Raw genomic sequence first — 138,925 nt, forward strand, 5'->3', positions numbered from 1 at the left:
GTGAGCACTTAAAACGCAGGTGGGTTTCTCTCCAGTCACGTGCATCAGGGATCTGTCTGGGAGCTACACAGACTAGCTTTGGATGAGCACCAGTCTTTTTATTTTTGGAGAACCCATTTGGTTTGTCCAACAAAGTAAACATTTTTAGCTATGTGGCCTTTTCTTTAAAAAAAAAAAAAAACCACTGAGGTAAAACATGGAATGTGTAATTTGCTTGAATCAGAACCAAATCTTTGAGATCCCAATTGCCCTGAAGATTACTGAAAGCATTTGTAGGGCATCCTGTCTGCTAGTTGTCTGAGACGGAGACGAGATTCCTATGGAAAAGAGCACTTCATTCAGAGGCTGCCCAGAGTTTGAATTACACCAGTTTCTGCATTCTTTCTGCTAAGTCCCAATGGTGACTTAGTTGCTGCTCTTATTCAAACAGGGCCATGAGAACAAAAGTGGTATGCGTGCGCTGAACAGGCTCTTTAGTAGATTCGTTTGTACAGAGCAAGAGTTCTATTTAATGGATTCATTTCATAGATTCATTTGTCTAGAGCAAGAGTCCTTGCTCTGGACCCTGAGTGACCACGAGAAACTGTGAAGCCGTGAGTCCTGGATGCTGAGAGGAAGCAGCGCGTTTACACTTGCCTCAGAGATTGTCTGGAGGTCAGCAGACACCTCGATAGGGGGGCTCACCCACCACCGCCTGTTCCAAAAACAGTTTGCTTAAGTTGGGGGGATTATGGTCCAGTTTTGCAGTGGTAAAAGCTGTCAGCCATTCGTGTGTGTGTGTGTGTGTGTAAACCACTGCTTGGCTAGCTATGAGTTAAAATGCTGGCCTCATATTCAGATAAAATCTCCCAATATGAGATGAAAACCAAAACAAAGCCTAGACAAAAGGAGTTTAAAGTTGTGCGTTTCAACCTGAAGGTAACTGATACAACCAGCAACCGCACTGAGATGGTTTTGAGAAGCATGAAGCACGTTAGCTGCAAGAAAATGTCCTCTGTATCATCTCCATGTCCTGTGCATCATCTCCATGTCCTGTGTATCATCTCCATGTCCTGTGTATCATCTCCATGCCCTGTGTATCATCTCCATGTCCTCTGTATCATCTCCATGTCCTGTGCATCATCTCCATGTCCTCTGTATCATCTCCATGTCCTGTGTATCATCTCCATGTCCTCTGTATCATCTCCATGTCCTGTGCATCATCTCCATGTCCTCTGTATCATCTCCATGTCCTGTGCATCATCTCCATGTCCTGTGCATCATCTCCATGTCCTGTGTATCATCTCCATGTCCTCTGTATCATCTCCATGTCCTCTGTATCATCTCCATGTCCTGTGCATCATCTCCATGTCCTCTGTATCATCTCCATGTCCTGTGTATCATCTCCATGTCCTCTGTATCATCTCCATGTCCTGTGCATCATCTCCATATCCTCTGTATCATCTCCATGTCCTGTGTATCATCTCCATGTCCTGTGTATCATCTCCATGTCCTGTGTATCATCTCCATGTCCTGTGCATCATCTCCATGTCCTCTGTATCATCTCCATGTCCTGTGTATCATCTCCATGTCCTCTGTATCATCTCCATGTCCTGTGTATCATCTCCATGTCCTGTGTATCATCTCCATGTCCTGTGTATCATCTCCATGTCCTCTGTATCATCTCCATGTCCTCTGTATCATCTCCATGTCCTGTGCATCATCTCCATGTCCTGTGTATCATCTCCATGTCCTCTGTATCATCTCCATGTCCTCTGTATCATCTCCATGTCCTGTGCATCATCTCCATGTCCTCTGTATCATCTCCATGTCCTGTGTATCATCTCCATGTCCTCTGTATCATCTCCATGTCCTGTGTATCATCTCCATGTCCTGTGTATCATCTCCATGTCCTGTGTACCATCTCCATATCCTGTGTATCATCTCCATGTCCTGTGTATCATCTCCATGTCCTCTGTATCATCTCCATGTCCTGTGCATCATCTCCATGTCCTCTGTATCATCTCCATGTCCTGTGTATCATCTCCATGTCCTCTGTATCATCTCCATGTCCTGTGCATCATCTCCATGTCCTCTGTATCATCTCCATGTCCTGTGTATCATCTCCATGTCCTGTGTATCATCTCCATGTCCTGTGTATCATCTCCATGTCCTGTGTATCATCTCCATGTCCTCTGTATCATCTCCATGTCCTGTGTATCATCTCCATGTCCTGTGCATCATCTCCATGTCCTCTGTATCATCTCCATGTCCTGTGTATCATCTCCATGTCCTGTGTATCATCTCCATGTCCTGTGTATCATCTCCATGTCCTCTGTATCATCTCCATGTCCTGTGTATCATCTCCATGTCCTCTGTATCATCTCCATGTCCTGTGTATCATCTCCATGTCCTCTGTATTATCTCCATGTCCTGTGTACCATCTCCATGTCCTGTGTACCATCTCCATGTCCTGTGTACCATCTCCATGTCCTCTGTTTCATTTTCATGAAAGGCTGGCATGTGGAATTTTCACCTCTAGAGAGAGACGGAGAAGGAAGAAGCAGGGAGGCAAAGCTGAGACACAAGCACGGAAGCTACCCAGCGGACAGCGGGGCATTTGGTGATTTTGGTCTTGGTGTCAGCAGCTTGAACCCCTAGGCCAATGCCCAGGGCCAGCTGGGCTACACCGTTTCCTTGAAGTCAAGACTCGGACGATGGACCCGAACCTGCCAGTAGCAAGTGCCTTTTCTTTTTTTTTTTTAATTAATTTTTTTAGCCAGTGCCTTTTCACGCCCCTGCATGAATACAACACCGCTATAGTCGGAGGGGCTTCCAAATATGCTTCATAAATATACTTCATAAAAAAATTGAAATAAACTTCACTAGGAGAGCCACGCCGTACTTGTCCAGAGACTAAACTGCCTCTTCAATATCCTTATCCTTCAAAGAGATGAGCACCTTCAAGACAATGCTGCTGCCCCGCCCTTGGCCCCCGGCTCTGGGGGCTGATAGGGGGTGTTCAGCGCGGCTGCCCCGCCCTTGGCGCCCGGCTCTGGGGGCTGATAGGGGGTGTTCAGCGCGGCTGCCCCGCCCTTGGCCCCCGGCTCTGGGGGCTGATAGGGGGTGTTCAGCGAGCCTGCAGAGCAACGGCCATGTTTCCTTGTCGCAGGCAGGAGTCCACCTGGCTCCCGTCTTCCTCGTCCATGAGCTTGTTCTCCTCGTACTCACCCACGTCCACCTCTGGGAGCAGGCCGACAACACTGTGCTCTTCCACATCCTGGATCCCGACTGGTGGCACAGGCCTCCCTCGGTGCTCCCTCAGTCTCCTGTAGCTGCAGCCTCAGCCCAGCCCAGTTCTTTCACTATAAAAGAATCCTAATGGGATCTCCTACTACCCGATATAGCTCCACTGAAAACAGATGAAGATACTGTGTAGTGTAGTCAGCTGCCAAGAGCCCACCCTTAACTCAATGCTCTACGTACAAAATGCTACCCCAGCCCGCACCATCCCACGGTGAGCTGGCAATTGGACTGTGTGCACTGGTTTTCAAAGACTGATTTCCAGAAACTGACTGACAGGCCTTTTCTCCTGGTCTTAGTCTGGAAATGTCCACTGACCTGTTCAACATCTTAGCACCGTGCAGGTTGTGTTAGGCAGGGTTCTCTAGAGAAACAACGCCGGACACTGATGATGAATACACACACACACACACACACACACACACACAAAACGAGAAGCAATATAGCAGCTAATTAGTCCACACAGCAGTACAGAGGGTTCAGTTCACTCACTTCCATGGAACATACTGGAAGTCCTTCTACTCACATGGACTTTTGGGTCCAAGGTCAAGGAAGCAGACAGGGGAGTCTTCCCTCAGGCAAGGCAGGCAGGGTCTCCTGCAGGCAGCAGGCAGCAGGGTGGGTCAGCAACAGTCAGTAGCTCAGGCGCTTAGGGAAGCAGGCCCCATGGGATCTTGAACTCCAGCACAGTTACAGGATCCACCAGCCTCACGCCCCAGCAATGACTGCACCAGCGGCATGTCCCAGCAGCTCTCGAAGGAGCCTCCAGCTCTAGCAACACGGCCCACGGGTTGGCTCGGCCCACAGGTAGTGTGGCACACGGGTTGAGGCAGCAGCATGCTGGTCTGATCACCAGGGAGCAAGAAGCAGATGGGATGCCAGCTGTGTTTATTTCAGTCGTCCTCCAATCCAGCTGTGACCTGATCAAACTCCATCTATATGTTCTTATTGGCCTAGTTGGCAAAGTACACCTGTCACACAGGTCTCCATTGACAGAACCATGATGGCTGCTCGTGAGGGAGGTATCTCATGTGGTAGGGGGACTTCTGCTGACCACCGTGACCTCATCATCCCCTCAAGGATGTAACACAGACCCTGGCGCTCTATAAGCACTCACTGGTTACCAATGGCCTCAACTGCAAGGTCAGCAGTTCAAAATCACCAACGGCTGTGTGGTTACTCCAGTAAAGGCCTACAGCCTTTGATGCCCACTTGGGACACTGGCAGTAAGTGTGGCCACCTGCTACTGTTATTGAGATGGGGACAGGCCCGCCCCTCCCATTGGGTTGCTGTTCATCTTCTTTCTACAAAAGACAAGCAGATCACTCTCAAGGTTGGAACAGAAGGCTGATGAAGCAGGCAGATCCACCTTTAACTCCTTTGTTCCTCAAGGGATCCATGTGGCTAAGCCACAGGGATCGTAAGTGCTCTGGTAGAAGGGGAGGGTTTTGAAGGTAGGGTGGTGGATGTTGTGGGTCCAAATAAATGATAATGTAATGTCTTGAAATTTTAGCAGAGTCTTCATTCAGCTATAGCTTGATTGTAAGGAACCTAAAAAGGCTTCCCTGGAACTGCAGCCCAGAGTGGAATGATCAGTGAGTTTACAAAGACAAAAACACAAAATTATTTGACTCATTGATCAGGGCCTTTTCTATGAAGCGTGGGTAGGGTGGTGGTGAAAGAGGCAAAAATAGCAAAACGAACGTTAATGTTCTTTATGTCAAAGCAGCATAGTAAGGACAGTAAGACTGATGATGACATCCTGGTTGGGACATCAAAGAGGAACAATGTTAAATAGTAACAGATCGACTACAGTGTTCTTCGTCTGGGTACACATGAGTACATTCTGAAATCAGTCACCAGCAGGGGCTCTCCGAGGTGGGCGGGGGAAGGAGGCAGGTCTTTCAGCGTCAACACGATGGTGTTACAGTGGCTCATCTGCCTCCCGTACACTCCATTAATTCTTATATTTATCCACCATGGAACTGTTTGAGAATAAGAACTGGAACCTTGCCAGCATCCCACCATGTTCTTGGGGCTTGTTCTCCGTCAAAATCACCACAGAGGTAGCCACCTTCCTGCAAATGGATTGTGGAGTGTCTTAGTTGTGTGCTGGGGTTGTTGTGAGGTGCCATCGAGTCAGTTGTGACCCACAGGGACCTGTGCGCATCACAAGGAGACTCTGAGCCTCCCTCACGATTGTTCCTGAGCTGGAGCCCCTTGTAGCCACTGTGTCCACAGATCTCGGTGAGGGCCTTCCTCCTTCTGCTGCCCTTTCTACTTTACCAGGTACGGCGTCCTTCTCCAGGGACGGGTCTCTCCTGACAACGTGTCCAAAGTATGTGAGACAGTCTCGCCATTTGTCTGTCCTATTGGCAGTCCATGACACTTTCAACATTCTTCATTAGCAGCAGAATCCGAATACATCAACTTTTCTTCAGCCTTAACTTATTCACTATCCAACTTGCACACGCCTATGAGGCCAGTGGAAGAAAAGACGAAGTCAAAGAGCGGAATAGACACCTCCAAAGGGCGGCTTGAGAAGACAAAGCTAAACGTGATGATGAAATTTATAAAGACCTAGAATCAGAAATCCAAGAGAAGAACATGGTCAGCAAATCTTAAATGGAAAAACTCATAAAAAAAATCCAAGGCTTGAGTGGCAATACTGAAAGATTCTATGGGCCAGATATTAAATGATGCAGGAAGCAAGGCTCCAGGAAGGGACTTCCGGAATGCCGACTAAATGGATGAATGCCAACATCCTGAAGAAGCACTGGAAGCACTCACTCATCCCTGCAGGAAAGTTTGAAGACGACTTGGCTCCATGGCCAACTGACTGGCAGAGAGCCACATTTGTCCCCATTCCAAAAAAGGGTGACCCAGCAGAGTGCTCAAATTATAGAAAAACATCATTAATAGTACAAGTGTTAATATTATGTAAGCAAAATTGTTCTGAAGGTCATCCCACAACAGTTGCGGCAGTAAGTGCATGGACAGGGAGCTGCCAGAAGTTCAGACCAGATTGAGAAGACGACGTGGAATAAGGGATCTCATTGCTGATGTCAGATGGACCTTGGCTTAAAGCAGAGAAGACCAGAAAGATGCTCACTTGTGTCTTGTCGACTATATAAAGGCATTCCGCTATGTGGATCACAATGAACTGTGGGTAACTTCGAGAAGATTGGGAATTCCAGAACACTTCCTTGTGCTCATTCGGGACCAGGACACGGATCAAGAGGGAGTTGTGCCCACAGAGCAAGGTTTAAAATCAGGAAAGATGTGTGTCGGCGTAGCAGCCTCTCACCACACGAGTTCAACCTGTATCCTGAGCAAATCCTTAGAGAATCTGGCTGATAAGAAACAGAATGTGGCATCGGGACTGGGAGAAAGCTAATTAACATCCTGCGATATGCAGATGATGCAGCCTTGCCTGCCGGAAGTGAGAACTTGAGGCGCCTGGTGATGGAGACCGAGGGTTACAGCCTTCAATACAGACTGTGACTCAATGTAAGGAAGATGAAGATCCTCACAACTGGACCAACAGGTGACACCGTGGTAAATGGAAACAAGATTGAAGCTGCCAAGGATGTTGTCTTGATTTGTTCCACAAGCAATGCTCATGGAAGCAGCAGTCAAGAGATCGAAGGACCTGTTGCGGGAGGTAAATCTGCAGCACACGACCTCTTTAGAGCATCAAACAGCAGGGGTGTTACTTTGAGGGCTAAGGCGCGCCCGGCCCAAGCCATGGCGTTTCCCATTGCCTCACATGCATGTGAAGGTCGGACGTTGAATAAGGAAGGCCAAAGCATGGACGCATTTGAATTGTCATGCTGGAGAAGAATATTGAAAATACCACGGACCACTAAGAGGACAAACCGGTCAGTGTCGGAAGAAGTCAGGCCGGAGTGCTCCTTAGAGACAGGGATGGGGAGACTTTGTCTTACATCCGTTGGACATCTTGTCAGGAGAGACCCGTCCACGGACAAGGGCATCGTGCTCGGTGAAGTAGAGGGCAGTGAAAAAGAGGGAGGCTCCTGTGCAAGATGGACTGACACGGTGGGTGCAACCCGGGTCCAGGCATGGGATGACTGTGAGGATGGGGCAGGGCCATGCAGCATCCCCCTGGGCTGCACAGGTCTCTGTGGGTTGGAGCTGACCCAATGGCACCTGACAACATGAAGCAATTGAAAATACCGTGGCGTGGGACAGGTGCACGTTAATTCTTGCTTTACTTTAACGAGGCCTGGGGTAGCAAATTTACCCAATGCAACATGTCTTCTGATCTCTCGGCTGCTGCTTCCACGAGCTTTGGTTGCAGATCTCAACAAGATGAAATCCTTGACGACGTTCATCTTTTCTTTGTGCACCGTGTTGTTACTAATCAGTGCAGTTGTGAGGATTTGGGCTTTTTTTACACTGAGTGGTAACCCAAACTAAAGGTTGCGATCCTCGATCTTCATCGATAAACACTGAAAGTCCTCCTCACTTCCAGCAAGCAAGGTTGTGCTACCTGCATATGGCCTTCCTCCCACCCCGAGGCCACCTCCTCCTTAGATAAGCCAGCGGCTCCGATGGTTTGTTCAGCAAACAGGTTGAGCCGTCTAGTGAGAGGGCGCACCTTTCTTGATGTTCATCCATGGCGTATGCCCTGGTTCTGTTCTCACAAGGGCCTCCTGATTCATGTCCAGGTTCCACACGAGCGCAGTGGAGTGTTCTGGAATTCCCATTTTTTTCCCTCAAAGTTATTCATACTTTTTTATGATCCACGCAATCAAATGCCTCAGCAGAGTCAATAAAACACAAGTAAACACCTTTTTTGGATCCTCTGCCGTGAGCCAGGATCCACCTGACGTCCTTTGCTGAATCCAGCCCGAGACTCTGGCAGCTCCCAGTCCATGTCCTGCTGCAACCACTGTTGGACGAGCCTCCCCCCACAGGCACCGGCATCTAATGTCAACGATACTCTGCTATCGTGTGAGCATTCGGTTGGCTCACCTTCTTCGGAACGGGCACACCTATGGATGTTTTCCAGTGGGTTAGCCAAGCAGCTGCCCCCCAAGTTTCTCAGCGTAGATGAGGGAGGATCTCATCAACCTGCTGAAGCACTTCCAGCAGTGTGGCGTCCGTTCCTGGTCCCGTTGGTCCTAATGCGTTCGGTGCTGCTGACGCCCTTCCCTCCGCTTCCTTGGTGCTCGCTCGTGTGCCGCCTCTTGCCATGGGCAACTGTGGGCTCGTTCTTTTGTGTTCCTGCCACTTTCTTTGGTGCTCCCTGCATCATTTACTATTCTGCCCACAGAATCTTTCAAGGTTGCCACCTGCGGCTTGAATGTTTTTCGTGAATTCTCCTTCTCTTGGGTTTCTAACTCTAGGCCCTTGACCCTCTCTCTCATCATAGCATTTGGCTTTGTCTCCTCCAGCTGCCCTTTGAAGTGCTCCTTCCATGCGTCTTAGAGGAAGCTACTCCACAATAAGTCACTCCCAGTCTCTGCTGTCAGCCAGGCTGACATTTCCTCTCTTCCTTGTCTGGTTTAGCGATCTTTTGCTTTCTTCCTGTCTGGTGATCTTGAGGTGCGTTAGTCTGGGTGCTTTAGAGAAACAAATCCACAGAAACTCCTATGTATAAGAGAGAGTTTTATATAAAGGGTAAGTGCCCATCAAGAAAACATCCCAACTCACTCTCACTCACTCTTTCACTCACTAACTCATTATCTCACTCACTCTCTCTCTCACACTTACTAATTCACTCTCTCTCTCTCACTCTCTCACTCCCAAATCATTATCTCACTCTCTCACTTACTAATTCACTCTCTCTCACTTTCTCACTCACTCTTTAATAAATAAATAAATAAATAAATAATACAAAAAAATAATACAATAATAATAATAATACAGAAAACATCCCAACCCAGTGCTGCCCAAGCCCACAAGTCCAACATTAACCCATTAACCCATATGTCCAGAACCAATCCACGAAGCCCTCCTCCATCTCACAAAACACACACAATGATGCCGACTGCAGGAGGAAAGCCGAGTCAGTGAATGTGTAAACATCTCAGCGCTGGCAGGGGTCTCCACACGGCTGCTCCAGCACCCAGGGCTGCATCAGGGCAGGTCCATGTGGCTTCTCCTCAGGGATGTCTTGCAGGAAGTGAGCCTTGCCAGCTGAAGCAGGGAACTGGCTAAGGCAGCTGCACCCTGGTCTGACCACCAGAAAGCAAGACACCCGAGAACTAGAAAGGTGAGGCTCACGGAGCCATTTGTCCCTCCGCCCTTCAATTACCCCACATGTGTTTATCGGCCAGGTTGGCACCATGAACTACCTCACGAGGTCATCCCACAGCTCATCAGGCCTCTGTCACGCGTGCTCAATGTGTCAGATCCGTTCTTGAGCTGTCCTCGACAGTCAGGCGGCAGACTCGAGGTCATGGCTCTTCCTCTCGTGGACTTGGCTTCATTTTCTTCAGCTCCCCCTGAACTTACCTATGGACGCTTGGTGTTCTGTTCCACGGTCAACCCCAGCCTCGTTTCAGCTACTGAGATTCAGCTTCTGCCTCCTCCAAGAACCAAAATTATTGCCACCGCGTCCACTGGACGCATAGCGACTCTGTAGGACAGGGTAGGGCCGCCCCGTAAGTGTCCAAGACTGAACCTGTGGACGGGAGTAGAAAGCCCTGTCTTTCTCCGAGAAGCAGCTGGCCGTTTCGAACTGCTGACCTTTCGGATCGCAGCCCAAAGGGTAACCACTATGGCACGAGGGTGCCCCTCCTTTCCCCGAGACGGAGTCGGTTTGGTTTCTATGGGTCCCATCTGGAGAAGCCTCTGTGCATAGTTGCCTTTCGTGTTGTTGGAAAAAGACATTTGTGAGGAAGAAGTCACTGGTCTTGAACGTGATCTCTGACTTCATGTCTGTCACCACGGCCCTCGTTCTCAGGTCCTGTACTCCCCAAAGGGAGCCCTGGCGGCACGGGGGTTCCTGTGGACCTGCCACCCACAAGGTCAGCCGTTGGAAAACCCCAACCACTCCTCTGGAGAAAGATGGAGCTTTCTGCTCCCAGAGAGAAGTTATAGTCTGGAGTCTGGGCACCGAAATCGTGAGGGTCAGAAGCTCGGCTTTTTGGGGGGGTAGGTCTGGGAAAGGAGCAGCAGGCGCCATCTGGGGCCACGAAGGAGGCAAGAAGCCCCTGAAACAGCCCAAGCAGCAGATCCGGGAAACGGACGGGGCAGAGTAGAGTTTCCAGCAGAAACAGAAAGAAGCAGCCCAGGCGTTAAGAGCGAAGCCGTGGGGCGGACCCCTGCCCACAGGTGGGATGGAGGCACCTGGCCCAGAGTCAGCTCCTCTTGGTGGCTGAGGCCATGGTGACCCAGCTTCCCTCCCTTCCTGTGCGAACATCTGGATTTCCTGCTATGCCATCTGTTGCCCCTGTAGTTAGAACGACGTGCTGTCTCGGAGCCTGCTGTGCTTTCCAGAATAAGCTGTTGGAGAAAAGAAGAAAGAGAGGAATCGTTCGACGGTTCACCTCCGCTCTTCCCACGGAAGCGAGTCCTAGCTCAGCTCGGAGGGCAGAGTGAATCCAGTCCAGGATCCGGCCAGAGCTGCCCTTCAGCCTCTGTTAGGCCCGGAAATCTGTACCTCCCGGAATGAGATCAACTCATCTGAAAGTGAGAGAGAGAGAGAGAGAGAGAGAGAGAGAGAGAGAGAGAGAGAGAGAGAGAGAGAGCAAGCGCTGTAGTCTCAGAAACTCACAGGGGCAATTCTCTTCTGTCCTACAGGGTCCAGTCCACAGTCCCGCGGAGCGACACGTGAGATGAAAGAAGAGAGACAGCATTGCAGTGGGGGACTCGGGGGGCGGGGGAAGCACCTGGAGCTTATGTCAGAGTAGGTTTCTAACAGCCCTCACACCAAACACATGGGCCACGTCCTAAACTCGAATATCCCAAGGCCTCAAGGGGATACTTCAGAGGGGGTACCGGGCACGCCAGGGGCAAGAGGAGCAAACCGATCGTTAAGGGACAAAGCGTCCTTGAACTGTGTACGGAGGACCCGGGATTTTGCATCAGAGAGCTTTCTGTTAGCATGCATGGGGGTAGATGTACCGTGGAGAATCTCCCTTCCCGGAATCCGTGCATGGCAGCGCTTTGCCCATATGGCGGACGGGAGGTGGTGGTGGGGGGGCGCCTCACGCCGGGGCTGGCACACGGCCCTGCGGTCAGAGTGCTGGCAGCAGGCCACCTACACTTCCTTCCAGGTCCTCAGTTTCCCCTAGGTCAAGTTGACTCAAGGGCAGTGAGTTTGGCTCCTTCCTCTTTGTTCCCAATATTTGCATTCCAGTCACTCATAGTGATCGATGCATCTCGATCGTATGTTTGCTCAATTTTAGACTGAAGATGTCGGTAGAATTCTTTGATTTCTTCATCGCTATTTTTTGTGTCCACGTGACTTGAAGGACTTCCAGTACATTAACTCTTCCATGAAAGTGAGTTGAACTGAGTGCTCGGTGCTGCTGTGTGGACTAATTACCTGTTAGATTCCTTCTCGCTGTGTAAACCTATCTTCATAGATAGATAGATAGATAGATAGATAGATAGATAGATAGATAGATAGATAGATAGATAAAAGTGTCCCGGTTTTGTTTCTCTAGAGAACCCTGCCTAACACAAGCACTCATGGCACAGTCGTTAAACACTCTGCTGTCAACCCAAAGGTTGGTGGTTTGAAACCACCAGCCAGAAAAAAGATGTGGCATCTCTAGTGTAACGATTACAGGCTTTAGACCCTATGGGGCAGTGCCAGAGGGTCACTGAATCAGAATTTACTCAAAGGCAAGGGGTGCAGTGTTTTGTTATCCTTTTAATTGTGACTTGGGTGAAAGTTTACATAGCCGATAAGTTGTCCACTCAACAATCCGGACTCATTTTTGTTTCACGTCATTGATTGCAATTCCCAGAAGGTTCCAGCACCCATCCCATGTCCTCCCTGGGTTGCTAGATTCCATCCCTTCTTCTTGCCTGTCCCTTCCCGCTTCCCAATTCTGTCTGCGTGCAGATGCTGCCCTTTTGATCTGGACGGCTGGGACATTTACGGAGTCAGCATTTCCGGCGTGTTGTTCACCCAGCGCTGATTTTCGCTTGGCGGACAGCGTAGCCATGGGGCCAGACCAGTTCTGGGCAGCAAAGGTGGCTAAGGCGACATTCTCAGGGCGTCTACTGCCAGTTCTGATCTTGCCTGGTCTCTGTCTTATAAGGAGTGTGAGCTTGGCTTCTCATCTTACTTCCACTCTCCCCAAGACCTCCTACAGTGTGGGATCCCTTTCAGAGTGAGCAGTCAGCAGTGGCCGTCGGGCACCAGCTACTTCTTCCGACTCACATTGCAGAAGTTGAGGTCCCTGTGCTCAGAGAGTCCTTTGGACTCATTGTCACCATCCAGGCCTCTCGCCCACTGTCCCCACTCAGTTGTCAGCCACATGTTAATCCTGCTGCAGCTGCTGGACACAGACCTGGGCACCAGCTGCCCACTGCTGCTCTCCCTGCAGGCCCTGGGTCCTCTCTGGAGGCCTTGACCTGGCCCCAGCAGGCCACCTGCCATGATCCCACCTACAGCCCAATCTGTGCAGACCCATGAAGCTCTGGGGCCGTGCCCCAGGCCCCCGTCAGTGTGGGTGACAAGGAGACCATAGAGGGAGGCACTGAGAGGAAGATGAGGCTGCCCTCAGGCAGGGGGAAAGCAGGGCAGGCTGGCTTCCACCCTCCAGGAAGCCTGAACCTTCTCAGAAACCACCAACATGGAGCCAAGGGGGCGAGACGAGGGGTTGGTACCAATGTGCCTCCCCATGGGGCAGGGGAGAAGCTACTGGGTCTGGAGGAGACATTATTGGACCTCTTTGAGAACTCCCACCTGGGGGCCACCGCATCCACCAACGCATGTGGGTCTTCAGAGCGGGACGGGGCTCCCTGGGGTCTGCCAAGAGGTGAGGCAGCTCGAAGCTGGAGCCTGAGAGCAGCCTTCTCCCCAGACGAGCCAGTCCTTTCTCACAGCAGGTGCTGTGGCCATGCCCTGGCCCGCTATGCCCAGCAGAGGCCTCCTTCCTGGGAGGATGGAGCCAGGCTCCAAGCCCAGCAGCAGCAGCAGCAGCAGCAGAGGGCACTGTGTTCTTAGACCAGGTGACTCAGGTTCCTCCCATAGCAGAGCTGGCCCTGCTGTGGGCCCGGTCAGTCCTCAGCCGCAGGGACAGGCCCAGCAGGCTTGCCTGAGGACCTGCACAGCTGGCCAGGGCGCTCCATAGTGGCTGGCCGGGATTCCTGTGGGAAACAGAAGGATTTCTCCCAAGTTGTCTCCCCCAAATATGTGCCAAACTTAGCTGCTTGCAGGTGACTGTACACTTGGAGGTCAGCAGAAGTAGGTCAGGGGTTATTCTCCCTAAGGGTTATCAGCCACCCAGAGCAAGCAGACACCACTGTTTATCCCACCACAAGTAGGGCCCACTCCCTTCTGATAAGGATAGTAGTTGTCTGTTTCCTTGAAGGAGACCCCAGAGAGGTCATGCCCACCCAAGGGTGGCCAAGGTTAGGCCGCCATCATGAATCTAGGGCCCGCCCATCTTGTCACATGTCCCTCCTATTCCTATGTGCACACCCCTAGCTCATCCCCTTCCTGTCACGCCCATGCCTATTGTACTGCCCCTTCCTGTGACCTGTGATTACCCATAATCACCACCACCCCCCTCGCCTTGGCTCAGCTGTGCGCAGACCTGGCCGGTAAGATCATGGCCACGGAGGAGGTGAGCATGCTACCATGAAATGTGTCCAGCTCCATTACTTCAATCTCTTTTCTCTCTCTCATGCTCTTGATGACTTTATTATAGTCTTTATGTATCTCAACCGTTCAATTGTGCCTATAGGACCTGCGATTAGTTGTGGGGGGCTGGCCCCCTCCTCCACAGGTGCCCAGTCATGGATGCCAGCGCCACGGAGTGAACAGGGGCTGTGGGATGCAGTGAGAGGTTTCCAGTCCCTTCTAGGTCAGCCAAGGCGGCCTCATAGGAACACCAGGATCCCTGTGGGAATCAGCAGGGGTCATGGACCAGGGACTCAATCCACCAACACCCTTCTCTTCATCCGCAGACCCCTAAAGCTGGTGATCCCTGTCCTGCATTCCCACATGAGAAGGAAGAGCTGTTGGCTGTTGGGGGGGTGGGGGGGGGCTGGAGCAGTTCAAAGGGAGGAGGAGGGCTTTCCTGGTTTGGGTCCCTGAGCCGTGCACACAGTGAACAGGCTTGAGTCCACTCAGAGGCACCTCCCGAGAAAGGCCTGGCAGTCTCTGGAAAGCTCCGCCACGGAAACCCTACTTGGACACGTAAGGGGTCACCATGAGTCCATAAACATAAACTGCAAAGTCAGCCTGTGGTGGGTGGCTCCCCCTACTCCCGCCAGGGCGCAAGGATGTCAATCCCCGGAGCGCCGGGCTGAGGTCTGTGAAGACAGCGGTTCCAAACCAGCAGACGCTCAGAGAGCGAGAGAGATGAACTTTCTACTCCTGTAAAGAGTGGCAGTGTTGGAAGTTCCAACCTGTGCTGGAGGGTCACCATGACGCGATGGCAGGGAGCTCGTTTGGGGGGTGGGGTGCCTGTTGAACAGTTCTATCCAGGGGGGTGGGGCAGTTGGGCTGAAGGTGGGGATGCCCAGGAGGTGCTGGGAGACTTTCTTTGGAATTCCCGGGGGCTTTCCACTCGAGAAGGGGGGTGCCCACGGGCAGTCCCCAGACCTGGCTGCATGGTTCAGGCAGAGACAAACGGGGAGCCTCCTGGGATGGAGGGAGAGAAAGACGAGGCTTAATTTCCAGAGAGTTGCAGTCCTGGGCAAGCCACGGGGGCAGTTCTCCCCTGTCCTCCAGGGCGCTGGGAGTGGAGTGACCCGCTTGGAACTGGGAAGTCGAGGCTTCGGCTGCTCTAAACATGTAAACGTAGCGTGAACCTCAAAGGACAGTCCTGCTCTGTCCTGTAGGGTCACTCTGAGGCCGACTAGAGTGGACGGCAGTGAGTCCGCTTCTGGCTTTGAGATGGGGCTGGTTCTGGTTACCAGGGTCCAAGGGCCCGAGTGGCTGGAGGGATCTGGGTCAGGCCAGGGATGTGGGCCGCCTGGCTTGGGTGCTGTGGGGGCGGGGAAGGTGAGAGGTGGCTCCTGGGGAGCCGAACAGGGACAGAAGGTGAGACCCAGCGGGGCCAAGTCCCGGACCCCCACCTGCTCCGCTCTCGGCCTCAGCTAGTCCGGAGCAGGGCAGCGAAGGGGCGTTTCTCCAAAGCTGCCGCTGCAGTGCTGGGTCCACAGAGCGCGCGCCGCTGGTCCCACCGCATGTCGGGGCTGGCGGGAAACTGCAGTGGTCCCCCCTTCACCCTCAAGGCACTGAAAGTCAAGATGTGGTCCCGCCTTTTAGCCCCGCCCCTCGCCCCAGGTGTCTTTAGCCCCCCCCACCCAGGTGTCTTTAGCCCCGCCCAGGTGTGTTTAGCCCCGCCCCCACCCCGGGTGTCGCTGACGGCCTCCAAGCCGCCTCCCTGGAAGACTGCGTTTTAGGGACCTGCGTCCATTCTTAGGCTGACCCCGAGCTCAGTACATTTTGTGGGGTCGATGAAGAGCATGCTCCCCGAGCCCTGTTTTTAAAAGGACAAATGCAATTTTATTTGAAGCGCCGACCTTAAAGCCCGCGTGCTCCGAGGACCTGACCTGTGTTCCGGTCACTCTGGACTCCGCCCTGCCCTCTGGTGGCAGCCTCGAGCCCCGCGCGAGGACGAGTTCCGGAAACCGGAGGGAGATGACGCTGCCTCTTTTGCATGCCCACAATGCATTGCACAGAGGACCGTTTTCGGCTTAAAACGAGTAGATCTTCCTTTTTTGAGTACTTGGGAAATGAGAATGGTCTCATAGCACTGTCTATAAAAGGGAAAGAAGTCAGTATACGGGGCTCCTGAAGAGTCGCCGTTACTTGTTTAGGAGTAACAGTTACTCGAGAAATGCGTCCCGGGCAGCGCCCACATACTCTGGTTCCTTTCCAGAATGTACTAGTCCTTGGTCCTTTACCAAGGGCGTGCTGGACATGGAGCTGTTTTGAGTTATAAACGGCACAAAACAACAACAACCAATTTTTGGGAAGCCTTGCATAGCCAGGGCTTACATGCAGTGTTCTAAAAGCAGATTAGCGGGGCTGCTCCGAGGTTTGTTTGTCCTCGATGACAATGTATTCAATACTTAAGTTGCAACTTTTTGGTTTAGTTTGTTTTCTGAAAGGCAACTTTTTTAGTTTGTTTTCTAGAAAAGGCATCTGTGTGTGGACTTTTGACACGGAGATTTTGAGAGATGTAGTTTACTTCTGATACCTGGATGTTTATGTCAGTTTCATGGTATTTACGTTTCAGAGGGGCGGTTTTCTTGGAGTTTGCCAATTTTCCTCTTTCCCTCGGAAGCTTCCTGATCATTTTTTATGATGCCTGCTTGTTACTGTAACCACTGAGATAGATCAGTTGTCCTCATTGCTTCCATGTGGGCTCTAGTTAAATTTGCTGCTGACCCCCACGCACAGGAGAGCTGCCCCTGTGGGTTTCCAAGACTGAATCTTCAGGAAATTTCAACGTGTCCCATCAGCTGTTTCTGAACCGCTTGGCTTGGAGGTTAGGGCCCGATATGGAACTCACTATCCCACCAGGGCTGTGCTGTAACCCTGGACGGAGACCGTCCCAGGGACACCAGCTTGCGTCTGCGTTTGCATCTCACCCGAGGGGCTGAAGGGAGTACCTTCAGGCGTAGACTAGCCTGTCAGAAGTCTCCCCACAGGCCTGCAAGCGTTTCCTCTCTGCCCAAAACCAAACCCACTGCCATCAAGTCGATTCCGACTCCTTAAAAAAACAGCTCCCCCTCTCTGTCTTCTCTGCACCAGGAGCAGCTCGCCTGCTACTGCCCCTCACCCCCTAAAAATGTACGCCTGCGCCAAATTCGTCTCCACCCCTTCCCTGGCCAGGAGCACCTCCCAGCTGCTTAGCCGACCACTGTCTGTTTTGGTGCAGAAACGGCCTGAGACACTGACAGACGAGCGCTTCAGCAGCTGGACAGCCCCAGTCCCCATCCCTAGTCGCAGCAGCTTCCAAACCAGCGCCATCTCCAGGGACATTGACACAGCCGCCAAGTTCATTGGGGCCGGGGCTGCCACAGTTGGAGTGGCCGGCTCTGGAGCTGGCATTGGGACTGTGTTTGGGAGCCTCATCATTGGTTATGCCAGGAACCCTTCTCTGAAGCAGCAGCTCTTCTACGCCATCCTGGGCTTTGCCCTCTCGGAGGCCATGGGGCTTTTCTGCCTGATGGCGGCCTTCCTCATCCTCTTCGCCATGTAAAGGAGCCTGCTTCACCTTCCAGAGTTCTCTGTCCCGCGCCTCGTCTGCCCTATATGTCTGCTTTCCCTGTACCTCCCCAGGCAGCCCGGGGAAAGAAATTGGCTCAGGGTTTGACAGAGGGAAGACAAATAAATACTGTATTAATAAAGATGAAGAAGAAAAAACTTACTGCCATCTGGTCGATTCAGACTCAAGACAGGCTAGAACTGCCTCTGGGTTTCCAAGACTGTCACTCGATGGGAGCAGACATTCCCATCTTCTGTGGAGAGGCTGGTGGTCTTGAACTGCTGGCCTGTTGTGAGCAACCCTATGTAGGATTTCTGAGGCTTTACATCTTTATGGGAGCAGACGGCCGCCTCCTCTTTCTCCTGAGAGCCAACTCGTGGGGTTGAACCAGCAACTTAAGATTTCACAGCCTGGGTTAGATGGATTGGAAGCACTGCAGAGGTGAGTGCAGACATGCTTACTCTTTGATTCTGTCCCTTGTTGGAAGATGCCAGAACAGCAGTTCTCACCTATGGGTCTCGACCCTCGCACAGGGTCGCCCAGTTCATCACAGGCGCACAATGGCAGTGATGAAGTAGCAACGAGAATGATTGTATGGTTGGGGGTCCCCACAGCATGAGGAACGGTATGAAAGGTTGAGAACCACTGCCCCAGGTTGAAGGTTGCTGCAGGCCCAGCTAGTCTCCCTGCAGCCCTGTGCCTCAGATGCTTCCGCCTTGGGCAGTGCCCTTGACTGGGACCCTAATTGCTCCCTCACCCCCACCTCCCCCAGGGCCTGTGCGTGTAAGCAAGCCTGGCAGCAGATGGTAAAATGCCGGGCTGGCCTCATGTCTGTTGACAGACACCAACAGACCGGTACCAAGTGAAAGGTGGTCCTGGGCTCGTGTCAAGCAGCTCCCAGTTAATCCGGAACAGCTGAAAGGCAGAGGACCAGGCTCCCAGGAGCGCTGCGCCCCACCCTGGCCCGTCCAACCTTCCATTCGCTTTCTCACAGCCACCTGCGGAGGGCAGACAGCCAGGCACCTCTGCGGCCACATTTACTGGGCGGTGCCACCGGGCAGGGGTGTGGCCTAAGCTCCGGAGCTCCTCCCTGCGGCCCCGCCCGCCCCAGGTTGTCCCTCCCAGGCGGGGCTCCCCGCCACATCCGGACTTGGGAAAAGGCTGGAGGGCCCGGGTAGGGGTTCGGGGGCCACCCTCTTGTTTCATGCACTACCCAAAATGCTTCAACCACACACCAAGCCGGTTATTAAAGTTTTGAAAGGTATTTATTTAAAAACAAGCAGCAGCTTTGGTATTTCAAAACCCAACAATCATCAATTACTAGAAAGTTAACCCCCAACCCCAAAGTACAAACCCACAGGTCTCCACAGGCGACGGGTCAGGCCCGGAGGGCAGTGCGGCCACCCCAAAGGGGTGTCGCCGACCAGCCTCACCAGCTGAGGCCGACGCAAAAGCCACCCAACCAAATCCACAAAAATAAATTAAGAAATATTTGAGAGGGAGCACATTGCATGAGCCTAAGAACAGTTCGTCCTAAACAGGTTTTCTCCCGGGTGGGACCGAGGAGGGGGCGTGGAAGGAGGAGGTTCAGTTTCAAGTATTTCCGTGTGGATTCGTTTTATTGAGCCGAAAGCTTACACCAAGTCCACGGGCCCGCCCCGCCCCCAGCGCGGCGCCGGCAGCACCCCCAACAAGGCACTAAGGCTGGCGGCTTCCAGAGGCCCCCGGGCGGAGCAGCAGGTCTCCGTGCGGTGCTGTGCGAGCGGTGGCCGCCTCTCGGTCCCTCTGTCCCTCAGACACTGGGGTCTTCCTGCGAACGGTGAAAACAAAGCGTCACTGCCGCTGCCGGCCCTGCGCGGCCTGCCCTGGGAGAGGCCACTGTGGAGCCCCCCGCCCCAGCCCGGGCCGTGCTCACTGACTGGGCTGTGCGCAGGCGCACAGACACTCCATCGTGCTCCTGACGCAGGTCTGCGGCCCGAGGGTGGTTCGGACTGTCCCTTCCTTGAGCAGGCAGGGCGCCAGAGCGGTGGGTGTCCGCCAAGGGCAAGAACAGAGGCACCGGTGGGCTGGCCTTCCTGCTTCCCCTCGGACTCCAGCTGTCCTTCAGGCCTGAGAGACCAGCCCTGCCCTGGGCCACCTCTCACTGGCCTGGCGCCAGAAGCCACAAGGCCTCCCTACTTCCTCCAGGAGTGAGGCCTCTCTCCCAACTACCTGAGCAGACAGCGGTCCCCCTCGGCAGGGGGGTGGGGGGGTGTGCAGCACTCTCCCCTCAGCATTCGCCCCCCCCCCTCCGAGGCTCCTGCTCAGGGGACAGCCTCACCCTTTCTCACCCATCCTGGCCCCCCTCCCAGTAAGTCCCAGATCCCAGATGACAGTCCCTGGGGCCATGGGGGTGGGAGCTTGGGGCGCACAGCTGGATGGGGGCTTAGGGCCAGTCTAGGGGTGCGTGGTGGTTATTTATATGCAAGGGTTCTATAGGTCTGCCACCCCGCTCCCTGACCCGTAAGCTCCCTCTGACCTCACTTTCGGTGTCCTCTCAAAGGACACTCCCACCCTTGGGGTGCTGAGGTGTGGGTCAGCCCCAGCGCCCCTCGCTGCCCCGGCCTCACCGCAGCCTCTCGGGCCCGCTGCTGGGTACCTTGCTTCGGAAGAAGGGCTTGGCGCCGGGCCCGCAGTACTCGTTGTAGATGAGCTTGAAGAGGAAGAGGTGGAAGAGGGTGATGAGGGAGGCCACGCTGAACCAGAAGAGGAAGGGCAGGCCAGGGTCCTGCTGGGCCATGTGCTCGTCGTGGGCCAGGATGGCCTTGAGGTGCAGCGTGTGCCGCAGGTCCTGCAGGTGCGTGAGGTCGGTGGAGATGTACAGCAGCGGCGTGATGGGCTGCGTCACCATGACGGGGAAGGTGTGGCCCTGGGGCGCCGAGGTCAGCTCCACAGGCTCGTCCAGGCAGCCGGCCTCGCAGGCGTAGATCTGCACAGGCTGGCCTCGGGACTCCACGGACACGTGCAGGCAGGGCTTGCCCTCGGCATCAGCCAGCACGGCCAGGTTGATGTGGTCGCTCTTGTAGCGGATGCCGTGCAGCGCGTAGCTGTTGTGCAGCACGTCGGGGTCGGCCTGGAACTGCAGGTGGTTCTCCGTGAACTGCAGGCCACCGAAGCTGAGCACCATGCCCTGCATGATGCCCGGAGCGCCCACCCTCACGAGACCCTTGCAGCCCCGCTTCTGCAGGGTCAGCCTCCACAGGTCGGACAGCTGCAGGATCTGCGGGACACTGGCCAGCTGCCCGGGCCAGAGGTTCTCGGCATGCATGGTGGCATGGCCACTGAAGCAGTGATCTTCGTAGTTGAGCGTGGACTCCAGCTGCTCCCGCTCCCTGTGGCTCAGGCTGGGGCTGAGCAGCGGGGCCGGGGCGCAGGAGAGCATGTAGTACAGCGTCAGGTTCACGGTCAGACTGGATGGGGTGTGGGTGTCCGTGATCTTCTTCATTTCCACTCCTGGAACAGCCCAAGGGTGCAGGTTAGGGAGAGGGCTTGGCAGAGGCTGGGATAGGGAGCTACCGTCGGGCAACCTGCCCTCCCTCCTCCTCCTCCTCCTCACATGACTCTGAACCTAAAGGCTTGAACCCTGAAAAGTCTGTTCATGAGGCAATGGGGCCTCCCAGCCTAGCTCAGCCTCCAGGGAGAAGTCGGGTGTCCCCATGCTATGTCCGCCAAGGGCCCGCTCAGCCTCAAACCACGCCCTCCACATCTTCAGCTCTAAGTGCCACTGACCACAAGTGGGTCTGCACTTGGCCATCCGAGAGGGGCTTCGAACCTGTCTTAGTTGGAGCCCTGCAAGCCCCAAGCCACCCCTGCCCAGGTTGTCACCACACAACTACTCAGGACTTGGCCTGGGGGCCCTCCCCCCCCCACCCAGCCGTCATACCAAGGTGCATCACAGGAGCTCCACAGCCCTGGTCCAAGCCCCTTCTCCTCTCATCCGGGGCTCCAGAAAAGGCGGCCAAGTGGCCCTTCCACCAGCTGTACTCTGCACAGCGGCCAAAAAACCCAAACCCACTGCCACCAAGTCACTGGACTCAGAGCAATCTACACGTTGGGCTCTAAAGGCTGTGCATCTTCACAGGCCCAGGTAGCCTCGTCTTTTTCCCCGGCCGCATGGCAGGTGATGGATTTGAACCCTAGACCTTGCAGTTAGCCCAGTGTTTACCCAGCAGCACCAGCAGAGCTTCATGCAGCACCAGAGGGGCCTCTGTTTAAAATGTATTAACGGGTTTGCATTTCATGTCATCAACTGGGTATTCAACAGCTTAAACTGCTCATCAACCCACAGGGACCTTTTGAAAACAGCTATCGGCTCAGCTTCAGCCTGGCTCAGAACAAGATTCTCAGGTCTCATGCAGCTCCATAAACGCCCCAACTAACACTCTCTCTCTCACTCACTCCTGGTCTGCTCCCTGCCAGAGGGCCCTGGCTGACTTCCAGCCAGCTCTCGCCTCCCAGAGTATTCATTACTAGGCTGGCTTCCACCTGCCACTGAAGCGTCTGCTCCTCAGAGAGGTACCCCACGGCCCCTGCCAGCAATGCAGCTAAGGAGAGCCCCCTGACCGCACACTACCCTCGCATACAGGGTTCGTTTCATTCTGTCTCACCGCCCTCGCTTGGAAGCTACTCCAGGGCCTCAATGCTTTCAGAGTTGACCCTTTCTTGGCCAACAGGGGGCAGTTCTACTGCCCTGGAGGTCTGTAAGACTCAGAATTGACTCGATTTGGCAGTGAGGCTGGTTTGCTTGAATTTTATTCTGGACCACCACAAAATGAATAAAATTCGGGGTGGAAATTGGGGATCTATACAAAAGCCCAAAGCTTCAGAACCCTGGAGCCCCCAAATCCCTCTAACCAAATAAGGAGTGTGTGCCTGGCAACCAGGAAAGGCTGCAGGGAGCTGCCACCCTGGGGTTAACCCTTTACAGTCCACCTCTGAAATCCTCACCCAGTTCAACTCAGGCCTTGCTTCAAGAAACAAGTTACAAGACCTGCCCTTCACGCGCATTAAAAACTCCCACGAGCTCCCCGAGGCAGGCGCAGTGAGCAAGAGGTGATGGCAGGCCCAAATGGAGGAAATGAGATTCGGTGCCGGGCCACCCGCTGAACCTGCACCAAAACCACCCCACTGCTTTCCGGCAGGGTCACCCCTACCCCTGCGGCCCGGTCTCCCTCCGCGCCACTCCCATGCCTCACCTGGGCTGAAGAGCTGGGCCCAGAGTCGCCGGTGGTCCTGCAGCAGCTCATTGGCCGGCATCTCCAAGAGCTCCAGCATCTCCTTCCGGGCCAGGTCCTGGAGCGTCTTCAGCTCTTTGGCGGCTTTGCTCTTGAGGGCCTGGGCGTTAATGGGCCCGGAGACGTGCACCACCCACAGCACTGTCTCATCCAGTTGTGTCTTGGGTGCCACCTGGAGCCGGTTCACTAGCTTTTTGGCGGCCACCACCACCAGGTGCACTAGTCCCGAGGCCAACGGCGGACACCGGCCCGAGTAGAGAAGGAACTGGTGGTCTCCGACCTTCTCCAGCGTGCTGGTGAAGGCCCTGGGGGCCGGGCCGGCAGTGGGCCCCACAGTCTGCAGCGCGGCCACGCGCTCCGTGGGGTTGGAGAGTTGGATGCGCTGCAGGTAGACGTGCGGCCGGCCCCGGTGCGCCAGAAAGTCCTCCTGCAGCAGCACGCAGTCGCGGCCGGCCCCCGAAACGAGGCCGGAGGCCGAGGCGGGCCCAGGCGCGGCGGCAGCGGCGGCGGGGCCGGAGCCGGGGACCCCGAGCTGCAGGCAGCGGACCCGGCGCAGCAGGCCCTCCCGCAACAGCAGCACGGCCTCCCCGGCTTCGGCCAGAGCGCTGAGCGGGCGCAGCTGCACGAACGGCACGAAGTCCGGCGCCACGGCGGGCTCCCGCTCCCCGGGGGTCACCCAGAGCCGGTTAGCCACCACGTCCAGGGCCAGGAAGCCGTTGGCCACCAGGGCCGGCACGCCAGGGCCCAGCGGCACAGCTTCGCCGCGCTCCCGCAGGCCTCGCCAGGCACGGGTGGCCGCCTCCAGGCAAGCAGAGGGCTCGGCGGCGCCCGTCTCGCCGCGGGTCCAGGGCAGCAGATGCAGGCCGCCCGCCGCCCGCCGCGCCCCGGAGCCCGCGAACCACAGGAGCAGCAGCAGAAGGCCGAGCAGGCAGAGGAGGCGGCGGGCCCAGCTGCTCGACAGCAGCCCGGGCAATCCCTTCAGCCGCTGCTGCAGCCACATCGGGCCGCCGGGCGCGGGCGCGGCGAGGGGGCGGCCGCCGGGCCCGCCGCCCAACCCACCGGCCCGGCCGCCCGCGCCTCACTCCCCGGCCCAGACCACGGCGCCCACCCGGCCCCGGTCGCAGCCGCCGTAGCAGCCGCCTCCGCCACTTCCTCCTCCAGCTACGAAGCCTCCGGCCGTCAAGCGCCGCCGGCCGTCAAGCGCCGCCAGCCGCCAAGCGCCACTGTGCCTTTTGCGACAGGTGGAAAAGAGGGCGGGGAGGAGAGGGCGGGGCGAGCCCGGATGAGGAGGCGGGGCTACGGTGGGGGCGGCGCGCTCCGGAGTGACGTCAGAAGTAGAGCCGGGTACGGCAGTTCGGTGTTAAAGGCAAAAGCGCCTATTTGCTACTAGAGACTCCAACAGCTCAAGACTTTAACGTGGGCCCTTGGGGCTACGATTTGGCCTCAAGCAAGCGGTTCGGGCCTGTCCCCCTCCTAGAAAGATGAATTAAGTGTGCAGGGGCCTGTGGGGGTTTTTGAGAGTCAGAATTGAGGTTTGGGGGTTTCGTATTTTATTTACGAGCCCCTAATAAAACGATTCAAACAAACAAAAATATCTTAAAATGACCTAAAAATAAAAGTATGTAACTGCTCTAAGAATAAACAAAAACCATGGACGTTTGTAAAAATAAAGAAAGAACATATTTTGGAAATGATGATGGCAACATAAGTACAAATGTGCTTGATACAATTGATGTACGGATTGTTATAAGAGCTGTAAGTCCCCAATACTAAAATAAACAATAATTGCAAATAAAAAATAAAATAAAACAAGAATACAGCACAAAACTTGTTTTCCATTGAGAAAAACTATTCAGAAAAACATCCTATTGTAAGCACCACCATACACCCCCATCCCCACCCCACCCATGCCCCGACTTGGAAGCCAACACCCTGGATGAGGGTCTGTAAATCAACACCCATATGCCGCTAACTGAGCTTGTGCAGGAGGCTCCACTTTCACTAAACAATGGGCCTGGCCTAGAACAGTGGACCAGAGGTGAGAAGGGCAGCTCTTGCTCCAGGGTACAATTAAGGAAGAAAGGTCCAGGTGAGGAGTGGGGAGGGTGCAGCCCTCCCGTCCTGAAGGAGACCCGAACAGAATGTCTTGGCAGGGTGGAGAATCTGGTTTCTTTCTCTCCCACCTGAAGGCTTCGTGATGCCAAACCTGAATTTCCACTTATTAAATAACACTAGACACTAGCTGTCTCATTCAAGTACTTTAAGAATCGGTTTTAAGTCATGACTGATCAATGGAAACAGACATGTAGCTTTGTGTCTGGGGAAAGAATCCGATATGAGCACAGAGGGGGACAATGGGGTGATTGTTTGCACATGGGATCTGGAACATTCCAAAGCCAGGCGGCAGTTGCTAGTTGTTGAAAATGAAGCAGTCTCTTGGGGTGTTGTTTTGGGTGGCGGCGGTGGTTGTTGTGGGCTGTGAGCACACAGATGGTTGGAAAGGTGGCATTCTCTTGGTGTTGCTTATTGTCAGCTCTGAATGGCGGCCACCCCGTGTACAAGACCCCGTGTACCATTACTGTGGCCGCTCCAGTATCTGCGGGCCTTCCAACCTAACCGGCTCCTCTTCCGGCACTGTATTGTATAATATTCTGTTGTGGATTTTCATTACCTGGTTTTCAGAAGTAGATCGCAGGTCTTTCTTCCTCGTCTGTTTTCGTCTGGAAGCTCCACGGAACCCCGGGTCACCCTACTGGTATCAAAAATAATGGTGGAAAAATAATAACAATAATAATAATTAATAATAGTGTCAGAGCACCATGCAAGTCAGCCTAGGACGAAAGGACAAGTGGCCACTCTGGTAGAAAGTGCCCATCCAGGACTTAATTGCTAATAAGTTTTGTAGCCTGGAGTGGGCTAGCCAATTCACTAACTTCCAGTTAGGAAAAGAAAAGTTCCTTTTAGACGGTTTAACCAGCAGGGAGACTGACAGCAACGCAGGCTGTCTTAAGAATGTCTCATCTGAGATCAGAATACACAGAGAATATATACTTTCACTTTGGAGTCACATAGAGAGGTTTTTCATTGACTCCCGTCTCAGGATAACTTTGGGAAATTAGGGTTGTCTAGGAGTTAAGCAAATAGAACAATACGATTCATTGTTGTTGTTGTTTTTGCCAGTCTCAGGATGGCTCTTGAATAACCAGATCTGAGGACCTCGCCTTTTGGTCACTAACAGGCAAATAAGAGAAGATTCCCAGAGTTATCCGGAGGCTCTTCCAGGTGACATCCACACCCAACCTGTTTGTTTCTGAGCGATGTCGTCTGCTAAAGAATTCCATGGAGACCACATCAAGTAGAGTAACTTATGCTACACAGGGCTATCCAGGAGCAAGCCCCCTGAGTACCCTTTTTGCCCCCTCTAAGACTAGCATCAAAACATAAACACTATTTTTAGTTCTCATGCCAAATCTACAGGCTCTGGAAGATGTTCTTGGGTGTGCAGGAACCCACGGGCTCCAGTTAGGGAGAGGTCAGTCCAGCCAGGTCTTGGGAGGCACCGTGGAGGGAGAGCTAAGAACCAGGCCCGTCCCCTGATCCGACTGTTTCACAGTAAGTCGGTTCAGGTAAAGCGGTGTGGCACTCAGTACCTGCTCAGTGAATTGCATCAGGTTGACTCTGCCTGTTGGGTGCGCAGAGTCGAAGGATTTTCAAATGTTGCTCTTCCTCCAACCAACAAAGGAAATGGGCAAAAGAGGAAGAAATCAGGCAAGCCCTGTCAGGGTGAGGGGGTCCCCAACACTCGGACGGGTCCTCAGGAGCGACTTTACGATTGTGGAAAGCATGAAAGACAGACCAACAGACAGCTGGGCACTGCATTCCATGTCAGGGCTGAGAGAATGTATTTTCCAACAGGTATATATATATATATATATATATATATATATATATATATATATATATATATATATATATATATATGAATGTATTTTCCAACAGGTATATATATATATATATATATATAATGGGGCTTCCATAAGGCATGCGTGTTATACAGCTACATCAGACATGATCAATAGGTAATAACATAAGCATAATAAGCAAGCAGTAAGATGAGTCAGTGTCTTGACCTAGTGTTAGCTGACTACCTGAGCCTTCACCAGGTGTGTTGGCTATAGCACCTCATTGCTTATGTACAGACAACCTTTAGGCACTGTGAAGTAGCCAGACACAGAAATGATTCATCTTATATGGTAGCTCCTTTTTGACAGTTCCTTTATAGGAGAATTATTGGAGGGACTCGGTCCAGTCCTGAGAATGTGTATTAAGATTTATTTCTATCTCATAACCGTGATAGTCTTCCCTCACCAGACCTGTAATGATGAGCATGGATGACTTAGCCGCACGACATTCTCATCCAGGCCCTCAGTTTACCACAAAGCCCCTCATGGGCAGCTGCTCTCCAGGCTGACTCCACGGAATTCTTTTTCCCCACCTTCCCAGACAAGCAACGTCCTGTGCCTTTAAGGGCCTACAACACGGAGAACACGGGCTGCACGTACCAACAGGAACATTTGGATAGCAGCCAGCCCTGGTTAAAGGGACAGGCCCTCTTGCTGGATGAAGCTTGGAGCAGGTTCAAGATCTAGCAATCTAAAAAATAAAACTGTTAAAAATAGATCAAGCAATCTGATGAAAGGAGAAGGGAATCGCAGCCAAACGGGTGGAGGCAGGCTGGGCCAGGGCGAGACCTCCCCCTGCGGAGGGCAGTGTCCTCAGACAGAGTGAGCTCTGCCCCTTCCTAAGGAGCCCTGCCGCAAAGTGTGCACGAGCTGGGCTGAGATCCTCCTCGTCGGCGGTTCAAAACCACCGGCTGCTCCATGGGAGAGAGTGGGCTTTCTGCTCCCATAAACAGTTACAGTCTTCATTGACTCCACGGCAGTGAGTTCATTTTTGTTTTTAACTCGCACAGGGAATGTGTCCATGGGAATCCCAAGGATTCTTTCCGGCCACAATGCATCACCGAGGGCCCTAGCAAAAGAGGAGGGAGAACCGGCTTCTGATCCTGTCTCCCTGACTCTACAGCAGTCATGGGGGGTGAAGCCTGTGGCTTCACTTCTCTGACCCCCCCCGCCCCAGTCTTCATTTTGCAAATGGGGGAGATAGGCGCCAACTCACAGGGCTCCTTTCTCCTCCTCTCGGCTCACCCCTGTGTTTCCTTCTGGAAGGTTCTGGAATCTCCATCTGTATCCTCCTGAACTCAAAACATCCGGGGGCGCATTCTGGCACCAGGTCTGGTCGCCAGCTGCAGAAAGGTCCCCGCCCTGGGTCCCCACAGGATGTAGAGACTCTGGATCTTCGTGCTCCAGCTTCTTGCCCCACTTCCTTACCCATGAGTCCCTTTGGGCCTCCTTTCAACCCGCTGTCCAGTGAGATGATCGCTAAGGTTCCCTGGGACCGTGCCTGTCTTGTCAGAATAACCGGGCCAGCTGTGTTTAGATTGTACCAACAGTATTTCTACATTGTAAAAAGAAAAGGGAAATATAAAATACGAATGAGGAAATAAACACTACACATTACCCCAGCCCCTGGCAGTGGTCACTGTGAGTACGTGGCTGTAATTTCCTTCCAGCCCTCTATACATTCTGCTAAGCCAAACCGAGCCCTTGCCAGAGAGCTGATTCTCACTTGACCCTGTGGGCTAAAGGGTTTTTATTATTTTATTTACTTATTCTCCCTCCGCCCCATAGGTTTTCTTTACTGTAAATCTCTACAGAATTGATGGCCAGATCTTTCTTCTTCAGTGCTGATTGGCCAAACTTTGACCGGTTGTAATGCACAAACCATGTACACCACCCAGGGACCTATCAACATCTGTAAGGGCTTACCTGTTCTAAATGGGGTCATTCTGTATACGCTACTTTCCCCCACTTAACATCCTGTTGGGAGCATATTTGTGCTGCCAGAGCAGCCAGAGCGCACGGCTGCTTTGTGCTTCCCCAGCACCTGCAGACGGCTGCCTGATCATTCCACCCTCACAGGAGCCCTGGGACATGGCCCCTATTGCCCTCATTTGCAAAACAAGGATCCTGGGGCTCAGAGAAGTGGCGTCCAGGGCTCCACATCATTTGCCACCTGCTCTGCCAGCCTGAACCACTTCCTAGGGAGTCTGTCCCATTCTAACCCTGGCCAGGACTCTACCCACCCCCACTGCTCTGAGTCTGAAGACCCTCTGAAGCCTCATTTGCTGGAAAGAGCCCCAAAGACCTGCCAGGGGTCACTACCCAGGAAGTGGGGGGACTGTTTTCCCCAGAGGTGGCTACCGCTAGCCACCATCTGGTTCAGGGTTTCCTGCTCCAAACACAAAAACCAAACTCCTGACCATCAAGTCAATTCTGACTTGTACTGACCCTATAAGACAGGGGAGAACTGTCCCTGTGGGTTTTTGAGACGGTAACTTTTCATGAGAATAGAAAGCGTCATCTTTCTCCTGCATAGTAGGTGGTAGCTTTGAACTGCTGACCTCTCGGTTAGAAGCCCAACATATAATCAACTAAGCCACCGGAACCCCTACCCTGTCTCTAGAGTTATTTATTGGGCTTTGGAGAAAGAAGCCCCATCTGTGAAGAGGCCCTGCATTCATTCCACAATAAGCCCCTCAGGATGGAGACCTTCCTGGGACCCAGAGTCCCTCCTCTTGACGCCCAGGGACACAAAAGCAGATTAAATGATTCCTTTCTGCATTTCTTTCTACCACAACCTCATGGCAACGGCAGCAAGTACCTCTGAACACATTTGCGTCCGCCCTGGACCGGGGCCCCAGGTTCTAGCTGTGACGCTCTGCTGTGGAAGGCCTCAAGATCAAAGGTGGAGAAAGCAGAGGCATTGCTCTGCACTGGGCTAGCATGCAGCGGAGGACGGGGCAGGAGGCAGTCCAGGTGGATGCTCACCCACTGACGGCCCTCGAGCCTGCCGGCCTGCAAGCCTGGACTCCCTCCATCTAGGTTTGGGTTTGCTCCACTGTGTGACAGGATCATAACAATGCCCATCTTTTGGGGACTCTGCTGTGTATCAAATGGGGAAAATGAGCTACTTAGAAAGAGCTACAGAATCGGGAGGGATTTTACCCAGTGATTAGGAGTCGGTATTATCAGGGCCCAAACCCAGACTCTGCAAGTACTAGCCGTCAGATTTCAGACAAATGACCGCGAGTCTCTGCGCTTCGGTTTTCTCCAGGGCCAAATGGAGAATAACTGGGGAAAGAATGACATGAAATAGAAGTTGAGGTTTCTTGTGTGTGTGTTGGGGGGTGCTTCATTGCACAAGACCCCATGAGTAGATGCTCTTTGGTCTCCCCTTACAGTTGAGTAAAACAGAGGCTCACAGCTGTTGATACTACAGTGTGGGCATAGGCTCGGGGTACAGACATTGTGGTCGCCTCCCGGGGCCCAAGGCATGGTCTTCTCCATCGCATCCTGTGCATGTGAATGCTGGACATTGAATAAGGGAGACCAGAGAAGAATCGATGCCTTTGAACCGGGGTGCTGGCGGGGACTACTGTAAATACCACGGACTTCCAAAAGAACCAACAAATCTGTCTTGGAAGACAGCCAGCCAGAGTTCTCCTAGCAGGTGTGAGTGAGAAAGAAGTCACCAGACTGGTCCTTCTTCAGCAGAGAGCCAAGCGTCCTCAGGGAGTTTCTGAATAAGCAGGGCACCCACGATGACCTTGAGAACAATCACCAGAGCTCAGGGACCTGGGGTTTGGAATGTGGGAGCAGGACGAATTAGGAAAGTGGGGGAGAAAACTCTTAGGCAACATTAAGGGAAAGTTTGTCAGTCCATGAGGAACCGGGGAAAGGGGCTTGTGAATTAGTGGATAACATATTTCCAGAGGGGCTGTGAGACACACCCCCACCCCGTTTTTGGCCTCATTTGTCTCTGGGCTTGGGTGCCGGATTTAGCAAAAAAGGCTACTTTCTCCATAAAAGTGAGTCCAGATTGGATTTCTTGATCATTCGCCGTTAAAATCCACCGTTAGCCCATTGAGAAACTCCTAAGGGCGAAGGCAATCCGCCCCAGTACTCCATCTGACAGACCCATCTGGGGGTACGGCCCAGATTAGGGGTGTATGCTCATCTGCCAGTTACCAAGAGGAACCAATCAGGGGTCCGGGGTTTGGACAACCTTTCTCACAGAGGCAAGGATGGCGAGACTTCATCGCATGTACTTTGGACTTGTTGCCAGGCGAGGCCAGTCCCCGTGGAGGGGGTTTGGGAAAAGAGGAAGGCTCTCGACCAGATGATTGACTCAGAGGCTGCCACCACGGGCTCAAGCCCAGCAACCATTGTGAGGATGGCGCAGGCCCGGGCAGTGCTGCATTGCGCGGCACAGGAGGAGGGACCCACTGATGGGCAGCCCCGGGCACAGCCGGCCCTGCGCTTTCCCTCCGCGCCCTGCGCACGGAGCCACCTGGGAGGTGGGGGGCGGGGCTTGCAGAGGAGCGGGGCTGGCGGAGGCGGGGTTTGTCGAGGGGCGGGGCTGGCGGAGGGGCTTGCTGAGGGGCGGGGCGGGGCTGGCGGAGGGGCTAGGGCGGGGCGTGTCGAGGGGCGGGGCTGGCGGAGGGGCTGGGGCGGGGCTGGCGGAGGGGCGGGGCGGCGCCCGGGCGCGCCGAGGAGGCAGTGGCCACACGGAGAGGCCGGTGGGGAGGGCGGTCTGCGAGGAAATCCTTCGCCCGGGGGCGGGAACGGGGGGGGCGGGCGGCGCGGCACCGCCCCCGGGGCGGGCCCTGTGCGTGGCAGCGGGACCGCGGGCGCGTCTCGAAGTTTCCAGCCCTGCGAGCGAGGGGCGCCTGGCAGCCCGGTGCCCAGACTGACTGACCATGAGGCCCCTGCTGCTCCTGGCCCCGCTGGCCTGGCTGCTCCTGGTCGATGCAAAAGGCGACGCCCAGCCGGAGGGTGAGACGCGGGCCGCGCGCGGGAGGGCCGGAGCGGGGGCTGAGCGCGAGCCGGTCTGGGTTCCGGCCTCCTAGCGACTCACTTAGGGGTGACTGGGGCAAGTCGTGTCCCCTCTCCGGGCTGAGGTCCTCTGATGAGTGTCTCACCTAAGGGAGGGTGAGAGTCGATGTCCCCATTCAGCACCCACCCGCCGACTGCCATCAAGTCACCCCGACTCCTTAGGGTTTCCGAAACCTCCGCGCCTTAAGGGTGCGCTGACAGCCTCATTGTTCTCCAGCCAGGAGGCTGGTGGGTTTGAACTGCTGACCTTGACGTTAACACGTGGGCTCCTTTCATGCTCCCAACCCAATGCCATCGATTGAATTCCAAAGTATAGTGACCCTATAGGTCAGAGTAGAACACCCCTTTGGGTTTCCCGGGCTGTCTGTCTAGCGGGAGCAGACCTGTGGCTGAGCTTGCGGTGAGCAGCCCAATGCGTAACCCACTGCACCCCTAGAACGCTCATGTTTAGCAGAGAGGATCGAATAATACCGATAACCCCTCCTACTACGATTGCTACTGCCGGTGGCTGTGACTGTTGGAGCGCAACGTGCTGGCTCTCCACTCCCCAAGGACCCTAGGAAGGAGGTCTCAGCCATTCCCGTTTCCGTTTCAAGCTGAGCCACTTACCCACGGCCCACGGTTTGTGTGTCCTGGGGCCTGCATTCAGATGTGTGTCTCCTTTCAGAGCCAGTGGGCTTGACTGAGGGGGTGGGGTGGTGATGGTGGTGGGGAGGGACTGATGGGGAGGGGTCAACTGAAGCAATTTGCACTTTGACCTGTGGCCTCTGCCATGTGCTCCCCACTTCACCCCCACCCGTGGGTTTCACACAGGAGGAAACGGAGGCTCAGAAAGTAAAGCAATTGCTCTCAGTTATCCACTGGACTCCTGGTTAGCTCCCTAAGCAGAGTACATCTCAAAGTGCACCCCACCCCCCACCCTCCCAGTCCCTTGGTGAGCCACCCCAGAGTCAAGGAGGACACAGATCCCAGGTCGCCTAACAGAGCCATCTGTGGAACCTTCCTTGGTGGTTCCTGTTCCCCTGGGTGCCCCCCTTTCCTCATCTCCTGGAGAACCTGGAGCTTGAGCAAGGGGGAGGAATGGGACCCACCTTTTCTGGAGAACCTCCTTTGTGTCAGGTTGAGCCCGAGGCCACACGTTCCCTGTGACAAAGCCCTAAGGTGCTGGGTCCCCAGGGTTCCCTGCTTTAGGCTGCACAGTGGGGGGTGGGTGATAGGTCACTCCTGGAGCTGTGTGTGAGGGGTCAGCCCAATGCTTGGCCTGGAAAGGCCCTCAGCAAAGCTGGTTTCCTCTCCTGGGCTCTGCGCTGCCAGCAGGGCTCTGTGAATGGCAAAAGAATCCAGGGAGGGAAGGGCACTCATTGGTCCACTTGCTGGCAGGGAGCCGCGAGCCCTTCGAGAAATCCCCCTCCCCGTCCCCTTCTGCCTCTCTTTCCTCGGCTTCTGCTATCATGAACTTGAGCTCCTACCACCCCAGAAGAGAAGTGAGATGCATCCAGCCTCCTACACAAGCCCAGAGAGGTCAGGCAGGGTGGGATCTTCAGCTGGTGACAGGGCATGGAGCAGAGAGACCCCTGCGAGGGGGATTCAGGGTGTCACCAAGCTCATCTAACAAAGATCCGAGCAGAGTAAGCACAGTTTCTAGACCTGGGGCTGTCGGCTGCCGGACCTTTTACTTCCCTGCCCCATCTAGACACTCCAGATCAGGAATCCTTTTTCCCATTTGGGGGTTGGAGAAGCTGGGCCCTGGGCTGAGGTTACCACAGCTGATTGGAAGAGTTGGTGGACTCAAAGGGACTTATTCCCTTTGGCCCCCATCTCCTAGGGACCCTCAGCTACTTGGCTGAGAGGGCGGGGGTGGGTGTGTTTTGGCGGGTGTTTCTTGCAGCTCATGTTGAGCTGCCCACTGATTGGTTAATGCTGCAGAATGAGCACCCCACAGAGGCCAGCTCCTCCCTCCCCTGGCCAGGTGGGGTTGGGGGGCCTGGGCCAGCGCCATATGCTGGGGTGCATGGACAGCTACTGAGTATTCAGTGGGGCCACCCAGAAGTGTACCTGTCTGTCCTTCTGGGCACCATGAGGCTCAGGGTGGGGATGAGAATTTGCTGTGGGCTCTTGTGGGATGGGTGGTAAGGGGGCAGTGGACAGCTTGTCCACTAGACAAGGCCCATGGACTTGGGGTGTGAAGTATAGAATGTCATTTTTCTCTAATGTAGCTTTCTCTCTTAGGGAGCTCCCTAACTGAGGGAGGAGGCAGAGCTTCTTGCCTCTGTGGACTTCCAGTCTGATAAGGGAGTCTTGAACCTATGCTTTCAGGGCCCTGTATCTGAGGGAGGGATGAGGCCTTGCCCCTTGCTGGGGGAGCTCCGAGGCCAATGGGAGAGACAGAAACACGCTGTCCCCAAAGCAACATCCAGACAGACAAATGCCCAGAGGGCTGAGTGGGATGGTTATGAGGTACCCTTATCCCCTTGCAGAGGCAGCTAGCTGACCCTCCCCTCTCCCCTCTGGACTGAGTCTTCCCTTTGGTTTGGCTTTGGTTTGGCCACTGAGAGGGAACACCAGCTGGGACCAAACAGTGCCAAGTTCACAGACCTGGAACATGAGCCAGGTTTGGCCAGGGTCCTGGTCCTGCTGTTCCCCAGCAGGGAAGGGGGCTGTCAGGAGTCAAGCTGCCCCCCCCCCCCCGCAGAGTGGTGGAGCTGGTGGAGTGGCATCAGAGGAGACCTGAGACACAAGGAATAGTGGGGGCCAGATCCGGGAGAACCACAGTTGGCTCCTGGGACTCCCCAGGCCTGTAGTTGATGTATGACTTCCGTTCCAGTGCAGGGAGGGGGCAGAAGGGGGAGGATTCCCACCTCCGCACAAAGCTGACCGAGCTTGTAGAGACAGTGCCTCCAGACCCAAGCAAAGTGGGCAGGTACCGGCCACTTGGCTCTTGAGTTGGGACTGCTTCTTGAGGCGGGCAGAGTGGGGGCAAAGAACACTGAGTCTGCCTCCAACCCTCAGCCTTCCCCTCTGCACCCCAGAGGCCCTTGTGGAGCCCTGCCTCTTCCTGGTGGGTCCTCTCCTCCCCAGAGCCGTCCCTCCTGGCCCACACCCTCCAGGCCCTTGTATGACCTCTCCGTGTCCATCTTGCTCTTTGCCCCACCCCCAGGGCAGCAGCCACCCACTTCCAGCTTCCTCTTTGGGGGAGTGGGGTACCTGTAAGAAGAAGCCACGCTGCCCATGAGTAGGTTCTGTGCTTGCCTCACGTCATCCTCACGAGAGTCGTCTGAAAAAGCAGGCTAGGAGCACGTGATTTGTCCCATTTACAGAGGAGAAACTGAGGCCTAGTGAACCTAATTTGCTCAGCCATTTTGCCCGCTCTACTGTTTCTGGTATATCGCTCTTGTGCCTGGAGCGCCAGCCTTGCCATCTGGGGAAAGCATTGGACTTGGGACAGTAGGTACCCTGGGCGCCAGGCCTAAGGTGGGGGGTGGGGGGTGGGGGCTGGCCTCAGCCCAAGGCAGGCTTTGTGGATCCAGAAAAAAGGCAGGTAGGCGGGGCTCTAGCCCTTGCAACCCGAATCCTCCACTTTGCCACCATATGGGTTGGCCAGAGCTCTGGCGAGGGCCTGCCAGTGAGTCTGGAGGAGAGCCGCTACGGGAAGTCTGGGAATGCCGGATTCTGTCTGCAGCCGGAGTGTCTGGCATTCTGCCTGGCCAGCACTTGAGCCTGGGCATTTGGAATACTGCTCATCCCCTTCTCTCCCTACCCTTCCGTGACCTTGGGCCGGCTACTCTGGTCTGCGCCTCTGTTTTCTCACCGGTGAGCTGGGGGGCCCTGGTGGCACCGTGGTTCAGACTTGGGCAGTGATCCTCAGTCAGCCTTTGAAACCGCCGGCCATTCCTCGGGAGAAAGACGGGCATTCTACTCCTGTAAACAGTTAGTCTCAGAAGCGCACAGGGTCAGTCCTACCCTGCCCTATAAGGTCGCGGAAATGGGCGTCCGCTCAATGGGAAGTGAGGTTTTTTGTTGCTGAATCAGCCCCTGGCTCTTGGAGGCAGCACCCCATGCACGAGGGATTGGACTGTGTGGTTCCTAGGATTGATTTTCACAGGCTGATTGTCGGAAACAGACCCCCAGGCCGTTCCTTCTCTTCGTCCATCTTACTCTAGAGCAGGGTTTCTCAACCTTCCTCAGGCCGCCACCCCCCCAACCATAAAACTATTGTCATTGCTACTTCATCACTGTCATTTTGCTACTGTGATGAATCAGGCGACCCCTGTGAAAGGGTCACTCCACCCCCCAAAGGGGTGGCGACCCCCAGGTTGAGAGCAGCTGGTCTAGAAGCTTCACTGAAACCTCAGCATCATAGTGACACACGACATCACTGAGAGTAGGGTCATTGGCTGCTCATGAAATGCAGAGCCCGGGAATTGAACTTGGGGCTCCTGTGTGCAAGGCAAGAATTCGGTGAGAGTCCTCCACGACTCAGCTACTGCTTTCTCCCCCTGGGAAACAAGGATAAGCATGCTACCTGTTTCATAGCCCCCGTGGTGCTGTCAGGTAAGCATTAGATTGCTAACGGCAAGGTTGGGGGTTCAAATCCACAAGACTGCAAGGGAGAAAGATGAAGTGCTCGGCTCCTATAGGAGTCCTGGTAGGTAGTCAGTTATGTGTGGGGCTGCTCATTACAAGGTCAGCAGTTTGAAACCACTAGCCTCTTTGAGGGACAAAGATGAGGCTTTCTACTCCCGTAAAGATTCACAGGTTTGGAAACCCACAGGGACAGTTCTTCTCTGTCCTGGAGGGTCGCTATGAGTCAGAATGGACCCCATGGCCGTGAATGGGTTTGGAGTTTATCTGTGCTTGTCAAGACTGACAGCCTTGGAAACATAAACTATTTAGGGTTGCTATGGGTTAGAATCAACTCGATGGTGGTGGAGTGTTGAGGGGTTTCTGGTAGCTCACAGGGTTGTTTGGGGAGTTAAATGTGGTAATGAGATGTCATGTGCTTCACAAAGTGCACGGCATTTGGCAGAGGCTCAACCAGTGGCGTCTCTTGGTAGAATAATCTCTCTGGACAGGCCCAGCTATTTTCTTGTGGACTTGTTAGGATTTTCTTCAGCCGCCACCCGAATTTGCCAGTGCACAATCAGTGGTCTGGTCCAGTTTCCCTCAGCCTTATTTTGCCTGATACTATCGAGCTTCTCCGTGGTCTCTTTCCATCGGTGTGGTCACTTTGATTCCTGGGCCGTCCATCCGGCGAGGTCCGCGTGGATAGTCATGGTAGAAAGGTATTGGCAGTAAAGTCATGGGCCTTCCAGACTTCTTGCCAGGCAATCCCCACCTTCGATTCCAATTACTGAACCCGCCTCTCTTTTCCCCCTTCAACTTTGACCTTCCAATCACCTGTAATTCTCAATGTATCTTGTAAAATCTATTTATTAATCATTTTATTGGGGGGGGCTCTCACAAATCTTATAACAATCCATCATTCAATTGTATTCAGCACACTTGTATCTTTCTGTAGTGAAAATCTAAAAACTGCATCTTGATTGCGTGTTAGCTCAATTTCAGACCGAAGAAATCGAGTAGAATTCTAACATTTCTTCCTCATCGGCTTTGGTAATTGATGTGTGAATTTGCATTCACCAAAACCCAAACTCACTGCCATTGAGTCACTTCTGGCTCATGGTGTCCCTATGGACAGAGGGCAGCGCCCCTACGGGTTACCGAGGCTGTCCATCTTCACAGGGGCAGAGAGGCACACCTTTGAGGAAGTGACTGTTCTGTTTAAACTGCTGACCACTAGTAACCCACTCCCCCAGGGCCCTTACAGTGGAGAAGTCACCGTGTTAAGCTCTGTCATATACAACATTTGACTTCAGAGTAGGTCTTGGATTTTTAATTCTTGTTGGCCAATGCCACACCATTCGTCTCTGTCGTGATAGGCATAGTAATCAGTGTCCTTGTCTGATTCAAACTGGCCAATACCAGGCCACTTCAGCTCACTCATGCCTAAGCTCATGATCTGTATGTGTCTATTTCATGTTGGATGACTTCCCAGATCCCTCGACTCATTCTGGGTACGAGGATGTGTGCGGCTACGTCTCACTGTGCGCGGGCTCCTTCAGCAGGCGAAGGCCCGCAAGCCGTGCTCCATGCTTCTGTTAACGCCCGCGCCACGTCGAGGAGGCAGCTCTTCTCGGCCGCAGGCTGCACGCTGGAAGTTTTGACCCTGTAGCTGACAACTTTCCTCAGTTCCTAGCCCCTCAGCTGTGGACGTCTCCCCTGTCAGTTCTCAGTCTGGACGCTCCACCGAAAGCTGGTGACCATGGGTGACTGGCCAGGGTTTGAAATACCCGCCTCGCAGCAATGCTCAGTGCCCCTCTGCCCACTGACCGAGGAGGGGCACCTTCCAGTTGGGAATCCAGAACCACAAGGGACTCTCTGGCTTTTTCCTTCCACAAAATGTGACACCCCACTTGCCCTCAGCAGCCCCTGGGGGCAAGAGCACCTCCAGCCTCAGAGCTGAGCGCTCTGACCCTCCACGCCTGGGCGGAAACTCATTCTTCCTGGCCAGAGTTGAGGGAGCCCTTCCCCAAGCATGAGCAGCACCCCATTCTGGCCCTAAGGTCAGGTGAGGACTCTCCACCTCTCCTCTCCTCCCCCAGACCTCTGCTCCTACCCCTGGCTGTGGTGACTAACTGACCCCAGGCCAACCCAGCTGGGCTCCCTGGCGCCAGCCCCTTGCTCTGAGGCCTGCAGCCTGTGGAGCTGCCCCTCCGCACAGCAGGCTCTGCCTGTGGACCCTTTGTTCTTGAAGGCCAGGCTTCTCCTGACTCCCCGGGTGGTGGTGGTGGGGGCTTTCCTGTCCTGGTGGAGGAGGGCCTCTGTTATCTGTCAGGGTGGTCCTGGAATGGAGACTCCTAGGGAAACAAACTGTGCTGCCCAGTGGGATCCCAGAGCAGACTTCACCGAAGGAGCTGCGGGGGTGGGGGTGGGGGGGACTGAAGTGAGGGCTGTCACTGGAGGAAGATGGCTGGGTAGGAGCAGAGATAGAGCACCTTGTGGGGCGGGGGTGCATTCCAATCCCTTGTTGTCACCCTTAGTCCTAGTCAGAGGGGAGGGGAGCTTGGGGAGGCATGAGTAAGTCACCCAGGGCCTCAGAGCCTAGGTCTCCTAGGGCCTCACTAATCAGCACCAGTAATGTCTCACTCGGAGGCTCTTGGCATGTGCCAAGCACCTCAATAGGAATGCCACATACCCCATCTCCTGAAGTCAGCCAGCAGCCCCGACTTTACTGGAGGGGGGTGGGTTGGGTGTGTGTGTGTGTTGCAGGGGAGCCAAGGCTCGGAAGGAGAGGGACTTGTCCAAGGTTGCCTAGCCTCTGTTAGTCTCCTGGGGCTGTCGTAAGAAGGAGCCACAAGCTGAGGGGCTTAATTTAAGACAACCAACTCTAATTCTCAGTTCTGGAGGCCAGACGGCCAGGTGTGGGCGGAGCCGTGCTCCTCCTGACTGCCCCAGGTGAGGAGCCCTTCTTGTGCCTTCCTCCTGGTGGCGCCTGAGACCATGGGCATGCCTTGGGTGTAGTGCGTCACCCCGCTTTCCCGCTGCCTCGGTGGTTGCAGGTACTGTGTTCCACCCTGTGGCCGCCATCTCCCTGCGTGTGTCGGTCCACTCTCCCTCATGTTATAAGGACACCAGTCTTGGAATTAGGACCCATTCTAAACCCCGGCTCACCCTGGTTCTATCTGTAAAGGTCGTAATTCCAAATAAAGGCACACTTACAGGTTCAGGGAATTGGGGCTTGGGGAGATCATGCAGGGGACACAAGTCAACCCACAACAGCCGGTAAGGAGCAGAGCCAGGACTCTAAGCAGGTAACCCAGCTCCAGGCCCACAAATCCCGCTGTGGTCTCAAGGAGACTCCCAAACCCTGAGGCTGGCAGAAGCAAAGCCACACTAGAAAGCTCAAGAGAGATTTCCTGTTAAAAAGTCAGCGTAGTAACACAGCTGCTGAGGCCCAAGGTCATGGGTAGATGATAGAGGACCCACTGAGAGTCATTTCTACTGCAGACCAACTGGGGCTACTTGTAGCCCCCTAAAGCATTATTCTGGGAATTCCACGTGGCCAGTGATTAGCACCCAGTGGGGGGTTTAGGGAGCTGGCATCTGTGCTGTGTCTTTGCCATCCCAGCCTGGGCAAGAGGTCCTCCTGGGTTCAGTATGCAGAGCAAATCCTTCCGCCCAGCCCCTTACAGTGGAAAGACATAGGCTCCCAGTGTGTGATGCAAAGATAGCCCTTGTGGTTGTGTTCCGTCCCATCAGTCAGTTACCCAGTGGAAGGAGCCCTGGAGGGGCTGGCCAGGGGGCCAGGTTATGTCCCAGCTGTGTCAGTGACCAGCTTGGTCTTAGCTATGGCCCTTCCTGCCTGGGCCCTGTCTGTAATGGATTGACATGACTCGACAGACCACTGGGAACAGTGGCTCATCCTGCCAGGCCCCTCCCCTCATTCGCCATGTCCATTTATCCTGTCCTTCTCTGTCCCCAGACAGCCTCTTAGTCCTCACGGTGGCCACCAAGGAGACAGAGGGGTTCCGACGCTTCAAGCGCTCAGCCCAGTTCTTCAACTACAAGATTCAGGTAAGAGGCTCCTGGGCTCGACTGAGGCAGCCGGCGGGTGCTGGGCGGAGTCCTGGAACTGGGTAGCCTCCGTCACAAAACTCTGGAGCCCCTGAGTCAGACTGGGGACAGCTGGGAGGACTTCTGGAAGCCAGAAGGACGAAGATGAGTTAGGGGAATGGTAGGAGTGGAGTTGAGGTGAGCCGGAGTCGGGGGACAGAGGAGGCTGGGAGGTACGCAGTGGGGTTTAGACGTTAGGGGGCATGAGGCTCACAGAGCAGGTGGGTTAGCAGGCAGGGCCTGAGAATAGCATTTGTACAAATCACCCCAGGGGATTTTGGGGTGGATGCAGTTTGGAGATCTTACCTCACCCATCAGTGACGTGGACTAGACCACGGAGCTGAGGCCTGCTGGGAGACATCCCCCATTTAGCTGAGAGTGCCCAGTGCCACCTCTGTGGGGCATAATGTGGGCACTGGGGATAGTGCGATGGAGATGCCAGACCGCGTCAGTGTCCACGTGACCCCTTTCAGCCCAGTGGCGGTAAGCGAGAAAGATGATGGATGTGTTCACGTGAATGAGGATCCAAACACAGACCGGCTTCAGCTCCCGCTCGGTGGAGGCGCTTTGCCTTCCATCCCTCCACCCCGCCTGGTTTCAGGTGCTCACAGGTCTCTTCTATGGGGCGGCAAGGTGACCGCCAGCCACAAACTCCATGTCCCAGCTTTGCCAGCTGAGTAGAAGGAGGTGGTTCAGGGGTTTTAACGGAACACTCCTAGGGAAGACTCTGATAGGACTCGCTTGGGTCATGTGCTCAAGACTATGGCTGTGTGGTGCACACAACTGACTAACCCACCCCAGACTCACTGCCATCGAGTTAATTCCAACTCATAGCGGCCCGGCAGGCAGAGGAGAACGGCCCCTGTGGGATTCTGAGACTGTACCTCTTTATGGGACGAGAAAGACTCATTTGTTTCCCCACAGAGCAGCTAGTGGCTTTAAACTGCTGACCTTGCAGTTAGCAGCCCACCGTGAACTGTGCTAGTGTAGCTGAAGGGGTGGGGCATTCCGACTGGCCGGCTGCCTCGGCCTCACCCTGCTCTAGAACATGTGTCCCACAAGGGGTGCAGAGAAGGTACTGGACAGAAGCAAAGGCGTTCACTGCTCAGGTGAGGAATGGCACATTTGACTGGACAAGGATGTCTGTCCACCTACAGCCAGGAGCTGTGTTGGGGGTTCAGCTCTGGGCTGCTAACTACGAATCTGTGGTTCCAACCCACCCCTGCACCAATGACTCCGAGGGAGAAAGATGGGGCTGTCTGCTCCCAGAAAGATGGCCAGTGCCTGGATCCAGGGGAGCAGTCTGTTCTGCCCTGTCAGGCTGATAGGAGCTGGCACGGCCTTGGTGGTCGGGGTCAGGTGGAGCCAGTGGTAAGAGGCCCTTCTCTGCAGGTTCTCGGCCTGGGGGAGGATTGGAATGGGGGCCAGGAGACACCAGCAGGCGGAGGCCAGAAGGTTCGGCTGCTGAAGAAAGCCCTAGAGAAGCACTCGGACAAGGAGAACCTGGTCGTCCTCTTCACAGACAGGTATTGGGCTGAGGGCTTCTGGGGAAGTATAAGAGTATTCTAGAAGGGGAGTACCCCCTGCCCCAGGAACATCGGGAGTGAGGGAGGATCACGTTGCTTAGAGTGTTGGAGAACTCATGAACCTGCCGTAAGCCCTTGGAGTGGAGCTCAGCCCCTCCATGGGTGGAAAGAGGGGAGGTGCCTGCTGAGTGAATTCGAGTGTGAGGAGGGCATGGCTTAGGGGACTGTCTCTGCCCAGAGACCTGGGCAGGATTATTTCCAGGGAGGGTGCCCAGGGCTGGGGCAGGACGGGAGGAATTGTGGAAAATTTGGTTCGTCCTCTCCCACCTGGGCCCTCACCCACCTCGCTCTGGCTGCAGCTATGACGTGGTGTTTGCGTCGGGGCCCCGGGAGCTTCTGAAGAAGTTCCGGCAGGCCAAGAGCCAGGTGGTCTTCTCAGCAGAGGAGCTCATCTACCCAGACCGCCGGCTGGAGGCCAAGTACCCGGTGGTGTCGGATGGCAAGAGGTTCCTGGGCTCTGGAGGTGAGAGAGCTGGGTTCGGGGCAAGGGGTAAGGGCCCAGCCACTGTGTCCGGGAGGATCCCCCTGGCTTGAGCCTCCCCCATCCCCCACATGGGTGACTGACAGGGCCCAGAATGTTCTGAACAGCTTGTTCCAGGACTCCAGAGAAACAGAACCAGTGAGTTGTGGAGACAGAGAGGGGCTAGTTTCAAAGAATCAGCCTATACGGTGGTGGGGGCTGGCCCACTTAGAACCTGTAGGTCAGGGCACAGGCTGTCGTCTCCTGTGTCTCCCAAGAGCTGTGGGCCAGGTGGCGGATGCGTTCAGAGTGAGGGGAGAGCTCTGCCAGCGTACGGGAGGCAGAGCACTTACGGATCTTCTCAGCCAGTTGATTGATGACGTTGTCTGAGACGACATTACGGGAAGTGATAAATCAGATCAGACTGCATTATGGAATGGCAGCGAGACGCGAGGTTCACCAATCCATGGGCACCCCTGAGCTCTCCAAGTTGACGTATCGAATGAACCATCACACAAGGTGACGGGAAGGCTGATGGCTCCAACCGGCGACAGTCCCGAAGAAACTGGCTGGGCCAACGGCTTCCATGAAGAGGACCTCCACGAAGATCCTGTGGGCTAGTTCCGCGGTGACCCACGTGGCCTCCTTAGCCACACACCCACAGCACTGACAGAAGATAGCCGCCACGGAGCTCCTGAGGGGGTCGCCCCTAAACCTGCAGCTCCTCTCGACTCATGAAACAGCCACCCAGCAACACCGGCAAACCTGGAGTCCCCTCCGTCCCCTTCCTCGCCCACCCCGCCTCCACCATTACGAGTCCCACGCCCCTACCTCCTAAAGGCTTCTGGAACCTGCCCTCTTCGCCACCACATTCCTGCCACCTTCTCTCTCATCAGGCCACGGCCCTCGCTTGGCTTGTGGATCTGCACAGTCGTCACTTAACTTATCTGCCCGCCTCCAGCCTCACCACTTTCTGGTCCTTTCTGAGCTCAGCAGCCAGAGGGATCTTTTGAAGATGCAGATCCCCACATTGCTCCCCGCAGCCTCCGCGTTCCTGCCCTGTACATCCAGCTCAGGCGTGTTCCTGAGATGTGCCCGCCCTGGCTGCCCACCTCTCTCCCTTTCCCTTCCCTTCCCGCTAGTCTGTACCCAGCCAGGGAGCCCAGGGGGTCTCAGCTCCTGATGCAGTCTGACCTCAGCTGAGCCTGCCCTGGCATGGCTGCTCTGGGGCTTCTGGCCTCCTTCAGTCCCTCACCACCAGTACCTCCACCCTGAGGTGCCCTGCTCTGTGCTAGGCTGAGCTGGGACAGCTGAGCTGAGTGGGCACCACACTGGGGGCTGTACTGGTTCGGTGAGGGAGCCTTCTCTCTAGGATTGGTGGGAACTGATCAGTCAGTGGTGGAAATCGACAGGCCAATTCCAGCCTGCAGACACAACCTCCTCTCAATCCAAGAGGACTTCTAAGAGGAGGCAGGGTTGGTGGGTGATGGATGAGAGGTGGGGGGCTGGGAGGCCCAAGGAAGCTTCTGCCCTGGAACCTGGAAGCTAAGTGTGTGTGTGTGTGTGTGTCTTTCTCTGTGTCCCATACCCTGCAGGTTTCATCGGCTATGCCCCCAACCTCAGCAAACTGGTGTCCGAGTGGGAGGGCCAGGACAGCGACAGCGACCAGCTCTTTTACACCAGGATCTTCCTGGACCCAAAGAAGAGGGTAAGAGGCAGCAGGTGGGCCCAAGGAGAGGGGCTGCCCAGGGGCCAGGCTGCAGCGACAGCAGGAGAAGCCCCTGGAGCCAGGGCCCTGGGTGGGCAGTGGCATCCCCTCTTCCGTTCATGCTTTGGGACACGCGTTTGCTGGCAGATAGTGAGAGCCTGACCCTGGGTGACATGTGGGTGTGAAGCTGGGACTGAGCAAGGTGGGCTCTGCCCACGTGGAGGGAGCCGAGAAACATGGAGCAGACAGTTGGCGTTGGGTGGTGTGAGGACAGGAAGGGACTCTGTGTGTGTGTGTGTGTGTGTGTGTGTGTGTGTGTGTGCACGTGTGTGTGTGTGTGTATGTTTGTCTGGGGTGAGGGTGCCTGCAGGACTAAAGGATCTGGTCCTGGAATGGAGTGTGTGTGTGTGTGTGTGTGTGTGTGTGTGTCTGTGTGTTTTGAGGGTGCCTGCAGGACTAATGGGCCTGGGCCTGGCAGTCAGACTCAGAATTCTCTTGAGACAGGCAGTATGGGGGTGGGGTGGGAGTGGCAGAACCAGGCCAGTGCAGGCCAGACACAGCAAGTGTCCTCCAAGCCGGCAGGAAGCTCAGGGATCCTTTGGGGTCAGGGTCCTGGATTCTTCCCTGCTCACTCTTCTGACCCCATGCTGTGCTGTGTGACCTTGGATAAGTTCGCTTCCTCCTCTGGGCCTCAGCTTTGATCATCCATGAAACGAAGCAGCTGGGCTTGTGCAGTGGAAATGAATATTTGTGTTAACTCAGACTTTCCTCCTCCTTTGCCTCTGAGGATGTCATTTGCAGAAACCCAAAGTTTGTTTGAGACAGAGGCTGGGGCCCACTGTCCACCTCTCCCTGGCCTAGGGGCTCCCTGAGACACCACTGAAATGAAAAGAGGCAGTGGTGCCCGGTGGTTAAGAGCAGGGTCTTTGGGGCCAGGTTGCTTGGTTCAAATCCCAGTTGAGCCACCTAACAATTATGTGACTTTGGGCAATGTACCCAGCCTCGTTGTGCCTTACTTTTAAACTCTGTACAATGGGAGCGACCATAGTACTTTTTAACAAGGCTGCCACACAGACTACGCCCCTTGGCGTAATAGTGACAAGAGGTCCGTGGTTTGGAAGCACCAGCCATTCCAGAGGAGAACGACGGGACTTTGTTCTCACAGACTCAGTCTTGAAACCTCAGGGGGCAGTTCTACCCTGTCCTACAGGGTCACTGTGAGCGGGCCGGCACTGACTTGATGGCGGCGAGGGTGGTTGTTCTTTTCATTGTACAGGTTAGTGACTAGTGGAAGACTTAGAACTCGAGCTGGAATTGGAAGCGAGTGTCCGATGCTGTTCAGTCTGCCGCTGCTGGTGTGGTTGAACCAACTCTTGCCCTAGCTTGCTTCCAAGTCTGGGAGTCCCTGGTTCCCTGTAGATAGGTCCCAGGGACGTGTTTGTGGCAGGCGATCTCAGGGCCCAGCTTCCTTGACAGGGTGGGGATGGGGGAAACAGCAATAGCTGTGGGGGTCAGGCAGGGGCAGACCCCTGTCCTCTGCCCAGGGTCTGCCTCTCGTGCAGCCTGGTCTCTTTTTTCTTGCAGGAGCAGATCAATATCACCCTGGACCACCGGTGCCGAATCTTCCAGAACTTAGATGGTGCCCTGGGTGAGCAGCTCCCACGGGGAGGGGTGGGAGGTCCCGAGGGGCTGAGGAGGAGGAGGTGTGGATAAGGGACAGCCTGAGCCCAGGGAGGAGAGCAGGGCTGGTCCCTTGTCCTGTAGTGCTGGGAAGCCTGCCACCCCATTCCCAGAGACCACCTGTGCGTGGCCTGGGCTCCAGCTGTGTCTCTGTGCTGGGTGGTGGGGATGGGAGGCCCCTAAGGCCAATTCCCCAGAGCCCAGATGAAGGCTTCCCGACTTGGGGTAGAGGCTGGGCTGGCAGGGAGTTAGTAGATGGCTGAGTGGGAAGCCAGAGGACCCTGGGTCCTTGAAACCACAAGCACCTTTGGGTCTGGCCCTAAGTCCACGGCTGGTGATGGCAGTACTTTGCACTGCCTTGCTGGGTGACCTCAGGGAAGTCACGCCCCCTCTCTGGGCCCAGTGTTCCCACCTTTAGAGAAGGTGGTTTTAGGAGGGTTTGCTGGAAGCTGGGACCCCTGGGCAGCCCAGGAGCTGAAGCAGGAGGGCACCCCCAGAGGGCCTCCCTCCTGTCGTACTTAGCTGGGCCTCAGAGAAGGGAAGGTCCCTGCATTTTCCAGGGACAGACTAGCCAGCTTCCTGCTGCGTCGAAGGTGTCACCTAGAGCCTGGGTGTTGGGGCCCTGTCAACCAGTGACCTGTAGGCGGTCCATCACAGCAGGGTGCCACCCACCTCGCTGGCCTCCCATCTGGCTGGCTCTTCCTTGGTGCCGCTCCCCATGTCCGTCGGGACAGGTGGCTCCACACCCCCATCACTAGGGTCTTGGGGCATCCCCGCACCGTGTCTGGAGGTGGGGTGGCCTGGTCTTTGCTCTTCCCCCATCCCTGCCCCAGCACGGTAAGCTGGGGGGCTTGGGGAATGCACTACAGTCAGTGCTCACTGTGCCCATTCCGTGGTGCCAAGACTGAAGCTTCCACTCCCTCTGTGCAAATGGGGTTATCCCCACTTCACAGATGGGGAAACCGAGGCTCAGAGAACCGCAGTGGCCGGTCCAAGGCCACCCTTGGTCGTGGGGGGAGGGGGGCTAGGGCTCGAGTCCCGCCTGTCTGCCCCTGGGCCTGACTCGGGATGGGGCTGTGCTCTCTGGTCCTCAGATGAAGTCGTGCTCAAGTTCGAAATGGGCCACGTGAGAGCGCGCAACCTGGCCCACGATACCCTCCCGGTCGTGATTCATGGCAACGGGCCCACCAAGGTAGGGAGCGGCTTAGCCCGACGGGGACAGGCTGGAGGGGACCTGCGCCCCAATTCTGCCCTCAAGGTTACCCTGGGCCTCTCTTTAAGGTCAAGGCCACCCACTGGGCCCCACTGTGGGCTTGCTGTCTCTTTACTTAACAGCTGAGTTCAGTGGGGTCCTATTGTGGGGGTCAGTGACCTCCTGCCCATCCCTGCTGGACAGCAGAGCACATAGGAGGGCGCTGTGTCCTCCCCGGTCTTAGCAGGACTGCCTCTAGCTCCGCCCCTCCCCTCCTTCCAGGGCATATTCATCGTTTCTTCATTCAACAAACATTACTGGACTGTGCTCCAGGCCATGAAGGGTACTTCCCTCACAGAGATACGATGCCCTAGGGTGTAGACCATGGCACAGGCTGGACCTCTCTGCATGCGGGGGGTGGGCCCTGCTGCGCCCTGGCTCCTGGAGTGTTTCTCCTGTGAGGTCCCTGCTCACCTGAGTCAGGGTCCTTCGGTGACTCTGAGTGGTGGAGGGAGGAGCTCATGACAAATGCAGGTTTGCCGGCCCCCCCCCCCATCCAGAGATGGAACCCTCGCCTGCTGCCCACAGCAGCTGCGGTGAGCTCCAGGGCCTGGAACAGTCTTTCTAAGACTTGCCCTCAGTAGAAGCCCCTGCCTGTCCCCTTAGGAACAGGTAGCTAGCTGGGCAGTGTGAGTCCACCCAGGGGAGACTCCGAATAAAGGCCTGGTGCCTTCCTTCTGAAAAACTCAGCACAGCTGGACGCTGACACGTGTCAGGTCTCCCTGAGTCGGAGCCCACTTGATGGCAACTGGGATTTTAAAAACTTTTTGGGGTGAGGCGAGTGGGAGAGGACTGGGTTGTGGGGGGTGGGGCAGGGGGCCAGGGAGTGTGTCTGGGTGGGCTCAACAGCCCTGGCGGTGGTGCTGGTGGACAGATGGCCCGGCTCCCTCTGACCCTCTCTCATCCCCACTGACAGCTGCAGTTGAACTACCTAGGCAACTACATCCCCCGCTTCTGGACCTTCGAGACGGGCTGCACTGTCTGCGACGAGGGCTTGCGTAACCTCAAGGGCATCGCGGTGAGGACCCGTGCCTGGGGACACATTCCACTGGCTGGTGGAAGGAACGGGGTCCCCCCTGCCCAGGATCCCCAGGCACTGCCCCCAGGAAGCCTTCTCAGAGGGCACATGCCCCCACTTTCCCCCAGGGATAGTTCTGGTGCCTTCAGCCTGGTTTCTCGGGCGGCCCTGCAGGCCCTCCCCTGCCCAGGACCCTTCTGTCTTCCCGCATGGCTCTCAGCCTGGGCTCCCCTCCCCTACTGCCCTGTGGCGCTGCCTCTGCCCACCCACAGATCCTCGGGATTCCCTGCCAGGCCTGACCTAGAGTTAGTCTGTGTGCATTGGCTCGGCTCGGGATCCTCCCCGCCCCCCCCCCCAGGAGCGCCTTATAGGTGGGCACAGGGCCTGGACACTGCTGGACCCGGTGCCGCCCCCTCCCTGGCAGGACGAAGCTCTGCCCGTGGTCCTGGTGGGCGTGTTCATCGAGCAGCCCACGCCCTTCCTCACGCTCTTCTTCGGGCGGCTCCTGCGCCTCCGCTACCCCCAGAAACAGACGCGGCTCTTCATCCACAACCAGGTGAGTTTGGTTCAGGGAGTGACGGGCCTTGGGTTGGCCTGGCCAAGTGGAGGAGGGTGGGATCTGGATCGGAATTAGACTGCCTGGGTTTGTCCCGACTTCACTGCTTTTACTGGCTGTGTGGCCGCAGTCAGATACCTCTGTTTCCATTTTCCCGTTTGTTAAATGTGGGTAACGGTGCCAGCCACGTAGCAGGGTCACAGGGTTAACAAGTTGATGTTTCCAGCACTTAGAGCGTACCTGGTGCGACTGCTTTTCTCTCTGTTAGCCTCACTATCCCAATGAAGAGGCTGTTGGCACCAGGGTTATGCATTGGGCTGCTAACCGCAAGGTTGGTGGTTCAAACCTACCAACCGCTTCATGGGAGAAAGATGAGGCTGTGCACTCAGAAACGTTACACAGTGTCGCTCTGGGCTGGATCAGCTGATGGCAGGGGGTTGGTTGTGTTTTCGAATCAGTGGCAGTGGTGGCTCCGTATTGGAATCTCACGGGCGTGAGACCCTGGGATTTTGCAGCAGGTGCGTCCGGGCGGGCATAGCCCCCACCTGTCTGCGTGGATGCTGCTGTGGCTAGGCGCTGAGCAGCGTTTAGCAGAGCTTCCAAACCAAGTTGGACTGGGAAGAAAGATCTGGTGGTCTACTATCAGAAACCCGCCAGTGAAGGAAGCCCTATGGACCGAGCGGTCCCTGGGAACAGAGGTCCCTGGGCCTCGAGGGTGGCTAGCAACAGGATTGCCAAATTGATTCTCCTCTTGAGGGCCTTGTTGGGGTCGGGGTGGGCTAGGATTCAGCCCTCCAGTCCCCCGTTTCCTGACTTCCCCCTTAACCAGAGGAAGCCTGCCTTTTGCTAAGGTCAGTCTTCCTCCTTGGGATTCTGGAACATTCTTCAGCTCCTGCCTCTTCTTCAAGGCTCCTTGCTGTCCTGGGGTTTGCTCCGCTGCCCCCTCTGGGAGGAAGGTCCTTTCTGAGATCGCTTCAAGGTCCCAGCCTCAGCTCAGCTCTCTACCTGCTTCCTCCACTTTCACTGCCCTGTGCTGCATGCCTCCTGGGCTTGGGCCCTGCCCTCGGGAGGCTGCCAGCAGTCCTGCAGACATCAAGGCTGCCCCCGGGACGCTGCCCTTATGTAGAAAAGAGTGGTCACCAGGCAGCCCGCGAGGCCCTGCGGTGTGCTACTTCTAATTCAGGGAGGCCTTGCAGGCCACGAAGCAAGGATGACCTCCGTCTCTGACTGAGTGAGGAAGCTGAAGCCTGGCAGGGAAGAGGAAGTGCCTTGCCCAGGTCAGGGCTCGCTCTAGGCCCTGGCCCCTGGGTGTGTGCTGCCACATGCTCTGCCCCTCCATAGTTTGGCCAGGTGTTTCCCAGCTCTTCTGGACTGGTTTTTAATTTGTTTTTAAAGGGTCTTTTTTTAATTCCTCAAACTGCCCCACCCCTCATTTGTTTTGTTTGTTTTTTAAGTGTGTGAAAACACCAGTAGCAAAATATACTCCACCTCTCTGGTCTCTACATGTGCAGTCCAGGGGCACGGATGACCCTCGTCAAGTTGTGCACTGCCCCTTGCTAGCCTTTGCCACGTCATCGTACCACCAGCAGCACACACCCCCTCGCTGCCTCTCCCACCATCAGTAGCTACGAGTAACCTCTACTGTTGTCGTCCTTAGCAGGGGCCATCGAGTCAGTTCCAACCTGTGCACAGCAGAACGGAACACTGCCCAGCCCTGGCCAGCCTCCTCCCTGTCCCTTTGCCCAAGCCCTTGTTGCAGCTGCTTGTCTGTCTCGTTGAGAGCGTGCCTCTTTTGCACTGTACCAAGCCTGACGTCCTTCTCTAGCACTGGTCTCTCCGGACAGCACGTCCAGCGTCTGTAAGAGGAAGCCTCTAGGAAGCATCCTGGCTGCATTTCTTCCAGCAGAGGTTGGGCCGTCCTCCCGGCAGGCTGTGGGACTTTCGGTACCCTCCAGCACCACAGTGCAAAGGCACGGGATCTTCTTCATTCGGTGTCCAGCTCTCCCGTGCAGAGGGGGCAGTGGAAGAGAGCCTGGCTTGGGTCAGGCGCACTTTAGTCCTCAAAGTAACGGCCTTGCTCTTCAGCCCTCCAAAGAGGCCTTGTGCAGCAGGCCGACTTAGTGCAACACATTTCTAGATCTCTCGACTGCTGCTTCCATGAGCCCTGAGTGTGGATCCGAGCACGACAACCTCCCAGACAGCACCCACCGCGTCTCCATTGATCATGATGTCCCCAACTGGTCCAGTTGGGGGGGCTTTGGGTCTTCCTTCAGTGACCCACACTGAAGGCTTCGTCAGCAAGACCTTTAGTCCGCCTTGCTTTCAGCCACCTGCATATCACAGGTGGTTAATAAGCCTTCCTCCAATCGGATGTCACGGTCTTCTTTATATAATCCAGCATCTCTGATGACGTATAGGATACAGAGAGCTTCGATGTATTTGTTTGGGTCATTTTAGTGAGGTCATGCGGTCTGCCCCCCCCCCCCCCCACACACACCACTGCCCTTAGTGTGACTGAGGTGTGACTAGATATCAGGTCACTGTTCGCACGTGTCCTCTGGTGACTGACCTGCCTCGCTCCGCACGCTGCTCTCGGTTCCGTCAGGGCTGAGTGGGGGTTCCTGGTGTGTCTGGGCCACGTCTTGTGTGTGCACGTCATCCGTTGGCCCATCGAGTCCATTCCAGCTTACAGTGACCCTACAGGACAGAGCGGTGGTCGTTCCCAGGGGCGGATCTTTCTGGGTGCTAGCCTGGTGGCATCAGTGGGTCACACATTGGGCTGCTAAGCTCAAAGTCAACAGTTCAAAACCGCCAGCCTCTCCACAGGAGAAAGGTGAAGTTTTCTACTCCTGGGAAGGGTCACAGTCTCGGAAACCCACTGGTGCAGTTCTGCTCCGTCCCGTAGGGTCACCGCGAGTTAGCATCGACTCAGGGGCCATGCATTGAGGTGAATCAATCTCTATAGACGCAGACTGCCACGCCGTCCTGCTGCCCAGAGGTAGCTTCCAACCACCAGCACTGAAGCCAGCAGCCGAGTACTCTAACCACCAGGTCTCCTTCATGGGTGATGCATCGGCCGCTAAACCAAAAAGCCATTTGAAACCACCCCCAGCTGCTGCTTGGAAGGAGATGACACTCTCGACTCCTGTGAAGAGTGACATCCTCACTGCTCCCCTTTCACTCCCTCTGCCGCTGTTTTGGTTCCGAATCCCCTGGACAAAATGCCAGGGGAAGCCGCAGAAGCTGTTCCTGATACCAAGCCGGAGTTGCCTCGGGCCCAGGCTCAGCCAGGATTAGGAACAGAATTAGGCAGCGATGACTCAGAACCTGAGCTGGAGGAGCAAGAGTCCATGCAGGCAACCACACGGCAAGCCCTGCTGGTGGGGCAGCTGAAATCGATGTGCGACCAGTCAGCGAGGCCAAGCAGAGTCCACGTGGGAGGAAGGCACGCAAGGCCATGTCCACACTGGGTCTTTGGAAACTCATGGGGGGGTTACCAGTCTGTCTGGAAATCTAAGAGAAGTCTCTGTCATCACAAAGCCAGATGTGGACAGGAGCCCTGCTTCAGACACCTACATAGGTTTGGGGGAAGCCAGGGCGGGCGATTTATCAGGAAGCCCAGCTAACAGCCGCTGAGAAATTCAGAGTTCAAAGTGAAGGTGTCTCAAACACACAGCCTCCAACTGTACTAGAGGAGCGTGAAGCGGAAGAGGTTGATGAAGTAGGTGTGGAATTAAGGATGCAGAATTATCGATCAGGTCACCGCCGGAGCCTGAAGAACAACAGTAACAAGATCGTCGATGCCGTTAAGGAGTTAATAATGTAACCAGCTGAAAGCAAAGACCTTCTGTTTGGTGTTTCAAGAGTAACTGAACTTTGGTTTGAAGCTCCTACCGTTTCTATCATTAATAAAGTGATGGCTTCTTGTTGGAAGACAAAGAGATTGAGAACCTTGGAAACCGGCTCAGTCCTGTCCTGGTGCGTTTGGACGTAGGCTTATTGATGGACAGTGCGCACGTGTCCCCTGGGCTGTTGTGAGCAGAGAGGCCGTGAGTGCTGGTGAGGTGGTTTCTTTCTTTTAAAAAAAAATCATTTTATTGGGGGCTCATACAACTCTTATCACAATCCATACACACATCCATTGTGTCAAGCACATTTGTACATTCATGGCCCTCATCGTTCTCAAAACATTTGCTCTCCACTTAAGCCCCTGGCATCAGGTTCTCATTTTTCCCTTCCCTTCCCGCTCCCTCCTCCCTCATGAACCCTTGATAATTTGTAAATTATTATTCTCTCATATCTTAGACTGTCTGACGTCTCCCTTCACCCTTTTTTCTGTTGTCCGTCCCCCAGGGAGGAGTTTATATGTAGATCCTTGTACTTGGTTCCCCCTTTCCACCCCACCCTCCTTCTACCCTCCCAGTATCAGCACTCTCACCACTTGTCCTGAAGGGATCATCTTCCTTGGATTCCCTGTGTTTCCAGTTCCTATCTGTACCAGGGTACATCCTCTGGTCTAGCCAGATTTGTACGGTAGAATTGGGATCATGATAGTGGGGGGAGGAAGCATTTAGGAACTAGAGGGAAGTTGTATGTTTCATCGTTGCTCCACTGCAACTTGACTGGCTCGTCTCCTCCCCGAGACCCTGGCGGGGTGGTTTCTGTTTCTGTCTGCCTGCTCCTTCCCTGGGCACACACCCAGGCTGGGGAGTGCTGGGCCACATGGACTGACTTCTGCTTCAGCCTTGGGACCTCAGTGTTGTGTCTCCATACAGGGCCCTTCTCCACACCGGAGACCTACAGACCTTGAGCTCTGGGTGGGGCCGGGAAGTGGTGGGTGCTATCACAGGAGCCTGGGGAGGGGGTGGGCTTGGTCAGGGGAGGAGGGCTGAAGGAGGGCCAGGGTTCGATGGCTTGGAAAGGGTCCTTTCTGCGGAGCTTCTGCCTTGAGGAAAAGCCCAGGGACAGGAAAGCAGATGGCCAGGGTGGAAAGGTATGGCCTGGCAGTAGGAGAAGGGGGTGGTCTGCGTGGCCAAGTCCGTCTGTCGTCTCCAGGTCCACCCTGCCCACCCTGTCCTTCACCCCCCAGGAGCAATACCACAAGGCCCAGGTGGAGCAGTTCCTGGCAGACCATGGTGACAAGTACCAGGCCGTGAAGCTGGTGGGTCCTGAGACCCGGGTGACCAGCGCTGACGCCAGGAACATGGGCGCGTGAGTCGGGACCCTGAGCTGGGAGAGCTGGGCATGCTGCGTGGAGGGACCATGGGATCAGGAGACTAGAGTTCAGAAGGCTTCATGGTCTCCATCAAGTTCCTGCCCTTCCCAGGCCTCAGTTCTCACCCGGCCAGTGGGGACGTGGCCTCCTTCCTGCTGCCTTCGGGGAACCATGGCTTAGGCAGCAGATCAGGGACAGGAGAAGGGCTGGGGAGTGGGAAGAAGGCGGATCTTTATCATCAGAGACACAGCCCATCTTAGTTACCTAGTGCTACTCTGCCAGAAGCCCACAAGTGGGTGGCTTCGACAAACCGATGGATTTGCCCCCAGTTTAGGGGGCTAGACATCCAAATTCCAGGTGCCGGATCTCAGGAAAGGCTTTCTGCCTCTGTGGGCTCTGGGGGGGGGGGGGGGGTGGCCTTGTCCTTGTCTTGCTCCTTTGAGATCTCATAGGGGAGAGAGCACATGACACTGTTCCCAAACCAAACTCACTGCCACTGAGTCGATGCTATCGGTCAAGGCAGAACTGCCGCTGAGGGTTTCCAAGACGGTAGCTGCTTATGGGAGTAGAAAGGCCTGTCTTTCTCCTGAGGAGCAGCTGGTGGTTTTGAACTGCCAGCCTTGAGGTTAGCAGCCCAACGTGAAAGCACTGTACCACCGGGGTAGGATCTCATGAGCATTACAAAGCCCTGTGCCTGAAGGGGGCTCATGTCGAAGGGGTTTCGGGTTCTCATCTTTTTTAGGGGACATAAGTCAGTCTGTAACAATCTTTTATTTTTCCCCCTTTATTTAAAAACAAACAAAAACCACCTAAGTGTGGTGTCAGGAGAAAAGCAAGGCTTTCTACTCCGTGAAGAATTAGTCACAGAAACCCCCAAGGGGCAGTTCTACCCCGTCCTCTAGGCCCCTAGGAGTCGGCACTCACTCAGTGGCAGTGAGTTGTGTTAAGTGTTGCATATTGAGTTCAGCAAGGTCCTGCCCAGGGGCCAGATGGTGAGTGATCTGGGCTCCTGATCTCTGTCTTCGCCACACAACCTGCAGCTGTAGCAGGGCAGCCGCTGAATTCCCCATCAATATTTAAGATACGAGCTGAACGGAGGAACGCAGGGTGTTCCGATAGCATTTTATTTATAAACGCGGATATTTGAAGGTCATAGCCTTTTTGTGATTTCATCTACTTTCTTTAGAACTCCCCTCTCCAACCATTTAAAAGCCTACTGTTTGGACCACAGCCTGTGGTTTGCTGAGCGCTGGACCGGAGAGACAAAGAGCCTAACTTGTGAAGGCTTTTGGCATACGGGGAGGCCGCTCTGTCCTCTCTCCTGAGCCCAGCCGTGCAGACCCAGAGGCAGCTGGGCTTGGTCCAACACCTCGGTGCAGGGCTCTTCTTGCTACCTGCTGGCCTTTGTCTTGAGAACACAGTCCTCTGGGTCGTGGAGTCGGGTTACCTGCACCAGCAGTCCCTCTGAGGACCTGGGCTGGACTTAGCAAAGCCAGGATGGGCACATGATGGGACTGGCCGAGATACTGTAGGGATAGCACTGGGTCCTCGTGGGGAGGCTGGCGCGGCGTCCCAGTCCAGCTCCCCCTGGTCCCCGTGTCCTGCAGAGACCTGTGCCGACAGGACCGGAGCTGCACCTACTACTTCAGCATGGACGCCGACGTGGCCCTGACGGAGCCTAACGCCCTGCGGCTGCTGATCGAGCAGAACAAGTGAGGCTGCGGGCAGCGGTGGCCCTGAGCTGGAGCTCCCAGCCGACCTCTGCTCTGTGATGGGCCCCTCACCTGCTTGTTCCCACCCCTCAGCCTCACCTGTCGCGTCCCCGGTGTCTGCCTTCAGAGTGGCAGCGCCAGGTTCGGGTGGACAGTGGGGCCCACCCATGTCTTAGCCTGGGAAGTTTCTCCTCTCTACTCCAGGCCCCGGTCTGTCCCTGGTGCACCGTGGGTGGGAGCACCTCCAGGCTGGGCCCCCCTCCTGCTGCAGTGGGCAGTGGCCTCCCACTGAGGTGCTTTCCCCGCAGGAATGTCATCGCCCCTTTGATGACCCGCCCCAGGAGACTCTGGTCCAATTTCTGGGGGGCACTGAGTGCAGATGGCTACTATGCCCGCTCTGAGGACTACGTGGACATTGTGCAGGGGCGGCGAGTGTGAGTATGGGAGTGGCCACCTTATCTCTCTTCCTCCAATCTTCCAGTACCTCCCTTCCCAGTATTCCTGCCCTGATTGCCTGTATGCGGCAGAAGGCGAGGCTGTTTGCTCCTGTAAAGATTTAGTCTTGGAAACCCTGTAGGGCAGCGGTTCTCAAGCTTCCTCAAGCCCAGGTCCTTTGATACAGTTCATGTTGTGGTGACCCCCAACCATAAAATTATTCTCATTGCTACTTCGTAACTGTCATTTTGCTACTGTTATGAATCGGGCAACCCCTGTGAAAGGGTCGTTCAACCCCCAAAGGGGTCACGACCCACAGGTTGAGAACCACTGCTATAGGAGATTGTTATAAGTCAGAATTGATTCAATGACCATGTTTGTTTATTTTTAAATTGCTCTTAAATTCTTGAAGCAAGGAAGACTACAGTCAGATATTCAGAAGGACTTCCTGACAATTATTTTGGGTTCCTAGACCCAGAGGGGGAATTGAGTCAGTACGGTCATGCTCTTCCTGCTTGTGGTCTCCCTTGTCCCTGACCGTGTCTGACCCCGTCATCAGCCACTGACTCTGTTCATCTTTCTCCTAGTGGCGTCTGGAATGTGCCCTACATCTCCAATGTCTACTTAATCAAAGGCAGTGCCCTGCGGGGTGACCTGCAACAGAAAGACCTGTTCCACCACAGCAAGCTGGACCCTGACATGTCCTTCTGTGCCAACGTCCGGCAGCAGGTCAGTAGGCACTGAGGGTTGCAGGAGTCCTGTGGAGAAGGCAACCTTCCAGTTCTGTCTCCAGGGGTCCAGAAATGCTGCTGAGATGCTGGGGGGCTGTTCAGAGACCCCCCAGGCTTTAGTGTGTACACTCAGGGGGCACCAGGCATATTGGCAGCCCCCACCTCGTGCTCCCCCCCCCCCCAGTGATCTGCAGGCCCATTTTAGCAGTTTCTACCCGGTTCATTTTACATTCTCAGCAGAGCTTAGAGACAGGAGAGGGCGGTGGTGGCTCAGTGGTAAGAGTCTCATCTTCCATGCGGAACTGCTGGGTTTGAATCCTAGTCCCCTTTGGGGCAGTGGAGGATTGTGCGTGGCAGTGAGGCCGAGCGGGTCTCAGCAGAGCTTCCAGACTAAGGCAAACCAGCAAGAAGGGGCTGAAGACCTGCTCCAGAGAAGCAGTGCAGGAAACCACCTGGCTCAGTGGTCTGGCCCACTCGTGCCTGGGGCTGCCGCCTGCCTCGAGCCAACTAGCTGCAGCTAATAACAAGCTGAGCATCATGTAGGCAGTGCGCCCTCGTCCCGGCCTCAGCCCTGAGCCATGTTTTGGTGATTCTCCCCACCCCCACCCCACCCCCAAAGTAGCATGACTAAGCTAAGACTTGAGCATCAGTGTCACCCTTCTTCACATACCCTCCTCCAGGAAGCCTCCCCTGATGGCACCCAGTGTCTGGCCTGGGCTGGGTGTCGGGGTCACAGGGGCACTCTGTCCCTAGCTGTGACAGAGTCTGGAAGGGGATAGGAAGGAGGGGCCTCTCCCATCTGCCTGCCTTCCCCAGGACACCTTCATGTTCCTGACCAACCGGCATACCTTTGGCCACCTGCTCTCCTTGGACAACTACAAGACCACCCACCTCCACAACGACCTCTGGGAGGTGTTCAGCAACCCCGAGGTGAAGACCCCAGAGCCTGAGGCCCCTCCCCACACCCTCTGGTTCTAACAGGAGCGCTGCCCCAGTGGCCACCTCTCTTCCCTCTGCCCAGGGGCCTGTGGGCCCCTGCAATGGGATGGGTGGGAGCATGGGGCCCCTTGAGAGGCCGTGCCATCTAGTGGAGCAGGGACTGGGAGTCTGAGGCCCAGCGCTGCCGTCAGCGGAGACCTGGTCGACCCACTCAACTTTCAGGCCCTCAGTGATCTCAGCTCTGCAATGGGTACACTCTCCAGCTTCACAGAAAGTATGGTGATGGTTACAGTTCAGTTGTGACAGTGCAGGCAGGGCCTGGGAGCTTGTGGGTGTTTCGGGTGTACGCGTACTTAAGCACACGGAGAACACGTGCAGACACCAGCTCCCGGGGGCATGCCTCTGCACACAGACTCTGTAGACAGAAGCACATGCCCATCCCGCACCCCCAGGCAAGCCCATGCCCATCCCATTGCCTGTAGGGTGGGTGCTTCTGGGGAGGGGCCCCTCCCGGGAGCAGCCTCACCCCACTGTGTGGCTCTCAGGGAGGGTCCTGGGTCGGCTCCTGGCCCTGGAGCCTTAGCTGCTTCCCTGTCCCCACAGGACTGGAAGGAGAAGTACATCCACGAGAACTACACCCAGGCCCTGGAGGGGAAGCTGGTGGAGACGGTAGGGGCTGTGGGGCCTCTGGGACAAAGTCCTTTCAGAGTTGGGGGCAGGGGGTGGGAGGATAGGGGCAGGGGAGAGTAGGGCAGGGCTAGGGAGAGGGAAGAACAGTTGATGACTCCCTCTGGCTGGAGCCTGCTGGGGCCTGGGGCCTCTCCCCTGGTCCAGGCAGGAAAGAGGAAGACGTCCCCAATGGGGTCTCTACTGTGGTCTGTGCCCCGAGACCAAGACCCAGGAGGGCACACACCTCTGGACACCCTAACTACCCACTGCCCCTGGGTGTGTGCCCTCCTTTCTCCAGGGCCTGGGGCCCTAGCTCAAATCTGCCTCATGCCACCACACATGGTCCACCCAGAGCTGTCCCAGCCCCTGCTCCATGGCGAGAGAGACGTGGGCTCACTGACTCGGGTGGGGGAGGCTGGGGCCTCACAGAGGGCGGTGGGGCAGGAGGAGGAGGTGGGAGGGGCCCTCTGGACCCTGCTGACTGAGTCTCCCCCAGCCCTGCCCGGACGTCTACTGGTTCCCCATCTTCACGGAGACGGCCTGCGACGAGCTGGTGGAGGAGATGGAGCACTTTGGCCAGTGGTCTGTGGGTGACAACAAGGTAGGGGCTGCTCCTGGGGATGCCTGCAGGTGGGCTGCTGGCAGGGGCGCCTGCGGGCAGAGAGGAGGAGAGGGTTGGAGAAACCGGAAGCAGAATGGGCCCCCAATGCTGCCGTGCCGCTGTGTGGCTTGGAGCCCCCATAAGCTACAGTTCTTGGTGTGTGATCAGAATGGTCCCGCTTCCTTCCTCTGGCCTGCGGGTGGATGGGAAGAACTAGGAAGTGTAGGAGGAAGTGCTGAATTAAGACACAGAATTAGGAAGTGCTGCTTCAAGGTCACCCTCATCGGAAGCCCTAGGCATGGTGGTCAGGGACGCTGGTGCCCCCTGGAGGAGATGGGACTGTTGGCAAGTCCAAAATTCACCAAACTCAACTGCCATGGAGTCGACTCCTGGGGGCTCGGGGCAAGGTCAAACTGCTTCTGTGAGTCCCATCTTTATTCCAAGGAGGGGCTGGTGGCTTTCAACCGCCGACTTCACAGTTACGTGACCAGCCCAACACATCACCACCATATGCCACCAGGGCCCGGCCTCACGCGGGGCTGCCAGTTCACCTGGCAGGGGAATTAGCCAGTGGTTCCAGTTACCTGCCTCATAGAGGCGCCTGGTGTGTACGCTCAGTCTCAGCAGGCTGAAGCCCCGAGGTGAGGTGTCCTCGGAAACCAGCCTCTAGCAACCGAGGGGTCCGTTGGCACAAGTGCACGGCGACTATATACAAAGGTTTTAGTAAAGTCATAGGAGAGAGAGAATAAAGGAGTCAGGTACATTTTATAGTAGCGTGCTTAACTCAGCCCCTCTTGGTGGTCCACGTGGAGGTGGGAGAAGAGAATATAATATATATATATATATTTTTTTTTTGAGAATATATATATATATATTTAAAACATTTTATTAGGGACTCATACAATTTTTAATCACAATCCATACATCAATTGTATAAAGGAGAATGTATTTCTAACCAAGGCTTCTATATACTTAGGGGATGTGATTACAGGTCACCACTTACGTAACAGGAAGGGCTGTCTAATAGGCATACGTAGACAGGAAGGGGATGAGCTAGAGGTATACATGCAATCGGAAGGGGAAGGATAGGGGCACACCTGTGACAAGATGGGTGGATTCTAGATCCACATGGCAGCCTAACCTTGGTCATCCTTGATTTGGGCTTGACCTTATCTCTGGGCTCTTCTTCAGGGAAACAATCCACTATCCTATCAGCCCCCAGGACAGACAATAGGGTCTGATTGTTCTAGCTGGCTGATACCCTCAGGGCGATAACCTCTAAGCCAGTGGTTCTCAACTTGTGGGGCTCGACCCCTCTGTGGGTCAAATGACCCTTTCACAGGGGTCGCCTAAGAGCATCAGAAAACAAATATTTCACAATATCTAATTACATAGTTTTGTGATTAACCACTATGCTTTAATTATGTTCAATTTGTAACAATGAAAATACATCCTGCATATCGGATATTTACATTATGATTCATAACAGTAGCAAAATTATTTATGAATGGCAACGAACATAATTTTATGGTTGGGGTCTCCACCACATGAGGAACTGTGTGAAAGCGGCATTAGGAAGCTGGAGAAGCGCTGCTCTAAGTAGCAGACCTCCTAATGTAATCACCCACTGTGCGCTAGCAAGCAGCATCCGAGGCCCCACATCCAATATGAGGGACAACCTGGGGAAAATCCCTTTGCATCCCACATCCCTCGCTCTGTACCACTTCCGTGGCTCAGGGTCCTCGTCCTAGCTCTCTTGGCGGTTGGCAAAGTTCGTCTCCTTGCAGCCGCGGAGCTGGGGTGGCTGACTTCTTTGAGAGCAGCGGGAGAGTCTTCTTAGCTCCTCTTGTTTAAGGGCAGGCCTGCCAGCATGATCTCCCTGTGATCAGCCCACAAGCAGCTGATTAAGGACCTTAATTACGTCTGCAAAACCCTCTCACGTTTGCTGTATCTGGAAACAGCTTAGTTGCAGAAGGGGATGGAGCAGCCCGCCCGCCCCGAGGTGGAGACGGAGGAGGTGGGGTGGGGTGCTGCTGTCACCGTAGGCTTGTACCCTCTTGGAACACACCCTGTCCTTGGTGGCTGCAGGACAACCGCATCCAGGGCGGCTATGAGAACGTGCCGACCATCGACATCCACATGAACCAGATCGGCTTTGAGCGGGAGTGGCACAAGTTCCTGGTGGAGTACATTGCGCCCATGACAGAGAAGCTGTACCCCGGCTACTACACCCGGGTGAGCAGGGGCAGGGACAGACGGGTGGCCACCTGGAGATGGGGGCCTCAAGAAGAGTCTGGGTGGGGAGCCCTAGCTTCCTAATCCTTTCTCAGTCTCCTTAAACACCATCTCAAGGGCAGCTCGGCTCCGCTGGCAAATGCTCCTAGTTAGCTGGCAGTGCACCCTGCTCCCGCCCTCAGGGACTCTAGTCCCTCACCTGTGTGTCATTCGCCCTTCTGCTCTCCCTCCCTGCCCCCATTTTCCATCTTTCCCCCCTAACATCGTGTTAGATTTCTCGGGTGGCGAGTACCTTGGTCCTTGGCTTTGCGCAAGAAAGAAAGTCCCGCGGAAGCCTGGTTTGTTATACGAGTGTCTGTAAAGGACAGAAGAAGCTTCAGGTTTTACAGCTAACTGAACACCCAACTGCTCCCCCCACACACATGGTGGCCACCTGAGGGGACGGCAGAAGAGGGAGAAGGGGGAGGGGAGAAGGGAAAAGGCCGGTCTCCCTGTTCTGGTCTTTTGGGGGCCTTCCCCTGGGAGCCGTGGTCCACGGTGCTGGTTGACCCCATTGGCTGAATTAAGCCCACCTGGTCTAGCTTGGGCCCACGCAGGTGTACTAGCTCAGGAACCCGAATTGGCGCATGCCCTTTAGCCTGCATTGGCTTCCAAGCTCCTCTAGGGGGCTCCTAGGCTTGGACAGGAACAGCCCCCTATCTCGCTACCTAACAATCTGTCTGTCCTTGTCAGGCTTAGTTCCTCCTTCCTTCCTCTCCTCCCCCCTTCTGCTTCCCATATTCTTTTTTTTGTTGTTGAAATACTGGGGGCTCGTACAACTCTTATCACAATCCATACATACGGCCATTGTCCAAGCACATTTGTGCATATGTTGCCATCCTTGTTTTCAAAGCATTTTCTTTCTACTTGAGCCCTTCGGCTCATTTTTCACCCTCCCTTCCTCATGAACCCTTGATAATTTATAAATTATTATATTTTTCATGTCTTGCGCTGTCCAATGTCTCCCCCACCCCCTTGTCTGTTGTCCAACCCCCTGGGAGGGGGTTATAGGTAGGTCATTGTGATGGTTTCCCCCCTTTTCCCTCCACCTTCCCTTTCCCCTCCTGGTATGGCTACTCTCAATATTGTCCTGGTGTTTATCTGTCCTGGATTCCCTGTGTTTCCAGCTCTTATCTGTACCCATGTACATGTTCTGGTCTAGCCAGATTTGTAAGGTAGAATTAGGGTCATGATAGTGGGGGGGGGGCTCCATATTTCTTATTGAGAACCAGGCGCTGAGGTCATGGCGAGGAAGCTGGTCCCCATAGAGCAGGTGTCCCCTGGCCCCCACTAATGCTCCTCCCCCCTCCCCCCGCCTGTACTGCAGGCCCAGTTCGACCTGGCCTTCGTTGTCCGCTACAAGCCCGATGAACAGCCCTCGCTGATGCCACACCATGACGCCTCCACCTTCACCATCAACATTGCCCTCAACCGGGTGGGAGTGGACTACGAGGTGAGCGGGGCTGAGGGTGGGCAGGGGGCATGCTGGCTGGGGCTTCCATGGTGGTGGAGACAGAGGGTCCCAGAAGGCCAGAGAGGGAGCCAGGTCTCCTGCAGACAGGGCTTCCTGACGCTACTACTGTAAAGCGCACCTAGGAGCGCCGAGGCCAATTTTGGAGGGGACACCTAGGCCTGGGCTTGCCAGCTAAGTGCCCTGCTGCCCCCAGAGGACGCTTGGAAACGTCTGGAGGCGTTTTGGGTCGATACAGCTGTAGACGTGCTACGGACCGGGACCGGCATCTCGTAGGCAGGGTCTGGTCATGCCCCAGTGAAGACCTGTCTGACCCAGAATGCCCATGGCACTGGGTCAAACGATCTGGGCCTAAGCTCTTAGACCAGCAGTTCTCAACCTGTGGGTCACAACCCCTTTGGGGGTCGAACAACCCTTTCACAGGGGTTGCCCGGTTCAGAACAGTAGCAAAGTAACAGTTATGAAGTAGCAACAAAAATAATTTTGTGTTTGGGTGGGGGGGGGTTCACCACAACATAAGGAACTGTATGAAAGGGTCGCGGCACAAGGTTGAGAACCGCTGCCTTAGACCATCTGTCACACGCACAACCTTCTGTCACGTGACCCATGGCTGAGATGGGGATAGGAGGCCGTAGTGGAGTCTAGATTGCCTAGGGCTGAGTGCCCCCTTGGCCAGTGCTCTGGTCCACTCTGTCTTTAGCAGGCTGGGCTAAGGACCTGCTTGGTGGGGGAGGGGCAATGGAGGAAGGGCCCAGCTTCCTGCTGGTGAACTGACACTTCCTGTCTCCCAGGGTGGGGGCTGCCGGTTCCTGCGCTACAACTGCTCCATCCGTGCCCCGAGGAAAGGCTGGACGCTCTTGCACCCAGGCCGGCTCACGCACTACCACGAGGGGCTCCCCACCACCAAGGGCACCCGCTACATTGCCGTCTCTTTCGTCGACCCTTAATTGCCAGCAGCTTCTGGGGCCCCAGAGTCCCAGGGAGCTGGTCCGGCCTCTCGACTCCCCACAGCTGGTGGAGCTGTCAGCTGGAGAGATGATGCGTGGGGCCAAAGGCCCAGGAGCTCTTTGGCGGGGGCTTTCGGGATGCCTTGGTCCAGCCTGGAGAAGCCGTTCACTGCCACTGCTTTGTAGAGAGCTGTCCTCCCCTATACTTTCCACCAAAGCACGAGCTTCGGCCTCCACGTTTTCCATTGGCCAAGACTGAGTGGACTGAGTGGAGTTGGGGCTTACCCAAGCTGCCCCAGGAGCTCTGGGGACAGGAAGCCCCGCGCCCGAGCTGCAGCTCCAGAGACTTTCTGCTTCCAGCTTGAACAAGGCCGCCACCCCTTCCCCAACCCTAGGACTACCAGAGCCTCCCTCTCCCGTGGCTCCAGTTGTGTGACAAGAATGTTGCCTCTGGAGACAGCTGCTCGGGACACCTACCTGTGTCTGCCACAGCCCCAGCCCCAGCCCGAGCCTCCCCTTGGCCCTGGCAGGGGAGGCAGAGAGGGCTATGTCCACACACTGGTCAACCTGTCCCTGTGCCTCTTCAGAGAGGGACTGACGTACACGGGAGAGTTTCTATTAAACACTCTTACAGCCACGGAGTGGGAGCTGCTGGGGGCCAGGAGATGGCACGGGGTGGGGTGGGGGTGTGCTCTGAGAACCCATGTTTGGTATGTGCCAGGAGACTGGGTTTCTTCTTTGTGGCCCAGACTAGTCACCTGTGTCTCTGTCATTTAGAGATTCTCAGCCCTTCCTGTGTGTCCATTGCTGGTGGACTGGGCATGCTTCTTAATCCTTCAAGGCCCGTGTCAGGCAGGACCCTCGGCTTGGAAGCCTGGCTGACCCGACCTCCCGCAAACAGGAGCTGGGAGAAAGGACGCTGCTTCTTCTGGCAGCCCCCGCCGAGCCTGGACCGGCTCATCTTGTAGCACTGAGAGCAGATCTGACTCAGAGTGCCCCCGTAGGGCAGAGTCGAGCTGCCCCTGTGGATGTCTGAGGCTGTAACTCTCCGGAGCAGAAAGTCCCACATCTCTTCCTCAGGGGGACTGGTGGGTTCGAACTGCCAGCCTTGCAGTTCGCGGCCCAACTCACAATCTGCTCCGCCATCGGCTGGTAGGAATAGGATCACAAGGAAACCCTCACGGTCAGTGGGGGTGAGGAAAGAATGGAATGCAGCCCCCCACAAGCACCTGTGCTAAGGGCTGCAGGCTGTCAGACGCTAGCAGGGCGGGAGGAGGTGGGGGCCAGCGTGCCTCTCAGATGCAGGCAGCTTTGCTCCCTGGGGGGGGGGGCATTTGGCACTGACATCTAGTGGGTGGAAGTCAGTGATGCTGCTAAGCATCCTATAAGGCACAGCGCAGCCTCCCACAATGATCCGGGCCTGGGCTCAGTAGGAAGAGCCCCGTGCTGCCGTGGATGAGGCATCTAGGCTGCTGGCCAAAGGAGGGCACAAAGCCACTGGCGGCTCCTGGAGGAAGATGCGGCAGGCCACTCCGGTCAAGACGTAGTCTCGGACCCAATGAAGAGGTTTATTAGCAATGAGTTGGTGGTACTAGGTTCGTTTAGGAGTGGGCTGGGTTTAATTAATTGGCATATCACTGGGGTTGCTAACAGTCAAAATTCCCTTGATTGTGTTTTTTTTTGCTTTTGCAAGGTCAATAAGACTCCCAGCGTTGCAGTGGTCAGGTGCTTGGCTGATCGCCAAAAGGTTGATGGTTCAAGTCCACCAGCCGTGCATTGTGAGACACGCCCTGGAGTCTCCATCCCTCGAGGCGGACAGCCTTGGACACCCTGTAGCGCAGTTGTACCTTGTCCTGCAGAGACCCTGTGGGTCGGAGAACACTGGGCAGCGGGTTAGATTTGGTGTTCAGTGTCAACAGCAGGAGGGCTTTGGGACTGGCTGTTCACCCAGACGGTTTCCCTAAAGACCACCAAGAACGTGGTGTCGCCAGGTGTGAGACCCGATGCCGCAGCAGGTTTGCTCGGGCGATGCCGACAGTGCTAAGGTTGAGAAACCCCGATAACAGTGGCCACTTCAGCTGGGCCTTGGAGGGTGAGGAGGCTTTCAGCAGCCACAGAGGCTGGGTCAAGGTCAGTGAGCTGGAGGCTGAGCACCTTGGCTGATACGTGGAGGCCATGGGGTCAGACCATACAGGCTTATTTTCCCCAAGCTGAGGAGTGCGTGGACTTTGTCCAGGAGGTGATTAGAGTCATGCAGGGACTCTAATCATTTGAAGGGTTTTAAAGTGTTGCCTTCTAGTTTTAAGTTGGCCCACAGTAAACTAAAACACAAATTTCTCCTCTTCATATTTATTTTGTTGAGAATGCATACAGCCACACATTCCACAATAACTGTACGTATGTGAAACAGCCTGGGGAGGGGGGGCGGGAGTCAACATCAGCCAAGGCTGACTGCTGTGAGGGAGAGGGAGAGGTCAGATATAACCAGCTGACCCTCCCAAGGCACTCCCTACTTCTTTGCTTGGTCCGTAATCCATTGCTGTGGCTACAGAACTCACAACACATGGTTGTTATATGGGGTTTATTAAGGCAGTAACGGTACAATTCAGGATCAGAAATAACTCGGGATACAGCTCTTCCCTCGGGACACCCTCTTTCCAACTGTGCCCTCAACCAGGGCTCTCTCTGGTCCTAGGGCCCTTGGCCTCTGGCTGGCCCAGCCAATGTCCTACTTAAGGAAGTGTTACAAAGTTTTTTTTTTTCTCTGTCAATAAGTGCCTAGAGGCACCCACTGTGGTGCTAAATCCTGGTCCAAGAGGCTCAGCTCACTTGCTCCAGGGCCATGAAACCCACCTTGCTGCTCTGGTTGGTCTGGTTCTGCTGCAGTCTCTGCCGCTCGCTCTCTCGGGTTACAGACCTGTCTCCTGGGTCGAGGGTGTTCACAACACGGGCTTGAAAGCTCTTTGCTCCCATCTCTTTTAAGTGGGAGTCACAGCCGCCTTCTGTCTCTAGGGCAGCACATATTGAGCCTAGCAAAAGGGCTACACTGACTTCCGCTCCCCTAGGTAAGAGTTCCAAACCCATCTGCCCCTCCGTGGGAAACAAACACCTCATTTGCATAGCCCACCCAGTAACTTGGTGGTGGTTACAAACTAGAGCTAGAGAGGTAGGTGAAAGCAATTGTGAGAGTATACAATTCAATGACAATCACATTTGAGTCGTTCGCTCGTTCTCAACTTCATTTTCTAAGTTGCTCTCCCTGGTGAGCATCTCTTTTCAAATTGTTAATTTGACCTCACACAAATAGTTGGGAAAAGAGTTTAATGCTCAAGGCAGACCTTTATTTTTTTAACTAGTTAAGCTATTGTTAGGTCTAAATAAGATTTCAGGGGATGTTTTTAGTTCATATTTTAACCGTTATTTTAGATCAATGGTCCCAGAAAGTTTTGAGTCCATGAAAATTAAAAATTATGTTCTGAACCCCCCCCCCCCCTTTGGATCAGAGATTCTATACTATAGAGTCTCTGATCAAAATGTTCAGTAATCGCACTGGGCACCCTCCAGTTCTTTAGCTCTCAGCAAAGGAGGCAATTAGTCACATTCTTTATCTTTCTCCTGGTCCTGACCCTTCCTTCATTGTTCCAAGTGAATATAAATCAGTGGTGAAAACAGCATAAACCTTGATCAATCTCCTTCCTCACCCCTGGCTGCCCAGCACCTCTTTCCAGAAGCAACCACAGTGAGTCTGTTTCATAGGTGCCCTTCCTGAGTTGGCCTGTACCTATATAAGCATTGTGGTTTATTAAGTGTTGTGATTTAGCTCTTCTTAATTATGAACACAATTCTGCCCACTGAGAAGCCATTCAGAAGTGTGATGCAAAACACACACACTTCCAACAAGTACATACCAGCTTGCCCTCCACCTCCTCTGGGTCGTCTTTCAAGCACTGATCAGGGGTCTTGCAGTTAGGGGCTATGATTCTTAGAGCCACCCGGAGTGTTGGGTGCAGGGCAGGACTGGAAGCCTGGGGATGGATTTGGGGACACCTGCAGCCAACAGAGCAAGAGACTAGAGCCTGGCCCAGAGCTCACAAGGCAGTGTGGTGTGTAGGGAAAGGAACAGGAGAGATGTTTAAGCGAGAACCTCCAGACCTCTACCTGGCTCAGGCAGAATGCTGCCAACAAAGAGGAAAGAAGAAGAACTGGCAGTCCCCCTGGGCAGGGCAGGGCAGGGCAGGGCATGCAGGGCAGAGGACACGAGCAGCAGCTCTAGGTAATGAGTAACACATCCCACAGAGAGCTGGCCACACCTGAAGATAGGGCTTGGGTATAGACACAGAGTCAGACTGCTAGCCCAGAGGGCAGTGAGGGTGGGGCAGCCCCCCTCCAACCAGTTGTGGCTCCCAGGAGGCTGGTCACCCAGCGGTATTTGCAACAAGAATCTGCCCAGTAGGAACAATAGATTACAAACAGGTAAAAAGAAAGCTGTGGATTTATTCTAATGTCATCATTTCAGCCAGTGTATGTAAAAAGATGCGGTCACTGCAACCGAATGAAAGTTTACATTCCTTTTTCAGACGCGTCTTAATTTCCTAGTCATATACATTCCTTTTTCAGACGCGTCTTAATTTCCTAGTCATATTTCAGGGGCCCAATCGTGGCACAGGCTCAGTGATCCACCATATGTGAGCTTGGCTAACCCTGCCCAAGCCTCCTGGATTTGTGGCGAGGGATTACAGAAAACTCATGCTCAGTGCCCCGTGACAGACAGTTAATAGACGCTGATACATTGTTGCTGCTGTTTTGCTATTACTTCCTCAAAGGAGTCAAGCGGTTAATGTGCTTGATTGGCTGCTAACCTCAAGGTTGGAGGTGCCAATCTACCCAGAGGCATCCAGGAAGAAAAGCCTGGTGATTTGTGCCATTCTAAGCTGACACACCTGGGGCGCCATAGAAGTGACACCAAGGCAATTGCTTTTAACTTTTTTTTCCAAAGGCAATTGAAGGGCACCCGATCCACGTCCAAACGTGTGCCTGTCTCCCGAGGGGAGTCGCCTCACGCTAACGGCCTGCAAGTCTTGAGAGCGCTTCGCTAAGACGACACGATGCACATTTGGATTCCAGAGCTGGCGGAGGTCTGTGGGCGCCAGGCTCAGGGGGTTGCCTGCAGAAGCTAGGCAGCTCTCACCCACGCCCTTGTTTTGCCCCTTGACAGCCCGAGGCCTCGCCCCGCCCCCATCCGGCCCGCCGGAACTACCGTACCCGAGATGCACCGCGCGCTACGTCATCGGCGTGGGACGCCCTGGCGGTGGACAGACGCCAAGCCTGCTCTCGAGCAGGGGCGCAGCCGGCGGGCCCTTGCTCCGAAAGTCGTTGCTGGTGGTTCGGTGGAGCTCGGAGCCCACGGACTCACGGACACGAGCGTAACCCTGCCGCGCCGGCGACGCGCGGGTCGCCCCCCCCCGCCCCCCCTGGTCGGGGGCGCGCTCTGGTGACGCTGTGGCTGATGGCTGCCGCGAGGCCGGGAAGGTGAAGGTGAGAGGGTGAGCGCGCCGCGGCGGTGGGGACTGGGCCGGCCGGACCCGGGGAGCCCTGGCCTGCGCGGCGTAGGCGGAGAGGGCGCCGGAGCCCCCGGTATTCGGGGTCCCGGCAGCCGAGCGTTTCCACGCTCCGGGCTCGGCGCGCGGCCCAGCGCGGCCCTCAGGAGGGGGCGGGACGCGGGGACCGGCACTGAGGCGTGGGGTCCCCCGAGGCCCCGCTTCCTGCCCGCCTTCCCAGTCTCCACGACCACATTCCACCCCCGTCCCCCAGCCGTCTCCGTGCGGCTCATCTATGCAGCACTTGGCTGGGCCCATCCATGTTCGCGACCGCAGCTCCCGGCCCCCCCCCCCCCCGGGCGCCCCCACTGCGAACGCTTTGTTGCGCCGTGACTGCCGGCTGCTGTGCGATTTGTCACCGGGCTGTAAGCCCCCCCAGCTGCAGGGGCCATTTTTAAGAACCCTGGAATCACAATAGGTGCTCCGCCGAGTGCTTGGTTGGTGGTTCGAACCCACTCAGCCCTTGCTCCGGAGAAGAGACCCGAGTTAAGTTCACAAGCCCGGAAATTCTATGGGAGCAGTTCTGCGCCCTCAGCTAGGGTCCCGGTGTGTCGGCGTGGACCTCGTAGTCCTACAATTCGCCTTGGTAGGACCAGGCCGGCTGAAAATGGCGATTACAACCACTACATAGATGTTTGGGCGCAGGAAGCCCCACTTGCCCATCCCCTCCCCATGTTGTATCCCTCGTGGTCCCGGTCTCATTCTCTTAGAAGCGTTCTTCATTTCTCCTCCAACAGGGCCCTAACGGTGCCAGGTGGAAAGCAGTTCCTAATGGGGCTTAACCACCCAGAACCAAACGCCTCCCTGTAGACTCAGTTCTGATTCATAGCAGCCCTGTAGGTCAGAGTGGACCTGTCTCATCGGGTTATATACTGCCCCATTTGGTTAGCAACCAAGTGCTTACCCACCGAGCCACCAGGGCTCCTCTCGGCTTAACTAGTGGTCTCTAAAGCTTATAAAGAGCCCACATGTGGTTTGAGTTGACATTTCGGAAGAAGTGGTGAAGTATCTGCCACACCTAGATCTCCAATAAGTTCCCACTGCCCTCCCATGCCACCCGTCTTCTAGGCGGTTCCTCAGACCCAATCCTTGTCTCACTTCTCCTTCCTACCCCGCAGCCCTCTGGGGATGCCTTTACCAGGGTCCCTGCAAGGGCCTGCTGAGGCCTAGCACAGATGGCTGAAATTGTGTTTGTACCCACACCCACTGTGTTGTCTTTGCCCCAGGGGTACTGCCTCACATGCCAGCCCAGCTTCTCCACCTCTCCATGAGTAAGCTTCCCTCGGGGATTAGTTTGTGTGGCTTCAAAACCTGAGTAGACAAGTTTCAGATACGAGGTTTTTTTTCCCCTTTCTTTTTCTTCTCTACCTATTGACACATCCCTTTTCTTAAAAAGACAGAGGATTGGTGGAGCGAACAAAATCAGCAGCCCCATCCCGAGGCAGGTCAGAGGAGAATGAAAATCCTTTACATCTTTTGGCTCCAGCCATGTCCGTGATGCCCACCCTGTGAAGCTCTCCCCACCATCAGAAAGTAAGTGGGGCCTGTGACTTCTGGCACACTGAATTGGGGTCAAGTGGGAAGGAAGGTATCCTGCTGACCACCCAGCTGCAGGTTTCTTGGATGAGGTCACCTGTAAGGGCAGCTGGAGCTTTCTAACCTGTGCTGCAAACAAACACAAAGATACTGTAGTTGCTTTCTGACGGGCCCTGGTGCTCCAGGGGTTAAGGCGTGGCTGCCAACGGAAAGGTTGGCATTTTGAACCCACCAGCTGTGGGCGAAAGATGTGTCGATCTGATTTCGTAAAGATTAGCAGCCTTGGGACCCTTGGGGAGTTCTCTGTCACACTGCGTTAGAATCAACTGGACACACAACAGGACAACTTCTTTTTACGTTAATGGAGGGAGCCTGTCAGAAGCTGGTCAGCCCCAAAAATGACAGGGAGTCGCTCTCTCTCTCCCTATTTGTTCTCTGCTGCTTCTCTGGGAGGGGGGATACTTCTCCGCCCCCTTCTGAGGCCTGTGCCGCCACCTCTACGGTGTACACTCTTTTGTTTCAATTTCTCAGCTTCTCCTCTGATCCCGTGTGCCAGCAGACGGCCGTGGACCGGTTTTCTTTTCCCTGCTAGGAGTGGCTGTGCAGAAAACTGGGTAAGGAGGTGGTGTGCGCTCAGGGCCTCTGCGTGGGACCCAGACACACCTGAGAGTGATTTCTGCCACTGCACCTCCTCCCCCAAGATGCTTGCGTTCTCAACTAATAGCTTGTGTGGAGGCACAGCTTCTGGTGAGCTGGCATGTTGATGGCAGTTTCCGTGTCGAATTGGATTTGGTTCTGGGCTCCGGTTAATGTCTGTTCATACCGTGCCTTGGCCGTGGGAGTAGGGCACTGCCTGGATACAGGAGCCTCCTCCCAAAGTGGTCATAGGGATTAAGTGGCTGCTGTGCAGAAGAATTCTTCTGTCTGATAAATTGGTCACCCGTTACGTTTGTACGGTTGCCTGTGTCTTTACAAGAGGCCTTCCCGAAGTCCACAGTGTGTTCTTGTGCTCTGGAGGATTGGTGGCCTGTGGTGTTTCACAGATTCAGCCCACCCTGGGCTCCTGATGTGGAGCATGGGGCGTGTGGCCCACAGGTCGAGAACCACTGACTTAGCGCCAATGTCATAGTGCAATTAAGTGTGTAGGCATAACTAGGAGCCTGGTGGTGCAGCGGTTACAAGATGGGTCAGCAGTTCAAAACTACCAACTGCTCTGAGGGAGAAAGTCAAGGCTTTCTACTCCCCTTTAGAGGTTAGTCCTGAAAGTTCACAGGGGCAATGTTACCCTGTCCTACAGGGCCTCCGTGAGTTGGCATCGACTGATGGCAGTGAGTTTTAAGAAGGTGTAGCTGATAAGAGAGCCGGGGGATGGGCCCCGTAGGCCCACAGCAAACCCTGTGGTCAGTAGAGACTATCAGAGCATTCCAGAGGAGGTCCAGGAGCCAGCTGCTTCCACCATGCTGGGTGATAGGAAGCCAGCCGGCAAAGCTGTGAGAGGGCACCCTGCCTCGGTGTCTGGGTGTGCGTTTGCCCCTCAGGTCCTTTTGTGCATTGGGGGTGTGTGTGGTGTGTGCTCTTCTGAAGGACTCAATCCTGGAGCTGAAAGGTGTGCAAGTCTCACAACTTGCTGGGTTCCAAGTCATAAGGCCCAGGTCCTTAGCCCAAAGCCACCCGTTCAGGGAAACAGCAGTTCGTGCATGCGGGGGTGGAAGGGTTCCCCAGGTGGATACCTGCTCCTGCCCTGCGTCAAAGACTGGCTCTCCCGGACTGGTCTGGTGGCCTGTGCTTTGTGGAGAGGTCAGGGAAGGCTTCACAGAACACTGGAGGTGGCTGTAGAAGGACAGAGAGGAGTGTGCCCAGTGGGTGAAAAAGGAAAGCGCGTGCCAGACTAAGAGAAGTGGGTGCAGTACAAACATGCACTCTTAGCTCGGGGCTGAGCAGAGCCCGAGGATTCGAGAGAGCTGGAGACTGCCTTGCAGGGGCAGGGTGGTGGTGCGAGCAAAGGGCAGCTCCGGGACCTGCAGAACATCCAGCCACCTCGTAACCTGGACCCCTAAACTCTCACTGGATCTCCCACTGACTGCACACTAACGTTCCTATCGGGTTCGTTTCTTCTGGACATGCCACTTGTGACCAGAACTTATAGCACCTGCTTCCAAAAGCCCAGCTGCCTGTGATCAGGTTACCTCAGGGGCTGGGCGCAGCTGCTCCTGCCACCCGAGCAGCCTCTGCACTGTCTTGGCCAGCCGGTGGTTGTGGGGGCTGTGGTGTGTTGGTGGGGTTGCCACTGCCCCGCCCTGAAGTCTGGGAGTTCTCCCGAGAGTCATGTGAACCTACTGGTAGGGTTTACAAATGCTAATTGCTTTTTAATCTGTAAAGCTTTTGCTGTGGGCTAAGCAAATTGCTTGTGCTATCTTTCCTCTGCTGCAGTAGTACAGGGCCTCATACTTGGCCACATGAAAACAGCCAAGGCTCTGAGGTTCAATACCGTGGTTGAAGTTTCACAGCCCCTAAATTGTACAGTCATAGCTTGAACCCAACTCTGTCTGATTCCAACACTCTCTGAGCCACCACACTGTGTGTGGTGCCGCCGCCCCATCCCCACCCCCCAGGGTGCTTTGGGTCTTCCTTGGGTGGCTTGCCTGCTGGCTCCATTTTTCTGGGAGTTCACTCGGCCACAGTGAGCCTGCTTCCAGAGTGCTCTCCTTCCAGCTGGGGGGTAGTCCGAGTGTCCCCTTCTCACCACAGCAAACGTCTGTGGGAGCTTTCTGCTCTGCTGAGGATGAAGGTGAAAATGGAAATATCATTTTCCTCTTTCTCCTCTTCAGAAGTCATTAACACGGCAACGTGATGGGGGGCTTCGGCAAACCATGGGGCCCCCCTCTCCCTGTGGGTGTGTCTTCTCACTCTTTGAGCCACTGCTTCCCAAGAGGCAGCTAGGGCATTCACCTATCACGCCCTCCTTCTCCATGCCCTTTCTGTTTCTTGGGAACTCCTTCAGGACCTTGTCCCATGAGCTCAGGAGCAGCACCTTGCCCTGTCCCAGCCAGAGAGAGCCCCGTGGGGAGCTGGCGGGAGGGTAGATGGCTTTGTGATTAGGTGGCTGGGGAGGGAGTGGCCAGACAAGAATGTGCTTCGCTGTGGATAGGGTAGAGCAGCACACTGCACTCGCCCTCATCCTGGGAAAGGACGTTCTTTTTCCTTCTGGGACCTGGGGAAGTTGCTGGTTCCATGGGGTTCCTCTGAGAGGGACCTGCCGGGGGTGGGGGTTATCTCAGGGCCAGGGAGCCCCGGCCACCACGGGCTCTGTAAACCACTGATTAGGAGGATGTGTGTGACTGAAGCAAGAGATGCCCACACGCAGAAATAGACGGCTGGTGATGGAAAGGTAACAGTTACACAGTTTCTTCAGTGCATGTCTTTCATAATACGTGAGACCAATAAATATTTCCTAGAAAATTGTATAAGTGGACCTCCCTCACTTGAAGACTAACCTTCTCTGTACACACACACACACACACACACACACACACACCCTTTTAGGCATGGTGGCCATCGGGTCCTGGACAGTGGGTGGCTGAGGGATGGTGGTATTGAAGGCCACGTTGTTCTCACGGATTTTGATATTTATTCCCTGCTCCCTGCTTTTGGCAACAGTGGGTGATAGATAGGAAAGAAGTCAAATTTCTGTCACACTTTGCTGCCCAAGACTCAAAAGAAGGCTTCTCTGTGTCACCTCACAATTCCTCCTGTCATTCTCTGAGATGGTGAAGGCTGGGTCCGGGGCCCAGACTGCAGCCCTCTGCGGCCCTGCCGTGGGAGGCGGGGCCTGGCTCAGGCGACTGAGAGGCCCCTTATGCTGTCTCTGCTCGTCTGATTGTGGTGCGTTTGTTGTCTAACACGGTGTTCAAACAGCTGACCACGCCCGTGCTTGGCTACGCTATTTGTGCCACCACGTGAGAAACTCCGCACCGACCTCTGCTTTCTCGTAGTTGAGGCTGCTGTACATCCAACTTCAGGGAGCCACTCCAGGGGCGGGTTTCTCTCTCGTGGAAGGTGGCCATGGGACTGGGTGTCTCTGGTCTCTGCTTTCTCAGAGGAGGTTGACTCAGGACTGACCTGACCAGAGTTTCTGCTGTGTTACCGTAACCAGGACCACCCCCTCTCATGTGCTTTCTAATCATACACATAGAGAGTAGGGTTTCTAACCCTTCCTTTTGAGAGTCAGAATTCAGTCTGACTCACCCTTGAGCCTCTGATCTCACCATCCCCTCGAGCCCTGTGTCCCTGGGGTCGCTCACGCCCTCTTCTCTTGCAGCGCAATGTCCCTGCTCTTCTCTCGATGCAACTCCATCGTCACGGCCAAGAAGGATAAGAGACACATGGCGGAGGTGAATGCGTCCCCTCTCAAGCACTTCGTCACTGCCAAGAAGAAGATCAATGGCATCTTTGAGCAGCTGGGGGCGTACATTCAGGAGAGTGCCACCTTCCTGGAAGGTGAGACATGCCCCTCAGCCCGGGCCCTGCCCACCATCAGTGGGGCATGCATTTCCTGGGATCTGGATTTGGGAGACCCAGCCCTGCCCTGGGAGTGTGTTGCCACTGGGAAGCTCTACTCTGGCCTCAGGGGAGATTAGTCTGTGAAGGCGGGGAAGCTAAGGATACAGGTGGGAATCCCACGTATTCTCTTGACTCACGGGGGCTAGGCGATCATCTCACTAACAGCCAGCAGGCTGAGCTTTGGAGAGTTGTCCATTAGCTTTTAAGGGACAGAGCTGGGCTTCGACCAGGTGTCTCTGACACCAGTGCCCGTATATGTTCTCCATGGCCTGGTCCTGGCCGCTGTTGGTGCTGCACGCTGTCTGGCTGTTGGTCATATTGGACCAGTGTCCTCTCCATGCTATTTTTAGAGGGACGGTAGGACTGTGAATAGGAAACTGACGTCACCTGGACCTTTCTCACTAGTCGCTGTTCTGTCACAGAGGCTCGGGTTCCTGGGTCACCTCAGTCTGAGCGCCAGCTCCAGCCTCTGGCTCTCTCCGGCTCCCTCTAGAAGGCTCTAGGTGCAGGGGTTGCTTGAAGACCCACAAGCTGCATCCGTGGGTCCTGGCTTTCCTCCTTTGGGACAGAGGAGCTCAGGGAAGAGACAGATTTTCAGGTCACGCTCTGGCAGGGCCTAGCTGCTCAGTGAGGATGCTTAGAGTCAACTTCCCCATGGAGGACCCGCTTCTGCCCTCTCAGCTTTCAACTAGAGCATCTCAGTGCCTGCTTGTTTTGAGTTCCTGTTGTCCACAAGGCTCCCTTTGAGGAAGGGACTCATGTCCACTCTCAGGCCCCTCGTTGTGCCCTAGCACAGGAGCCGAGTTTTAAAGGCCTGCGGTTGACCTGTGGCCGGGCAGTTAGCAGTGCTCTGGCATGCAGAGCCAGGCAGACCAGCTCGCTGCCCCCAGAGCCCAAGGCTGGCTTCCTGAGATGTCCTGCACACTATGTCTATAGACGTTTCTGGTTGTGGAGGAGCACTTGCTTAATGACAGTGTGGACGGGTTGGCCTCAGGCGTGGGCGCTTCGGTTTCCTTTTTGTGATGATGAGAGGCCTTCCTGTTAGAGTGGAGTGGGAGGGATGAGCTGCGGTGACCCTGAGGTGGGGGTGACTGCTTTGGAAATGTCCTATAAGGCAGGTGACAAGGTGGTATCAGCCTGGGCCTGTTCTCCGTAAATGCAGCCACAGGCCTGATAGCCGGCGCCAAGGCCGAGTAAGGGAGGTGGAGGGGGGCTGGAGAGGGGTGACTGGAGAGTATGGGGGAGTCTCACCGGCTTGGCCACACTTGTCAGGGTAGTAGCTGCCAGGAAACTTCACCAGGCTGTCTCTGAAGTGCTCTTGCTGTAGGCTCGGGGGTGGGGATGGGGGGCGCCCAGGGGCCACACATTGACCCCTTCCACCGCAGCTTGCGCCAGGCACAGGTGTGGATGGAAGCAGAGCAGGGTCTGGCCTCAGTCACTGGCCTTTGAGGCATTGTTCTCCGCCAGTGTCTGTTCATTTTGTAGCACTGTACAGCACAGGGCCAGGGAGCAGGTGGACCTGGCCTGGCCTCAGCTGCTAGGGATGCAGACCGGTGAGCTTGTGGCCCCACTGCTGAGGGAGGAGCTCAGAGAGGGGTGTAGGTGCTGTGAGGGAGCCCCAGGGCAGACCTCCTGAAGATCATATGATCTAAGCCAGGCCTGAGGCTAAGCGGACATGGGCGCACCACCCATGGCAGGGCCCTGCTTGCTCTGAGAGGGATGGGGGCTCTGGAGAGGTGAGGAAGCCAGTGGCTGTGGGGAGTGAGGGAGGTGTCAGACAGGGGCAGTAAGAGACCAGGTTGATCGGTTAGTAGGGCTGAATCAGGCAGGCCCATGTCTAATTCAAAATGGTGCAGAACATGGACTCCGGAGTGAACCCCTGCCATAGACGCCCTGTGTGACAGGTCAGTATGGCCGTGTTTGGTCCACGAGGCCCGGTGTGTGGTCTGAACGTCCTGGTTATTATCTGTCACGTGAACAATAACGAATGGTGACAGGGCCTCCTGAGCACTCCCCATGGCTCCCAGCACGTGCCTTCACCCCCCTGAGCCTCACAGGCACCCATGAGGCAGAGCCCGTCCCGCTCAGTTTATGGATGCAGAAAGGAAGGCCTGGGCGGTTTGCCGGCGGTCACAAGGCAGCACGCGGGGAGTGTCCTCGAGGGGCTCCGGCCACAGCAGAGTGAGGGTCCCTGCCTCTCTAGGCTGTGTCTGTGGGACGCCTCTGCTCATGGGCTCACACATCCAAACCCCCCTCCAGAGACCCACCGGAATGCGGAGCTGGACCCTGTGACGACGGAGGAGCAGGTCGTGGATGTCAGAGGCTACCTGTCCAAGGTCAGAGGCATCAGCGAGGTGCTGGCCCGGCGGCACATGAAGGTGGCTTTTTTTGGCCGGTGAGTCCTTGGAGCCCTCAATCATCCTCTGTGGCTGGAAGGGGGGGAGGGGGCTGGGGGTGGGGAAGCACTGGGTACCCACGCACGTGGACCGCTGCTCTAAGGCAGGGCAGCTCGCCTGCCCAAGGAGCGATTCTTCACTTCCCTGGATGCCCCTGCCTGACTTCGGTTCATGGCGACCAGTGCGTGGGGAGTGGAAGGGTGCTTTGCAGGGTTTTCAGAAGCAGATCGCCAGGCCCTTCTTCCAAGGTACCTCTTGGTGACTTGGACCGTCAACCGTTCAGATAGCACAATCACCATTCATACTGCCCAGGGCCTCCTTGGGGTGTGAGAGACACCCAGGCAGCTTGGGTGCTCAGGAGTCCTGCCCTAAGGGTGGTGACCTCAGATGCGGCCCTTGCCTCCTCCAGGCTGTCCTTTCCTCATCCTCGCTGGCTTAGGTGAGCGGGGTACCTTGTGCTTCCTTTGCTACCCGTGAAGCCAGTCCTGTGGCTGGATTGCTCCACATTCAGGGAGAGGAAGACGATGCTTGGCGCAGACTGAAGGCTCTGAGCCCGAGAAGAGCTGGTGACGGGGAGGCTGCTGAAGGCAGGGAAGGGATGTCAGAGGCAGGGGTGTCCCAGGCAGTTAGGAGCCGAGGTGGACTCTGGACAAAGAGTGTGTGTGTGTGAGTGGGGGGGGGGGTAGGAAGCCCTGTGTGGCAAACAGAAGCCTCAGGGTGGTTTAGCTCCGATAGTCTGAGGGTGAGTTAGTGACTTCCAATAGAGGAGGGGAGACAAACAGATGTGAGGCAGAGGCTGGATTCCTCAAGGGGCAGGGTTGGTGTCTGCTGCCACCGGGCTCCTAGAGCCACCTGCAGGGCCAGCATGAGGTAGTGTCCTAAAGGCCCGGCCCGGGCAAGGAGCCAGAGGCCTTTGTCCCTTCTCTCTGCCTCCTCCTGTGCAGAAAGGGCCTTGTCCTGGGGCAGAGAATGCTGCTTCAGCTTATCACTCGCAGGTTGCACTGTGTGCGTGGCCGCCGCGTGGATTCCGACCCCGAGTGACCAAGTGTGCTTAGTACCTCGGCTCCGGAGGCTTTTCAAGGCTGGGGCGGATTCCAGGCCTTTATTCCAAGACACCTCGGGGTGGGTTTGAACTAACAAGCTTTCAGTGAGTAGTACTTTGGCACCTGCCCTGTGTGCCAGCCCTTCTGGGCTCCAGTGGCCCTCTGAACTTCATGATGAGTCCCACAGCGCAAGCCTCACCCGGCACCCTGACGGCCTTGTCTCCCCAGGACGAGCAATGGGAAAAGCACCGTCATCAACGCCATGCTCTGGGACAAAGTTCTGCCCTCGGGGATCGGCCACACCACCAACTGCTTCCTGCGAGTGGAGGGCACGGAAGGCCATGAGGCCTTCCTCCTCACCGAGGGCTCGGAGGAGAAGAAGAGTGTCAAGGTGAGGCGTGGGTCTGCGCCCGGGCACGATGGTGGGCAGTGCCTGGCCTTAGACCCACCAGCCCGTCATGGAGACAGGGCTGACACTAAGGAGGGGGCAGTGCCTCCCTGCCCAGGAACATAGAAAACCCTGCTGTAGCTGCCCCTCGAGGGCGGGTCAGAAACGGGGAGGGCCACGAGCCAAGGACCTTCCAGTGCCTGCGTCACCCCGCAGACCGCCTCTGCAGCTAAGGGACCAAGTGGGCCTGGTTCTCCAGCAGTTCCTCCGTGCGTCCAGCCTCCTGGCCACGGCCCAGGCAGTTAGGTTTTCCAAGAAGCCGCTGAGTCCTTGTCTGAGGCAGGTGCTCATTTCATTGTGGATCCCTGAAGATTCAGTCAGTGTAGAGCAGGCTCCGCTTCAGGAAGCCAGAGAGGAGAAAACGCATTGGTCAGCAGGTTACACAGCTGATGGATGTGACTGCCATCCATAGCTGTACACCTTTAAGAAGCTGAGCTGTTGAAAGGTGTGTAACAGGATGCTTTAGACCATGGTTCCTTGGTCTGCGGTGGAGGTTCCTGGTGTCATGGGACATCCAGCTACTTGGCCTAGCGACGTGCTGGTGCTTCTGTTGTACTTGCTCGTGCACTGAGCGGTGAGGGCACGGGGTCGCAGACGCTTGCAAGTCTGAGGCGCATGGAACAGCCGCAGAGGAGGCGGAAGCGGCCTGGGTGGCTAAGAGCCTCCATGACAGCTGCCTTCTTTATTGTGTGACCCAAAGGACTGCCTGGCTACCATGACCGAACGTTTGGATCAGCGATTCTCTAGAAGAATCCTGATCGACGGCAGGGTTTATAAACAATCTTCCAAATTCTCATGGAATTCAGGTTTTCTGGACTCATGAAAGTGGACAAATTCCTGAAACCATTGCCCTGGGATCATTTCTAAACTTTAACCCCAAACCGTCCCTGATGCCTTTCTGAAAACCAAAAACTTAGCGTAAGTAGTAAAGAAGTCTATCTTGAACCCTCTGCATGGGATCACATGGGTGGGAGCAGGTCCAAAGGTAGGAAACGTACGCAGCCATCAGCTTAGGTTAGTGGGAAGGGACAGTGTAGCAAAAAGGGGGGTGGATGACCGCCCTCCTTGAGGACTCTCAACGTCACTGCGTGTTGTACAGTGGTGTGGTGTAGCGAGTCCTGAACTGGGTGGGGCGGCAAAAAGAAGCTCACCAAGAACAGGGAGCCGAGCATTTTCCGTGTGGACAAGAGAAGAAGGGTCAGGGATCAGGCAGCGGTCTTGGGCCCCGGCGCTGTGGCCTAGGAGTTGGAGCAGCTGGGCCAGTGGCTGGCTGTCTCTTGGCCTGACTGCTCTCTGCCTCTTCCCCCATCAGACCGTGAACCAGCTGGCCCATGCCCTCCACCAGGACGAGCAGCTGCACGCCGGCAGCCTGGTGAGCGTGATGTGGCCCAACTCCAAGTGCTCGCTTCTGAAGGACGACCTTGTGCTGATGGACAGGTCAGAGGGAGGGCAGACCACTTGGTCATTTCCGGGTCCCCCCGGGCTGCAGTCCGCTGGGCTCTCCCCTGCTCTGCTGATGTCTCCCGGCTTTCTGGCCGCCTCATCCAAACCCCCCTCCTCTGGGACTCCCTCCAACACCAACTGTCCCCACAGCGGCAGGTCGCCAGCATGTCCTCGTGCCCAGGAAGGTCCCAGTGTTGGTGTTTGGATTGGGGGGTGGGGGTGGGGTAGGTGGGGTGCTGGAGTCCGTGGTATCGCAGGTCTCTTGAAGGAGGACTTTGTCCCTGCTTTGTGGGCAGGTAGTAACTGTACAAAGAAATAAGGTCCTGTGTTTGGTGTTTATCTCAATTTTCTTAACTATAAAACTTGGCCTCAAATGTGTGTCTCTGAAGTAAAATTGTACAGTACCGTGGAACCTGTGAAAACCAGACCCTATGTACGGCAACACCTGTCACAGAAGGAAAATGAAAATATTCCGCACTATCGAGAGCAATAGGAAAGTGCTAAGACTGCGCCTCAGGTGGAAAACCTGCCGGCCCTCAAGAGACATGACCACCCCGCCGAGTCCCCGCCCTCACAGGTTTCTCTGTATGAAACCAAACTCACTGCCCAAGCGCACAGGCTCAAACTGCCCCTGTGGGTTTCTGAGGCTGTGGGTCCGCACGAGAGCGGAAAACCTCATCATTCTCCCATGGCACGGTGACGGTTTCAAATTGCAGGGCTTGAGGTTAGCAGCCCAACGCTTAATCCGTGACATCAGCAGGGCTCATGATGCTTGTATAAGTGGTAGATACATGTGGCGGAAACACGCTTCCAGACCACCGGCTGCCGTGCCAACGCAGGTCTTTCAGAGCAGGGCCTACGCCTGGGTAGGCCTGATGAGGTTGGCTTCCTCTGTCACCTTTAGCCCTGGTATCGATGTCACCACCGAACTGGACAGCTGGATCGACAAGTTCTGCCTGGATGCTGATGTGTTTGTGCTGGTGGCCAACTCGGAGTCCACCCTGATGCAGACGGTAAGCCTGTCCGACCGCCAGCTGCGGTCCCGGCCGCAGCTGGCAGGGGGTGACAAGTCATGATCGGCCCAGTGCCTCCATTGTGGCCGTGCCCCACCTTGTCTAGGAGAAGCAGTTCTTCCACAAGGTCAGCGAGCGCCTCTCCCGCCCCAACATCTTCATCCTGAACAACCGCTGGGACGCATCCGCCTCGGAGCCCGAGTACATGGAGGAGGTGGGTGCTCTTTCTGGCAGGTTCGGGGATGTCCACTGTCCTGAGTTCATCTCATGTCCAGAGACGTCCTAAGTGTTCTTGGGGGCACTGCTTTAACCATCTTTCTCCGGTCCCTTTCCTAGATAGGCCCCTCGTTGAAAGAGCTACTGTCACCACCGCCACTTACTTAGCTCTTCCTGGGCTGGGGCCTGAGGCTCTTGTGCTTGTGGAGGTTTAGTCAGGGCCCGCAGTCCATGAAAGCTCTTGTCGTGGGGCGGGAGGAAATCAGGACAAACCGGTAGCATGCAGTCGACAGGCCCGAGTTCCACTGGCTGCCGTGGGGCAACGTGCCTTTGGTAAATTGCTCAGCCTTCGGGCGATTCCGGGTCCTCGCCTGTGAGATGGGTGTTGTGCCTAGAGTTAGAGGATGGCAGGTCCCCGCAGGCGGAGGAGCGCCGAGGGTGAGGTATGGGAACCTAGCATGTCAGCGGCTCCTGTAGAAGGCAGGCCCTGGGAGGGAGCCCGACTCACTCTGCTCCTAGGGCCCTTGCCTCCTGGGGCACCTGCATGAGGTGCTGTGGGCTCTTAACACGGAGGTACCTCAGGAGCATGTACTCTTGTCTGCTGTGTGCCCATACTGTGAAATGCTTGGGAGAATATACCCCAAGCATTCCTCGTGGCAGTGGTTTTTTGGGGCAGAGCGATGGTAAAACAGATGGGCGAGTCACTTGGCCTGGTGTGTTTATGCCTTTGGTGATTGTCCCAGCTGACTCTGCCACTGCTGATTTTATACAAGAGGCAGCTAGGGGCTGTGGACGCCACCTGGAGCCCCTTTTCCAGCAGAGCGCTCACACACATGTGCACACTCTCCTGCTTGGGTTCCAGGTCCGGCGGCAGCACATGGAACGCTGCACTGGCTTCCTGGTGGACGAGCTGGGCGTGGTGGACCGAGCCCAGGCTGGGGACCGCATTTTCTTTGTGTCGGCCAAGGAGGTGCTCAACGCCAGGATCCAGAAAGCCCAGGGCATGCCTGAAGGAGGTAACCACGGGTGCCCTGTGTTTCCTTCTCCCTGGGCTTGGAGAGGGTTTCTGAGGGGGGCTGGTAGTTGTCCTCCACACAGTCTGTGGGTGAGTGCTAATGCTGTGCCCTTCTCCTAGGGGGCGCTCTTGCAGAAGGCTTTCAAGTGAGGATGTTTGAGTTTCAGAATTTTGAGAGGCGATTTGAGGTGAGCCTTTGGAGTTTGAGGTCCGGGCTCTGGGCCTCCCCAGGGCTCCAGGCTGTGTCCCTGGCCGTGAGAGCCAGAGAGGCTGGCACTGGCTGTGGCCCGGCCTCCCTCACTGCCGCTGCCTTTCAGGAGTGCATCTCCCAGTCTGCAGTGAAGACCAAATTCGAGCAGCACACAGTTCGAGCCAAGCAGATTGCGGAAGCCGTGCGCCTCATCATGGACTCTCTGCACATCGCGGCGCAGGAGCAGCGGTGAGCGCTGGCCACCCAGAGTGGCCACTCAGCCTGTAGACTCAGGTCTCCCTGGGGCAGCGCCCTTTCCGCTGGCCCCCAGACCACGTTAGGCCTGCTTGGGGCAGCCTGGGCAGCAGGGGCTGGGTGCGTTCTTCTGGGCCACTGCAGTGCCACCCTGCAAGCACCTGGCAGAGGCCCCCAGGTTTGTGCCACGCTTGCCCGTGGCCATCCTCACAACTTTGTGCAGAACACGTTTTTAAGGCATTTTGTCCTTGGAGGGGGTGATGGGAATATTTGCAACTTAGAAACGCACAGAGTGCAAAATGAAAGCACCGGGCTTCCGTCTCCTCCACGGCAGCTGATGCAAGTGCAAGTGCACTGAGCGCGCTGCCCTGGGGGCAGCTCCGGCGGCGCCCCGCGGGGTTTCCAGAAGTGAGCAGTGCCTTTGCGGGCACTTGAACGGGAAGCCCTTTGATCCGCCCTGTCTGCACCACTGGTGCCACTCAGGCTCCTCAGAGACGGCCACTGTCGTCAATTTGATAGGCAGCCTGCACCCTCACTTTGGAGGACGTCTTACACAGTTCCTGGAGAAAATGCGGTGCGGCATAGCGCTGTTGGTCTCAAGTACACGGCTCCAGTAGCCAGCTCCCTTCAGTTTCCACTCTGCATCGACGTGACGCTTGGTTATTTGACGCCTGTTGGACTTTATTGATTTCTGCCTGCAGTAGTGTTGTGTGCTGACCTGCCTGCCCCGCGTCTCACAGGCTGTAATGTTTACATTCCCTTAGCAGTTTGCTGTCCTGTGACGGCTTCTATGTTGCACTGATGCTATAAACTGCCGGGTACTTCAACTACCAGCAGGTTGTCACTCATGGTAGGCAGATTTAGAGTTTCCACACTAAGGACGGCGGAGAGGGAGGGGCCAATGAAAACCTTGCTGGCTGAAAATAAAGGGGCTTGAAGCACACGGGAGGCGCTTTAAACATTTTGTGGCAAAGTGGAGCTAAAATGGTACTTTTCCATGAATATTTTGAACAAAGATGTACTGGGCAGATAAATCTGCAAGAGACTGGCTTCATTACGGTTTGAATAGCGGTCGTCACTTTGAGGGCGAAGGTGTGCGTGACCCACACCACAGTGGTGCCAGTCTTGGTATGTGCGTGTGCAAGTAGACAGTGAAAGAAAGCCTGTGGATGAGGGCGCGGAGCAGAGCATTGACCACGCCATTAGCTGCAAGAAGCAGGAAGAACTGACTGAAATCCAGCCAGACTGCTCCTTGGGAGGGAGGATGGCGAGACTTGGTCTCGTGTGTTTTGGGTCTGTCATCCTGAGAGACCAGCCCCTGGAGAAGGGCGGCATGCATAGATAAGTAGAAGGGCCGTGGAAAAGAGGACGTCTCTCAAGGAGACAGATTGGCACGGTGGCTGCAACACGGGGCGGGAGCCCGTGTCCCATTCTGTTGGAAGCAGAGTAGCTGTCAGTCAGGGCCAGCCCTTGGCACCTAACAGCAGCAGCAGCAGCTCTGCAGGGGTAGACGGGCACATCTTTCCCCTGCAGAGTCCGTGGTGGGGTCAAACTGCCGCCCTTTTGTTTAGCAGCCTGTACCTTAATAACTGCTCCACCAGGCCCGCCCCTTTAACTACGCTAGCCCGTTCCCTGTGGCTTGGTGTTCGGGCTTCACTGGTTGTGGTTGCACTGGGCATCTGTTCACGGTCGCCTTGCCACGTGTGTAAGTCTTTCTAGGACTGATTCCTGGGGTGGGACTGTTCCGTCTCCAGTTGTCTGTGTTTCCGTTTTTCGTCATTGCTCTCCAGAACAGCTGTGCCCACTCAGGATCCCCCCAGCAGCACATGCAGGGGCCCCACTTCCCCACACCTTCACCAGGACCTCAGACTTCATCGTTTTTGCAGGGCATATGGGTAGAGAGTGTACCGCTCTTGATTCCAATTCCCTGATGACTAGTCAGTATATCATCCTGGGCTCAGTGACCAAGCTCCTTCTGAACCTTTTGCTCCCAGAGTTTACTGCTTGGACATGCGTGAGGAGCGGCAAGACCGCCTGAGGTTTATTGACAAACAGCTGGAGCTCTTGGCTCAAGACTACAAACTACGAATCAAGCAAATTACAGAGGAAGTAGAAAGACAGGTGAGCGACAGGAGGAAAGGTAAATGCAGACACCCTCTCTAAGGACCTTCCAGAAAGCAGTTTTGGCCCTGGCCCAGGCCTATGGATCCTTCCCTTGGGTCACCTCATCCCCTTGTGCCACCCTGGGCAAGTCTGTACTTCCCTGAGCCTCCATCTCCACGTGGGTGGCTGAGCGGCCCGTCTCTACGGTCCTTCTGCCTCGAAAAGCTTCAGATCCACCGGTCAACCGAGGAAGCCACTGGCTAGAGGAGGGATTGACCGGGTCTCCCCCGGGCTTCACAAGGGCGCCTCTTCCTCCTCAGTGCTTGATGGCTGTTCCTCTGCTGTAGGTGTCGACGGCGATGGCCGAGGAGATCAGGCGCCTGTCTGTGCTGGTGGATGACTACCAGATGGACTTCCACCCCTCCCCCGTGGTGCTCAAGGTCTACAAGAATGTGAGTCCGGCGCTGCCTCCCGCATTTCAGACGCACTCCTGGCAGCTCCCCCTCCATGTTCTGTCGAGAGTCCCTCGTCCTCCCGCTTCCTGTTTCCATTCCTCTTTCCCGAGGCCTCTGAACTTTTGTCCTTGGGGAATGCTGCCCTTTTGATCTTAAACAATTGATTCTAATTCGGGGTCAGTTCAGTTGCTAGACTTGAGAGGGGACGAGGCCCTCTAGTTAGTCTCTCTGACCATTTTGTCCCACGCTCTTCCTCACTCATCCCCGACTTTCTACCGTGACCCTTTTCAGAGCAGTAGTAGTAGCGGCCAGGCCCCGGGTAATCCTTCAGGTTTCGGGGTTGTGGAACCACACTCGGGCACGAGACTCTGACCCGAGTCCATTGGCCTCATCACGTGCCTGTGCCTGCCATCACGAGTGTATCTCTGCATGGGGAGACTGATAGTTGCACCTTAGGTGGCTGCTCACGAGCTGCGTTTTCAGGACCCAGCTGTGTGTAGTCTTCTCTGCGGTTGGGTGGGCTCATTATGCAGGTCTGGCCACCCTCGCGTGTCCTCGTACTTTGGCTCCTCCCCCCACCTCCCTCTCTGCTGGCAGGAGCTGCACCGCCACATTGAGGAGGGCCTGGGCCGGAACATGTCGGACCGCTGCTCCACAGCCATCACCAGCTCTCTGCAGACCATGCAGCAGGACATGATCGGTCAGTGCAGCCGGGGTGTGGACACCTGGGCTGGGGGCTGCCCTGAGAGCAGATGCAGACCAAGCAGCTAAAGAAGTAACCACCCACCTATGTGTTAGTCATTTGCAGTGAGTCAGCTGGTTACCTTCAGGTTCTAGGCTAGGTTGTGATTTCATTCTGTACCTAGACCTCAGGAGCGATCTTGGGAATCTCACCCGTCTTAAGGGCAGTGAGGTGTGACTGTCTGGCAGGCATGGAGCCTCGCCCTGCCCTCCAGTCATTCCTGCAGCCATTTGTCCTGGGCGGAGGGCCTGTGCTGAGCTAGCTGTTTAGTATCTGACAGTAGTGGACTGGGCCCTGGCACCCAACGTGCGATACAAGTGTGGCACTGGGCCCTGAGCTGATGTGTCTTCCCTCTGTTTCTGTCCCTGCAGATGGCCTGAAGCCCCTCCTCCCCGTGTCGCTGGGGAGCCAGATCGACATGCTGGTCCCTCGGCAGTGCTTCTCCCTCAGCTACGACCTGAACTGTGACAAGCTGTGTGCCGACTTTCAGGAGGACATCGAATTCCACTTCTCGCTCGGCTGGACCATGCTCGTGAATCGGTTCCTGGGTCCCAAGAACAGCCGTCGGGCCTTGATGGGCTACAGTGACCAGGCAAGGAGGGCGGGCCACTCTGAAGAGGTCAGGGGCCCTAGGGGCAGTGTGGGCAGCCAGGAAGCATGTCCCTGGCCGCAGATAAACATAATCTTGTCCTAAGCAGTTACATATGTGAAATTACAAACATGGGCTGTATTCTTCCTGGAACACATGAAAGTATGGATGTAATTCCAAAACAGAGATCGGTTATTTTAAAATTACTCGTCTTGACGCGGTTGCATGCGGTCAAGCCAGTTCCTGCTCGGAGCTGCCCCTGGTTGTTGGGTGGGCAGCTTCATGGGAGCAGTACCAGGGCTTGTCTCCCCCAGGTGCTGGTGGCTCCGACTAGCAGTCTTCCATGTTGGCAGCAAGCACTTAACCATCGCACCACTAGGGGGCTTTATCCATCTCTCCGTACCGCAGTTGTTCCAGAATTCTCAGTACAGGCACTGCCCTGAAGGATTGTGCTCACAGGCGTGTGAAAAGCTAACGTCCTTGGCTGATGTGGAGCCACTCTGTGTCCCTGTCAGCTCTCCCCACATCCTCCTCTCCCCCTTTGTCCCCACTCTCTCCAGGTGCAGCGTCCCGTCCCTCTGACACCAGCCAACCCCAGCATGCCCCCACTGCCACAGGGCTCACTCACCCAGGAAGAGCTCATGGTCTCCATGGTGACCGGCCTGGCCTCCCTGACGTCCCGGACCTCCATGGGCATTCTCGTCGTGGGAGGGGTGGTCAGTGACAGCCCTGCCTTGGGGTGGGGGCGCGGGATCGTGGTCCCTGTGCTGGCCAGCACTGCCCTCTGAGGAGTCTTCTCTGGTCCCTGGAGTCCTGTGCAGCCCTGGCCCTCAGGGGGCAGGTGCTTCCTCCCGAGGTTAGCCGGCCTCCCGAGAGCTCCTCTCTTCTCGTCTCCAGAAGGCGAGATTCCAGGATAAGTGTGGCAGGCTAGGACTAGACCCGTAGCTCCGTCCGACTCCAAGCCCGCGGCTTTTCCCACGTGGGGCCTGTGCTACACGGGTCGGGTGGGATAGGAAGGTGACCCAAGGAATCGGCACACCTGGGATTCAAAGAGGGGGCGTGGCAGGGAGTGCCTGTTGGGATTGGAAGAAACGGAGAGCCCGACTTGCAAGGATAGAAGAGGCATGCCGGGGCAGGACTCGAACCCTCGTCTCTCCAGGACCTGCCTTTCCATCAACAGGCTGCCCTCTTGATGCTGGGCACCGTCTCCATGGGGGGTGGGGAGGCGGTGGAATTGATTTCCCAGGGTAGGGGAGCCACAGACAGCATGCACACTGGTCCTCCTGTCCCATACTGTGACATTGATGGAGGTGGTTGCCCTGGGTGCGGCTGTGACCTGCGGGGGCTCCTCTTACCACCCAGCCGTGGCAGAGAGCATTGTGGGCGGTGGGGTGGGAGGCTAGATTTTCTCAGCCAGCATGGCAGTGCTTTCCAGTGGGCTCCCTGGATACATGTGTGGCTAACCAGACTGACAGAAGCGCTCCGCTGTAGATCGGTGGCCAAGTTACTGTTGTCTGCACTGTCCCCGATCCACAGCCTGCGCCTGACTTCCCACCTTGCACAGGCCGCCCTGTGTCCAGTGTGGTGGTTTCCCCAATTCTAAACTAGAGACGACCTTGCTGCTCTGCCCTTGGCGGGTTCTAAGGAGGCGCCTGGGAAGCCTGACGGTCAGAGAGGAGGGGCAGCAGCGGGGCTGTGGGGTCCTGCTGACCCCTCTGCCCCACCCGCAGGTGTGGAAGGCAGTGGGCTGGCGGCTCATTGCCCTGTCCTTGGGGCTGTATGGTCTCCTGTACGTCTACGAGCGTCTGACCTGGACCACCAAGGCCAAGGAGAGGGCCTTCAAGCGCCAGTTTGTGGAGTACGCTAGTGAGAAGCTACAGCTCATCATCAGCTACACTGGCTCCAACTGCAGCCACCAAGTCCAGCAGTGAGTGGGCCTGGCAGCTGTGGGGGTGGGGTCCCCGCATCCCGAGTCCCCTTCCCCTCCCCCTTCCCCCAGGGTCTTTTGCAGCTGTGCTACCCAGATTTGAGCAGGATCTCCTCAGTCCACCAGTGTCCCACCTGGGACCAAAGTGGGCCTCAGCTCCCCCGAGGCAGGGAGAAGTGGGAAGCAGACGTTGACGGTCTCGTTTTTAGAGGCTGCCTTTAGAGCTGGGGCTGTGGGTCTCGCTTTGTGGCAGAGTTGGGGTCAGGAGGACCTGTAGCTGCTTGACAGAGGGGTGAGGAGTGAACGGAACCACGTGCTTGTGTTCCTCGTGGTGGCCAGACTCTTGGCTGGGCAGTTACCCTGCAGCCCCATTTATCCCCCAGCCCTGTGAGCTGCACGCGGCTTTCACGGCCGGGGAGGAGAGGAGACGAGAAACAGCTGCTGTGCGGGCCTGCCTGTTAGCAGAGCCGGGATCTGAGAGTGCAGGGGCCATCCGTGTTCTCAGAGCCAGCCGCCCACTGCCGCCCCCTCAGGCCTGGTCTAGCCCTAACCTCGGCGTGGCCCGCTTGCTCCCACTCTGCCCCGCAGGGAGCTGTCTGGAACCTTTGCACATCTGTGCCAGCAAGTCGACATCACCCGGGAGAATCTGGAGCAGGAAATTGCCGCCATGAACGAGAAAATTGGAATCCTCGATTCCCTTCAGAGCAAAGCAAAGCTGCTCAGGTATGCTTGGCGCCTCAGCCCCACTCGTGATGGAGGTGCCAGTGGTAGGGCTCAACAAGATGCCCGTCACCGCCGGCAGGAGCTTGAGCCCAGGGGACGGGCATAGGAGAGGAGCCCAGGGCCCTGGCCTCCCAACCCGCAGCCCCTCTTCCTGGGCTGTGATGCTCCTGGCTCTCTGGGCTGGGTCGGGCACTCTGCAACCTCGTCCTGTGAAGGGGGTGGGGGGGCGCAGCACGATCCCTGTTTCACTAACGGCAGAGCTGGTGCTCGGAGGAGAGCGAGGTCGCCTGTCTGGAATCTCAGAGCAGTTGGTCAAGCGAGGGGCTGGCCATCTTCATAGTCACCGGGGGCTCCCGGCAGGCCCACCGCCACCACAGGGAAGCTCGTGACCGCCCCACTGCCCGACAGGCCGCGGTCTCCTGTCAGCGTCCCAGAGGGGTGTCCCCACACTGAGCAGGGGAGAGAGCCCCTGAGGAGCCGGGTCCTGGGCGCGTGTGCTGACATTGACGTTCCCTTTGCAGTGAAAGTCCGCAGCCAAGATACCATCAACCTGAGGGGGGTGGGCGGGGGTGGGCGGGCCCTGTGCTTCCTGTAGTCAGCCTGTGGGCGTTAGAGGCTTGGGGCAGCCACCTCAAAGAGTGCCAGTCTAGTGCCCTCACCACGCAAGGGGAGTTACCCTGCTGGCGCCCTTTCCGCACCCTCTCCTCTACCCCCTGGGCAGCCATCTCCTCCCAGGGCCACACAGCTTACTGTCCCCTGGGAAATCTAAGGGGTCTCGGTTAGCAGGAAACGCGTGTGGGGTGCCGGTGGGGGAGCAGCAAAGGGACTTGTGTGTGGTCCCAGGCCGAATCAAACACGGGGCTTGGCTCCATCCCTCACCAGCCGCGTGACCATAGGAAGGTGCACAACCTTTGTGGGAGGACCTGCTGCGTCTCCTGAGAGCCAGGCCTGGCACAGTGTCATCCCGCCTGGTTCCAGCTCCCGCCACAAAGTTGCTGTTTCTTTGCAGGAATAAAGCGGGCTGGTTGGACAGCGAGCTCAACATGTTCACGCACCAGTACCTGCAGCCCAGCAGATAGTGGCCTGCTGCCGAGCTGGAGGCTGCATGGAGGAGGCGGAGCCGGCCCCTCAGTGCTGCGTGGCCCCCAGGGCACGGGCAGCACCTGCCGAGCCACCCCCAAAGCAAGCACGCCCACTGTCTTGTACTGTTTTGAGCCCTTACGCACTAGTTGTCCCCCGCCTGCCTGCTGTCCCAGGGAGATCTGGGCCTCCCGCCCTCCGGGAGGTGCTCATGGTGACGGACAGCATTGTGCCAGGAGTGGACACGCAGCCCCTCTCTTCTCAGGCCCTCACGGAGACTCCTGTGCTGGCTCCGTCAGCTCCTAGCCCTGCAGGGTGCCTGGCTGGAGCCTCAGAGGGGATCAGACAGGCCCACCTCCCCTGGCCCTGGTGCACCTGCAGAGAGCGCAGCCTTGGGGCTGTTGGGTGTCCCCAGACTGCATTTTTCTGGGAAGACCGTGGCTGTGTCCTTTGCCCTTCAGCTTCCTCCTTTTGTGTTTGTGGGGCCACTGGCGCCAGTGTTGGTGTGCTTGCGTTGAGACCGGCCACCTGGGCGCTGTGGGGAGGAGCCAGGAGAGGACCAGGGCCGCCGCCACACCAGGAAGGGACTCCCATTTCCTCCTGGTGCCCCTTGCTCTAGGGTTGACCCTTGCCCAGGCGATGCAGAGGTGGTGCTGTGAGAGATAGTTCAGATTGTGAAGTGATGTGTGACGGGAGGAGGGGACCTGGTGCAGGCTGAGAGGACTGCATCCCTGATCCCTTCTGGAACAGATGGAGACTGGAGTCAACCCAGGACAGGGCTTCTTGTTGGGGTTTCATGGGGCTCAGGAGCCCCCATCCCACTAGCGTGGTCCCCCACTCCCAACTGCCATCTGCCACCAGTCCTCTGGACAAAGTGCCCTGTGCCAACGACTCTGCAGTCAACCCCAGAAAGTGAGGCAAAGCCCACACCCAGGCCCCCGTTTGGCCTCTTGCTGACCTTGTTTTCTGCTGTTGAGTTGGGGGATTGTGAATGGGCGAAGTCGGGCAGGTACCTGTCCCCACTCGCCTTGTCCGAGCAGCGGGCCTCCCTGAGCAGGGTGCAGCGTGGCTTCCAGCGGTAGTCTAGCTTTGGGGAGAAGCATGTGGTCCGTCACTGGAGGGAGGGGTGTGGGGGGGCAATATATGGACCCTCTCCACATACCTGCTGCCCTCCAATCCTCGGTCTACCCTGGTGTGTGGGACAAAGGGTCGGACTTGGCATGGTGGACGCATGGTGGGAGGATGTTTGGACTGGGTAGTGGCCGCCAGGGAAAATCCATGTCACGCGGCTCCAATGAACTTGTGCTCTTTTTACAATGTTATTTAAAGTGGCGACACACATGAATTGTTGGGTATGGCCCTTGGGAAGGAATGGCAGCCCGAGCTACGTACGTCAGCAGCGCAATGTGACAGACGGGAGACTCCTGAAAGAAGTTTGGCAAAAAGGCACTTTAATTTGATGCTGCTCTCTTCTTGGCTTCCCTGTTCATTTGCTAGAGCTCGAGACGTGCTCGGCACCCTGAGCTTTCTCTCTGATGTATTTACGGGGATTTACTTGCCTGAATTACTCCTGTATCATTGCTGATATTAAGGAAACAGAAATAAAATGTACTTGGAAATCCTTGGTGGGATTCTTCACTTGATGATTTGCTGAGCAAGCCCCAGACACACGGCTGTGCATGTATTTAAACGTTCTTACTGCTGCCGAAAGCCTTTGCTTCAGAACATACTTCAGCGCACCGCCTCTGCTGTCGAGATTGGCCCCAGGGCATCAACTCAGCGCCCACTAAGGCAGCCCTGCGTCTGCTTTCAGAGTGACCCGGCCTCCGCTGAGGGACGTACCCACTGATCTGCCTGTGGGTTCCTCGTCCTGATGTTCTCTGAAGAACACGTGGTGCGACTTGCCTGAAAGGACCAGGAAATCCGTAGTGTGATGTCGTTGCTGATTGCTAACTGTCGTGACTCAGATGGGGCCACCCTACTTGGCCGTCTTCTGAGAACCTGGCTGTGATGGTGGGGGGTGGGCAGAGCTCAGTAGTGGACACAGCCGTGGCAGCAGAGGCAAGTCCACTTCCCCTGACCGCTCGCTGTTGCCTCATCCCCTGCCCTGTGCTGCTTGGTCACTTCCGAGGCTCCACATGTCAGTTGGTGACGGACCTGACGGGTTTCCCCAGCCACAGACCCTAGTGTCACCCTGGCTTCCCGCCAGCTGCCACCAAGCTGCTGGTAAGTCAGTCAACTCTGTAGGAGAGTTAGCCAGTGATAAGCTTCGGTCTTTGCCTCTGCCAGCTGTTGACCTCGGGCCACAGTTGGCTTCTGTCATTGATGCAGCGTTCACAGTCCGCTAAACCAATTATTCCCGGCGACGGACGGGAGTCCAAAAGAGGGCCTTCAGTGTCTGTCTCATTCACGGCTTTGTTCTGAGCAGCGGGGAGCGTGTCTCCAGGAAGGGGACTGGTGATGCAGCGGTTAAAGTGCTAACTGAAAGGTTGGTGGTTCGAACCCACAGCCACCGGGGAAAAGTGGCCGTCTGCTGCTGTGAACGTGTGTGGTTAGGTGTTGAGTCAGCTCCCACTCTGAGAACCTCTGGTCCTGCGCAATCCCCAGGATGACATTCGAGCTCGGCTGCAGCCGCTGTGTCCATCTGGTCGGAGGCCTTCCTCTCTTACTGCCCTCAAGCAGGCATGATGTCCTCCAGGGACGAGTCCCTCCTGGAAAATGGCCCACGGACGGGATGAAGCCTCGCCATCCTCCCACCTAAGGACCATTCTGGCTGTACTTGCTCCGGGACAGTCGGTCAGTATTTTTGGCCAGGACCATCATCCTCGTGTATCGGTTCTTCACCCCTTCTTAAAGGGTTACAGTGTTCTCTGCTGCTCTTTCTCTTCGGAAGTGGACCTGGGCCTCCTTCCTTGGTTTCCTCTTGGTCTGGAAGCTCTCCTGGAACCTGTTCACCAGGGATGACCCTGCTGGAATTTGAAATACCAGCGGCATAGTTTCAACATCACAGCCTCGACAGCCCGGCACATTGAGGGAAGGTAGGAGCCATCACGAAACCCTTGGGCAGATCTCCGTGTGTCGGGCCCATCGGAGCCTGAATTAACTGGAGGGGCTGATTCCTGGGCTTTCCTGGTTTGGGTGTGCTGTGCAGCCAGGAATGCACCCCTCTCTGTGCAAAGGGTGCGGGTGACAGACAGGCAGCCCGTCCAATTGGGAAGATCATCTGACTCATCGGGCTTCTTCTGAAGCAGCCCCCACCCCCTGCAGAGCCAGGCAAGATCACACCTTCCTCAAGGGCCCGGCCTTCCTTCTGAGTCAGACTCGGGCTGAGCTAACAGTTGAGGCGTTTCTGGGGGATGGTAGATATGACATGCGTCCGGGGCATCACGTGAGGCATCACATCAATGAACAGTCTTATCTGCCACTAGTGCTGGAAACCAGCTGTGAGAGCCACTTGGCAAGTTCTAACCAATGGCCACAAGCGCTGTTCCCTGACCGTCTCTGACAGCAGCCTCCTGATGCTAAGAGCAGCACATGCTGGGCCCCTGGTGCAGGAAGAGCCACCTCCAAACGGGAGCTCTCTGTCCCCTTTCTAGGGATGACGACGGGCACCTCCCATTCACTTCATCTCCAAGCAGCCACTGATCCGCTTTCCGACACGGTAGACCAGTTAGCAGTTTCTAAGTTTTCTATAGAGGCAGGTATGTACGATGTACTGTGCTTCCTCAGTGTGATTTTTTTATGCTGGTCAGTGAGTAAGGAAGACCCGAGAAGACTGGGCGCCTTTGGATTAGGGCATTGATGAAGAAGAATAAGTGCATTGGGGACTGTCAGACGAACCCTCCATCTAGGAAGTGACAACTAGCGTGTTCCTTAGAAGCGAGGATGGCGAGACGTCCTTTTACTGACTTTGGTCATGTTATGAGGAGAGGCCAGGCTGGAGGAAGACAGCATGCTTGGTAAAATCGAGCGCCAGTGACGAAATCGGTGAGGTGGCTCGACACCGCGACTGCAGCCATGCGCCCAAGCGGAGCAATGATGGGGAGGACGGTGCAGGGCCGCGAGTGCTTCAGTGCTTCATCGGGTCACTGTGGCTTGGAACCAACTTGATGGCATAAATAGTTATTAGGGATGTATCCATATTGCTGCATGCTTCCAAGTTTATTCATTTCTCTAAGATTTCATTACATGGATATAACAATTTGCTTATTCATACACTTCTTGATGAACTTTTGTATTTATAATATACATGCTCTGAGCATTCATGTCTAAATGTTCACATGGGGATCTACATATTTTTCTCAGCTAAATACCTAGGCATGGAATGACTGGATTATATGGTAGGTGCACATGTATGTTTAACATACCATGTGGTTGTGTCACATGTACTCACTTTAAGCACATGAGTCAACCATTTTAGTATATAGCCATCACAATTCAATTTTAAAATATTTTCATTACTCCCACAGGCCCCCAGGGCCTCTTTGCAGTCTCCTTGCTCCCATCGGTGTTAGGCTGGGTTGTCTACAGAAACAAAACCAAGACACTCATGGAAGTAATTTGATATCAAGAAATCAACCCAGCACAGTCCCACTCAAGTCCATGAGCCTGTGCTCGCTGGAGCCCTCCACCCACTCACGTGGCCGAAGGCTGGTGACACAGAGTCGAAGTGGGACACAGTAAGCCACCGGCCACCAGGTGCAGAGTGGCACGGGTCCAAAGCCAATGGGAACACGGGAGGACGCCCACAGCTCAGAGGTTGGCTCCCAAGGTCAGCGGCCCACAGCAGACTCCCCCTGGAGTCAGCCAGAAAAGGTGCAGGGCAGGAGAGGGAGAGAAGTTCCCAGTGTCTCAAAAAGGCGGCACCCTCCAAGAGGGGTGGAGGGGACGTCACCCGGTCAATAAGTTGGACTCCACCCCTACACTTCCACACAGATGCAAGTTGAACTTAAAATCTAACGGCCACACTACCTGACCCCAGGCACTCCCTGATGCTTTTCCCGTCTCAGTAGATTTGGTCTTTCTGGAAACACCGTAGAATTGGACCATGCAGTTCGTGGTCTCCTGTGTGTGTGTGTCTGTCGGGCTCTGCGTACTGTGGCACGGATAACATGACTCCATCATGCCAAGCATCTTGGACTTCGGGAGAAAAGTGGGAAGTGACAAACACGGAGATGCCCCTAAGCCACCTGGGCCAGAGAGGGTGAGTGCATCCCAGTCTGTAGTCTGCCCCTTTTTATTGCCTATTAGCACCCCACGTGTGGATATGCCAAATGTCACGTTTCTTTATTATTTCCCAGCTGATAGACATGTGCATGGGTACTCCCCCACCTTTTGTTTCTATTTTGAATCATGCTGGCAGGGAATTTTGTACACAGTCTTTATGTGGACTTGTGTTTTCATTCCTCTGGGATACATTGAGGGCGGGCAGTGCCGTGTCACATGATGACTCTCGAACTGTTTTGCAATAAATGCAGCTTGACTTTATTGCGAGGAAGCAAGGGAGGTCTCGGGAGAGTGAGGGTCTCCACGGGAGCTCTCATCACTCAGCAGGGCTGCTGGGTCTTTCTGGAAGCCAGGACAGGAGAGGATCAGCCTACCTGCCCTCTTTGGTCCATCCTGTGGGCCAGGGGCCAGACCCGTGCTACTGGGGCCCGAGGTAGGACAGTTTTCCCTATTTCTTCAGGGTCTCTAGCAGAGTGTCCACGTTGTGCTCCGAGTTCATGCAGAACTTTTTGTTGGGCAGGTCGATGTCAACCTGAACTCCTCCCAGCTTGTTGAGGACTCGACTGACCGCACAGGCCATGCCCACAGAGAACACGTGCTTCGGCGTGACCGATGGTGGTGATGGTGGTGACGGCGGTGAGTCTCCGGTGGTCAATGGGTAGGGGTCGGTTTCCATGTGACTCTCGAACTTCTTAAGATACTCGTGGTAGACTGGATAGTACCCAGCTCGTGACAGGCAGCTCTAGACTCAGTCGATTGGTGTCCTCCGACCAGGGGCCCATGCTGTACGAGGCTCGCCATAGACTAGGGGCTGTCTGGCTTTGTATGCATCCCCTCCCAGAAGGTATTGCTTTTTGTACATCTGGAGGAGGGAGGCCCGGTAAGTCAGACGTAGCTGAGCCTTCAAACCAATGTGCGCCCATCACCTGCTGACCCTTCAGATGCTGCGTTCAGAGCTGTGTCTGAAACAGAGAAGCTCCGTGCGGCAGGATGTCTGGTCCTTCCCCCAGAACCCTCAGGGTCTGTGTGCAAACCCCTTTTGAGGCGGCCAAGAGACCCCATGCAGCACACCCGGCTCAGCTCACCCCCCAGCCTGCTGGCTCTGCTCCACTGAAAGCACCCCTTTCCTAGTTACAGCGAACAACGTGCCGCCTTCAGAGCCAGGGAGCCCCTCCAAACGCGGTTTCCCTTTTGTAGGTGTTTGGCCGAGGTGGGGTGGGGGTGTGTGCCCCAACCTGTCTTTTACTTTAAGGCAGTGGTTCTCAACCTTCCTCAGGCCGTGACCCTTTCCTACAGCTCCTCATGGGGTGGTGACCCCCAACCATAACATTTTCTTTTCTACTTCATCACTGTCATTTTGCTACTGTGATGAATCAGGCAACCCCTGTGAAAGGGTCATTTGACCCCCAAAGGGGTCTTGACCCACAGGCTGAGAACCGCTGCTCTCAGGGATGTTCCAGCATGCCCAAGGCGCTGGACTACAGACTGGGATGCACTCACCCTCTGACCCAGGTGACTCTCTAGGGGCATCTCCCGTGTTTGTCACTTCCCACTTTTCTCCCGAAGTCCAAGATGCTTGACAGGATGGAGTCATCTGTTAGCTGGGGGACAGTGGTGCCTTGTATGTTTCTGTGATGCTGGAAGTTACGTTTCAGAGCTCCGATTCTGAGCGCCTTATTGGCAGGTGGCTGTGATGGCAGTGAAAACCCAAAGTCCATTTCCAGGGTCCCCACATAGAAGACGCCTCCTCCGTTGAACTGCTTATCATTAACCACCACTCACTCACTCACTCACTCTCTCACTCACTCACTGCTATGGAGTCAATGCCGACTCAGTGACCCTACAGGACAGGATAAACTGCCGCTGTGGGCTTCCAAGACTGTAACTCTTTATGGGAACACAAGCCCTGTCTTTCTCCAGCAAAGTGACTGGTGGTTTTGAACTTCAAGCCTTGTAAGTCAAAGCTCAATGCATAAGGACTATGCCACCAGGGTTTCTGATCATTAACCAAGGATGTAGATCCTTTTGCCCTCAGGCAGAGTTCTTCAGTGGATTCCCTTTACCCTCTCCAGCCAGCCCAGGGAGGGGCAGTGTCCCTTAGGAGCTTGCTGGAGTGTGTCATTGATGGAGACCCCAGTGGGGCTCAAGTCACATGGTCCTGAGTCATACCTACTGGTCAGGTCCTGACTGCCTTAGTTGGAAGGCCCTGGGCCCTTCTATCTAATGTAATGCACGTCCCCATCACGGCCCTGCTGCCACTTCTGGAGTCCCACCCGTACCTGGGATGTGATCTGCCACCACGCATGACGCATGATTTCCTGATGGTTTCCGGTGATCCGGGCATTGTTTGGCCAGTGTCCTGACCATGCATCCTTGGATGCCATCATGACCTCTTGCTCATGGCCTCCCTCAACCGGACGATGTGTCTGTCTTGGTCCCTTCTAAGACTTCGTAAAGGTTCTCCTTAAATTACATTGGAGATTGGGGTCTTTTGCACCCTAAAACAACTATGCTAATGGTATTTCAAATACCAGCAGGGGCACCACGGTGAACAGGTTTCAGTGAATCTTTCAGATTAAGGACAGACTATGAAGAAGGAATAGGGTATGTCCACTTCTGAGGGATTAGCCACTGAAAACCTTATGAATAACATGGTCATATGTCAGATTGGGAGCCACTCAGAATTAGACAATGGTGAACCACCTCCTCCAAGCAAACAACCTTACTGATGTGGAGGGAAGCTGACCGGACCTTCACTGGCTGAGAAGCAGGACTCTGGTAGGAAGAAGCAGCTGTAATTCTCCCTTAATCGTCACAATGTGGATTGTATGATGTATGACTCTAAGGAAGTCATAAAACATGAAATGGAATGCATACAAACCAACATCCTAAGCCCCAGCGAGCCAAATTGGACCAGTATCAGCCAATCGTATGGTTTACTAGGCTGTGGGAGACAAAGCCATGGGGAAGGATGTCACATTCATCAGCAACAAGAATATGTCAAGATCCACCTTGAAGTACAATGCTGTCTATAAAGTGTAACATCTGTATGCCTACAAAGAGGTCCAGTTACTACCTTTATTTTTCTAATTTAGATAGCAGCCACTAAAGCCAGTGAGGAAGAAATTGAAGACTACTACCAACTTCTTCAGTCTGAAATGTATCAAGCACGCAGTCAAGATGCATTCATAAAACAAAAGTTGGAAACAGGAAGGAACAGTAGTTGGACACTGGGCTTGGTGACAGAGTGAAGCTGGAGATCTGTGATAGTCTCGCAAGACCAATGGCGTCTTTTTTCAACAACAGAAATGGTGACTATGCAGACAGACTGCCAGATAGAGTACACAGGAATCAAGTTGACTCTCTCTGTGGGAAGAGGTGCTAGAGAAGCTCACTATCTCATCAACCAAAACAAGAGGAGAGGCTGACTGTGAAACAGACCAACAATGTGCTCATGTGCGCACGTTCAGGGTGAAGCTGGAGAAAATGAAAACAAGTCCATGACCTTGAGTACATCCCGTCTGCATGTTGAGAATATTTGATGAACAGAACACTAATGAGAGAAGAGGCCTGAAGAACTGGGGGCTGACATCAATGTCACACATGAAAGAAGCAGGTCACTCAAGCCCTGAGGACGATATTCCTGCTCAGAGCAGCCAAAGCACAGGGAGGACCATAGGGCTGGCCACATGATGAGGCATGAATGACGTCCCTCAGACTCAACTGGAAAACACTCCTAAAGGTCAATAAACCTTGAACTATTTACAGGCTTTTCTTTTGTCATTGTGGTTGTTGTTTTCTTTTCTCTTTGTTGCTTTGTTTTTGCTCTGGCTTGGTTTTGTGCATATTATCTCTGCAGGTCTATCTAGATAAGATAGGCAGGGTAAACAATCTGGAGGAGAAAACAACAGGACCAACGGTTCCAGGGCACATAGGAAAGGAGGAGGTGGGGAAAAGGAAGTGGGTGTTAACAAACCCAGGGACAAGGGAACAACAAGATGGCAAGGAGGGTGTAGGAGGCCTGGTAGGGCTTGATCAAGGACAGTGTAACTGAGAGGAATTACTGAAACCCAAATGAAGGCTGAGCATGATGGTAGGACAAGAGGAAAATAAAAGGAAATAGAGGAAAGAACTAAGAGGCAAAGAGCATTTGTAGAAGTCTAAATACAGGCATGTACATATGTAAATATATATGACGATGGGGAAATAGATCTATGTGCATATAGTGATAGGTTTAATATTAAGGTAGCATATGGACATTGAGTCTCCAATCAAGTACTCACTCAATGTAAGAACACTTTGTTCTATTAACCTGGCATTCCATGATGCTCATCTTCCCAACATGATTGCTGAAAAAAAGTGGCTGCATAAGTAAATGTGGTGAAGGAAGCTGATGGTGCCCAGCTAACAAAAGATATGGCGTCTGGGGTCTTAAAGGCTTGAAGATAAACAGGTGGCCATCTAGCTCAGAAGCAACAAAGCCCACATGGAAGAAGCACACCAGCTTGAGTCATCACGAGGTGTCAATTGGATCAGGTATCAGGCATTGTGAATGAGGGGAAATGTGGGGTGAACACCCAAAGCCCATCTGTAGGCAACTGGACATCCCCTTACAGAAGGGTTGTGGGGAGCAGATGAGCCAGTCGGTGCAGTATAGCACGGATGAAACATACAACTTTCCTCTAGTTCTTTAATGCTTCCTTTCCCCCACTATCATGATCCCAATTCTGCCTTACAAATCCAGCTAGATCAGAGCATGTACATGGGTACAGATAAGAAATGGAAACAGAATTCAGGACAGATACACCCCTCAGGACCAATAATGAGAATAGCGATACCAGGAGGGTCAGGGGAAGATGTGGGAGAAAGGGGGAACCAATCACAATGATCTATATACAACCCCCTCCCTGGGGGACGGACATCAGAAAAGTGGGTGAAGGGAGACGTCGGACAGTGTAAGACATGTCAAAATAATAATTGATAAATTACCAAGGATTTGTGAGGGAGGGGCAGGGAGAGAGGGGAAAAGGAGGAGGTGATATCAAGGGCTCAAGTAGAAAGAAAATGTTTTGAGAATGATGGCAACAAATGTGCTGACACAATGGATGTATGGATTGTGATAAGAGTTGTATGAGCCATTAAAAATAATGAAATAAAGGACCAAAGTGGATGTTAGAAGATTCTCTGGATCGCTTCTCGGCCTTTTGGCTAAGACCAAGTGTAGAAGCTTCTCTGGATCTTGCTCTTGAACATAGAGTAGCTAAAGCAAATGGAAGAAATGAAGAAGTAAAAACTGAACAGAAACATTTAAAGGACAGTTTGATAACGTAAAATAAAATATCATAATGAAATATGCAAAGACTTGGAGTTAGAAAGCCAAGAAGAAAACACACTCAACATATTTCAAGCTCAAAGAACTGAAGAAAAAAAACAGAGGCCTCAAGTTGCAATACTGAAAGATTCAATGGGCAAAATGCTGAGTGATACAGGAAGCACCACGTGAAGACGGAAGGAATACACAGAGTCCCTGTAACAAAAAGAATTGGTCGACATTCAACCATTTGAAGAGGAAGCATATGATTAAAAAAGAAAAACGTGGTATTGAAGGAAGAAGCCCAAGCTACACTGAAGGGATTAGAAAAAAACAAGGCTCCAGGAATTGAAAGAATATTAAGAGAAATGTTTTCACAAACAGGAAGCACTCACGTTCCTATACTAAGAAATTTAGAAGACAGTTACCTGGCCAACTGAGTGGAAGAGAATGATATTTTTGTTCATTCCAAAGAAAGGTGACCCAGTCACACGCAGAAATTGTGAAGCCATGTTATTAATATCACATGCATGTACAGTTTTGCTTAAGATTGTTTAACAGTGGCTGCAGCAATACATTGACAGCGAGCTGCAAGGCTTGGAAGCCAAGTTCAGAAGAAGATGTGGAATGAGGGATGTGATGGCAGATGGCTCTTCGCTGAAATCAGAGACTACCAGAAAAATATTTACTTGTGTTTTGACTATGCCAAGGCATGGATCACAACAAACTGGATAGCATTGAAAATAATGGGAATTCCGGAACACGCCATTGTGCTTGTGCAGAAACTGTACATGGATTAGGAAACGGCTGTGCAAACAGGACACGGGAATAGGGGTGCTTTCGAAACAGGAAGGATGTGCACCTGCTGCATACAACCTCTTTTACATGTCAAGAGAGCAAAAGTGTCACCTTGATGACATGGTGTTCTCACTGTCTTTCTATGCATGTCCACCACTTATCTGCCAGTTTGTCATTCTGTGGTGTTTGTGTGTTGTTGTGATTCTGGACGCTATGTTAGGGAGCTGCCAGAATTTCAGAAGAGGACCTGGAACAAGGGATATCACTGCTGATGTCCTATCAATATTTGCTCAATGCAAAGAATCCCAGAAAGATGTTTGCTTGTGTTTCAACTGTGTGGACCATGATATACTGTGGATGACTTTGAGAAGAGTGGGAGTTCTGGAACACGCCGTTGTGCTCATTTGGAACGTGTACATGGATCAAGACGCTTTTGTGTGCACAGAGCAGGGAGTACTGCATGGTTTAAAATTTGGGAAGGTGTGCATCACGGTTGTCTTCTGTTCCCATATTTGTTCAGTCTATATCCTGAGCAAATCACCAGAGTGTGGCATCAGGGTTGGAGGAAGGCTTGTTAACAACCTGCAGTTACAGATGACACAAGCTTGCTTGCTGCAAGTGAGGAGGACTTAAAGTACATGGTGATGAAGACCAAGGACTGTAGCCTTCAGTGTGGATTACAACTCAGTGTAAGGAAGACCCAAATCCTCACCACTGGACCAATAGTAACATTATGGTAACCGGAGGAAAGGTTGAAGTTGTCAAGGATTTTGTTTGGGTCCACAATCAATGCTCATGGAAGCAGCAGCCAAGAGATCAAAAGACATATTGCATTAGGTAAAGCTGCTGCACAAGACCTCTTTAGAATATTGAAGAACAACAATGTTACTTTGAGGACTAACATGAACCTGACCCATGCCGTGATAGTCTCGGTTGAACTATATGCATATGAAAGTGGGACATTGAATAAAGAAGACCTTAAAAGAATCAATGTATTTGAATTGTGTTGCTGGAGAAGACTAGTGAAAGTACCAAGTTCAAGCGGCCATCCAACAGTGGAGCAGCACGCCCACATGGAGGAAGCACACCAGCCGGTGCGATTGTGAGGTGTCATTGGGACCAGGTAACAGACATCAGGAGATTCATTACAAACAACGAACAAAAATGCGTTGGTGAGAATGAGAAAGCCGGTGCATAGACCTGAAGCCCATCTGTAGGCAGTGCACCATCCCCCACAGAGGGGTCGCAGGGAAGGGATGAGTCAACCAGGGTGCAGTAGAGCACAGATGGATCACATAATATTCCTCTGGTTCCTTGAGGCTTGATCACCCCCACTACCATGACCCCAGTGCTGATTCCCACTCTGGATTAGACGGGAGCATGTACATAGTACAGGCAAGAGATAAAGCTCACAACACATGGAACCCAGGAACAGGAATGGGAATAGAGATACCAAAAGGGTAGGTGGAAGGGGGAAGAGGAGGGGAGGAAGGAGGTACCCATTGCAATGAATGGCACACAACCATACAGACTCCTCTCCAGGGGGAAGAACAAGAAAAGGGGGAAGGGAGACAGCGGTCCCTGTGAGATATGAAAATAATAATCTATAATCCATGACAGGGTGGGGGTAGGTAAAAAAGAGCTGATCCCAAGGACTCATTTGTAAATGTCTATCTAGAGAAGAATGATGACAATATATGTACAAATATGTCGGATACAATTGCTGTATGGATTGTAACAAGAGTTGTAAGAGCCCCCAATAAAATGATCTTTAAAAATAATAAAGTACCACGGAGTGCTAAAAGGACAAACATTGTCTTGGAAGAAGTAAGGTCAGAGTGCTCCTTAGAGACAAGGAGGACGAGACTTTGCCTTACATACTTTGGACACCTTGTCAGAGGAGACCAGTCTCTGGTCAAGTGGAGGGCGGCCCATCACTGCAGGCCTCCGGGAGCTGGGTTGACACAGCGGCTGCATCAATGGACTCGGGCACGGAACAGTTGGTGAGGATGGCGCGGTACTACGTAGTGTTTCCTTCGGCTGTGCATAGGGTGCACTCGGTGGCACCTAACAACATGTGCATATGAAGGTTGGACGGTGAATAAGGAAGACCGAAGAAGTATCGACGTATTCGGCTTGTGACTTTGGGCAAAGATACAGTGTGATGAACTGCCAGAAACGTGTCCGCAAGAAGTACAACCAGAATGCTCGGTCGAGGACAGCCAGAGTCCTCTGGCGCACTTTGTGCATACTGTCAGAAAGAGGGGATGGACACAGCGGCTGCAGCAGTGGGCTCAGGGTTTGGCCCTGCTGTCTGTGGCCGAGCACACGTCGACACCTAACAACAAGGGCAAGGATGGTGGCAGTGGGGGTTGCGGTCGCGGTTGTTGCTTCAATGCTTCGCTGCAGAGGCTCGGCGGTAGAGGCTCTCCAACTAAGCACTGGGGGAACTCGACCTCCAGGCGCGCCTCGGACGTTGGCCAATGGGCTGTTGACCTTGGCTGGCGGCCCCGCCCCGAGGCCGAAACCGCCGCGGCGGGACGCGGGGCAGCGGCGGGCGGAGAGCCCCGCGCCTGACCAATCAGGGCCGCGGCCAGGCGGGCCGCGGGCGGGGCCGGCAGGGAGCTGCCGCGGCTGCGCAGCTCGGGGATTCCCGGCGGGGAGCGCAGCACCGCGGGCTGGCCCCTGGGGAGGCGGGGAGGCAGGCGCTCCCGGTAGCTGCACGTGCTTCCCCGGAGAAGGAAGGTTCGGGGCCGCGGCGGGGTTCGCCTTTCTCGGGGCTCCTGCCTCTGCGCCCCTGAGAACCGCCTCCCTGATTTTCCCGCCTCCGTTTTGGCATTGGCGCGGCTGGTAACTGCAGGCGCGGTCGGAGCTGGGAGGAGGGCCGGACAGACTGCACCCGGTGCCAGCCGGAGCCCCGCGGACCTAGAGGTATGGCCCAGCCCCGCTCGACCGTTAGGGGTGGGGCCGGGGTACGCAGCCCTGCAGGCCAGGCGCGCCCCGCTCTGCTGGTCAGCTAACTTCTCTCTTGCTCCTGCAGCTCACTCCCAGCGGAATGTGGGTGGGGGCGCTCGCTCCGGGCAGGGGCTCTGCGAGCAAAGCGCTTGACCCAGTGCTGCAGTGCCACGATGCCCATCGGGGTGAACACTCTGGTTGGAAGAATCTGGGTTTGAGAATCCCGTTCCCCAGGCCAAGAGGCTCCCAAAGCCCCTGTCCACTATTGCCAAACCAAGAGTGACAGGCCAGGGGACCACCCCCCAACCAGATTTGAGTTTCAGCCCACCCCTTTTGGGTTTGTTTAAAGGAAACAGAAGGAAGGTGGAACAAGGAGCCTGATTTCTGTGGGGATCAGGCAGGATAATACCTTCAATGTGGACTTGTTTGCCACAAATTGGAGACGCGATCACGTGACCCACTCCTGCTCTGGGCCACAGAACTGAACGTTGCCTGGCCCTCACAGTTTGGGCTGCGGGCTGGCCCCCTGCACCATCCAGCCTGCCCTTCTCCTCCAGCCCTGATCCCTGGCGGATCCCCATGATGGAGTCGGGGCTATGCTCGCTCTCTGAGCATAAGGTTTTCAGTCCGGAGTTTTCCCAAGTAGCCTGTAAGTGCCTGAGAAGCCTGCCCACGTGGCTGACTCAGCTGTTGTCTGCACACATGGGCCCTGACAGCATGGGAAAGTGGCAGACATGGTGCTTTGGACCAGGTCAGTCTCGTTTCATAGAGCCGGTTAGTAGAGGGGTTCTTTTCTGGGCAAGTAAGACGGTTCACCTGAACAGTTTTCAGTCATTCGGATGTTGATTGAGTGTTTGGTCCCTGGGGGACACAACGGTTAGGCACGGGACTGCTCGCCTAAAGGTGGGCAGTGTGGACCCACTCAGGGTACTTCAGAAGACAGGCCTGGTGATCTGTGTCTGCAAGGTCACAGCCTGGACCACCCCAGGGGGCACTTCCGCTCTGGACCCTTGGGTCACCATGAGTCGGAGGTGGCTCCACCATTGAAAACAGCAGCAGTTGAAAGCTCACGGTGTGTCAGGCACTGGATCGAGAGGCTAGTCATTAGACCAGCCACGTGCGTGGGTACTATGGTTATCCTCGGCAGAGTCATAAATCTCTCTGAGGCGTCCCCTCTGCCAGCAGCTAATTCAGACGTATAACAACCAAAGCTTTAAATCCTTATGGGAGCAGACAGCCTCATCTTTCTCTTACGGAGCGGCTGGTGGGTTTGAACCACCAACCTTGCTGTCCAGCGCCTACCTGAGAGCAGCGTCCAAATCAATTGCCTGAAAACACATAGCTGGGGAGTGTCGGAAGGAGGATTCGAGCCCAGACCTGGCCCGAAGGGCCCCCTCCTCACCACGTGTTGTGCCATCTTGACCTCAGGTAGGACACTTGGTCGGGGGACAACGCAGCCCTGAGGACATCCCTTAACCCTGGGACCAGTGACACCCACTGCGGGAAACCAGTGACACGCCCAGCATGGTGGACACCCAGGACCTGGTGCAGCTGCGGAGGCTCAACCTGGAGCTCCTGGGGCGGCTGTGGGCCGGGCAGGACACTGTGCGGCAGTCTGTGGCTGAGGCAGCCTCTGAGGTGGGTGTGGGAGGGGGTCGCCTCACCCTCAGACCTGTAGCCCGATGGCCAGGGTCTTCTTTATGATGGGAAAACATACAGGGTGAGAAGAGCCTGGCCGGGGTCACCACTGAGGCTGGAACGGAGTTGAGGAGCAAGCCTTTTATGCCGAGGGCAGCAGGCCAGCTGGCTGGCTGGCCTTGTGGCTAGGCCACTCCCTGGCTGACCAAGCTCCTCTCCCTCAGTCAAGAGTGAACTCCAGCAACAGCCACGACACAGAGATGCCACCCTCTCAGATGTTGATCTCAACCTTCTCAAGACCTTCCTCGTCACCAGGCCACCCCACAGATGGTCCCTGTGATCTGGCTTGGCCTGGCAGGACCAGTTCTCTGTCAGCCTCTTTCCCACCCCCTGTGTGCCAGCACACGAAGCCCCTGGACCGAGTGAGGCCTCATTCAGCGCCCTGCCTGGTCACCTCGGGCGTGAGTGACCTAGGACCGGGCGGTACAGGGTCTCACGATACTTCGCCGTGCATCCCGACACCCCCACAAAAGAAGTCATCCAAGGTACTGGGCGCCAGGGCATCTGTCTGTGGGATCTTCCCCGAGCCTCAGTTTCCCCATCTGACACACACACTCCTGGGCTGCCTCCCCGGCAGGGTGTGAGACTTCTAGGAGATGCGGGGTGAGTCGTGTCTGACTTGGCCTAGGTGCTTGATAAGTGGTGGCCATTAGTTTCTGAGACGGCAGGCACTCTGGGAAAAAGCGACCAGCTCCCATTTCACTGATGGGAAGACCAAGGTGCAGGGTCCCCAGGGCATTGCTGCTGTGGAGTCGATCCCAACTGACAGCAACCCAGTAGGGCCTCCCGCAGGGGCTCCAAGACCGCCGGTCTCTATGGAGCCAGCCAGAGGAGGCCAGAATTGGTATCTTGCCTCTTGAGTCCTGGTGCCCTTATCAGGCGATAAGTTAAGGCAAAAGCCCCCTATTTCCCCCAAAGTGGGCCCTTGCTTGAGCCAAGCCTCCTGGCTTAGCCCTGGTTCCACCCTGCTTTCCTCCCCAGCCCAGAGTGACCTTCAGCAAGGAGCCCGAAGTGCCTGAGTGGAGCTGGCGCCTCAGACCGTACCTGGGCTACGACTGGATTGCAGGTAAGGCCTGCCCCCATGCTCTTGTCTCTCACTGTCCATTTTCAACATAGCAGCCAGAACCTGGGAAGTGTCAGACAAGGACTAAAACACTGCCCCGTCCCCATCAGTGGCTGTGGGCCCTTCTGATCCATAGGGTTTTCCTTGGCTGGTTCTTAGCAGTGGATTGCCAGGACTTTCTTCCTAGTCCACCTAAATTTGAAAGCTCCACTGGAACCTGGTCAGTGTCACAGCAACGCACAAGCGTCCACTGAGAGACGGGGCAGTGGCTGTGCATGAAGTGCATGGGCCAGGAACTGAACCTGGGACCTCGCATGGCAGTTGGCAGTTCTACCCCCGAGCCACTGTCCCCACCCAGCACCTATTAGCTATCAGAGCAGTCTCGTCCACAATCCAGGTCTCGATGCCCACCCGATCTGCTCGTCCCCTTGCCTTTCCTGCCTTCGTGAGTGACAAGGCTGCCTCTGATGCTGTCAGGTGTCACCCAGGCGGTTCCCCCTCAGCGCCCCGTAACAGGACGCAGCTCTGCCCGATCCTGCCTTGTCCTCATGATTGTTCTCCTGTTTGAACCCCTTGTACAGCCACGGTGTCAGTCGTCTCGACAAGGGCTTTCCCACTGCCCCCCACTTCCCCCCGCACGGTGTCTTTCTCTAGGGATGGCCTCTCCTGAAAGCACACCCCGAGCACATGAGACGCAATCTCACCATCCTCGCCTCCAAGGAGCAGCCTGGCCGCACTTCTTCCCAGACAGATCTGTGTGTGCTTCCGGCAGTCCGCGGTGCTTTCCGCGCCTTCGCCAGCCCCACAGTTCACCCGCATCAGTTGTCCTTCAGTCTTCTTAGTCCGTGTACAACTTCCACAGGCCCCTGAGCTGACAATCCCTTGGCTTGGGTCAGCACCTTACAACACTCGGAAGAGGTTGTGTGCAGCAGATTCACCTAACGCAGTGCATTGTGTGACCTTTTCCCTGCTGCTTCCTTGAGCATTGACTGTGGATCCAAGTGAGAGGGGATCCTTGACAGCTTCAGTCTGTGATCATGATGTTTCTATTGGTTTGTTTCTTTATAATAAAACCCCTTCACGGGGCTTTCCACACTTGCTGTCCCTAACTCCATCCCCCGCTTTTTCCTCAATCAGGATGCAGCTTGTCATACTACTGGCATGGCCCTCGTCCACGCCATCACTGGGCACGCTGGGCTCCGGCCGCCCCTGACTTGGCCCGTGAGCAGGTCCCCCCGCCCCCCGAGGCTCTTACTTTGACATGCAGGTGGGACACTCCCAGGACCCCAGCTGGCTGGGCGAGTGCTCCTTCCCCGTCGACACTTCCCAGGCTCTTCTCCACCAGCCTCCCTGCCCTCTGTGACGCCACCCAGAGCTCCCACTTTCTCCATCACCCCACTTCTATCCCCATTCACACCTCCCCTCCATTCAGGTGTGCATGCTTGTCCTCTCTGGGTTGCCATTCATCTACCAGCTGCCACTGAGTCGATTTGAACGCACGGTTACGCCATGGGTGTCAGTAGACCTGAACTCCACAGGGTTTGCACAGGCTGGGACCTTTCAAGAAGGATGTCTCCAGGCCTTTCTTCCGAGGCACCTCTGGGTGAACTTGAACTGCCAGCCTCTCGGTTTGCAGCCAGGCATGTTAATAGTTGTACCATCCAGCGACTCCACATCAGCCCCAAAACAGAAATCCTCACTGCCATCGAGTCCATTCCGACTCAAACAACCTTGTAGGGTAGAACTGCCTCTGGGTTTCTGAGACTAAAACTCTCTACAGGAATAGGAAGCTTCGTCTTCCACCGAGCAGCTGGGGGCCCAGTGCGTAACCCGTTATGCCACCAGGACCCCTTGACATCACCCAATCCATATACCGAGGGGCACCCAAGAAACCCAGAAAAACTCCACTGGCCAGAGCGTTTAGCATTCATTTCCCCCTCTAGGCGAGCATCGAGTAACTCGCTCCGAGTCAGTGCACCCAGTGGCATCACCAGGGAAGGTTCTCTCTGGTCACACTGAATTTTTTTTCGTAAAAGTGTTTTCACTTGAACCTCGTTTTTTGTGTGGCTCTGAGATTTTTCTGCTGTTTCCTGCTCGGGAAAAACACCGCAGAAACTGTTGTGATGTTGAGCACCGCTTACAAGGACAGCGCTGTGGGAACAACTCAACTGTACCAGTGGTGATTGGTTTTCTCATTTCAAAAAAGGTGAAATGTTGTTTGATGACAAACCTCGTTCTGGATGTTTGTCAACTTCTTTAACGGATGAAAGTGTCGACTAGTAGTACATTTGGAGTTCGTTCCAACAGATCAGATTGTTAATCACGCTTCCTATCGAGAAGTTCTGAAAAGATTATATTTAGCAGTATACGACAAAAAGGCCAGATTTGTGGAATATACAGGACTGGTTTTGCCACCACGACAATGCGCCTGCTCATGCAGCCACCTCAGTGCACCAGTTTGTGGCAAAAAATCAGCATGCCCCTCTTACCCCATGCACTTTACTCACCTGACTTCAATCTGCGCGACTTCTTTTTGTTTTGGCAAATGCAGAGGGACATGAAAGGGCAGTGATTTGATGACGTAGAAGAGGTGAAGGAAAAAACAAGGGATGTGCTGTCAGCCATCCAAACAGATGAGTTTGAAAAATGTTTCTAAGAATGGAATCGCAGACTTGACAAATGTATTAAGTGTAATGGAGAGTACGTTGAAGGTGATGAGGTTGTTTGTTAAAAAATATATATATAGCTTTCTGGGGGAAAAGTGCCTTTTTGGGGTACTCTCTCGTATATTAAAATTAAGATTTTCATTGACATAAAATAGAAACCAAAAAAGCAAAACGAAACAAACTCACTGCCATCCAATTCATGTGCACTCAGTGACCCTGTTAGGACAGGGTAGAACTGCCCCGGTGAGTTTCCAAGACTGTAACTGTTTACAGGCGTAGAAAGCCCAGTCTTTTTCCCTCAGAGTGACTGGTGGTTTTGAACTGCTGACCTTATGGTCAGCAGCTCCCCCAAATTCACCATTTTTGCTACTTTTAAGTGTGCAATTCAGTGATATTAATTGCATTCACCATGCTAAGCACCCACCACTACTGTTTTATATCCTAAATTTGTCACTACCCCGAAACACATCGTCACTAAGTAGAAACTTAGGACCCCAGAAACAATAATGTTCAATCCTTCTTTCCTACCCCAGGCCCTGGGAGCCCCCAATAAACTTGGTTGCCTTTGCTTATTCTGGACGTATCATATAATTGGGATCATGCAAGATGAGGGGGCTTCAAAAAGTTTCTGGGAAAATGGAAAGAAGAGGAATAAGCTTTTTTCTGCAAATGTTTTGAAGCCTCGGGTTTTCTCTGTCTGTCTGTCTGACGCGAGCACAGCCTGCTCTCCAGGTTCCTGTCTACATTTCTCTTCGGGCAGGGCTGCGTAATGCTGCATTGCTCATTCATTCATCTATCGATAGACTGGGTGGCTAATGTTACTCTCACGGTCAAAGGCAGGGTTCTGATTTCCATCCCATCAGCTCCTCCCTCATCCTTTGCTGTTTCTCTGAATGGCGACTCTGTACCTGGAATAGTCGATTCTGACTCACAGTGACCTATAGGACAGGGTGGAGCTGCCCCCTGTGGGTTTCTGAGACTAACTCTTTACAGGAATAAAAAGATTCATTTTTCTCCTGAGGAGCTGCTGGTGGTTTTGAACTACTAAGCTTGGTGTTAGTGGTTTGATGCATAACCCACTTCCTCTCTGCCTGGTAGGTGAGGCCCTAACCTTGTGTTTGACCTTGATTCTCCATCTTCCTCCTCCAGTCTGTTAGCATATCCGGTTGGTCCAGTCTTTGCACTAGGATATACCCCCCGCCTGCTCGCCCCCTTGCCCTTCCCCAGTAGAGCAGCTGCAGTAGGAATCTGTAAAATACCCCACTCCGCAGCGAGCCCCCTCAGGCCCTCTCTCCTCGCTCCCTGCCAGCCACTTCTGCCTCCTGGTTGCCTCGACCATGCCAGGCCTGGCCTGCCTCAGTGCCTTTGCACTTGCAATTCATCCGACTCTGACCAGTGACTCTGCCTCACCAGGGACTCTGGACAGTACCTCTGTTGTCACTGATGAGTCGGATACCTTCTTCTCGAAGCTGCAGGAGTTCCGGGAAGCCAACAAGGAGGAGTGCATCTCCAGTGAACCAGAGTGAGCCTCTAGGGATGGGGGTGGGGGTGTAGCCCAGGGACACCCTGGCCTGAATTGCTCACCCCTCTCCCCCTCACAGACCCCAGCTCCTCAGCCTCCGGGGGAGCAGCGACATGGTCGAGAATCACGAATGTGAGTATGCACACGCATGCGTGAGGGGTGTGTATATGTGACTACGAATATGCTTTGCCCACATGACACTGGGACATGAAAGATGCTCATGTATGCTTGGTGTGGGTATACATGGTAAGTATTTTTATGTGTGCGCATGCATGTGTGTTTGTGTGTTTTGTGTCTGGGGTGCACTGAGGCCCATGGTCAGGCTGTGGCTTCACATGGACTTCAGGTGTCTACAGTTATCGCGTCAACCGGCGCCTGTTTTTGGTCCCTGCGGATCCCGGCATCCCCTGCCGCCTCTGCAGGACCCCACGGAACCAGCGGGACTTGGAGACCTTGGCGGACCCAGCTCAGGTCAGGTGAGTGGCCAGGGCCAGCAGACCTCTGGGGGCCAGCCATGGGTGGGGTGGGGTGGGGGTGGGGATGGTGGGTGTCCCTGTTGATGCCCAATGCCCTCCCCCTGCCAGAGTGAGCCTCCCGCTCTCCGTCCTGGAGCCCCCCCACAGCTACCGTATCCACCGGCGCAAGAGCTTTGATGCCTCAGACACGCTGGCCCTGCCCCGGGTGAGCAGCGCAGGGTGGGCTGTCCCCACCAGCCCAGGCCCCATCCTGAGGCCCAGGGAGGGTCAGGGTCTGTCTCCATGCCACACGAGCTGGACTGGGGCAGGGCAGGAACCCAAGTCTTTGGAGTCCCAGGCAGGGGGTGGGGGCCCTACATGCTCATGGGCCCCCAGGATGAGGCTCTGCCCCCAGGCTGGCATCATGCGAACGTGCCAGTTTATTGAGCTGTGAGTCCCATGCACTGCCCTCAGAGGACTTCGTGAGCCCCAGCCCACGGAGGCCAGGGGTCTCTGTTACCATCCCCACTCTTCAGATGTGGATGCAGAGGGAAAGCAGGGAAGGGGCTCCCCAAGGTCAGCCAGGTAGCGGGCGCTGGGATTTGAACCTGGGTCCTGCTCCCTGGCACTCCCGTGGATGGCCTTTTCTATGTCCCGGGGCAAGAGGAGTGTCAGCAGCCACTCAGCGCCGACTGGGGGATGGGAGCTGGGCTGGAGAAGGAGGGGTACAGAGGACAGTCCATTTGCTGTCCAGCCTCCTCATGGGATGCTGGTTGAGGCAGGCAGGTCAGGGCATCTGCAGGTGTCGGGCTCTCAGGCCGGCGGGGAGGACATGTCCAGTCAGTGTCCTCCCTTCTCACTGGGTCTGGGATCACCTGGGGGTGGGGTCCGGAAGGCTGGGAAAGCAGGGATTGGGGTCACCTAGTGGGTGGACATGGGGAGAGCTGAGGCTGTGAGGCTCAGGGGTCCCTCCAGACTGATGGAGGGGATGCCATGCTGCCTTGTCTTGGGGGCAGCAGTTCCAGCTGTGTTTACCCCTTGTTCTGCTTAGCACTGCCTGCTGGGCTGGGACATCATCCCTCCCAGGCCCGAGAAAAGCTCCTTGCCTAGGAACCTAGACCTCTGGTCCTGCGTCTCCTCCGAGGCCCAGCACCGGAAGCCGTCTGCCAGCAGCCCTGCCCATTTGGTATGTTCCCGGCCCTGGCTCTGGCCCCGGGTGCCTTGGGGGGTTGGGGATGGTGGTGCAGAGACCCACCTGATATGCTCCATGCCATGGGGAGCGGGCCTGGGGACCACAGAGCCCGTGGGAGCAGGATGGGGCTGGGGCAGTCTTTCTGTGCAGGGTTTCTTTCCTCCTGCTACTGACCCAGGAGGGTCCACTGACTCCCACCTGTCCTCCCCACCCCAGGAAGGGGACCCTGACTCAGATCCAGGAGGGGGAAGGGGAAGCCTAGAACTGGGGCAGCCACTGATGCTTACCTCCCCATTCACCATCCAGGCCCTGCCAACTCGAGCTCCGCCACCCACCCCGATCTGGTTAGAATCCCCTCGGCAGAAGCCCTGAGGGCCGACCGACAGCCCCGTCTCTCTCTCCCCTCGGGCCTGAGAAGCCCATGGATGGAAGCCCCTGCCCAGTCTTGGCTGGAGATGGACGCCTTTGCTGGACAGGGTGGGCAGACGCAGGCCTGGCTGCTCCTGGGGGCCCACTGGAGCGGGCTCTGGGGGTTTCTGAGTAGTTCTGTTACCTGTTTATAAATAAAGCTTAGTGTTCTTGGTAGCCCCGCCTTCCCGCTCTTGCCCTGCTATTGGCCCCATGCCCTCCCCTAACCTGGCACCTAAGGGATCTGGTGCTGCTTATAACAGAAAGAGCGCGAGTGGGTGGCTTTTACAAACAGGAATTTATTTGCTCACAGTTTGGGGGTTGGAAGCCCCCATTCACGGGAAGGCCAGCGCTCTCTGCTCTGGGCGAAGGCTTCTGTCTCCCTTCAGCGTCTGCCCCTTTGACTCTGGCTGCCCCGCCTCTAAGGGGCCCTCGTGGTGCAGTGGGTTATGCACTGGTCTGCTAGGGCCAAGGTTGGCAGTTTGAACTCACCACGTGCTCCACGGGAGAACGAGAAGGCTGGCAGCTCCCGTAGGTAAAGAGTTACGGCCTCTGAAACCCACAGGGGCAGTGTGCCCTCCCCTCCAGGGTGTTCTGAGTTGAGTCAGGGAGGCCTGGCTGGCAGGGAGTTTTGAACCGAATTTCCGCTCCTGCTCTCTGCCTTTATCAGCTTGGGCTTATAAAGGGGCTCAGTTTAAGATACTTATGCGGCCTCATTAGCATAACAAATACATGATCTCCAAATGGCTTCTATTCGCAAGTACATGCACCCACACCAGACTCTGCCAGCAAGTTAATTCTGACTCAGAGTGACCCCGTAGGAAGGCGTAGAACTGCCCCTGTGGGGTTCTGAGACTGGAATGGCGTACAGGGGCAGAAAGCCACGTCTTTCTCCCACAAGTACACATAGGTTGGGAATAGCAACCTTTTCTCAGGGGACAAAAGTCAATCCCTAGCCCCTGGAAAGCCATTTCTGACCCCCTGGGTGTGCCAAGTAGACCCGTACCTTGAGCATGTCTCTTACCAGCGCCCAATTCTGGAAGAGCTAGCTTTCTGACCAAGGTGGACATGGGTGAAAATGGGGGCCGCAAGACAAGCTAGGACCAAGGCTGGTTTAAAAGCCACCTCAAGGAGAGGGGTTGCTGCAGGCTGACTCCTGGGAATTGGCCAGAAACTTGGGCAGCGAGCTAGGGAGAGAGGATTTTTTTCTTGATTCTACTGGTGAGGGCCTCCATTTTAGGCCCCTGGGCCAGGGTGCCCCATCCACTGCCCTTTCCTAGATCCCATGAGTGACCCAGAGCCTCACCGGGGGCAGACAGGCTGTGACTGAGGCAAGATTTGGGGAGAGCCAGACCTCGATGAGTAAAGTACTCTGGTAGGATCATGGTGGAGAGTAGTGAAAGTGCCATGGACAGCCTAACACAAGCCAATCTGCCGTGGCAGAAACACGCCCAGAGTGCTCCTTAGAGGCGAGGATGGGGAGACTGTCGTTATAGGAGAGACCGGTCCCTGGAGTGGGATATCGTATTTGGTAGAGGGGCAGCAAGAAGGAGCCAGCTTTCCGCGGGACAGACTGGCGCCTTGGCTGCAGCAGTGGGTTCGCGCAGGACTAGGCTGTGTTTCTTTGTGCCGAGTCCAGACAAACTCAACGGCTCCTCCTGGCAGCCCGGAGAGGAAATGCTGTGTTTCAGGGCCAACGCGGAGTCAATGAACTAGCCCGGGGAGGTGTGTGCTGTTTCTAAGGGCTCAGCTCGGCAGGCTGAAACTGGGCTGGTGGTCTCCTTCCCCCAGCCCTGCTAGAGCTGGTGCGGGCTAAGAGCGTCCTCATTCCTGGGATCCCCCCACGGGGGCTCGAGGATGAGGCTAGTTGTGCCGCAGTCACGGCCTTCAAAGATGTCACACTGTGAGGACCGCGATGCATCTGACCCCGGCCAGGGTATTTATGATTGCCCATGTGCATGCTGGAGCTGGACGAGGACGGAAGCAGAGACTCCATCCATGCCTTTGAATTCAAGTGCTGGCCTATAACAGTCAAGGTACCCCACACACAGCTGTGTCTTGGAGACAGTGCAACCAGAATGCTCCTGAGAAGCAAGGCTGGCAAGATTTCACCTCACATTCTTGGGGGCCATGCTATCAGGAGAGATCAGCGCTTGGAGAAGGACACGAGGCTTGATAGCGGAGAAGAGGTCGCCCCTCAATGGGACTGACCCAGTGGCTGCAGCGGGGGGGGTGGGGGGCTCGAACCCTGAGGGCAGGGCTGGCGCAGGACCAGGCAGTGTTTCAGTCTGTTGTACACACAGGGTCGCCATGGGCTGGAGTCTCTTTGATGACACCTGATCACAACAAACACCTCCCCCTCCCACCCGCCCGTCTCAGGAGCTTAATAGAAGGCTCATTGCATGTCTTGACAGGTCCATCCTCGGTCACATGGGCCCTTCAATTGACATTGGGCCTCAAGGGCTCAGGCAGACAGATGCCCGGTGTGGACCAGCACCAGGTGCCTCAGCCTAGATGTGACCTGGTCCATTTTAGAACCAGTCACAGGGGCCCACCTGACAGCCAGCGTGTGGTACGTGGAGGCAGTGCCCGGGAGACGAGGTCAGCCTTGCTGTCTGCCGCTCTGCTGACAAGCACAGTAGTTCCCCAGAAGGTAGGGACTAGGCGTACCCAGGCCCGGGCAGGCAGCCGTTAACAAAGGGTGGCTGCGGCTGAGACGTGGTGACTCCATGTTCCACAGAAGGCCACGTTGCCTGGAGTGACACTAGGCTTGGTATGCGTTGGACCCTGGCTTGGCCACTGAGTGTCTTGCATACCTTTTAACCCCGGAGGCTCATATTCCAGCACGGGACGGGCCAGTCTTCTGTTGTGATCCGCAGAACTACATTGGCTAGTTTTCTAAAGTGTCTGCCTAGCCTTGCTTAGCCTGGAAGCACTGCTGGAGTGTGCCCAGTGAGATACAGCCGGCTGGGGTTGGAATATTGGTGGCATCGCTTCTAGGATCATAGCAACATTCAAGCTGCCACAGAACAACACACGACCGGGTGGGTGGTAGAAATAGCGGTGTCGGTGCAGGAGAGCTGATGCCCACATGTGAAGGTGTGCCTACCAGAACAGAACTGCTGCTGGGATGAGGGTGGGAATGCTTGAGGCTGCTGTGGTCGCTGTGTCTGTCCAGCATCTTACTGAGGGTCTTTCTCTTTGCTGACTACCAACCCTGGTGCTCAGTGAAACATTTTGGATTGATCTTTCCTAAAAGCTGCCCTTACATCTGGGATACCAGCCTCATGTGCCTGTGGTTGCCAGGAGGGTAAGGAGACTGGAAGCGATGGTGCCACTGTGGTGCCAGCTAGCAGATACCCACATTCTCTAAGGGCTCTTATGTCCAAAGATGCATCTGCTGCCCATGGCATGTGTGTGGAGTGGGTTGGCAGCAAGACCCAGGGAAGCAAAGGCTTTCGGATGGGTTTGTAAATCCGAGAACTCACGGGACTTTGTGGTATTATTAGAAATGCCCTGGTCAGAGGGAGAGAAGAATTTGGGAGCTTTTCTGTCAAACAACTTGTAAATTTTACTGAGCTGGCAGTACACACCCTCATGAAGGGAACTTGGAAGATGCAGGTGCTTCTGCAAAGTGTGATGAAGAAAGTAGATGGTGCCCAGCGACCAGAAACGATAGTGCCTGGGCTCCTAGAGGCTCATTTTACACACAAGCAGCCATCCAAGTGAGAGGTTGCTAAGTCCTCATGGGAGAAGCACACCAGTCTGTGCAATCCAAGGATTACAGGCAGTCGAATCGAGATCCGAAGGAGAGAATGATATTCAGAGCTTACATTGTGAAATTGTGGTTTGCGGAAGGCTATGGATGACAGTGGAAACCCAAAACACGTTGGCAGCATCTACACAGAGAATAAGCCTCTAGTAAGTTCCCTTTGACCATAATCTAGGAATGGAAATAGCCTGGTTATCAGACTGTATTGAAGAGGCGATTATAGTAGATTACAATGAGACATCTGTTGAGAATGATGAGGGCAACATATGTACAAATGTGCTGACACAATGAATGTGTGTATGGATTGTGATGAGTTGTATGAGCCCCTCAATAAAATGATTTTTTTAATCCAAAAAAGTAAATAAGGTGAGACATGTGTTTTGAATGATTAAAACCTTATCATTTGATCTCCTTTTGACACATTTGAGTTTTAATATTTTCTGTTTTCGTTCCAACTCGGGTTTATCTCTTGTATTTTGTTGGTCTTGGTAGCCATCTTGAATTTGTCTATTTTGGGGGGAAGTGAAACCCAAGATGGAGAGAGGATTACCCGATCTCTAGAGACAGTAACCCGACTATGGATCCCTGGGGGGCACGATAGGGGGGTTGGGGGGAGGGGGAGCTAATAGCAAGAAGTACAAGAAGGACGAGAATGCTTTAAAACAGAGTGTGGTCGCGATTGCACACTTCTTGATCGGTCGGAACTATTGAATTGTATGATGTCTGTATGATGTCTGGATTATGCGAATACGATGGTTTAAAAAATAATAAAATAAACTTATACATAAAAATGTTTCACTGAGCTGAGATCAGCCTATGGATTCAGCATCTAAGTAAGACCCAAATATGGTAACAGCTTTAGCAAGATAGGAAGTATTTCTCGGAAAAGCCCAGGCTGGAATTCTGGGGTCAGGAAATTGTCAGGATGGGTGTTTCTTGAGAAAATCGCTGCCTTGGGAAATTCAGAAGGCAGGATGCCCTGCCCGCCTGCTCCCAGTTAGCTCCATGTGCAGGAAACCTCGTCCGAAGGCCTGTGGACAGGACATTTCGTCAGTCCCACGATAACACGCCGTGGTTGAAAGACTCATTTTATGAGCCCCCAGGACCCATGCTGCTAGTTAAACCATGGTGGTTTGTGGCCTGAGAAAATCCTGCTTTGGGAGAATTTAAAATGAAATGCTGTGCCTTTTGGAACGGATGAAACGTGAAAGGTCTCATTGAGCATCAGAATTCCGGTCCTTCCCGTTGACTGCCCCCAGTGCCCTCCCAGACCTCCCGGGTGGTGGCCAAGTGAGCGTGTGGTTGCAGACAGAAAAGTTGCCTGGCTGAGTCCATTCCGAGGCACTTCTGCAGAAAGGCCTGCTGGTCTACCTCAGCAAACTCAGCCACAGTCCGGTCCTGGAGATGACTGGCACCTGGTGGTGGCGGTGTCCCCTGTCACCTCCCACAGTGGTGACCTCTTTGGGGTCTTGACCACAGCGTTCAGCCGGGCCTTTGCTGCTGCTGTGCCTGACAAGTGCTCAGGGGCATGCTGGGTAAGATTTGGGCCACAGCTTCCCATCTTGCCCGTGCTGTCTCCTAGAGTGATGCTTTATGACTGCTTAGCTTTGGGGGAGTGGCCTCTCCAAGCCTTGGGGCCCCGAGTTACTAGCCTTTTGTAACTGAAGCATGAAGGTCATGGGCAGAGAAGCCCCCGCAGAGAGCTTCCTAGTTCCAGTTCCACTTCACCCAACCTGTACCTTCTCTGCTGCTCCCTACTCTGGGAATGTGGGGTCTTCCGTTCCCATACCAGGCTGATGGTGTTCCCCAGAACTGATGTCCACCCAGAACTCCAGAATGTGACCTTATTTGGAATCTGGATCTTTGCAGATATAATTAGATACTTTAAGATAAAGTTGTACTAGAGTATAGCAGGTCCTACAGGCAATGGCTGGTGCCTTTCTAAGGAAGGCCATGCCATGATAGAGGTAAGATTGGAGGATACAGCTACAAGCCCCGGAGTTCCAGGGGCTGCCAGGCGGCACCAGAAGGAAGGAAGGAATCCCTGGAGACACCTTGAATTTGAACGTCTGGCTTCTTGAGTTGTGAGAGGACACATCCCCACTGTGTTACCCCATCTCCTGGAGGGTCTCCCTCCTTTTCACTGACCCTCTAACAACATAATAGCCTGCTCCAGGGACCGGCGCCTCCAGGGAACGTGCCTGTCCTAAACAAGCGAGACCAATCTTGCCATCCTCTCTTCCAAGGAGCATGGTGGGTGGCCGTACTTCTTCCAAGCTGGATTTGTTTGTCTCCCTGACAGTCCACGGGGTAATGACTTTCCTTTACTACGTAATTCGAAGGCATCCGTTCTCTGGACTTCCACATTCATTGCTCAGCTCACACACGCTCCAAAGTGACTGAAATGCCCTGGCGTGGGTCTGCTGCACCTTCGTCTCAAAGTGACATCTTGTCCTCCGACAGTGGAAAGAGGCCTGTGCAGCAGAGATGTCCACACTTCCTTCCTGACTGTCCCTGGCACTAGCCCCTTTGAACCTCTTATCTGCGTACAGCTTCCACATGGGCACAATGAGGTGTTCTGGAATGTCGGATTGGTGCAGTGTTACCCATAATTTGTTAGGATCCACACAACTGAATGTCTTTGCAGGCTCAAAGAAACACAGGTCAGCGTCTGGGTGCTTTGCACACATTGCCTCCTTGCTTTTTCATCCTCGGTAATTAAATATTATGAAAAACTGCATTTTGAAATTAATTGCTAATACCTCTGCCAGAATTTTTTAAAAATCATTTTATTGGGGTTTGTACAAATCTTATCATCATCCATCCATCCATCCATCCATCCATCCATCCATCCATCCATCCATCCATCCATTGTGTCAAGCACATTTGTACATTTGCTGCCATCATCATTCTCAAAACACTTTCTACTTAGGCTCTTGGTATCAGCTTCTCATTGTTTCCCCGACATCCCGCACCTTCCCTCCTTCATGAACCCTTGATAATTTATAAGTGATTATTATTTTTTCCATGTCTTACACTGACCAATGTCTCCCTTCATCCACTTTTCTGTTGTCCAGCCCCCTGGGAGGGGGCTATATGTAGATCATTGTGATCGGTTCCCCCTTTCTACCTCCACCTTCCCTTTCCCCTCCTGGTGTTGCCACTCTCAATATCGGTCCCAAGGGGTGTGTGTGTCCTGGATTTTCCTGTGTTTCCAGCTCTTATCTGTACTGTGCACATGCTCTGGTCCAGCCTCATTTGTAGGCAGAATTGGGGTCGTGATAGTTGGGGAAGGAAGCATTACAGAACTCGAGGAAAGTTGGATGTTTCATTGTTACTACACTGCACCCTGACTGGCCTCTGCCAGAACTTAAACTCCATGAGAGCACAGACTTCTGTTTGCTTTTTCATGTTTTAAAAAAATCTTATTTATTTATTGTTTTAAAATGGCAAGAGTACACAGAATCACTGGAACCAAAGACGAGGTCGGGTTTCAACCATTTCGTATAATACTACAGAACTGATGCAAGGTGTTCAGGTTGGAGGAGCAGCTGTTGGCGCACCTAGCAACAGCTTGAGGATGGCGCAAGGCTGGGCAGTGTTGCGTGCTCTTGTACACAAGGTCAGTGTCCGGTTTTGGCACAACAGACTCCATTTTGAGTCCTGCACCTCAATCTTGGCTCTCAACACTGACCCCTAACCGACCTCCCCTGCCCTGCTCAACCCCAAATTCCTGGAACCAGCTCGTCCCAAAGCCAGAATGTCTTCTAAAGATAGGGTCACTCCACCCGTCCCTGACATATAGATAAGATTAACGACCTTCTCCCTTCTGAAGCCCCTGTGTACGCAGACCCACCCCAGCTATGATCCTCCCCAACTCTGCCTGCCAGCAGTGGGCATAAAAACGCCACCAGGATTTTTTCCTGAGTTGCTGAACCCGCCCGCAAGCTTCTCCATAAAGCCTGCTTCAAAAATTACACTAATCAGGTCTTTGATTCTGTTTTCGCGTCCAAATAAACCTGATTGTCAGAGCCAACACCGGGCGCCCAACAGCAACACACACGGAAGGATTCCTGTGGACATGTCTTATGTTGCGTGTACTTTTCTTAGGGGCCCCCTTACCTCTCACCTCTTACGGAGGGAGCGCCCTGTCTCTGAGCGATCGCCGTGTGTGATCTTGAGCGAGCGCTCAGTCCAGGCCAGGTCGGTTGTCGACTCTATGAATCTTTATTGAGTAAGTGACTGTGGGGATGACAAGAGCTAGGAAAAAATTGTGCTATCTCATTTCCTTCTCAATCAAAAAGGATTGGCTAATGTATTCGGAGTTACCGTGGTTTCAAGGCCAAATCAACACATTAAAATATATATCATAATTATGATGCTTTCTGAGCACAGACTTAGGAGGTTCTAATTGTGGAGGACTTTCACCCTCAAATCCAGGCATATATGACATAAGGGAGGGGGTTTAAAAAGTTGGAAATATGAAATAAAAACACTGGAATTTTCTCAAACAAAAAGATCATTTTATTGGGGGCCTTACAGTTCTTTTTTTTTTAACAATTTATTGGGGCTCATACAATTCTTTTCACAGTTCATACATATACATACATCAATTGCATAAAGCACATCTGTACAGTCTTTGCCCTAATCATTTTTTTCTCCTCTTTTCTTTTTTTACATTTTATTAGGGACTCATACAACTCTTATCACCATCCATACATATACATACATCAATTGTATAAAGCACATCCATACATTCCCTGCCCCAATCATTCTCAAGGCATTTGCTCTCCACTTAAGCCCCTTGCATCAGGTCCTCTTTTTTTTTCCCCTCCCTCCCCTTTTCCCCCTCCCTCATGTGCCCTTGGTAATTTATACATCGTTATTTTGTCATATCTTGCCCTATCCGGAGTCTCCCTTCCCCCCTTCTCTGCTGTCCCTCTCCCAGGGAGGAGGTCACATGTGGATCCTTGTAGTCAGTTCCCCCTTTCCAACCCACTCACCCTCCACTCTCCCAGCATCGTCCCTCACACCCTTGGTCCTGAAGGTATCATCCACCCTGGATTCCCTGTACCTCCAGCCCTCATATGTACCAGTGTACAGCCTCTATCCTATCCAGGCCTGCAAGGTAGAATTCGGATCATGGTAGTTGGGGGGAGCCTTACAGTTCTTATGACAGTTCATGCATCTGTTGTATCAATCATATTTTTATATACGTTGCCTTCATTATTTTCTAAACATTTACTTTTTATTTGAGCCCTTGGTATCAGCTCCTCTCTTTCCCCTCCCTCCCGCTGCTCCCACCCTTGTGATCCCTGGATAAATGATAAATTATTATTATTTTCATATCTTACACCAACCGCTGCCTCCCTTCCCCATGGTTTCTGTTGTTCCTCCCCCTAGGGGTAATGCGGTGATGTGTCGATCATTTCTGTTGGTTCCCCTTCATCCCCTCCTCTCCCAACCTTCCCCCTACCCTCCTGGTAATGCTACTCCCATTTCTGTTACTGAGAGGTTTATCTGACCTGGACTCTGTATGTCGTGAGCTCTGTATGTCATGCTTAGGGCTAGCCCACAGTGAAGGCAGGACTGGGGTCATGATAGTGGGGGGTGAGGAAGCCTCGAGGAACCAGAGGAATGTTGTGTGTTTCATCGGTGCTATACTGCACCCTGGTTGACTCATCCCTTTCCTGTGACCCTTCTGTAAGGAGATGTCCCATTGTCTACAGATGGGTTTTGGGTCTCTGCTCTGGCCCCCCTCATTCTCAACAATGTTTTTGTTTGTTTGGGGTCTTCTGATGCCTGATACCTGATCCTGTTGACACCTCATGATCACACAGGCTGGTGTGCTTCTTCCATGTGGGCTTGTTACTTCTCTGCTAGATTGTTTAACTCTTGGGCACCATCAGCTTTCTTCACCACAGTTGCTTGTTCACCCATTTCGTCTTCAGCGATCGTGCCGGGAGGGTGAGCAGCGCAGAATGCCAGGTTGTTAGAACAAAGCGTTCTTGAGTTGAGGAAGGGCTTCAGCAGAGGCCCAAAGTTCATCCACTACCTCAGTGTATTGCCATGTAAATAGGTGCATAGGCCAATACCTCTATTTTTATGAATTAACACATTTACATTTGTACCCACCCATGGGCTGTGGCTATCAGAACCTGTTGGCTTTTCCTGTGATGTTCAAAACCTTGGCTCTGCAGAGGATGTACACTGGTGCATATGGGAACTGGAGGCACAGGGAACCCAGGGTGGATGATACCTTCAGGACCAGGGGTGTGAGGGGCGATACTGGGAGGGTAGAGGGTGAGTGGGTTGGAAAGGGGGAACCGATTACAAGGATCTACATGTGACCTCCTCACTGGGGGACGGACAACAGAAAAGGAGGTGAAGGGAGATGCCGGACAGGGCAAGATATGACAAAATGATAATTTATAAATGATCAAGGGCTCATGAGGGAGGTGGAGCGGGGAGGGAGGGGAAAAAAGAGGAACTGATGCAAAGGGCTTAAGTGGAGAGCAAATGCTTTGAGAGTGATTAGGGCAAAGTGTACGATGTGCTTTATACAATTGATGTATGTATATGTGTGGATTGTGATAAGAGTTGTATGAGTCCCTAATAAAATGTTAAAAAAAACAAAACACCCTGGCTCTGCTCTGGGGAGCAGAATTCTGGCTATCTTGTGTCCGTGCTGTGCTAACGGAGAGTTCTGGTGGCTTACATGCAAAGTTACACAAAGCCTGGAATTGAAAGTGTTTTTAAATATGTGTTTTTTTCTTTCCCCTTTTATAATGGGCTTGTGGGGTGCCCAGATTAGCAGAGTGGTTTAGATCTGAATTCTCCCCTGACTGCCCTCCTGTGTCACCCTGGCTCTGCCCTGCACAGCCTGCAGGCTGTGCTCTGGGGACTGCATTCTGTCACTGGTAAATACCCCAGCAGCCCTTCAACTGCTGCAAGTTAGCGTCTAATTATCCACGAGGGCAGGCATGGAGCCGGGGAGGGGGGAAAGGGGGGGTGATGCAGTCCCTCCGTTCCTGGCTGGGGAGGGAGCTACAAAGCCCTAGACGGCAGGAGCAGGGCTGATCGCAGAGAGGGGAACTCGTGTGAGGTCCGTGGCTAGTTTTCAGGGGCTCCCCGTGACCCTTGGATTATGGCCACTTTTAGACAGCAGCCCGGGGAAATTACTGCTCGCTGCGGGACTTGGTTCTTGGGTGCAGGAAGGGGAGGTGGACGCTGTCCTGCTGGACTTGGTGAGGGTTAGTGGAGCTCTTGGGCAGACACAGTGAACTGAGAGCATTTCAGTGAGTTCTCCACTTGCTTTGTGGATGTAAATCACAGGGAGGGCTCTGAACCAGACCCTAGTACACTGAATCTGTGTTTAGCACCCAACCTCCCAGGACTGGTCACCGTACCTCTTAGTTTTCCGGTCTCATAGGAGTGCTGGGTGGGGGATTCTACTTGGATGCCATCTTGACTCCTCCCCTCAAGTTTTGTTTTAACATGTGTTTCAGTTGAAATGTTTTTATTTTATGTTTTCTCAAATTTAGTGGCTATACTGTATTGCAGGACCTGGGTTTTCCTCCAGCCTGGCTCCTTGCCTGCACAAGTAGCCAACTGGACAGGTATTTTCATTCCTGACATCAGGAGTCTGTGGCTGAGCACACGCACCCTCTGCCTTATAAGCTTCTCTTCTTCCCCAGTGAATTATAAGTGTTTTGTCCCCTCCAAATATGGAGCTTAAATCTCAAAGAAAAGCATGTAAGACCACCTACTTTTTCCAGAACAGAGGTTGTGTATCAGTCATTTAGACAATACCTGATCCTGCCCATTAACGGGTTTAAAGGATGCCATTCATCTGTTTCCACCGCTGCATGCTGGAGGCAGTTGGCTTAGCAAAGGTAGAGAGGTAGGGAGATGTTTACTTGTCTAGCAGAAGGTCCCCATGCCAAGCCTGATGCTCTGTAGGTATGTGGGATTTGATGAATGCTCTCCAGATAGAGTTGAACTCAACATGAGTTCTCCACCATCCATCCATCTGTCCATCCATCCCTCCATCTATCCAGTTGTCCCTCTCCCATCTCTCCTCTCATCTATTCATCTACTATCCATCCATCTACCATTAATTTATCTATCTACCACCCACCCACCCATCTACCATGTCTTGTCTATCCATCCATCACCAGCTACCATCCACCTACCTGCTCTCTATTCCTCCACACATCTTCCATCCATCCATCCATCCATCCATCCATCCATCCATCCATCCATCCACTCATTCATTAAGCACTGATATAGCAAACTCCACTGTGCCAGGTGCTGTTGTGGGCTCTTAGGTGCACATTCTAACAATATGGGAACCTGCTCTGAGCCCACCCCTCCCCCCACTGCTAGGTGTGACGGGCTGACCCAAGCCCCATGGTGATGAGTGCCGTGAGGAAAACCAGTGCATGGCTCCATCCCTCACCTCCAGGTAGGCTTCAGCCCTGCAACGTGTCATTCTGGTTCTTAAACATGGCAGCCTCCCTCTGATCTTCAGGTCCCTATCCTTGCTGTCCCCTCTGCCCAAAGCTCTCCTCTTCCTACTGAGCTTGTGCCCAGGCCTCGGCTCGAAATCAACGTGAAAATACGCCTCCCAGGTCTTCGGGAGACTGTGTCCCCGAACGCGGTGCTTGAGGTGGAGCCATGGCAATCAGCGTTGTGATTGGTTCTCGGCGCTTTGAGCTGCTTTAAGGTCTCTGGAGGCATCAGAGCTTAATTAAATGTTAGCCGGTGAAGTTGGCAGTCTCCACCTCCTTCCTTTTTTTTTTTAAAAAAAAAAAATCATTTTATTAGGGGCACATACAACTCTTAATCACAATCCATACATTCATCAATTGTGTAAAGCACATTTGTACATTCATTGCCCTCATCATTCTCAAAACATTTGCTCTCCACGTAAGCCCCTGGCATCAGATCCTCATTTTCCCCCTCCCTCCCCACTCTCCCTTCCCTCATGAGCCCTTGATAATTTATAAATTATTATTTTGTCATATCTTGCCCTGTCCGATGTCTCCCTTCACCCACTTTTCTGTTGTCTGTCCCCCAGGGAGGAGGTTATATGTAGATCCTTGTAATCAGTACCCCCTCTCTACCCCACCTTCCCTCCACCCTCCAGGTATCGCCACTCTCACCACTGCTCCCGAAGGGATCATCTGTCCTGGATTCCCTGTGTTTCCAGTTCCTATCTGTACCAGTGCACATCCTCTGGATGTAAGATTTGTCATGATAGTGGGGGGAGGAAGCATTTAGGAACTAGAGTAAGGTGACCAGATGTCCCGATTTTTAACAATTTTTTCCCATGTCCCATGGTGTTTTTAAAAAGTCCTGATTTTTGGAAAGAATACACGACAAGCTAGGGTATATGGTTTTCAGCTGCCATGTGGCTATTTCGCCAGGATATGAGTTTTATCAATGGTGTCCTGCTGGTGTCTCGCTTTACCAAAGTTAAAAATCTGGTCACCTTAAACGAGAGCGAGAGGTAAGTTGTATGTTTCATGGATGCTGCGCTGCACCCTGACTGACTCGTCTGCTCCCCGCAACCCTTCCATAAGGGGATGATCAATTGCCTACAGATGGACATTGGATCTCCACTCTGCACTTGCCTTCATTCACAATGATATGATTTTTTGTTCTTTGATGCCCGATAACTGATCCCTTCGGCACCTCGTGATCACACAGGCTGGTGTGCTTCTCCCATGCGGGCTTTGTTGCTTCTGAGCTAGATGGTTGCTTGTTTACCATCAAGCCTTTAAGACTCCAGACCCTATACCTTTGGATTGCCGGGCACCATCTGCTTTCTTCACCACGTTTGCTTATGCACCCACTTTGTCTTCAGCGATTGTGTCGGGAAGGTGAGCATCATGGAATGCTTGTTTAATAGGACAAAATGTTCTTTCATTGAGGGAGTACTTGAGTGGAGGCCCAATGTCCATCTGCTACCTTAATACTAAATCTATACATATATGCACATAGATTTATTTCCACATCCTCATATGTAAATATATTTACATATGTACATGTTTGTATTTAGACCTCTATGTATGTCCTTTGTCTCCTAGCTCTCTCCTCTATTTCCTTTTATTTTCCTCTTGTCCCACTCTCATGTTCAGCCTTCATTTGTGTTTTAGTAATTCCTCTCGGTTATATTACACTTAGTCATGCCCTACCAGCCCACCTACACCCTCCTCACCACCGAGTTGGATCACTTGTTGTTCCCTTGTCCCAGGGTTTGTTAACACCACTACCTTTTCCCCCACCTCCTTCCTTTTGTTGGCTGCGGGGGGCCTGCCCCAATACCTGCGATGGGGAGAGCATGGGCCCAAGTCAGCACCAGACGTTTCTGACTTTCCAAAGATCAGAGCTCCAGCCCCGGGGCTGCCTGCCCAGGTCACTTCTCTTTCAAGGGCTTGAGAGGCCATTCACCTGTAGCATCTCTGTCCTCCTGGAAGTGAACAGAAAGCACAGGGCACCGGAGGTCCCAGAATTATCTTCCCAGGTGCCTTTCGAAGGTGGGGTCCTGGTTCTCTGGGACTGTCCCCCGCTGTGGTGCAGTGGTCAGCCTCCCTCTCTTCCAGCCAGTCGGCTTGCCCTGCATGCTGTGTTCCAAGCCAGGGCACATGATGGCAGCCTCACGTCGGACAAGGCACAGAGCAGGGGTTCAGGCAGGTGCAGACAGGAGCAAGTTGCGTGGCTTTCTCATGGTGTGACCTTCGACGGGCCATGCAAGCTGTCCAGCTCCGCTTTCTCGGCAGTCACAGGGAGGCGGGCCAGTGTCGGTTCCCCAGGGGAGATCTCACCTTCCCTGCCGAAGACCCGGGTTGGTTCTTAGCCAGCGCAGCCACCACCACCTGTCAGCGGAGGCGTACATGCTACTGTGACTCTGGGCAGGTTTCAGTGGGAATTCCAGACCAAGAGGGGCTAGGAAGGAAGGCCTGGCACGCCCCTGAAAACCAATCTGTGAAAACTCCCGTGATTCACAATGGTCTGGCGTTCAGGGGCTGGTGGAGGACCAGGAGCAAGCCCAGGCAGCGGGACTCCATGACAGGCAGGGCACCCAGAAAGCAGTGGTCACCCTCGTGAGCATTCCATCAGAGCGGCGCATAGGGGCTGACCTAGCAAGAGGGAATCATTGATAATGTACCTCCGATCTCCTCGGCACTGCCTGCCCACTTGTCTCCCCCCACCCCCGCCCCACCGGATCAGCGTCACTGAAGGGAATGGCAGGTGACCTGCCCTCTGAGTTCACTCTTGCTCACCCCTTCCTTCCTGGGGCGATAAGAGAGAACCAGATAGCACCCCGGAGTGTGACGCAGCACCCTTCTCCCCGCCCTTGTGAGGACTGCTGATAAGAGCCAATGCAGCTACAACTTTCTCACCCGTTTCCCTGAAGCCCTGGCTCTGGGGGCGGCTGGGCAAGTCCTAAGCTGGGCTGTGGTCAGGCTTCTAGGGACCAGTGGCTGGGGGTGCGAGGGGGGCAGGGGAAGCTGGGCTGGGCTGGGCTGAGCCGGCAGTCAGGAGGGGAAGCCCCGGCCCCAGGGGATCGCGCCTGTGCATGATGGAGGTGGCATGAGATTGGGGTCCTCGCGGAAGGCTGCTTCCAGTGGCTTGCGTGGTCTCTGCTCAGCCTTCGCTAAAGGATCCTCTTTCTGGCCGGCTTGGTCTGAAGCCAGGGGTGGGCCGGCTTCTCTTTTCTCTTCCCGAGGGCCCCCACCCCAGCAGGGATTCTGAAATGCAGCAGAAGCCCCTTGCTGCCTCTTCCGAGAGCCCATGGCTAGGGCAGGAACCTGAGAGAGAGGCTATTGACTGGCCAGGCTGGGACCACAGCTCTCGGCCTGCAGGGAAGGGACAGGGAGGGTTTGGAGAAGTCCCAGGCCTCAGATATGATGGGGAGCTGCCTTCCTGTGCCCATGACTGTGGATGCAAGGAATTACAGGCCAGGGAGATACAGCGGTCTCTCCTTCCCGCTCTCAGTAATTCTTAAACACTGCCCCCACGCCCCGGCCTCCTCTTCCCAAAATCTCTGGCAGGGGAGAGAGAAATGGGAGGCAACACCCTCTCAGACCCATGCGGTCAGATCACTTGACCCAGAGCCACAGGCCTGGGCAAGTCATGGACCTCTCTGAACCTCGGTTTCCTCATCTGTAAAATGAGGATTATAATGATCACACTCAGGACATGATTAAATGTAACGAATTTTAACATGAGTACATGCATGCAGTGATGCCACGTGGCAGCTGCCCTTTGGTGTCCCCAGCTGTAGTTTTTATGGGAAAGCTCTTCTCCCAAGAAGCCACGGGGTGGGTCTGACTCCTAACCCTTCAGTTTGAAGGGAGTGCTTAACCGTGGGAAGTGCTGCATTTTACAATGTAGCGATGGCAGCGATCATAGAGGATGAGCTGAGATGACCAGATAATAAGTTGCCAAGTGCAATCAGCCTCTGACAGTAACCAGGTGCCATCAGCTTGTCCCGCCTCGCGGAGGCCCTGGGCACCAGAGTAGGAGTGTGCTCCGCGGGGCTTTCAATGGCCGCCTCGCTGACAATCTCCAGGCCTTTCTTCTGAGGTGCTTTCGGATTGGCTGAGCCGCCAATCTTTTGGTGAACAGCTGGGCTGATTAACTATCTGCGCCACCGAGAGAGTCCCCAAAGTGAAGGGCAGTAAAAGGATCCTTTGGAAACACGCGCCCGCGTACATATGTGGGGGAGGGGAGCTGTATTTGGGAAAGGCCGACACCACTTGGGAAACAGTTGGATGAAGAAACCCGTCGCAGATGGTTTTGCCATTAAATGGTTGCAGTTCCCTGAATTCCTTCATGTGGCCTTCTAGCTATAGTCGTAAACTCCCACCCAAAGATTGGGTGACACTGTTAAGACAAGGTGCCTGACACCCACCAAGGGCATTGGATAGCTTGCTCATAATACAGATAAAGTGCTTGGCACACTTGTGGGCATCTTAGGCTGGGTTCTCTAGAGACGTGAAATCAATGATGCTTATATACAAGGCGGTACCCCAAAACCAGAATTTCACTGGGCGGAGCGGAGCTTTTTTTAAAAAAATTTTTAATCACTCTATTGTGGGCACCTACATCTCTTATCAATCAATCCATGCATACATATATTGTGCCAAGTGCATTTGTACATTTGTTGCCATCATCATTCTCAAAACAATTGCTTTCTACTTGAACCCTTGGTATTAGCTTCTAATTTTCCCCCTTACTTCCTGCCCCCCCCATGAACCTTTGATCATTTATAAATTATTATTTTGTCATGTCTTACCCTGTCGGATGTCTCCCTTCACCCACTTTCCTGTTGTCCATCTCCCAGGGAGGGGGTTATATGTGGATCCTTGTAATCAGTTTCCCCTTTCCACCCCACCCTCCCTCCATCCTCCCAGTATTACCACTCTCACCACTGGTCCTGAAGGGATCATCCGCCCAGGATTTCCTGTGTTTCCAGTTCCTATCTGTACCAGTGTACATCCTCTGGTCTAGCCAGATTTGTAAGGTAGAATCGGGATCATGATAGTGGGAGTGGGGGAGGGGAGACAGCATTTAGGAACTAGAGGAAAGTTGTATATTTCATTATTGCTACATCGCATCCTGACTGACTCCTCTGCTCCCTGTGACCCTTCTGTAAGGGGGTGTCCAGTTGCCTACAGATGGGCTTTGGGTCTCCACCCCGCACTCCTCCTCATTCACAATGATATGATTTTTTGTTCTTTGATGTCTGATAACTGATCCCATCGACACCTTCGTCAGGCTGGTGTGCTTCTTCATGTGGGCTCTGTTGCTTCTGCGCTAGATGCCGCTTGTTTACTGTGGAGCTTTTGTAGTACTCCTTTCCCCCCGCTAGGCGAACACCGAGCAACTCACTCTGAGTTAGTGCACCCAGTGGCGCCACCTGGGAAGGTTCTCTCTGGTTCACATTGAATTGTTTTGTAAAAGCCGTTTCGGTCTACCTTGTTTTTTGTGATGTTCTGGGGAAAATGCCACAGAAGCTGTTGTAATGTTGAACACAGCTTACAAAGACAGCACTATGGGAACAACTCAAGTGGACGAGTGGTTTTCTTGTTTCAAAAGAGGTGAGATGTCCATTGATGACAAACCTCATTCTGGATGTCCGTCATTCTGGATGTCCGTCATCCTGGATGTCCGTCAATTTCCCGAACAGACAACAATGTTGACTTGTAGTGCATTTGGAGTTTGTTCTACCAGTTCAAGCTTTCTGTTAATCAAGCTTCCTAGTTAGAGGTTCTGAAAAGATTGCATAACGGTGTGCAACAAAAAGGCCTGGTTTGAGACTCGACTGGAAAACACACTAAAGGCCATCAGACAGTCCTTGAACTAACTACAAGATTTTCTTTCTTGTTGTTGTGGGGTTTTTGTCACTGGCTTTTTGCTGTTATTGTTGTTTTCTTTTGTTGCTTGGTTTTGCTCTGTCTTGTGTGCATGTTATTATCTGCACATGTCTGTCTAAATAAGATAGGCTGGATGAACAATCTGGAGGAGAAAACAATGGGACCAACAGTTCTGGGGGGACGTGGAAGAGGGGAAGGTGGGGGGAAGGGTAGTGGTGTTAACAAACCCCGGGACAAGGGAACAACAAGTGATCCAAATTAGTGGTGAGGAGGGTGTAGGAGGCCTGGTAGGGCATGACCAAGGGCAATGTAACTGAGAGGAATTCCTGAAACACAAATGAAGGTTGAGCATGATAGTGGGACAAGAGGAAAGTAAAGGGAAATAGAGAAAAAGCTAGGAGGCAAAGGGCATTTATAGAGGTCTAAATAAAGGCATGTACATATGCAAATATATTCATATATGAGGATGGGGAAATAGATTTATGTGCATATATTTATAGGTTTAGTATTAAAGTAGCATATGGACATTGGGCCTCCACTCAAGTACTCCCTCGATTCAAGAATACTTTGTTTTATTAAACTGGCATTCTATGATGCTCACCTTCCTGACACAATTGCTGAAGACAGACGAGTGCATAAGCAAATGTGGTGAAGAAAGCTGATGGAGCAAGGCTATCAAAAGATATAGCGTCTAGGGTCTTAAAGTGGTCACTATGCCAGGCTTGTGTGCCCTCCTCTTCCTGCGCCCCTCAGTCTGAGCTTCAGGAGCTCCCTGAAGCTTCTCGCTTGGTTGGGTGGGGTCTTCTGGTGCATCAGGGGTCCCCCGAGGAGGCTCAGCCCTGTAGGACCACAGCGCTGGCACCATGGAGAGCTGGCATCTTCTCAGGGCTCATGTAATGGGATTGAATAATGTTCTCCCCACCCCCCGAGATATATACACCTTGGAACCTCAGAATGTGAGCTTATTTCGAACAAGGGTCTTTGCAGAGCTAATTAAAGGTAAGCCTCTTGAGCCTGATTATTCTGGGTCAGGCTGGGCTTTGAATAGAATGACAGGAACCCTGGTAGTGTAGTGAGTTATGTGTTGGGCTGCTAGGGCTAAGGTCAGCAGTTCAAAACCACCAGGCTCTCAGTGGGAGAAAGATGAGGCTTTCTTCTCACAATAAGAGTTACAGTCCTGGAACCCCACAAGGGGCACTTCTGACCTGTCCTATGGGGTCATTGTGAGTCAGGATGGCCTCAGTGGCGGTGAGTGGGTTAAATCCAAGGAGGGCTGTACAGGAAAGGAGGAGGGCCAGAGAGGGACAGGTGATGGTGGCGGCAGAGGTCGGAGCGAGGCTGCCACCAATCAGTCCTAGGTTTCCAGCTGTCACATTGCCGAATGTGGGACAGAGGCAGGGCGCAGATTCCCCTTCAGTGCCTCCACCAGGAACTAGCCCCCCTGGATTCGAATCCAGCCACCCTGCACTTGGAAGTCTCTAGAGCAGAGGGAGAAGACAGTTCTGTGGCTTCAAACCACGGATTTTGAGGTCCTTTGTGGCAGCAGTCCAGGGAACGAATGCAGTCCAGGGGTTGACTACTGAGGATGAGGCTCCCCACTCGCCACCCCCAGTTTCTCTTCTCCCTGCCTGCACCGGGACTCGTCACACACATTGCTGTGTGTTCTCAGTCCGGGTGGACTAGAGAAACAAATCCAGGGAGACTCATATGTGTATAAGAAAGAGCTTTATGTACAAGAGCAATTGAATATTGAGGAAACATCCCAGCCAGTCCAGATCAGGTCCATAAGTCCGATATTAGCCCATATGCCCGATACCAATCTACAAATTCCTCTTCAAACTCATGAAACACATGCAATGATGCTGAGTGTAGGACGATCATAGGCCAGTGGGTGCAAAGTCTTGTGGATCCAGTGGTAGCAGAAGCATCTCAACGTTGGCAGGGGGTCTCCATGTGGCACCTCCACATGGCTCCTCCAGTTCCCAGGGCACGGGGTCTATCAGCGTAGTGTCATGTGTCTTGTCAGTAGAGCATCTCTCAGGGAGTGAGCTGTTAGAGTCTCTCCTGCCTCCAGAGGAAAATTTAGGAATATGGAATGCCAGAATTCTTAGGAGAAGGCCATGCCCACACAGAGGATCCAGCTGGGCCCCATTGTATGATGCACGAGGCTGCCGTGAGGCTGAGCCAGCTCCACGGCATCCAAAAACCGCCAAGAACCACAGCTGGGTTCTTGCCTTGAAGAGGGGATTTCTTTTGGCGGCAAAGCAGAAACTTCCTCGTGCCAGAAACGCCCTTGTTCTAACGGAGAGCTTGGTTTTGAACCTGCAGAGATGGGAGAAAGGTCGTTGGAGGGGAGCTTGTTGGACCCAGGTTCTTACCCGAGGTCCCTGAGCCCTAAAGCTGGCCTGGCTGCACCTGGATTTTTCTAACAGTGAGTGTGTGTGTCTTTCCAGCCAAGCCAGCCTCTCAGGGAAGACATGGACCCTGGGTGGGGTGGACAGCAGACAGGCTTTGCCCTGTGTCACCAATATGCTGAGATTCAGGCTACCTCAGCGGTTCTCAACCTGTGGGTCTCGACCCCTTCGGGGGTCGAACGACCCTTTCACAGGGGTTGCCCGATTCATCACAGTAGCAAAATGACAGTGATGGTGATGGAGTAGCCAGGAAAATAATTTTATGCCTGGGGTGCGGGGGGAGTCCCCACCACATGAGGAACTACATGACAGGGTGGCGGCATTAGGAAGGCTGAGAACCATTGGTGTAGCGGCTCCTGAGAATTGGCCATTCCTTCAGCGGATCTCTCTTGTGGTTCTTATCATTCCAGAGAATCCAGTGGTCCCCTAACCTGTAACCAGTTGCCGAGCTGATTCTGACTCACGGGACACCCTGTGTGTACCCCTTAGGGTTTCGCCCTGGCTTTCTTGCGAGCACTGCTGGGCGGCCTTGAACTCCAGTCTCTCACCGAGTAGCAGAGTCCACACATCGTTTGCCCCCCTCCCAACCAGGGACTGCTCACTGCCCCAAAGAGGTTATTAAATGCAGGACCCATTCAAGCAGACCTGACTCAGTGCCGGGCACTACTTGGGGAGTTTTGCCTCTCTGAATTCCAGTCTTTAGACCATTCTCCGAGAGGAGGTTATTCACTCCACTCTACAAATGAGAAAACGGAGGCACGCAGTGGTTACGTGATTTGCCTAAGGCCACACAGCTGGCAAGTAACCAAGCCAGGACTCAAGCGTAAACCATGACAACCTCCAGCGTCCACACCACACCATTTCTCTGCCCCAGGTGCTGGCTGGGCGCTGGGCTACTCGCTGAGCCTGGGTGCGGGATGAGCAGGACTTAGTCTGTGGCCCTCTCTCCTTGGCTGTTGGTGACACTGGCAGGTCCCCTCCCTGCCGTGATGTGACCTTTCCTTCCTCCCCTGCCCAGTGGGGGAGTTTCTGTCCAGGCCACTACGCCCCTCAGGGAGCAGGGGCTCCTTAATGTTTCCCTGACTGAATCAATGTGTCCTCACCCCCACCCCCCTTCACCACCACCTCCTCCTTCACACACACTTTCCCGCAAATATGCGGGCGCTTCAGAAAGTTCCTGGAGAAATGGAATGAAAGGCCAATGGAGTTTCTCCAGGGGCTTTTTGAAGCCCCCGTGCATCCTCGTCCACCCAGCTAGAGACGTTCACACACACCCTCCTACCGACCATTCGCCACCCACCCCCCATGCACACCCTCCTCTCAACTCAGACACACTTGCACCCTAACACACATTCAATCACACCCGCTCACATACACACGGGCGTGCCCATGTGCCTCGCACACACCCCTCACACATCTTCACACTCACATTAGCGGACCCCCCCACACACACACACGTGCTGCAGGAAGCCCTGCCGCTGTCTGTCCCTTGGCCCCTGAGCTTAGTCATCTAACACCTGCTGGGCTGAGCTTTCTTTGTGGAAGCGGAGGCCTCCTCACTCCATCCTCTTAGTCTCACTTTTCATTCTGACTGGGAAGGCGGTTTTTTTTTTTTTTTTTTAACTTTTCTTTTGCCATCTCTCTTCTCTCCTGGTTTTGACAGTCCCTGCAGCTGTCGCACAAGCCCCCAGCCTCGTGGGCCCCTACCAGCAGCCTCTGGGATGGTCCACTCCGGCCCGGGCAGACCCAGGACCTCCCTCCCCCCAGGTGGTTTGCTCAATGTGGACCAGCAGGAGGAAGTGTGTGGGAGCATGAGAAGTGATGTCAGAGAGGGTGGTGGAAGGCAGACCCCAAGACATGAGTGTGTCACGCATTGCGTCTCATGTGGCATTTCTGTGAGCAATCCGAGAAGTCAATGGGCAGAGACGTCAGAGCAGGGAGCCCCCTTTCTGGACTCGGGGTCACCAGTTGATTACAGAGCTTTCTGGGGATCCTGACACCTGCTTGCCCCAGAAGCAGCTTGTAGCCCTTCCCCCCAGCCATCTGGTGTGGGGCTCCACGCTGCCATCTACTTGCCCTTTCTGCACCTGGGCTTTCTACTCCCACCCAGGGCCCCAGTCTCCGAAACTCACAGGAGCAGTTCTGCCCTGTCCTGCAGGGTCGCTAGGAGGTGACATTGACTCCGTGGCAGTGAGGTTTTTTGGGGGTGGGTCCTTCAGACGGAGTTCAAGTCTAGCGTGGCCACCACCCTCAGGGTGTCTCTGGACAAGGGTCTCTGCCCTGTCATCTGTAATAGATGGGTGATGCACAGGCAGGGGTGTGGGTAGGGTACGTGGCCAGGTAAGGAAAGAAGCCTTAGACAATGCCTGGGGTAAGGCCGTTTCTTCCAGCTTAGCGATTTCTTCCGATCCCAAATCTATTTGAAGTGGGGGTGGGGCAGACCCGAGAGGAGGTGCCTTCATTGTTAACTGCGTGGGCACAGTGCATGTTTGTTTCCTGAGGGGTCTCAGGCAATCCATCCACTGGTCTGGGTTCAGTTTCATCTCTGGAGAATGGCTCGTGCTAGGCTTGCCTGATGGGCTGAGCGCAGTGAGGGTTCACTGGGTGCATGGCCACTTTCCAGGCACGAGAGAGACCTGGGTTCAATTCCTAGCCAGGTCACCTTAACCTCAGCCCCCGCTGTCTGACAGTGGAGGCTTGTCTGTGGGTTGCTATGACACCGCTCAGGTTTCAGCAGTGCTTACAGGCTAAGAGAGACTAGGAAGAAAGACCTAGTGGTCTACTTCTGGAAAGTAGCCAATGCCAGTCCTGTGACTCCGAGTTGTCTGAGCTGCCACCCATTGTGGGGATAGTGGAGTATTGGGCAACATTTCATCCAGTGGTGAATGGCGTCACCATGAGTTGGGGCAGCTAATCAGCACCATCACCACCACCGCCTCCATGGAAGCTGGGGTCAGGGCAAGAGGCAGAAGCTCATATGGAATAGGGTTTAACCACACTAGCTGGCTCGCACACTCAGTGAGTGGCAGTCGATGTTATTGCTGGTGTTTGCACATGTTTATGTCAACTCAGGAGCCCCCATGGTATTGTAGTTCAGTGCCCTGCTGCTGACCACAAGGTCGGTGGTTCAAATCTTCCCCCTGATCTGTGGGAGAAAGGCGTGGAAATGGTATGAGGTAGCTGTCCTGTTCTTGAAGGTTGCTGAGGATCAGAATGGACTCAATAGCAACGAGTTTAGTTGCCTTTCTTTCTGTTCATTTTGTCCAGGACAATCTTTCCAGGACATTTACTTAGTGAGCAGCCTTGGAAGCTTGTTCTGGATCAGAGAGCAGATGGATTTCTAGTCCAAGATGGTGCTGTGTCACCCCTTTTCCTGAGCACATTTGCTTCCGCTCAGGGCAATCAAGGCACTGTTTTCTCAGGGGGCAAAAGCCGGGACACACCTGCCAGGAGCCCTTTGTGAGAGTGTGGTCTGCTCCACCCAAGTGCCCATCAATAGATGATGGAGAAACAAAATTCGGCACCTCCGTACAACGGAGTCCTATTCAGCCACGAACAGGAATGCGGCACCGGCCGCTGCTACACAGGGGTGAGCCTTGGGAACGGGACACGGGGTGCAAGAAGCCCGGCACCAAAGGACAGGTGTTGCCTGAGGCCACTTACAGGAAACATCTAGACTAGTCAAAGGCCTAGAGACAGAGAGGAGAGGGCGTGCGATGGCTTGATGCCTGTGGAGATTGTGTGCGAGGAGACGGGGAGAATGCTTTCAAGTAGACACAGTGCACTCACCGCTCCCTTTCAAGTTCACAAGGCAGAACCCGGTGGTGGAGCAGACGCACTGGCC

The 138,925-nt window shown here is 54.6% G+C and overlaps 4 protein-coding genes and 1 pseudogene across 8 annotated transcripts; 4 read left to right on the top strand and 1 right to left on the bottom strand.

Annotated features, from left to right (window-relative positions):
• The first annotated feature begins 17,210 nt into the window (after nucleotides 1–17,210).
• LOC142433202 (ATP synthase F(0) complex subunit C2, mitochondrial pseudogene) lies at nucleotides 17,211–17,686 on the top strand (annotated as a pseudogene).
• Nucleotides 17,687–18,906: 1,220 nt separating this feature from the next.
• Nucleotides 18,907–24,117, bottom strand: KIAA2013 (KIAA2013 ortholog). Of its 3 annotated transcripts, none has more exons than XM_075550886.1 (4): nucleotides 22,898–24,117; nucleotides 20,302–21,155; nucleotides 19,583–19,664; nucleotides 18,907–19,473 (listed from the first exon to the last, which is right to left on the bottom strand). In XM_075550886.1, the coding sequence occupies exons 1-4, from the start codon at nucleotides 23,934–23,936 to the stop codon at nucleotides 19,298–19,300; spliced, it is 2,151 nt and encodes a 716-aa protein (XP_075407001.1). In that variant the 5' UTR covers nucleotides 23,937–24,117; the 3' UTR covers nucleotides 18,907–19,297. The 3 variants fall into 3 exon arrangements, with proteins under 3 accessions (XP_075407001.1, XP_075407007.1, XP_075407012.1); XM_075550892.1 differs by having other exon boundaries at nucleotides 19,579–19,664; XM_075550897.1 differs by lacking the exon at nucleotides 19,583–19,664 and having other exon boundaries at nucleotides 19,255–19,473; nucleotides 22,898–24,115.
• A 7,543-nt stretch (nucleotides 24,118–31,660) lies between these two features.
• PLOD1 (procollagen-lysine,2-oxoglutarate 5-dioxygenase 1) lies at nucleotides 31,661–64,517 on the top strand. The gene is made up of 19 exons (XM_075550902.1): nucleotides 31,661–31,893; nucleotides 40,496–40,587; nucleotides 42,019–42,152; nucleotides 42,512–42,675; nucleotides 44,268–44,380; nucleotides 45,965–46,028; nucleotides 47,155–47,252; nucleotides 48,229–48,330; nucleotides 48,755–48,886; nucleotides 53,976–54,097; nucleotides 55,709–55,813; nucleotides 56,122–56,247; nucleotides 56,836–56,977; nucleotides 57,796–57,909; nucleotides 58,522–58,587; nucleotides 59,084–59,188; nucleotides 61,277–61,423; nucleotides 62,790–62,915; nucleotides 63,725–64,517. Exons 1-19 carry the CDS (start codon nucleotides 31,818–31,820, stop codon nucleotides 63,878–63,880), a joined length of 2,184 nt encoding a protein of 727 aa, XP_075407017.1. The 5' UTR covers nucleotides 31,661–31,817; the 3' UTR covers nucleotides 63,881–64,517.
• Nucleotides 64,518–69,185: 4,668 nt separating this feature from the next.
• On the top strand, nucleotides 69,186–92,832 carry MFN2 (mitofusin 2). Of its 2 annotated transcripts, none has more exons than XM_075550911.1 (19): nucleotides 69,186–69,423; nucleotides 70,874–71,010; nucleotides 75,332–75,510; nucleotides 77,833–77,968; nucleotides 79,241–79,403; nucleotides 80,773–80,897; nucleotides 81,808–81,916; nucleotides 82,023–82,130; nucleotides 82,995–83,148; nucleotides 83,268–83,335; nucleotides 83,465–83,586; nucleotides 85,587–85,713; nucleotides 86,043–86,147; nucleotides 86,748–86,850; nucleotides 87,264–87,484; nucleotides 88,042–88,197; nucleotides 89,212–89,408; nucleotides 89,997–90,131; nucleotides 91,141–92,832. In XM_075550911.1, the coding sequence occupies exons 3-19, from the start codon at nucleotides 75,336–75,338 to the stop codon at nucleotides 91,208–91,210; spliced, it is 2,274 nt and encodes a 757-aa protein (XP_075407026.1). In that variant the 5' UTR covers nucleotides 69,186–69,423; nucleotides 70,874–71,010; nucleotides 75,332–75,335; the 3' UTR covers nucleotides 91,211–92,832. The 2 variants fall into 2 exon arrangements, with proteins under 2 accessions (XP_075407026.1, XP_075407023.1); XM_075550908.1 differs by having other exon boundaries at nucleotides 69,186–69,415.
• Nucleotides 92,833–105,218: 12,386 nt separating this feature from the next.
• Nucleotides 105,219–114,676, top strand: MIIP (migration and invasion inhibitory protein). 2 transcript variants are annotated; one of them, XM_075550912.1, is made up of 10 exons: nucleotides 105,219–105,477; nucleotides 106,930–107,139; nucleotides 107,364–107,684; nucleotides 108,181–108,265; nucleotides 112,342–112,450; nucleotides 112,530–112,582; nucleotides 112,797–112,926; nucleotides 113,035–113,131; nucleotides 113,957–114,091; nucleotides 114,404–114,676. In XM_075550912.1, exons 2-10 carry the CDS (start codon nucleotides 107,026–107,028, stop codon nucleotides 114,467–114,469), a joined length of 1,110 nt encoding a protein of 369 aa, XP_075407027.1. In that variant the 5' UTR covers nucleotides 105,219–105,477; nucleotides 106,930–107,025; the 3' UTR covers nucleotides 114,470–114,676. The 2 variants fall into 2 exon arrangements, with proteins under 2 accessions (XP_075407027.1, XP_075407031.1); XM_075550916.1 differs by lacking the exon at nucleotides 107,364–107,684.
• Nucleotides 114,677–138,925: the final 24,249 nt, after the last annotated feature.

The sequence above is a fragment of the Tenrec ecaudatus genome, chromosome 1, assembly GCF_050624435.1.
Source record: "Tenrec ecaudatus isolate mTenEca1 chromosome 1, mTenEca1.hap1, whole genome shotgun sequence".
Taxonomy (NCBI): domain Eukaryota; kingdom Metazoa; phylum Chordata; class Mammalia; order Afrosoricida; family Tenrecidae; genus Tenrec; species Tenrec ecaudatus.

Coding starts and splice junctions, on each gene's coding strand:
- KIAA2013 (XM_075550886.1), bottom strand. CDS start 23,936: ATGTGGCTGCAGCAGCGGCTGAAGGGATTGCCCGGGCTGCTGTCGAGC. Junction 19,665..20,301: donor AGCCCTTCTTCCGAAGCAAG/GTACCCAGCAGC, acceptor TGCCTGCTCAAG/GAAGGGACAGTCCGAACCAC. Junction 19,474..19,582: donor GTGCGCCTGCGCACAGCCCA/GTCAGTGAGCAC, acceptor CACCGTTCGCAG/GAAGACCCCAGTGTCTGAGG.
- PLOD1 (XM_075550902.1), top strand. CDS start 31,818: ATGAGGCCCCTGCTGCTCCTGGCCCCGCTGGCCTGGCTGCTCCTGGTC. Junction 42,153..42,511: donor GTCGTCCTCTTCACAGACAG/GTATTGGGCTGA, acceptor CTCTGGCTGCAG/CTATGACGTGGTGTTTGCGT. Junction 59,189..61,276: donor GGTCTGTGGGTGACAACAAG/GTAGGGGCTGCT, acceptor TGGTGGCTGCAG/GACAACCGCATCCAGGGCGG.
- MFN2 (XM_075550911.1), top strand. CDS start 75,336: ATGTCCCTGCTCTTCTCTCGATGCAACTCCATCGTCACGGCCAAGAAG. Junction 75,511..77,832: donor GAGTGCCACCTTCCTGGAAG/GTGAGACATGCC, acceptor ACCCCCCTCCAG/AGACCCACCGGAATGCGGAG. Junction 87,485..88,041: donor TGATGGGCTACAGTGACCAG/GCAAGGAGGGCG, acceptor CACTCTCTCCAG/GTGCAGCGTCCCGTCCCTCT.
- MIIP (XM_075550912.1), top strand. CDS start 107,026: ATGGTGGACACCCAGGACCTGGTGCAGCTGCGGAGGCTCAACCTGGAG. Junction 113,132..113,956: donor ACACGCTGGCCCTGCCCCGG/GTGAGCAGCGCA, acceptor TGTTCTGCTTAG/CACTGCCTGCTGGGCTGGGA. Junction 114,092..114,403: donor CCAGCAGCCCTGCCCATTTG/GTATGTTCCCGG, acceptor TTCACCATCCAG/GCCCTGCCAACTCGAGCTCC.